At 40.6% G+C, this 144179-nt stretch overlaps 2 protein-coding genes, 1 non-coding gene and 1 pseudogene across 5 annotated transcripts; all 4 read right to left on the bottom strand.

The window, feature by feature from the left end:
• Positions 1–4254: 4254 nt before the first annotated feature.
• On the bottom strand, positions 4255–65128 carry PKD2 (polycystin 2, transient receptor potential cation channel). 2 transcript variants are annotated; one of them, XM_028148269.2, is made up of 15 exons: positions 64397–65128; positions 56132–56245; positions 47635–47768; positions 44640–44890; positions 39892–40116; positions 36968–37196; positions 31901–32068; positions 29498–29679; positions 28257–28377; positions 25022–25120; positions 12274–12395; positions 11900–12017; positions 10636–10799; positions 6905–7052; positions 4255–5674 (listed from the first exon to the last, which is right to left on the bottom strand). In XM_028148269.2, exons 1-15 carry the CDS (start codon positions 64995–64997, stop codon positions 5438–5440), a joined length of 2913 nt encoding a protein of 970 aa, XP_028004070.2. In that variant the 5' UTR covers positions 64998–65128; the 3' UTR covers positions 4255–5437. The 2 variants fall into 2 exon arrangements, with proteins under 2 accessions (XP_028004070.2, XP_054583534.1); XM_054727559.1 differs by lacking the exon at positions 31901–32068.
• Positions 46307–46407, bottom strand: LOC114232285 (U6 spliceosomal RNA; annotated as a pseudogene).
• Positions 65129–72267: 7139 nt separating the features above from the next.
• On the bottom strand, positions 72268–72399 carry LOC129147375 (small nucleolar RNA SNORA51). Its single transcript, XR_008554753.1, has one exon. It is a non-coding gene; the product is annotated as a small nucleolar RNA SNORA51 (small nucleolar RNA).
• A 16930-nt stretch (positions 72400–89329) lies between these two features.
• SPP1 (secreted phosphoprotein 1) lies at positions 89330–96375 on the bottom strand. 2 transcript variants are annotated; one of them, XM_054723243.1, is made up of 7 exons: positions 96322–96375; positions 95143–95210; positions 94992–95030; positions 92614–92694; positions 92283–92324; positions 90914–91237; positions 89330–90176 (listed from the first exon to the last, which is right to left on the bottom strand). In XM_054723243.1, exons 2-7 carry the CDS (start codon positions 95194–95196, stop codon positions 89772–89774), a joined length of 945 nt encoding a protein of 314 aa, XP_054579218.1. In that variant the 5' UTR covers positions 95197–95210; positions 96322–96375; the 3' UTR covers positions 89330–89771. The 2 variants fall into 2 exon arrangements, with proteins under 2 accessions (XP_054579218.1, XP_054579224.1); XM_054723249.1 differs by lacking the exon at positions 92283–92324.
• Between the last annotated feature and the right edge of the window lie 47804 nt (positions 96376–144179).

The following is a 144179-nucleotide window of genomic DNA, read 5'->3' on the forward strand; positions in this document are numbered from 1 at the left end:
CCGCAGTAGGGTATGTGCAGGAGGCAGCCAATGATTCTCTCATCATTGATGTTTCTACCTCTCCCTCTCCTTTCTGCTCTGAAGTGAATAAAAATATATTTTTAAAAAATTGAATTCTAGAAACCCATTACAAATCACTAATATCTGTTAGTAGTCTCCTCATCTTTTAAGTGAATACGTGTGCCCGTTACCCTCCAGCTTCAATAAGATATGAATCTATGCCATTTTTAAATAAATAAGAAATAACAAACGTATTGATACTGTACTGGAAGTATGAAATCTAAACAATGTTGGAAAATCCTAGTGTTATTTATAGGGTAAAAAAAACCCATTATGAAGAAAAAGACTTTGATAAGCCTTGATAGGTTAGTAGAACTTACTGAGATTTCTCTGTACAGGTTCTACTCAACCTGATGCTGTCTGCCACTTAGTCACTTGGAGATCCACATACTTACTGGTGGGACAGCAGCCAAAGAAATCAATTATTGTGTTGGTCATTGCTGTCAGGAGAGGCTAGATTTGACTGTTACAGAAAGGACAAATTCAGAGAGGTACCTTGGGGTTTCCATGTCCCGTGTTTACAGTAAACAGGCAATCCAAACAACCACAGCCTGGAAAAGGACAAAGGACTTTGAGCCATCAGCAAAGAAGATGTGGATTATCACACCAGGCGAGCAGCTGTATACAGCTGAAGCACTGGCCAAGAGTGAGGGAACTCTGAAAAGGCCAGTAGAGGAAAGATGTGACATAATTATGGCCTTGTGACAAGCAGTGGCGATGGGACTAGCTGGTTCCACTAACTGTCCTGTGTTCTGTTTTCTAGAGATTATAGCTGGCTTCCCTCAACTCAAAAAGTCCAGAGTAGACTTAATGTGGGCATGAGTGGGTGGATAAAGCAGATGCTTTTGGTGCTCTGTGTCATATATCCCCTCTGCACCTCTGACTTCAATTGCAGCTGTGGTCAAGTTCCATGTGAGCTCAGATGCTGTTGATAGCAGCCTACCTCAAGCAACAGAAATCCCTTCACTTTTCTGCTGTAAGGCCTTCTCCAAAACTCAAAGAACCTGCTTGGCTGAGGGCAAGCATAGCCTGAAAATGCAGGTGTTAATACCTCAGGGGAACCCCTCAGCTATTAGGGATTGGGGCCAACAGACAAATGCCCTAGCTTTATGTTCTCCAGACAGAGGATTATGGGAGGCATTTCATAGTGTTGTCAGAGGTGGAATTGAGCTCTTGTCGCCTACAGGGCAACTTCAATCACACACCTGTGTATTGGCATTTCCTCCTTTCCTGGCTGTTTCCTATTCCAGGTTCCTGGTATCATTTCCCAAACAAACTACCTGAACTCAAGTTCTTGGTTTTTCTTGTAAAGGAACACAAACTGAAACACATTTCCATTAGACCAGAAACAAGACCAGCATATCTACTATCACTGCTACTGTCCCACATGATACCGTCCTTATTTACCAATGAGCTGGCCTTCTACATAGAAAACCCAAGGAGTCAATACAGAATCTATTAGAGCTAGCAAAGTGTGTGATATAAAATTAATTGATAAAAATTAGTAATTTTCCTTTAGATCAGCAATAACCAACTAGAAAATACAATGGAAAAAAGATTCTGTGCATAGTAGCAATAAAGCCATATTAAAGAATATATAAGATCTTTATGGAATTTTAAGAAACACTTAAAGGATATTAAGGAAGTTCTAAATAAATGGAGAGTCATGTTTGTGATATTGTAAAATGTCAGTTCTCCCCAAACTAATCAATAAATTCAATGCAATTTCAATTAAATTTCAGTGGGACTTTTTTTCTCCACCCTCCCCCACTCCCAGGAACCCCAAATTTATTCTAACAGATCCATATGGAATAATAAAGGTTCCCCAAAATAGCTGAGTCAATTTGCAAAAAAATAAAAATAAATAAAAAAGGCCATGAGACCACATATGAAAAACAACACATACAATGACAATACAAATTGTTATGCAGGAATATTCAGAAATCGGTATAACAGACTAAAGAATTAAAAAATAGACACATACCAGTATTGATAAAACTGGTTCATTATAAGGAGAAAAATACTGGTGAACCTTATTCAAAGTTACTTGTAAAATGTATTAGATCTGTAAGTTTAATAAATAGAAGTTTGTGATCTGGTAAAGGTCTCCGTAACACTCTCAAAACTCTATAAAACTAAATGAACAAATTGATGTTACTATTTAAAAAAACTAGGAAACACTGACAAAGTTATCAGTTGGATGAGAGATATTAATGAAATCCACAACTGATAAGGGATTAATACTTAAACCATAGGAGGAAATTTTGCCAATCAACAAAAAAGACCTTGACCCAGTGGAAAAATGGGCAATGAATGAAAACATACTTGTTTCCCATTAGATCACAGTGTAAGGTTTTAAAATGTTATTAGAAAATTTACAAAAAGAGAAACAAAAATGTTGAATAACTATAAGGGGATGTTTAAACTTATTAATTAGGAATCAGATAAAGGCAAAACAAAATGAGACCTCACTTTAAAACCATTCCATTTACAAAGACTAGGAAGTTGGGTGGCACCAATGCTGGTGAGGGTATGGACAGAAGTGGAACTCGTGCATGTAGTGGAATGGTAGACTGGTGCCGTCATTCCGGAGAGCCATCTGTTCTGGGTAAAATTAAATATTTGTATACCTGGGACCCAGGACTCCAAATCCTGTTACATACCCACTGAGAAGTCATGAAAAGTCAATAAGAGAATTATGTACAGAGATTCTGAAGTAGAAATAGTAGAGCCAACCCTTCATTATAGGAATGCAAAAGTAAATTGTGGTGGCTGCACACTAGGAAATACTACACGACCATCATCATAACCTATCGGAGGTATATACTGAAGAAGAAGTAGTTGTCGATCATGTCGTCAGACATGAAAAGAGAAGATGCCTTTGTCAAAGCCTAAGCCTTTATTATTAACCTCGTGACAAAAGGCAAATTACCCAACTGCTTCTACTTAGGAAACAGACAACTCTTACACCTGCTTTTATATCAAGTCTTTATTAGGAAGTAAAGTGCTCGGTATTACACATCAATGAAATTCTCAATTGTTAAGAGACACCTGCATAAGTAACATCTTTTTAATAATATTAATATAAAGGGAAGATAGGAGAGGGATGAGGAGGGAATTCTCCATGACTAAATAAGAAAAAAAATATGTAACTGAGGGGTAATAAGAAAGAATTTTGCAGAATTTTACAGGTGGAATGAAAAACAGTATAACAATAAGTATCATAAAAGACTCTCTAGTGACCATAATTCATATATGGCACGTGGTCAATACACATGGATACCACATAATGGCTGCACTTCAAATTGAAGTTTGTTTACATGTAACAACATGGTACACATACATAAATACATACACTCACTATCCCTGGAACACAAACTTTAGTACCTAGTAATAAAGGACTTGGTGTAGTATACGGAAATAAAGGTGAAGATGAAGCCATGGGAAATAACCGTTAAAGAAACCCAGTGTGTATCACCTCTATGGCAGCCAGCTTAGAAAGGTTTGTTGCTCATGTTTTCATCGAAGATTTGACTGACACATTCTACCAATTAATTGAACAGCATGGGAATTAAAATACTGAATTAAAAAACAGGCCTCTCTTCTGTTCTCCTAGTAAGTTTTTCACCAGCACTGTATTCTTTCTTGCTTGTCCCATTAGCTCTCAAAAGGTCATCTTACTCAAGACTTTTCAAAAATAAGATTTTTATTTTTTATTGAGAAATAGATTTCTTCCCCATTAATTTGGTAAGACGCTCTCCTAATGAAAAAAACAAGCCCTAGCTGGTTTGGCTCAGTGGATAGAGCATCGGCCTGCGGAATGAAGGGTCCTGGGTTTGATTCTAGTCAAGGGCACATGCCCAGGGTTACAGGCTCCATCCCCAGGAGGGGGTGTGCAGGAAGCAGCCGATCAATGATTCTCTCTCATCATTGATGTTTCTATCTCTCTCTCCCTCTTCTTTCCTCTCTGAAATCAATATAAATATATTAAAAACAAAAACAAAAAAAACAAAAAAACCCCCAAACTGCTGCAAAATCAAACTTTGGCTGACACTTTCTGTTAATGGGTGAACTTTCAATACCAGAAACTCCATTTCATAAAATTGAGCTCCATGTAGAGTATACATCCTAGGTTTGAAATACAGGTCAAGAGCATTTGAGTTCTGTATTCTTAAAATAGTACACAATGTACACTTTAGTTTTATAATATATTTATATGAATTTCACCACTCCCTTAAAATTTTGTTTAAAATGAACATATTTACTACAAATTTCAGTACTAACTAAACAATTTAATAAGCGGCTCTTCCTACATTAGTTGCAACATTACATTCAGTTGCAAATAAGTTGAGCCGTATGGAAAAGAGAATATATAGTAAATCTTTATATTAAATTAATTATTAGAAACAGTTGAACTTAGTGATAAGGCTCCTTCCAATTCTCCTATGTTAAGTCCGAGAAGACATTTTAACCCATAGTTGATCTTTGGGGTTTCATGCAGCTCATTTCAAATGGGAGAAAAATAGTGTAAAAATTAAGTAAAACAGTTATCCCCACAGACATTAGATATGATAAAAGAATAAAAAGCACAGAATTCAACATTTATCTGAACCATTCATACATATTCTAGCATAATGACTACATACCCATTCTATGTTTTGGAGTTCTTTTCCAGGTTGTCCTTTAGAAAAGTTTACCCCAGGAAGGTAGTTGAAATAAAAGGCTCCTTTCTTAAAAAAAAAAAAAAAAAAAAAAAAGCTATATATTAAGCCCACGAGCCAAGCTTGAGTGGGAAGGAATGCCCCTACTTTCCCTTCACACACTGGGCTAAAATGACAATACTGATTTTGTGATTGAAAATAAAACTCAGAAGCCTTTACACAGTTCTCTTCTAGTTTAAAAGGCAACTTCATTGTCAATTGAGAAGACTCAGTTGTGGTACCAAGTGAGTACACCACTTCTTAAACTTTACAGAGATTTTTTTTAATGTACTCAATATTTACACCTAATTACTTAAATGAGTAAAAAAAAAAAGAAAATCTTCTTTGATCCATGGGCAAAGTTGATTTAAAATAAATTAAAGTGCAGAAGAATTAACAATTGATCACAATGACCAACATCATGTGCTGGTCAGGGCATATAAATACAGCAGGTCCTGGAATAAAGTCGTTTTATTATTAATGTTTATGCTGTGGGAACATAACTCTTGCTTATGTCAATTAGCCTATGGTAAAATTGGTTTCATTATATTCTGTTTTCACCACAGTTCCAAGAACCGATCCATGACGTTAAGTGAGGACGTACTGTAGTAACCTTGCAATGGCGATTCAGGAAGCCACCTTCTCACCCATTACAAACACATTTGCTAACACATATCCTACACGTGCATATTGGAACTCCCGTTTCCACCCGCGCCTTCCATTCCTTCTGCAGACTGAGAGGAAGAAGGGCGGGAGCTTCTGGGGTGAGGCTGGCCGTTGAGTCCCACAGGGGTGCCTAACCCATGACTTATTTGGGAAGCTGCATCATCGGATTCCCAGCGTTCCAACTCTTCACGCACTAGCCGTTCCATCTGGTCCCTGTGGATTTCACTCTCACGACCCAGTCTTTCATCCTAATAAGGAAAAAAGAAACCAGGAAGTTAGGGATGCATAGTCTCTCTCTTTTTTCTAATCCTTACCTGAGGATATGTTTTTTAATTGCTTTTTGGAGAGAGAGAAGAAGGGAGAGACAGAGAGAGGGAGAGAGAAACACTGATTGGTTGTCTCCCTTACGTGCCCAACCAGGTATCAGACCCGCAACCTTTTGGTGCATGGGATGATGCTCCAGCCAATGAGCCACACCAGCCAGGGCAACTGATGGGTATTCTTGTACATAGAAATTGCCTTAGGAAATTTGGTGATCAAGTAATCTGTTTATAATTAGGTATGTCTGAAGATTTAAAACATATAATAACAATTCTTAGTTACTACAGTAATTTCTTTGCTTAATTTTTTTTTTTTTTTTAATGAACATCCTTTCAATCTTCCTTCTGCTTTTCTGTAATTTCCAAAGCTTTTGTAATAAGCAAATCTACACTGTGAGGAAAACCACCAAATTGCTTTGTCTTATTCTAAAGTTTTTTGTTTTGTTTTTTATTTTTTATTGTCGATAGTATTACAGATATCTCCCATTTTCCCCCCTATCCCTCCTCCTATCTCCTATCCACCCCCTCAGGTCTTCACTACCCTATTGCCTGTGTCCATGGGCTATGCATATAAATTCTTTGGTTTGGTGTGGCTCAATGGTTGAGCGTCAACCTATGAACCAGGAGGTCATGGTTCAATTCCCAGTCAGGGCACATGCCTGGGTTGTGGGCTTGAACCCCAGTGGGGTGCGGACAGGAGGCAGCCGATTGTTGTTTCCTTCTAATCATTGATGTTTCTCTCTCTCTCTCTCTCTCTCTCTCTCTCTCTCTCTCTCTCTCTCTCTCTCCTTCTCCCTTCCTCTCTGAAATTAAAAACAAAAGTGTATTTAAAGCGCAGCCGGCTTGTCTCAGTGGTTGAGTGTCGACCTATGAATCAGGATGTCAAGGTTTGATTCCGTCAGGGCACATGCCTGGTTTGTGGGCTTAATCCCCAGCGTGAGGTGTGCAATGAAGCAGCTGATCAATGATTCTCTTTTGCTTAATTTTACCATCCACTGATGTGATGGCAGGACCATCAGTGTGTGAAGTATTAAAGAAAGTAACACCTCTAGAGTATCGTTTGATATGCACTGATCTGCAGTTTGGAGACCAAGAAACCTCTCCGATTAAAAGGGTCACATATTACAACTACCCTAATGTTGTACACATCAGACTTACCTCGGCCACTCCGTCCAGCAGCCTTCCCAGCACTTCCCTTCTCTTCAGTTTGGCCCGCTCCATGATCTCCAGCTTCACTATCACAGCATCAATCTTGGACACAATGCTGCCGATGGAGTGCTCCATGCGGTCCACTCGTCGCACTAGGCTGCAGGAAACCACACAAAGCCACCTTGTGCTGCTGTCTTTCCAGCCCAGTTCGCTCTTCAAATGGAAGTGCCAAGATTTTTTCTTCTTCAACAATATGATAATCTGAAACTTTTCCCAAGTAGTCTCAACCTTTAGAGATGAACTCTCATACATTGCTGGTGGGAGTGCTAACGGGCACAACTTTTCTATAAGGGGGCATTGTATTAGTAGTCCTAAAAATGTATGCTTACCTTTTATTCAGATATTCCATTTTTGAAAATTTTCTAAAGAAAATAATTAAGCAGCCCGGCCGGTGTGACTCAGTGGTTGAGTGTCGACCCGTGAACCAGGTCATGGTTCAATCCCCAGTCAGGGCACATACCCAGGTTACGGGCTGGATCCCTAGTAGGGGTGTGCAGGAGGCAGCTGATTGATTATTCTCTCTCATTATTGATATTTCTATCTCTCTCCCTCTCCCTTTCTCTTTGAAATCAATAAAAAACATACTTAATATATATATATAATTCATTATATGTATAATTTTTGGCCACCAGGATATTCAGTAGAGTTCTGCTTATTAATAGTGGGTCATCAAAAAAATTATTACATTAGATAACAGATTATTTAAGCCCTAGACGGTTAGGCTCAGTGGAGAGTCAGCCTCTGGACTAAAAGGTCCTGGGTTCAATTCTGGTCAAGGGCATGTACCTCAGTTGCAGACCACCACCACCCCCAGCCTCAGTTCATGCCCTGTTCCGGGCGCGTGCAAGAGGCAACCAATTGATGTGCTTCTCTCACATCGATATTTCTCTCTCTCTTTCCCTCTCTCTTCCACTCTAAAAATCAATGGAAAAATATCCTCGGGTGAGGATTAAAAATAATAAATAAATAAATAAATAAATAAATAAATAAATAAATAAATAAGTTGTTGTTCATCTATACAGTAGACTCTAAGGAGACATCAGAAATTATATTCTGAATGAATATTTAATGAAATAGAATGATGTTCACAATATATTAAGTAAACAAAGCAGTCAGAAAGTAGTATATTCACTTATGACCCCATTATTTTGAATAAATAAAATGCTATGAATCCTTAAAAAAATAAGTAGGAAACAACTGGAATGGTGGCACGAGGGCTCTGTAGGTCCTCTCTCCAGTGAAACAACCATAACTATTGAATATTATTTAAAATTTTGTTTTAATTTCTGAAAATTCCTTAAGAACATAGAGCAAATAAAGAAGCATTTAAGGCAATCCATGAAATTTCAGTAAGAAGAGTGAGAGTCTGTGACACCTGAGGCACACACTGCTCCATCTCACCTGCCCCCAGCTCCGTGGGACAGAAGCACCATTCTTGGTGGGTGGGTCAGAGGACACAGGGCTCTCTCTCCCCTGAGATCCCAGTGGAGAGCTACAGTATCCCCCAGGGAGGAGGCAGGTTGCCAGCATTTCTCATCCCATGCTGCCACCCAAAATCCATGTTCTAGAAGCTCTGATCCAGGCCAGAGTGGCTAAATATAAGGCTCTTTTCCCACATCTAATAATGGAGATGGTGGTGATAAGGAGTGAAGAGGAGACTGGTCACTTCATGAGATCAACAAATTAAACTATTTACTAGCTAGTTTACCAGAGAGAACCAGGGAAGGAGACAGCAGCTAAGAAGACAGCTAAAGACTGGCCTCAAAAATTACCTTTCAAAGGGGCCTGAACTTAATAAGTCTGTAGAGCAATTTATATCCCGAGGCATTATTAAAAACAACAGGCCCATCAGCCAACAATTAGTGGAACTTAAAAGGTGGAAGTGATATCAACAGAGGCAGAGGCTTGACAGAGAATCAGGGAAAGACCAGGAGAGCCCTGCTAGAACCAGTCTTCCCAGGATGCCAGTGCGCTCCGTCTGGCTGTGCCCTCTGAGAGGCAGCATCAGAGGCTTCACACGGTAAAGAAGACAGGCTAGGCTGACTTCACTAAAAAACAAACAGCAACAGAAACACATCCTGGAGGAAGGAGAATTAGGATCCAGAATTTCCGTAATATTACTTAATATCTTTAGTTTTCAATAAAAAAATTATGAGACACAGAAACAGGAAAATGTGACCATACACCGGGGGGCGGGGGGGGGGGGGGGGGAAGCAGGCAACAGAAATGGCTTTGAGAGGGCCCAGATAGACTTAGTAGACAAAGAGTTCAAAGTAGCTATCATAAATATATTAAAAAACTAAAGGAAATCATGCTTAAAGAAATAAAAGACAATATGATGTCATTGTCTTATCAAACAGAGAATATCAGTAAAGCGATAGAGATTATTAAAAAGAGCCAAATAGAAATTGTGGAGTTGAAAAGTACAACCCATTAAATGAAAAAATTCATTAGAGGGTCTCAACAGTAGATTTCAAACTGCAGAAGAAAGAGTCAGTGAACTTTAAGGTGGGTAGAAAATATGCAATCTGAAGAACAGAGAGAAAAAAGAATGAAGGAAAATGAACAGAGCCTAAGAAAAATGTGGAATACCATTAAGCACCTCAACACACACATAACAAGGGAAGGAGAGAGGAAAGGAGCAGTAAAATATCTGAAGACATAATGGTTGAAAACTTACTAAATTTGATGGAAATATTACACATTCAAGAAGCTTTATAAACATCAGATAGGATAGCTGCAAAGGGATCCATACTCAGATATATCATAGTAAAAATACTGAAAGATAAAGACAAAGGAAAAATCTTGAAAGCAGCAAGAGAAAAATAATTTGTCACGTACAGGGGAACCTCAGTAAGATGAACAGCTGTGTTCTCATCTGAAACAATAGAGGCCAGAAAGAAATAAAAGTAAAATAAAAAATATTCCTTGATCAATGAATACTAAGAGAATCCATGCAAGCAGGCTTGCTTTAGAAGAGATACTAAAGGAGTTCTGCAAGCTGAAAGCAAATGGTCCCAGACAGTACTGTAATTATAATTTGCATGAAAAAACAAAGAGCACTGGTAAAGGTAATTATGTAACTACTAGAGGCCTGGTGCATGAAATTCATGCACAAGGGAGGGGGGGTGTTCCTCAGCCCAGCCTGCACCCTCTCCAATCCGGGTCCCCTTGGGGGATGTCTGACTGCCGGTTTAGGTCCGATCCCTGTGGGACCAGGACTAAACCGGCAGTCGGACATCCCTCTTGCAATCCGACACTGCTGACTCCTAACTGCTCGCCTGCCTGCCTGCCTGCCTCCCTGCCTGATCACCCCTAACTGCCCTCCCCTGCTGGCCTGATCGCCCCCTAACTGCCCTCCCCTGCCGGCCTGATCGCCCCCTAACTGCCCTCCCCTGCTGATCTGATTGCCCCTAATCACCTCTGCCTTGGCCCCTGCCACCATGGCTTTGTCCAGAAGGATGTCTAGAAGATATCCGGACTAATTAGCATATTACCCTTTTATTAGGATAGATACAAGGCAATATGAATTCATAATTTCCTCCTTTTTCTCTTAACTGATTTAAAAAGCAACAGTACAAGACAAATGTACATAAAATAAATGTCCTAATGCATTTGATAATAATGGGACAAAGGAGGTGGGTCAAAGCAAAGTTGTATGGCAATGCCTTTATACTTACACTTGAAACTCTTCATAAGAAACCCCACTGGAGATGCTTCCTCTCCTTCTGGAGCTGTGCCCACTGTCTTCATCATCCTCCTCCTCGGAGTCATCCAGGCTTCGTGGGAAACTTCTGCTGCTCATGGGACGTGGTAAAGAGCTGTGATCCAAGTCCAGGTCCTCCTGAAGAAATGTGGCAATTGAGCAGGAATACCTAGACCCCACAGAACTTCACCCAAGACTTGGACCAATGAGAAATGGGCATGTGCCATTTACCTCTGGTTTCTCAGTGGTTCACACCAGACTGGAATTCCCACACTTGGTAATTTCATGCATTGGCAAATTTTCACAACAGATTTTAATTACCAGTGAGGAGTTATTAAGTTGTTTTTTAGACAAGAAAGAACATAGAAAAAGTAAATGAAGAAATATACCTTTTAATAAAAGATAACCCATTTAATAGCTACAAAGTAGGAAAGATATAATCTCAGAATAAAAATTTGGCTAAATACAGTCTTGTGAAAATTGTACTCCTTGTCTTCTTGTTCACATTTCACTACGATTGGTGGTTTTTCACCTAATGGTCCTGTTCTGTGGAGCAGCATTTAGAAATCACTTTTCTATACTATCTTCTCATAGGAAAATGACTTTTATGTTTAACATGCACCTTCATTCTTTGTACCTCAATTACCATCTATTGTTTAACCATTTATTTTTAAAGTTCACATTAAAGTTTTAACCTATTTTTTATTATAAAAGCCCATGTCAGTTTACTTTTAATAGTTCAATAAATATTCAACTAGAAGGCAGCTCTTTTATTTTAAATGTTGATTTCAAGAGTAACTAATTTTATATCTCCTAAGAAATATTGCCCCTCCCCCTCTCTCATGAACATTGTGAAATATGAAACTATTCGGTTTTCTCTTTTCGAGTTTAGTACTAGGAAGTTTAAGGCCAAATCTGTAGCCCAACCTTAATAAGCATATGTGTTATTAGGTTCATTCATAGTCCAGTTTTATATTTTACTTTTGTTTTGCCTCATTCTTCATTTTGTTTTTTTACATGTATGCTAACTTATTACATTTTTATATATTATCATGTTATATATTCTTATTGGAATAAGCAGGGTACTAATACATAAAGTGATAAAAGAGAGAGAGAGAGAGAGAGAGAGAGAGAGAGAGAGAGAGAGAGAAAATGACTCTCAGTAACCCACTACTTAGTATGGTGTCTGAAACATCGTGGGTGCTGAATCAAATCATGTTCTCCTAAACTTAACTCACCCTCTCTTTTTCCAAGTCATCTCTCATCTGCTGATGTTCATGTTCAGTCAGTTCCTGGTCTCCATCTTGGTCGTACTTTGTGAAGATTGCCTCGATCTCTGCATCAGTATGGCCCTTCCTGAAATGATCAAGAGGTTACAGATGAACTCATTCACATACATGGTCCAACCCCAACACAGAAACATCCAAATACAGGGAGGAAAGGAGAAATTGCTGGATTGGGGACAGTCCTCCTCTTATAATATGCTCCAGGAAGACACCCACCTCTGAAAAAAAGGTGTCTCTATGAGTTCTTGGGCCAGGGATACCCTTATCCTCAAGAATGTATCTTTACATGAGGAACTCTCCAGGCCCTCAGAAAGTCTGATTCTCACCCTTTGAGATCCTGTCGAAGTTCATCAAAGTTTAACTTGCCTCCCCCTTGCCGCAGACTCTCTGAAATGTCATCCACAGTATTTCTTCTTAGTCTGAGTTTGACCAAGGCTTTATGGTAGCCCTGTTGAAAACAAAAGACTTAGTCGAGTGCATTCTCGCTTTGCATTTGCTTCACCTTCAATTTACAGTAGTGATTACTGTAAACCCGGCACAGCACTGGATGTGAGTTGGCCACTCAACAAGTATGTGCTGAATAAATGAATAAGGGACGTATCTTGAGTTTTCCATAAAACTCTTTTGGAAGTATTATATGGAAAAAGTCAGGGTCTTTCAGTAAATCAAAAGAACTAAGAGTCTTTTGCTTATATGAGAATGCAAGTTTAGGTTATAGAAATGAAACTCAGCACATGTTTCATAGCTGTCTGCCTCAGAATACTAGGAATGTGCAACAGTTCTTAAGAATACTGAGGGCCCAGCCGGCATGGCTCAGTGGTTGAGTGTCGGCCTATGAACCAGGAGGTCACGGTTTGATTCCCACCTAGGGCACATGCCCAGGTTGCAGGCTCAATCCCCAGTGTGCGGTGTGTGGAAGGCAGCTGATTGATGATGATTCTCTCTCATCATTGATGTCTCTTTCTCTCCCTCTCTCCTCCTCTGAAATCAATAATAATAATAAAAGAATGCTGAGGAACCTGAGTCATAAATTGTTTATTTTCTGTTATCTCATAGTAATTTCTTTATATATATATTAGTATATATTTCAGTACAATGTGGAAGTGGATTTTTCATTAATAAACTACAGGCAGACTTTGCTTTGCACTATAGTGCAGAACTGTGAAATGACCACGCAAGTTCAAACTATACAAAGTGACGTTAATAATCAACAGGAAAAATTATGATTGCTCCATGACCTTTAAATCTTTTTGTCAAACATTAAAAGCTCCTTTAGTGTTGGCTATAAAGTCATAGGAACATTTAAAAATAATAATAAAATGAATATTTACTACATTCAAATTTAAAATATTAGAAACATTCAAAATTAAAGTGTTTTATTTCTTTGTAAAAAATTTATTCTAAAACCTTCTAAATCACAATGTCATGTAGCCCTCTCTTATCCAGTGGACCTCAATGTAGGGATTTTAACGACCCCTCCCACAGGGGCCACCTTTCTGATGGGAAGATTAGACTCAGGTGTGTGCGGCAGCTCCATAGACCATGATGGTAAATATTCCCACAAATCAAATATGATGAGTGGGTACTCCCCAAATCGCTTTTAGTGAATATTTGGGCAGCCAGGCCAGTGGGGACCAAGATAAAAGTTGATCACTTCAAAGTCAGAAATGCTCTGAATAAAACAAATTAAAATTTTACTCTTTCCAAAGGGCAAAAAAAAAAAAAAAAGAAGAAGCCAACCACCCTGAATATCTCAGAACTGATTATTTTTTATTGCATATATGAGGAGAAAAGTGTGATTTACACTGCAACTTATTTCCATAACAGCACTCTGGGATACAAAAGAATTAATTAAGTTCCAGATTCTTAGAGGCATCTCAACTGTTCACTTTGAACAGTTCATATTAAGTTACTGAAAGCAGAATGTGCTAGAATTGTCTCTTCCTATCCAAATAAAACAAGCTCCTTTTACCATATGCAAAGTCTTTTGAATGGGTTAAGGGCATACGCTATGACTCAGCACAACAGCTATGTGACCTTGGACATGTGTTACATCATCCCTAGAGAGTGGGTATTAGCTATCAATTGACATAGTTGTCATCAGATATAAATAATAACATATGTAAAGTAATTAGCATTGTATTGTGGGAGTTCAGAACAAGTCACCCCAAAATGTACCTCTGTGGTACGCAGATTGTTTTGAGCTAAAGGCAACTTTAGCCACAGATGCAAGAGAAACTTCTGACCTTCCCTTAACAACCTAGAAGAACTTGAATTGGGAGCCTTGCCCATTAAAAGCAAGTATCCGAGATAACCACCTTTGACCTGTCTATAGGGCAGCATCAACTTCTATTTATTAAGCATCTGCTCTTATCATTCTGCAATGACAGCTGATGCCTCCAAGGCACCTTACATCATTTGTAGCTCAGAAATGTCTTGTACACCCATGTTCCTATCTCCATGCTCCACGTTTCTATCTCTGAACCTCTTGTGCATGTGAAGTTTCTGACTCTCATTTACGTGAGATTCCTATATATATATATATATATATATATATATATATATATATATGTGTGTGTATATATATATATGCATATATATATTTTAAATAGTTTTAAAAATATTTTTCTTTTTATATATAGATTTTTTATTGACTTCAAAGAGGAAGGAAGAGGAAGAGAAATATCAATGATGACAGAGAATCATTGATCGGCTGCCTCCTGCACGCCTCCTACTGGGGATCGAGCCCGCAAAGTGGGCATGTGCCCTTGACCGGAATCGTACCTGGGACCCTTCAGTCCACAGGCCAATGCTCTATCCACTGAGCCAAATAAGTGAGGGCTACATATGTATATTTTAGATTTGGTTATTTTCTCTTGCTAATCTGTTTCAGCCAGAAGAACTGAGGGTAAGAGGAAAGTTCCTTCCTCTCCCACAGCTGGTGCTGTGAGCAGGATGAACTCAGTGGCTGGAACCCCGCACTTCCCCACGAGGCTGCTGCAGATGAGGAGGTCCTGGGGTGTCTGACACAGCCCGGCTAAGGGTTATGTCAGGTAAGGGTTCTTACATACTGGTACACTCCCAGATCTCCTTCTGTGGGATCTGGTTGAAGCAAGAGTGGTGAGAAACTTTTTCTCTCTTTTAAATTTGTATTGGCAGAAGAAAATATCTGTTAAACTAGTTTCTTAGAGAAGCGACTCTTGGTTATTTGGTGAGTATCCAAGGTTTTGTTTTTCTCTGTCTCTGTCTGATTTCTCTCAATTTGTCTTGTTATTTGCCCTAAGAACGTGGCCTTATGACCAGTGAAAGGATTTTCTCTCTGGCTCCTTCCACCCAGAGGGTGCGCTTGCCAAGGTGCACCTTGCTCTCTATTCTGCCAAGACAAGCTCTCCAGGGAATTTGCTGTATCTATCCTGTTCCTCCTAGACACATCTGTCATCTCTGCCAGCTGGAGAATGCAAATGCGTCGGTGAGTAGCCCAACAGTCTGTGGATACAAGCTTAGGGAAGCTTAAAACCTTATTCTGTTCAAAAGGTAAAGCACGTGATTCCCTGTGATTTAGAACAGCTGCTTAAAGACAGTGTCTGTCCCTTCTCCCCACCCTGCCCTTTATATTTCTTAGGCTAGCTTTGGGAATAAACTCTCTTGTGAGGTTGCATCTTTTTTCACTCTCCTTGGGAAAAGCCTTTTATGTCCATAGGATTGGTTCGAATTACTGTAGATTCCACTGTCAAGGCCAGACTATAGATCCTTTTTATTGGAAAGACTTCTCAATGGAAAAGAAACATTTTTCTTAGAGAGCTCTCCTATTGCTATAATAGCTAACCATTATGATTCCCTTAATAAGATGGAAGGACAGTAATCAGAACAAACATCAAAGTCCATTAAGACCCCTTCTCTGCCCTAGCTGGTTTGGCTTAGTGGATAGAGCATCAGCCTGTGGAGCACATGCCTGGATTTTGGGCTCAATCCCCAGTAGGGGGTGTGCAGGAGGCAGCCAATCAATGATTCTCTCTCATCATTGATGTTTCTATCTTTCTCTCCCTTCCTCTCTGCAATCAATAAAAATATATTTATTTAAAAAAAAAGATCCCTTCCCATTTGCCTTCAGACATTTGCAGATATTATAAAAAACAAAACAAAAATAAATCAGGACATTGGAAGTACAACTGTCCTGAAGGTAAGAAAAAAAGTGAAAGAAAAAGAATGGCAAAACCTTACTTAATGACAACCAACATGTTATATCCTTAAAACTCTGCTTGGTAACTGTCAAGTTGGAAGTTCCAATGGCCAGATAGAAGCAGGGGCTAAACTATGGCTAGGGTCCCACCCAAGTGCTGCCAGCCCCCAAAGACATTATGTTCTAAACTTACAATGGCTGTTATGAGGAATGTGAAAGACATTGGAATAAACAAAGCAGATACTGATGGGGTCAAAACAAAGGTTTTAATAAGCACTACCAAATGAATAACGGGTCAGATTGAATCCTTGTTGTTCCCTCCAAATTAAAGGGCCCCAAACAAGTCTGCTCTATTTACCACAGTGTGGAGAAATGTAAAAGACTGTAAAGAAATGATTACAATAAGAAACCTGACCAGCAATCACTAGGGATGACAATCAGATTTGTTAAATTAAGATTGGTAACAGGACCAGGGTCTCTTAGCTCCGACCCCCTGCTGGAGGGAGACCCAAAGCCTTTTTACTCAAGAGTGAGTAAAATGGTCAGGAGACAGAAAAGAGAAATTTCCAGGACTCCTGTGAATTCATGAACTAGGGCACCAAAACCTATTGGTGAAGCCCTGACTCGGGCTATAATTACATCAGAAGAATATGAAAATGTAAGAATTGATAAGATGGTTGAAACTGGAATTTTAAAATAAGCTTTATGTTTAAAAAAAGTTAGGTCAACTTTAATTGATTGCATCTCCTTTATCTGAGTGCACGATGGAAGTAGACACTGTCTCACCGGGGAGCTGGGACATGAAGCTGTCAGTTCTTTCGTTTGGCTCTCAGAGAAAAAGACTCCAGAAGTTAGTAACCTTTGTGCCCTCTTGGGTCCACAGAATTGTTTAGTACTGCCAGATATATTTACTCTTTGTCCCAGCTGAACCCTAACAAGATATCTGAAAGGACTTAATAAATTTTTGATCAGAAATTTAGTCAAATTAGCCTGACTGGCATGGCTCCGTGGTTGAGCATTGACCTATGAACCAAGAGGTCACGGTTTAATTCCTGGTCAGGACACATGCCTGCAGGCTCAACACCCCATTGTGGGTGAGTGCAGGAGGCAGCCAATCAATGATTCTCTCCCATTGTTGATGTTTCTATCTCTATCTCCCTTACTCTCTGAAATTAGTAAAAATATATTTAAAAAAAAAGAAATTTAGTCAAATTAGAAACTAATGTCAGAGCCTAATAAGAATTTTAAAAAAATTATTTTGAGCCCTTTCCTAAAGTAAAATAAAACTATACACCCAGAGGGAAAGAAGCAAATTAGGGGTTATGTAATTAGATAGGTAGGCCAACTTAAGTTACAGCCGAATTTTTGAGAGCAATTGTTCTTATCTTACAAATTTTTGTGAAACCAGAAATGCAGCTCTAGAAGAAGTTCAAAGCCCAGTTATCTTTATCGTCCACAATTCCTGAGGCTGAAGAGAAAAAAGGAAGACTAGAGTGCTTTTGAAAGCACAAACTGCTTCTATGGCTCCAAGGCTCCCTTGCAAAAACATACGAATCTTAAGTGCTTTCTCCACAAAAATTAGTAAGAAAATGCTTTAGCTTTCTACATGGGTAACTTTAATTTACTAGTACTCTGCCAGAAAGAGAGTATGGACCCACCTGTTCTTTTACATGATCTTATCTGTCCGATGGCAGTAGTTTTACAATGAAGACTAGGAGGTTCTTGTCCATGCCTGTTTGTATGTTCATGTGTGTTGTGTGGCCTTTCTCCTTCTGGATGACACTGTTAGTGTGTGTGTGTGTGTGTGTGTGTGTGTGTGTTGTGTGTATAATATTTGACTAAATTTCTGATCAAATATTTATTAAGTCCTTAAATATATATACTTTTAAATTGGCTTAAACAAGCACTTACATGAGAATTCTAAAAAAAAATCAATATTTCTCTCATCAATATTTCTATCTCTCTATCCCTCTGCCTTCCTCTATCACTAAAAATCAATAAAACATATTTAGAAAAATAAACATTAATTAGTGAACATGCCTTTATCAAATTTTTGCTTCTTATTATAGAGGAACTAAAGATAATTGGGTTTATTGTTTTGTGCCACATTGAAATATTTTGTGCTGAGAGAGAGAGAGAAATTAATGTGCTAAAAAATATCAGTCTAAAAAAAATACTGGTATGGCAGTTTGCAATTGCTTCCTAGTTTTAACTAGAAATTAAAGTTTTTAAAAGTTAAGAATTCTAATATATGCAATTAAACAAAAAAATTAAAAATAGGGAAAACAAACTATACACAAGAAAAATTGGTATGTACTGGCTTTAAAAAATAGTATGAGATATGGAGATATATTTTTGAAGGAAAGAAAATTAATTTTGCCCTAAAGTGAGGCCACTGTTTCAGAATGGAAGAGAGGAAAAAGAGAACAAAAATTATAATGTAAAAAGAAATCTTGAGAAACCATATTTCTTATGTGGTCAAGCTGAACAAGACTGAAATAAATCTAATCAAGAAAGTAAACTTAAATAGCAAAAGTAAGCTGATGCAAAATTAGATTTTCTCTCTCTGCTAAAAATGATTATTGGTTTGCTACTGATGCTGTGAAAAACTTTCATGCCTAGCAAGCAAAGATTCTGTTGTTTTATCAAATAATTTTCTGTTTTATGCTGTCTTAACCGGGTCCTCGATTATTTAAGAAAACTGTATCTCCTTAACAATGAGAACTAAGTTTTACTAAGAATCATGGAAACTTCTATATTTGTCTTTGAAATCTTGTATTGTCATTTTTGGTTAAATGGGTAATTAATTATTGTTTAATAATGACTTTATGATCCTATTTAGTCAAATATCCAAACTTTTTGATACATTTTGCCAAATTTCCCAAAATTTAAATTATAAATAGATTCTCAGCCTGGGAATCCAGAAGGGAATGCCTCAAAATATTTGTTCTCGCTCCTTACAAAGAGCTATAATTAGGTTTATTTTGGTGTGTTGAAATTACATGGGAAGCATTGCCAAATAGGAAATAATATTAAGCATTCTTTATGTTGTATTTGTACGTGTTATAAGTGTTCCAGAAATGATGTGAGATTCCTGGAAATCTATGATGTCCTGTCATAAAATATCTGTCATCAAAATTGAGGGACACATTAAAATGACTGAACTTGATTACTATCAGACTGTGGCACATGGGGATGAAATCCATGCTGTTTCTGCAAACATGACCCCTCATTGCCAGACCTTTGCCATCCTGATGACGTAACATGGAAATAGTCTACCCTGAGCCAGAAACATTGCGATGGGTAAACAATGGCTATAAACTTCTCTGAATTATGACGGACCCTATGGACCCTATCACCCTTGATTATCAGGCAAGGTTGAGAGAACTCATGAAAAAGCTGTTGTCAGCCAGAACAAGTTTAATTGCATAGGACTGAATAAACGGATGAAAATGGTTACACTTTTTATGACTTTTTTGTTTGAAATTTTGTTTTTAAACTTTTTGTTTACCAGATGAAAGGACACTTATTTCTCTTAAACCACCTATGATTAACACTTGGTAAATTGTACTTTTGTAAGCAATATTGAACACATACATTTCTCCTTACCTGATCCCTCCAGAACTTGAAAACTTTTGATAAGTATTTTTATTTTCAGAACAATATGGTTATTTGCATAAATTCAATAAGAACCTGTTCTCTTTATAATAAGACACAAATGGAAACTGGTTTTCTTACCAAGGCTTTGACTGGGATGTCTTATTTAAGAGAGACATGCATATGACCAGACAGCTTTAAAGAATTAAGATTGAAAAAAAATAAAGAATTAAGATTGACTTATGGAAGCCAATGAAAACACTTGGAAATATTGACCAGGTACTTTGCTTACATGGTCCCGGCAGCATTTCTATGTGAGTAAAGAATGTCACTTCTCAGCAGGTGTAGGAACCTCAGGATATTTTGGGGAACTTGAAAAGAGAGAAACTCACCCAAACCTGTAGGTACTGTAGGCAACACCTGATGGCAAGTGCTTCCCTTGTTTTTTTTGGCCTTGACAGGTCTTTTTAAGTTCAATCTGAAGATTCTTTATGAAAAATTCCAGCAAAGCAGATTTTAAAAAGTCTATGAGGGTAATGATTATTCTTGCTGAGCTTATACAAATAATCAAGCCACATTTGTTGAAAGTAGACTAATTTTTCAAATAAACTAGTCTTAATTTGGCTATCTTTGGTATAAATGAGAGTGACAAGAAATTATGTTGCAATAGAAACTATAATATACCTTTATGGATATTAAATTCTAGTACTGCTCATTGACTTTTTGAAAATTGAATTTACTGGGGTGGCAATGGTTAAAATGATATAGGTTTCAGGTGTACAATTCTATAATACATCATCTGTATATTGTATTGTGTGCTCACCACCCCACTGCTCACTGACTTCTGAGTTTTTAAATTTTTCTACCCAAACTGGATTGGATCTGGAATTTTCTAGTTTTCTTTTTGGAGGACTGGCTACAAAATGTTATCAGTTTTCTTAAATATTTGGCTGCAATCCTCAAAACTATCATTTTCATTTTCTCACCCTTTAACTTGTAATTATTGAGAATTAAAACTGCCCTTTTCCAACACCATGCAGGCTAAAGGGGGACAACTTGATGTAAACTTCAGAGATATCACCACAGCAGCTCATGTATGGACAATCTCTATGCCTATTGTAAAAAGATTGCCAGAGACATTCAAACTGCAGACCAGGAGAATCTATCAGATTATAACTGCCTGTCTTCACTCCATCTGAGGATGATTGGAGACAGATCTAGAAATATTCTTGGCTGCCTGCCTACAGAGCTCAGAAACTGGGATTATAGTCTGCTCATATCATGAACATTTGTTGGTGTGTGTTTTTTTGTTTGTTTGTTTCTATAGAGATGTCTCTTATTAAATACCTGATTGCTTGTGCCATGGGCTTAACTTTGGGAGCCCACCTGCATCACCACCTCCGGAAATGAGACCGGACTGTTTACCTGAACTGAACTTTTCTCAAGACTGAGACTGGTTTAATGAGACACAGAACAATCTACCAACCCAACTTCTGGAGTGTGAACTATCCAGGGAAGTTTCAGAGAAGAAAACTGTGAGGGTTCAGAATGAGTCACCCCAACATGTCCCTCAGTGGTATGCAGATTGTTTTGAGCAAAGGAAACTTTAACCACAGGCACAAGAGAAACGTCTACTCCTCCCTTAATTACCTAGAAGAACTTGAATTAGGGATCTTGCCCATAATTAGCAATTATTAGAGATAACTAATAATTATTAGAGATAGCTTTTGACCAATCGATAGGGCAGCACAAACTTCTATTTACTAAACATCTGCTCTTCCTGCAATGACCCTTTGAGGCTCTCAAGGCACTTCAGACAGACATGAGCAGAGCAAGGACGATGGGCCAGGTACCGAAAGTCACCAGAGTGGAAAGCCCCATGTGCCTGGCAAAGGACAATTGTAGGGTGGGACCTTGCCCCCAGGGTGACCTTTCCTCCCCTAGCATATCACTGGTCATGCATTTTGTTTGGACCCCCTGACTTTTCCTCCCCAGAGATAACATCTAGGCTTCAGTTGTATTTCAGCTCCAAGCTCAGAATAGCAGCAAAACCAGACAAGCGACCCCGTGGCTGACTTCAGAACCAGCTGTACTGACTAATGACCCCTGTCCTGACACTGACTAATCAATCAGTGGAGATTAAAAGGACACACCTGGAAAGCTGCTGAATAGTCTATTAAGATATTCCCCTGGGACCTCCCTTAAAATCTCCACCCTTATGACTGAGGACCCAGAGGCTCTCCCTCCTGAGAGCAGGCCTGCACCTTTCACTTCCCCTCCCTTACCTCAGGCTCTTTACCCTTACCTTCTCCATTCCCAAGCTCCAAGGGCCCTTCCTTTACCTCTATAACTTGTTTTCTAAGCCCGTTTCTTCTATGAATTACTTCTTCTATCTCTTTGATTTTATAAATAAATATAGTCTTGTAGTTTGAGTCTTGGCTCTGAATTCTTCCCTAGCCAGAACTGAAGTACTGAGGTTGCTGAACTCAGATCCAGTCTGACCCCACAGATCTTACACCTGGTGCCATTCCCGCTGCCTAGAACATACCTATTTGGGTTCAGCTCAGAATGTCCTGTGCACCCATGTTACTGTTAGAGTCACCGAAGAAGGAATGCATGAGGCCAAAGTGGTAGGGGATTATACATTTACTAGAGGCCCGGTGCACAAAGTTTGTGCACGGGTAGGGTCCCTAGGCCTGGCTGGTGATCAGGGCCAATTGGGGCCTTATGGCTGCTGGCTGGGTCCTCCCTTTGTTCCGTGCCACCCCCTGGTGGTCAGTGCACGTCATAGCGAGCGATCGAACTCCTGAGGGGACACTTTGCATATTAGCCTTTTATATATATATATAAATTAGGTCATCTGGAGACCAGATGGGCTGAGCCCCAAAATGGCACCAGCAGCAGGTACTGGACAGTCAGAGGTTTTAAAGGCAGGCTTTTTAGGTGGGAATTTTCTGGGCAGTCCGGATCCTGGGCAAATCCGGAGGGGAAAGATAATGGTCTTAGCAAATGGGATATGGTCTAAGCAAAAAGGAATGTCGGTTATGAAGTGGTCTAAAGGTCAGTTCCCAGGGGAAGGGGGATCGATTCAATTATTTGATCAGACCTAAGTTACCTTTCTATCTCTGAACATCTTCTGCATGTGGGGTCTCTGACTCTCTCATGTATGTGGGGTTGCCGTACATATGTATATATTAAATTTGGTTATTTTCTCTTGTTATCTATTCTTGTCTATTTGATTATTAGACTAGCCAGAAGAACCTTGAGGGTAGAGGAAAATTTGTTCCTCTACCACAGTGTTTATTATAAGAATGCAAAAGTATTATTATTATTGCTGTTGTTATTATTATTGCTGTTGTTACTGTAGTGATTTTCAATAGTGAAGGGATCCGTTTGTCTAATGGTTTGTGAGCCTTGAGGCTAAGATGATATCATATGATGCTGGTCCCAATACACTCACGGATGAAATTTGCACTGAGATCAAGCCCATGATTTAATATGAAACCTGAAATGTGTGATGTTCTATTCTGAGCTCAAGAATGTGGTTAATGGATAAACTTTCTGAGGCAAACTCAGAAATGACTGGATCCATTATCTCCATGGCAGGGAAAGTAGTGCAGCTCTTTTCTTTTGTGGGGATGGGGAGAGGGAGTGTATTCAGCGTATTTTGAACACTGCTTGCCTTCTTCTTGTATAACTGAAGGTATGAAGTGGGCATCTTTTCTATGATAATCCTTTCTTAATATGGGTCAGTTACCAATATTTTATCCTTGGCACTTTTAATGTTGTAAAATATTGGCAAGAGTTCCTTTAATGGGAAGTTTGTGTGTTTTTTTTTGCCAGTGCCACTTCCTCTGAGACATTTTCATCCTTTATGTCGCAATCACTTTCCTCATTTACGTTGATAAATTTGCCTTCACTAAGTTCTTTCCCCTGCATCTCTCAAATGGTAGCAGTGAGAATCCCACGGCCAGCTACTTGTTTCTTCTATAAACCATTACACTTGTTTTGATTTTCATGTCTAGTGTTATCATTCTTCCTCTCTCTGCTATACTTTCATCTTTGCTGGCTCATTCTCTCTTTCAGTTTTTCTTTTTGTAAAAGGTCACACGATTTATCACTGGGAGATAAGGAAGCAACACAACTACATGTTTTGTGAGTGAACTGAATAGCAGATCCTCAGTGACCGAATCGAGACTTTGCAAAAAGTGAGATATTTGGTCACTGACCAGGCTGCACATCTGTTATTTACGCAACGATCTGTAGTGAAGTTTGCACTTTATACCATTACTCACAATTATTATACTGTGATAACTGCAAGTGAAGTTTGTACTTTATGCTCTTAGTCAATACGCTGTGATAAATGAAAACTGAACTGTGTTAAGAGGTTGGTATTATTTAACTGAAGTAATTGATGTTTATGCATATCAGAACAAACGTGCAAAATGAGGACTGCTTGTATACACCCCAGAGATTTGCTAAAATACCATCACCTGTCATGCAAAATTCAGGATAATGAAAATCTTAGGTCCCATCCATTGGACTCTATTTTAAAAAGGGGAAGTTCTCTGTTACAACATGATTCACAGACAACATAGTCCTATGGCCTGAACCAACAGAAAGGGAGCCACTGCTCTGAGCAAAATGAAGTTAGGTAACCAACTGTGAACTTTGGATGTAGTTATTTGTTGTTGCTTTAAACCAAGTAAAGAAGTCATATTGAGAAGAACAAAGCTGCCCAACTTTCCTGTCCTGCCTTCTATTTAACAACCAAACACTTCCTGAGAGGGCGGATAACTGAAAGTTCTCGTGCCCTTAGGCTGTGGCCTCGAGCCAAGAATCTTCCCCTTGGACTATTTCACAACTTCTTTGGAAGGTCAAGGATAAAGGGAGAAAGAACTACAAAGTACTTGCCTTCCGAAACTTTTTCTTTTTTAAAACTGTAATCAAGATCTAGAAAGTGGAAATGTCTTTATAATCTTCCAGTTTATTCTGAATTCTGAATCTGGAAGTGAGAGCCAACTAGAGGAGGTATCAAAATAAAGGGGACGAAATCAGTAGCTCCCCTCGGAGTCAAAAGAATTAATTGAGAACTTAACTCCAGGCATTAAAGTATTCCCAAGCTAGAGTGTATCCATCTCTACCTCCAAAAACACTTAAATTGTTCCTATAATACAGCTATCTACTCTTTACTTTAAACAATGACAACTAATTAATATTGACTTGGAAATATGGCTGAAACAATGATTATTTTCTGTAGAAAACAAAACAATTCTGAGAATTAGGGCTTATCATACCTTTCTGATAAGATCTGAGAGTTCCATTTCAGCTTTCTGTTGAGCCAAATCAGATTTCACTTCAGAGTAAGTGTCATTGATGATGGCCAAGAACATATTCTGTTTGTAAATCAAAGGAAAGTTGAGGTTAAAATAGCTACCTAAATGTATTTTGTAAATAATCCAATCTTTGGCACATGCCATTTTGTTCACCATTTTTAGAAAACAATTGGATGTCTTAAGAAGTCACAAATTAATAGTTTTGCTACCATATTGTTTGGGAAAATTATTCTTCAATGAAGTCATGCCAAAGGAAAATGTGACATTTTCTTACTTACAAAACCATATATTGTGATGTATTTTGCAAAAAGAGACAAGAATGAAATACAACAAAATATTAATGTATTTAACTATGAATGGAGGGATTATTTTATTATTTTCCTTATCTATATTCTCTACATTTTTTTTCATTTGACCTAAATTATTTGGTGTGAAGAACTCTAAAACAGCTCTTCAAATTTCAACAGTCCACACAGACAAGTGGAATTCTATGCTTATGCCAAATATTGCTATATAATATCATTTGAGATTTACAGAACATAGAAGAGTTAAAAAGATCTCTGCAAATAGGAATATGGTAAGTGTAGTAAGAAGATAGTCAAGAAAAGCTTAATGGACAAGACAGACTTTGGAGTAAAGCAAACTTGGGTTTTGGTCTTGGCACTGCCAACACTGTTTAAATTTTCTAATCTTCATTTTAAAATGTATTTATATTAATAAAATGGGAGAAATAATAGTATCTCCTCTACATATTTGTTGTAAGGATTAATGAGATAATCTATGTGAAGTATCCAGAGACAGGGCCTAATGTATGGTGCTACATAATTTATAGTTATTATTATTCAGTAATAGTCCATTTTCCTGACTTTTCCCTTCCCCAGTATAATGGTTTGCTTATATTTTCAACACCTGTTTCCAACAGATTTTCTGGAAGCACTGCACCCAGTTGATTAGGTCCTTCCTTTGTTTTTCCTTTTTAGCACGTAACTATGATTTGTAACTATAGAATTGTGCATTTGAGTATGTTTGTTTTCCCTACAAGTTTATGGGGTCTTCATGATGGCAGGGTTGGGCTCTATTTTCCTAACCACTGCATGCTCAGTACCCAGCACATTGCCTGGAATACAGTGGCTCAGTAAATATTTATTGTACGATTGATGAATGAACAAACAAGAGGTCTATTATTCGAATGGATTTTAATGGGCTACTAAATTGCTATGAATTAAGGAGGAATATTGTTTAAGATTCTGCAGCAGAAATGAGAATAGGATATAGAATACACATAAGTTCCTAGCTTAATGCTCAATTCCAAGGGCAGCAGTTGTAGTAGGAATAACATCTCCCACCTCTCCTTTTCAATCCAGGCATCTAATGTTTTATGTTTGTTTCCAAATGGCTGTTACCTAATGCCTGCAAATGTATTAGCTGAAGTGGATTAAAGTGTGCATCCTATGAAGAGATTTAAAAAATTGGAAAGTGGCTGAGAAAGGCTCTTGGAGGTGTGGGAGAGGAAGTTCACCCTCCTCTCCATCCTGTCTCACAAGGTTCACTCAATGTTAGAGTCTTTCCCTGTTGATGATGGAGCTTTTGCTTCCTTGCCTCAGCTGGGCCACCTCACACCAATGTGGCTTCTTGTTAATAGGGGCAATAAATCAACACCTGGCCATCATCACAGAAAGGTGGCCAACACTGCACTTAGCTTGTCATTTCCGTAAAAAAGAAAAGAAAAAACAAGGTTTGTATTGACAGTAGCCTCCCCTCTTTCTGGGGGCTGGGGGCAGGGTAGGGAGAGCAATCCTTTTTGTGTAGTAGTAGAAAAAATTATTTTAGTATAAAGAAAAAAACTAAGTTTCTTTTCATGTTCTAGCAATCGATCTGATAAAGTGACTGAATAATTTAAAAGGTGCTGTCTACTGGAGGACAACATTCGAACAAGTTCACATTGGGGCATTTCTACTTGCCACAATCATGTCCCTCACTTGGCGGACCAACATATGAAGAAAACTTAGGTGAGTTTTCTCAATTCAGAACTCTCAATTCCTGGTTTTTGTTTTCTGAGTAAACATTCAGAGATTCAGATGTTCCAGAATTCAAAGTACTAGCAATGTTAGAGAGTAAGAAAGGCTTACTTTTTCCTCTATTTTTTTTACTCTTTAATATATAATAAGGAGAAACTTAGGAGGCTCAGTTAAAAAGTAATCGCAATACATGCATACAGCAAGATACAAATGAACTTGCATGATATTCCTGATTCTTCAGTTTTATTAAAATACATCTAATTCTCACTTAGTAAATACTATATACTTAACCACTAAGGACTTGGACCAGCTCTGGAGATATTACACTAAATTACTGAATCTTATACAAAGAATCTTTATAAAATCCATTGAAAACAAAAACGGTTTCATTTTCTTAAGATGATGGTTGATGTAAGGGATCCTTAAATGTTAGTGTTTAAATGAAAAAATACCCACTGCCTAGGTTAAACTAACTTAATATTTTCTTAGTAGAATAGACAAATAAATGTATAAATGTTAAGATGAAGGACAAAACGTCTTTAAAAAAAATCCTAATTAGCTTAAGACCAAATGGTAAGAATGTTAATTTGTACCAAATCAAGAGAATAAACAAATATTTTTTAATATATTTTTTTCAAGCAGTTTTCATACATTGTTAGATTTAGTCTCTAGGTATGCTAAATATGAGTAAGCGAAAGTAAAATATCTTGACAAGCAATAATTCACTCAAATATTACTCTTGACATACTGGATCTAGCTTGCTTAGTCAGTTCCTCTTTTTTAAACAGAAGAGAGAGAAATGCAAAGTCATGTTAGCAAATGACCACGAAAAGCTGATGTTTGTGTTAACAAAGCATGTGAGTAAGTATAGTCTACTTTTTAGGCAAAGCACTATTTTAAGGAACTTTATAAATTTGCATTTGATCTATATTTTTCCTTGAATAGACATTATTATCTACCTATAGTTAGATAAATGAAAGTCCATGGAAAAGGTATTTGGTGAAGACTTAAAACTGTAAAGCAAAGACAAATAAAATAAAATATGATTTATAATACCCACATTTTTCTACTTCCTGGGATTTTTAAAAAAAAAATGATAGGGAATAGAGTGTAGAGAAAAGAAAAGATGGTGATTTATGAAATTTAAATCACCTCACTCTAAATAAAAGCATACGTACCAAAAGAATGAAGAACATAAAGAATACAAATGTAGTGAAATAAAGTGGTCCCAAAACTCGATTAGCTTCCTCAATCTCTGCGAAGTTGATATCACCCAAAATGATACGGAATTGAGTGAAGCTATAAACACAAAACAAAACAAAACAAACACCACAAAACAAAAACAAAGAATGTACAGCATTGAGGCAACATTTCTTAAAAGACGATTTCAGGCATTTTTTTCAGAGTAGATAATTGTCAAATAACAGAAAACTGTCAATTCCTTTGGAATATTCTTGCTACTTATATGAGCAATTGAAGCCTTCTGGAATAAAAGTAATTCTTTCATGCTAAATATTATTTCAATTTGGTTAATAAAAAAATAATAATTATTATTGGATAACTTATAAAGCAATGGACTATATGAATTTAATACATAATTTATGTAAAACATGGTAACCTTAAACCTTTACAATGGCCATCTGGGTCTGAATTTAAAATCTCTTTAAAAAAAAAAAAAGATTTTTGAAGGAGAGCCGAAATTGTATGTCTCAAAGATCCAACATTCTGATACACACTCAAAGTGGGGTCTAGAGTGGCCGTGTGTTACCAAAACTGGGTCTTAATTAGTAAAATCATTTTCATTCCTGACTTTTATTAAACAGCAACATTAATGAGGGACCCCCATGTGCAAAGCCTTATTAACTTCAATTATCATGATCATCTCTTTTCCTGACTCCTTTCTAAATGGAATGGAAATCTGATACTGGCTACTTTTCTTGTTTTTAATATCATATTTGAGAACTTTGGAAAAAGACAGAAAATTCTTGTACTGAGTTTCTTCTAGAATATTAGAAATACTATTTTTTTTCTTAAAAAAAAAACAAAACTTGATGTTTAAAACATATGGCAACAATATCGACTAGGAATAAAAATATAGGCAAATGGACTCTTAAAAGCTACCATTTGCATTTGGTGCTAAGAAGACCTTGATCTTGGAACAGTGTTAATTTACTAAAGCTCATCTTACTAAAATGTCTCACTATTATATGAGCTGTTACCTCAAGCATCAGCATTTCAGAAAGTATGGTCATCTTTGCATTGGTGGGTCAATGCTTCTGGGAAAGAGATTTAATTCTAATTTTAAATAACTACTTTTAAACTCTGGGTTAAATAGCAACCATGAAGATTTATCCTTTATCCCTGAGAAGGCAGTGACATCCCTGGTTAAACTTTTCTTCTTAATTTCATATATACTTACATACACTCTTGGAAAGTACTGAAGTCATCAACCTGAGTGCCAAAGACAAGGTATGCCAACTGAGCATAGGCTAAGAAAATAATGAAGAACATAATTGCGAAACCAAAGAGATCTTTGGCACACCGAGACATGGTTGTGGAGAGCTGACTCATGGTCCTGTTGAAGTTGATGAATTTGAAGAGCTGCAAAAGACAGGAAGGGTATGAACAGATGAATGGGTATGTACAGCCAACAGAACATTATTCAGCCTCACAAATGAATGAAATGTTGATACATGTTGCAACATGAATGAACCCTGAAAATATTATTCGAAGTAAAAGAAAAGTAACTTGCTTTTTTTTCCCCAAATCGAGTAAATTCTATTTTCTCATTCAAAAAGTATTTTGGTTGCCCACCATGCGCCAGGCACTATTCTTGGAGCTGGGAATATAGCAGTGAACAGAACAAAGCTCCTGCCCTCATTTTAGTTACACTTACCTGGTGGTTAAAATACAGTAAATTGTAATTAAAATGACTAGTGGTAATTTTCTCTCAAGGAAGTTTCAAATAAAAGAGAGAAAACCTCCCACAAATAAAAACTAGTAAAAAAAAAAAAAGAGAGAGAGAGAGAGAGAGAGAGAGAGAGAGAGAGAGAGAGAGAGAGAGAAAGACAGCAAGACCTCCAGGAAATACTTACTTCAGTTATTAACTGTCATTTATTGTTCATCAGACTATGTACCAGGCATTGTGGGGGAGGGCTTAAGTAGACCGCCTCAAATCTTAACAGTGACCAAAACATTGGTAGTCTATCTCAGGAGTCAGCTGGGCTTGGAGTCAGGATTTGAACCTAGCTCTGTCTGACTGCAAAGCCATACAAAGCATTTCTGTAGACAAGGCAGTGAGGATGGCTGCCCGGGTTGAGCAGTTCACAGCCCAGAGGGCATGGCCACCTGCACAGCTCTAGCTAGAAGCCTTGGTGGAAGAACACTGGGGAGATACAAGGAAGCTGAGTCATGACCCTGCCTGAAAGAATGTAATGGTTCTTTAAAGCTTTGGGGGCAAGATATTTACAACTGAAGCACTAAATAAGCCACCCAGAATTTTACTTAAAGACCTCTTATAAACTGTTTCTGGCCACATAAAAATGTTTTTCAGGGTCTTGTAAACACATTATTTAATACAATCCTTATTAGTATCTCTATGAGATATTATTACTACTTTTTAATGATAAAGGTTTGGTATGTTGGTGAGAGCTTCTCCTGAACTGAATAAAGAACTGAATAAAGAACATGAGAGATACAGGATGAGGTCTATGCACTTGGATAAAGCTCAGGCATTCCAGGTGTGGATACCAATTCAGCAAAATAAATAACTGTTGGTAGGTGCATTTTAAAATGGTGCTGCTCAATAGAACTTTCTGTGATGATGAAAATGTTCTCTACTTCCACTGTCCAATGCAGTAGCTACTAGCCACATATAGACTTCGTGCTCTTCAAAATGTGGCTCGCCCTGACTGGTTTGGCTCAGTGGATAGAGCGTCGGCTTATGGACTGAAGGGTCCCGGGTTCGATTCAGGTCAGAGCACATGCTCGGGTTGCGAGCTCGATCCCCAATGGGGGGTGTGCAGGAGGCAGCCTATCAGTGATTCTCTTTCATCATTGATGTTTCTCTCTCTCTCCCCCTCTCCCTTCCTCTCTGAAATCAATAAAAATATATTTTTTTAAAATGTGGCTAGAGTGACCGAGGAACTGAATGTTTACCTGTATATGATTTTAATTAATTTAAATTTAAATTGACACTGGTGACAGGCTGGCAGCTGCCCTGCAATGACGGAAATTTCCTGCATCTCCAGAACTAAGGCTTACTGTATATGATGAAATGCCCTAACCTTTCACATACATGGAAATGTACATTACGTCTTGGGAAAAGAAGGAAATGAGTGATTAAGGAACTGCTCAGAAGAAGTGCTTGTTCCAACCTCAATTCTAGGTAAAGCTTCCCTATGGCCTCTACCTGGAAGAGAGGCAATCATTCTAGAGAGCACTTCCAATCAGTATGTCTGCCCCCTCTCTCCATTCCTCTTAGTTCCTTGTCCTTCATCTGGTCATATCCATATCCGGGTGACCTGTTCCTGTTAAAGTAGCCTGGGGCTCTGGGCCCAGCTGCCATACTGAAAAGGCCTCTATTGCTTCTGTTAAAACTTGCAGGGACAGGTCTTGCAAGAGCTCAGGTAGCAGGGAGCATCATTCACCGCAAGAGGAATGAGCAGAGTCCCACTAGTTTACTTTGAAATACGGAGCAGCTTTGGCTGCCCATTTGAATTTGGCCACAAAAGCAAGTTTCTCCAACATTTTGTGTGATTCGTGTTAATAAAAAGAAGGGAAAATATTATTAAAAATCCAGAACATGAAATTTGTACATTACCTTAATCCAGACAAAAAATACTATGACCGCAGCTATATTGTTGAACTGTATTTGCCAGTATGCCAGATGCTCGAAGTTGGGGAAAGTATTTTGATCTTCCAGGAACTGTAACAGCACCTCCACGCTCGACGTTCTGTGTATGTTAATTCCTATAGCCATCACTGATAGCTGCAGAACAAAAGACTTCTCTATTATTACAGTGTTTTAGAAATAGGTAACTTATCCTAAAGCAACTAGTTTATTTCTCTCTGCCATTGTATTAATTCTAGGGACCAACATTTTTCTCACCCAATTGCGCTCACAAACGTCACTCACATAACTGGAAAGTGTTGAGCACTGCCGTAAACCAAGTAAAGCAGTATATTGCTTCTTGCACTCCTCTAGTTAGGAACAGAAATCCAATGAACCAACAGGAGTTAAATGCACTAACTCTGTCCTCAAGGAACGCATACTCTAGTTCAAGACCAAATAAATACACAAAAACCTACTCAGGAATTGGCACCACACAACGTAAGGTGAAGGGTGACAGACATATTAAGGAAAGAATGAGCTTGGCCTTATAAGAGGGAGGGAATGATGTCAGAGAGGGCTCAAGAAAGTTTGCAGTGGGAATACATGGGCCAAGGGTTTTCCTCCTGCTTGTTTCTGTCCCTTAACATATGACCAACAACTTTTCACACATGCTTTGGTCCTGGGCTATAAAACCATATCTGAGGGGACACTGGACCCTATACTTGCATCCATCACCATTGGAGTAGCATGTACCTGTGGGAAGTGCTAGTATGTAACCATAACCCCTTGCCCTCATGTGAAGTCTGAGTCCAGGACAGGTGGGTTGTGACAGGTGGTGTAACCCTTGCTGCCCATTCTCCCTTTCTTCTCATGGATGATGGTCATTGACCACTTCATTAGTTCTTCTCTTTTAAAAAAAATAGGTTTTTATTGATTTCAGAGAGAGGAAGGGAGAGGGCGAGAGGGATAAAAACATCAATGATGAGAATCACTGATCGGTTGCCTCCCGCACCCCCTCTCCTTCCCCAATGGGGATCGAGCCCACGACCCGGGCATGTGCCCTGACCGGGAATCGAACCATGACCTCCAAGTTCATGGGTTGATGCTCAACCACTGAGCAACACTGGCTGGGCCATTAGCCCTTCTTGAGAGGCCATCCAGATCATGGTCCCAGGGGATTATCATATCAAAGATCTGCCTGGCTGCCAATAAGATTGGCAAAGCCAACCTCACCACCTTCCTTTTCCTCTTTATGAAAGAATTCTAGAGCCAATCTTGTATTTCTGTACTGTAGGAATATTTTCTTTGAGCTCTCTGGATATACTGAGAATGTTTTTCTCCTGGGACTTAGCTGAGGGATGAAAAATAAGTTGGGGGAAGTGCTGACTGACTGAATCCAACAACACCCCTTTACCCAACACACTCAGAACAGTGTGTTCTTCATCCAGTGTTTCACTCTGCACAGGACAAATGTTTATAAAAATATAGAACATGTAGTCATTTATATAATATCAATATCATATCAACACACTAAATTTCCTTGAGACTTTTCCTTCAAAATAGAGAATGAAAGAAAGAGATTTTGTGAACATTTGGGTTGTTATGTCTTTCCTGAGTTTTCTTTGGAATTCTCATCCTTGTTTACAAAAGAACATTCTCTCTTTACCATAATATAAGTTTCACAAGGGCAGGGGTTCTGGTTATCTTATTCATTCCTATGTCTCTAACACCTAGAACAGTACCAGGCGCATAGTAGGTATTCAGAAAATATCTGGTGAATAAATTATTTTCACCATGTGAAACCTACCACTCAACAAAATTATTTGAATTTAGACTTCTTAATAATTTTCCTTTTTTTTTTTTTTTTTTTTTTAGTAATTCTGTTAGTTTTGAAAGACTATTGCTTAGGCGAAGTAAGCGTGTAGACTTACAAGTGTTAGGAAAACACACACACACACAACACACACACACACACAAATAGAGGAAATAATTTCAAAATGATTCTAAGATGTTATATTTTTATTAGGGTATCATTTCTTTTCAAGTTTCAGTTGGACTTTTTCAAGTCGGGTGGCAAGCAAATTTGGGCCAGATCAAACAAAAAAGCATTGGCTCCTTTCATAGGGTTCAAGGTCTAATGGAACACAGGGCGTGTGTGTGTGGGGGAAGAACGGAAAGTCTGCCCTTATTTCCACTGGGTCAGGAAAGGTTTGAAGAAGAAGTGAGATTCCACTAGCCCTACCCTTTTTTTTTTTTTTTTTTTTAAAGCACACTGTTTGAAGTGTCATCTTGGCAGTACTTAGAGTTAAGAAAAATAAGAACAGCAGCACAGTGAAGCAAGTTTTCAAAGAAATACTGCTGAGCCAAAGAAACTATCCTTAATTTCCATGATATCATCAGCTGTTTTTTCCAGTGGTCTCTAAAGTGGGGATGAGACAATTCACTGGAGTTGGGAGGAAAACATTAAAACTTCAAGGCAGGTGACAAGAAACTGTTAGAATTCTATTTCTATTTATCCCAATCTTTAAATTCGATATTGTGTATTTTTTTTTTACAAATATACCCTTTATATCAACACACACACACACACATGCACTTCATAGATAATTAGAACACATTAGGATATGCTATCAAAGTTTTCAGTGACAGATGAACATAATCACAAAAGGCTGAATGCCACTGCCTACCCTTTTGTTGACATTGGAGAAATTTAGTAAAAAAGAAGACTGATATTAATTAGATAAAATTACATGTACCTTTTTACCATTATCAACAATGACGTAAATATAAATATATTCATATAAACAATATCAGTAGGTTTTGCATCTTTATAGTCCCAATCATTGTTTTCTAGAATAATTTTTAATGTACTAGTATATGGATTATAGTCAGCCATCACACAGTCCAGAATATTTTGAAAAATTACTTCTAGTATCATCACCTTTCCAGCCTCCTTGAATACTGCAATTTTTCTGTAACTGTGTTCATTATTAATCCATTGAGACATTGGGGATCAAGAGTTTACCTATAGGAACTGGGTGAAAGGAGGGATGCACTTCTAACTGCATCAGGGTCGGCTAAGTTTCACACCGTGTTCTGTAGGCGTTTTTATTTTAAGCAAAAGCTCTTTCTGAAGTACACATGTGCGTGGCTTATGAGGCAGTGGCAGAGCAGTGAAGACGGTTATTGTGAGAATTAAATGAACTTCTGTATATGAAAAGCACTTGGAACTGTGCTTAGCACAGATAGCTTCTCAAGTGTTAACAATTATTACTATTGCTCCTGTCAATATTGTTATTGCAATGCAATTTGTCTATGTAGTTCTTTTTGTCTTAAGTATTCTTTTATTCACACATGAGTATCATTTTTACATTCAATAACATAATAGATTAACATATTAATAACATTCAAGAACATATTTTCTGTATTTCTAATTCTACTGATGATTCGATAATGACTTGATGCAAAGGCTTCCCAAACTGATTTCTGATTTCGGGGGAAGAGTACTGATAAAGTAGAATACCAGAAGAGAGAATGTTTAAGAGGGTGATGCATCACTTACTGAGATTTCAGAGGGCATCTCTGCTGGCCAACTTTTAAGCATGTGACAGTTAAGCATGCCATTATATGCTTAACTGTGTAACAGTGCTTAGCAATAGATTAAGTGTTATTGATGAAGAGAGAAAAACTTGCAGAAATACATTTCTACGCTGATGCTTCTGGAAGGAAGTGGTTAAGATGCTGCTGAAGGGAAACCATCTTGACAAAGTGTTAGAAATTATAATAGCCTGGCCGGTGTTTCCCAGTGGTTGACCTGGTACAGTTGATCATACCAGGAGGTCATGGTTCGAATCCCGGTCAGGGTACAAGCTTGGGTTGCAGGCTCGATCCCCTGTAGGGGCATGCAGGAGGCAGCCGATCAATGATTCTCTCTCATCATTGATGTTTATATCTCTCTCTCCTTCTCCCTTCCTCTCAGATAAATATAAATAAATAAATAAAAATAAATAAATCTCCTTTTAATCAAAGCTACTGTCCTTCTCTTAAAGAGATTAGCTATATTATCTGATCCCATGTCAGCTTTATTTCCTTTCTCCTATCTCTAAACTCCTTTCTTTTCCCATCTCATTCTGCCTTCTTTAGTCTCTTTTCTCTTACATGTTCATGTAAGAATTATTGTTCTAGAAATGATAGCACCTCACCTCCATTAGAAAAAAGGAAATTGTCTGAGTTCACTGAGAAAATAAAGGAAATCTTGATTTGGGGCAAAGTGCAGGTTCATGTCAAACATTCTTGGGAATCTCCTGCTCTGGAAGACCCTGGACAATCTCTGATCCTTGAAACAGTGTTCGTGCTAAGGGAACAGCTGTTCATTTATTTATTTGAAATTCCCTGAAGACTGTGTCAATGAGAGAAAAATGTGGATCCTTGATTTACTGATATTTTCCTAAAATTTCTCTCTCTTTCTCTTCCTTCCTCTGAAATAAAAAAATATATTTAAAAAAAGAAGTTATAATAGAGTCATGGGCAGGCAAGTCTTGACTCTGTCATAACTCTTATGATTTCTTACACCTCATACAGAAAAACTTGCTGGCCATATATTTTGCACACTGTAAGCTACTTGCAGAGAAATGTAAACTGTGGGGAGGTTTTCTCTGCGACCCAAACTATGTCAGGCTGTTTCTTCTTGCATGTGTGCAGAAAAATGTGTACTAATTTTTACTAGTTGAAGAAAAATATCATTAGCAAAAAACAGAATCAACAACACAAAAGACTTTCCTTCCCCACATCTCACGGCATGGCAAAGGCAAATATGAATTATTGCTATTTTTGTTATTAGTGTGGCTGAGAGATTATTGCAAATGCCTCTTTACTCCCTGATTCAAAGGGGTTACTCATGCAAAATGAGGACATAATGAGTAACACTGGAGTTGATGAAACAGGAGGTTTCAGATTCTCCTTCAGGAATATCAAGGTGCACAATGCTGAGGAGACAGACTCTCATTAACATGTTTTTATCATGGAGGTGGATATTGGTGTTGTTCTCGAACCTACCACAATGATCACAACATCCAGACAATTCCAGAAACTCCTGAAATAGTGTAGCTTGTGAATGCGAATCTCCAATATCTCTTCCACCACATAGTAGAGGATAAAGAAACAAAAGATAATCTCACAGGCTGCCAGGAAGAAATCAAAAGTCGTGACATATCGGATCAGCTTTACAGGCTGAAATTGCCAAGATGGAATCACACCGCCTGTTGCTGGGAATTCAACCAATAACCTGCATTGTAATAAGAACAATTAAGACAGTAGCAATAACAACATACGAATGCGTCCGGGACAGTATGTCCATCTATTTTGTCCCTGCACTGGAAGGTAATCAAATTGCAATCACATGTCACCCCGAACTAGTGGCAAAATGTTTATTTATCAAAGCCAATGACTCCAGACTTGTAGAATTTTATGTAACAAAAAGTAGAGATTTCCCAAGGCCTCTCAGACTTAAAGAGATTATTCCTCCTCACTCTCCCTTTTACCTCTCTGATTTTTATACTTTGAAAATGCTGTATACACTTTTTTTGTGATGTACAAGTTAAATAACAAACAAGCCTTTCTAGGCCTTTTATTAAATGCAAGTCATTCTATTAGACAATGAAGAACATAAGAAATATAAGTCATTCACTCAAAATATGTATGATCTGGCTGAGAATTGTATGTTTTGCACATATAGAACGAGAGGGATGGAGTTTCCCATTCATTCATTTGGTAACACTAACTAGCATTGAATAATTTTTCCTGGGGGGTACTTTTTGCTTCCCTTCCCAAAGCCTTACAGCAAGCAAGTCAAACTCAAAGGCTAACACGGGCCAAATAAACAAGGTTTAAGTTTATGTGGGCCACAAAAGAACAACAGCTTCAATTTTCATAGAAACATAGGTTTATTTCGAAAAGTATAGTATAAAAGGAAAGAACAAGAGCCATGATAAAATTAATGTTTTCTTCCTGACACTTGGCATCTCTTCTCTGCTATATCTTTCCTACTTTGGGGGAAATCTTGTTCGCAGTGATTACTTTCAAAACTGACCCAAGGTGAGTGTCAGTAATTCTGGATCTGTCAGGAGATTTATTTCCTTTCATAATTGTAAGTATCGGCTCACACTGTTATATTGGCTAGGCTGCAAAAATATTCATTGTGGGCCGCATGCGGCCTGCGGGCCATGAGTTTGACATGCTTGCTTTACAGTAAACAGGTGCTCAGTAAATGTCTGACTCCTCCCACCCCTCATGTCTACTGAAGGCATTGCTCTTTAGTGGTAGCATAATTAAACTGAGGATGTTTCTTGCCAAATTGCCATTTTGTAGGTGTCACACTGAGAAAATTAAATGACGCCCTTAATGGCATAGCCTCTCTATCAAACTAGAAATAGGATCGCTACCTCCTTAATTGTAAGACTTTTAAAGGACCTTTAGTCAGCATCAGGCAGAACCATTTCTCCCATTACAGGATGGGTGACCGCACGGAGAGCCTGAGCATATAGGACTCACACAGGAGCAACAACCAAGTACAGGCAGGGGCCACAGCACATTAGAACTGATCACAGTCTCCTGCTTTTTTCTTGACTATTTGAAACTCAAGAGAGCAATACTGAAATGAAACGCCTCGTGACAGCCTCAGCACAAACTCACGAGGGCAGGAAGTAGGCTCTGTGCCAAGTCTCACCCCACATCTGTCACCCCCTTCCCAAAATGTAGACAACAGTGTAGAGAAATGAAGTAATATTCACTCCTAAAATACGGGAAGTGAAAGACATATGCAAGACTTTCTATAAATAGATAATTCCTTAAAAGTCAATCAGAACTGTCTGCCTATTTCTATCCTCTTCCCATCCTTGCTGGAATCATTACAACATTAAATAAAAATTGTGATTTTCATTCATTTCTCTGATATTACTTTCTGAAAAAATTGTTAAATACAAGGAATGGGAAAAATGCAACTGGCCATGTAAAGCAGAGTTGAGTTTAGCCTAAAAAATGGTAACAAAATAAGGAGATTATAGAATTTATCCTTCTTATTTGGTGAGTAAATACACGTGCAAGTAATTATGTTGGCGGCGTTTGGGTGTTGGCAACATGCCGTTCACCAGGATGATTAAAGTGGGTGAACCCCAAATCCCGTTGCCTATTCTACTTTTCTTTTTTATAGTACATATTACCTTCTAATATACGCTTCGACTTATTTGTTTCTTTTGTTTATTGTTAATTGTCTATTACCTATCTTCGGGTTGAATGCAAGCTCTGCAAGGGCAGGCATCTTTATCGTCTTCACTGAAGGGTCCCAAAAGCCTAGAACAGTGCCTGGCACCATATTCAATGCTAAATAAATGTCCGCTGAATGAATGAATGAACAGGAGGCCCCAGACAAGTGAGTGGCATCTTTGTCAGTGTCCTCACTGCCACCTAAGTGGTTATGATGGCAATGTCACAGGATCTATAGAAGGAACTTTATGTGCCTTTGGTGAGTCTCGAGCAGAAGCAGGTACCTGGGTATCCTACTGAGCCCAGAAATAGCTCCTACCATTGTGCTCATGTTCTAATAGCAGGGGCATCATCTGAGAATGGGAAACTCAGGGAAATGAGTCAAGATTTGACGGCTGGGGACCTTGGTCACGGAGCATCCAGCATTAATCAGCCTCACAAGGGGTAAAAATGTATGTTAATAAAACAATGCTGTTGGCATGAACTTGGACCAGACTTAAGATTATCCCCAATCAGTTATAGTTCAGGATCTTAACTCCTTTCCCTCCAATATCGTTATCCCAATAAGCCTTCAGTTTTCACCCCTCCCTCCCTATCAGCTCAGATACTTAACACTATCATTTTGCCAACTTCAGGCAACAGTTTTCTGACCCATCTCCAGATTAGGATGTACCTACAAATACACAAAAATGGGAGGGATGAGTGGCCTTGGTACATACCTGATCACACAGAACAGGTTAATGTTGGCGTTGTACACTGAAAAGTCAATAAAAGTTGCCCTGGTTCCTCGATCTAGCCAGACATTTTTCTTGAGACTAGCAATCTGAGTGGCCGTTTCCTCTCTTGTTCTCGACAAATCCAGGTAATAGCCAGCTCCACTGTAAGTTGCGATCATTCCCCAGTGGCTACTCCCATTCAAATCTTTTTCGCTCGTGTAGATCCAACTAATTAAAAAACAAAATGAAAACAAAACAAACATGTAAAACCAGTGGAAGACTTGTGGCAATTACGAAGATGGCTGGTTCCTGGTAAGAGAGTTTGCAATAAAAAATATACGTCTTACCGAGCTGAGTAAGGTGCTTGACATGGCGCTTCATACGTGTTCTCTTTAATTCTCATGGAGTTATTACTCCCATTTTAGAAATGAGGGCCCTGGGGCTTAATGAGGTCAACTTAAGCCTCAAAGCTTTTGAGGGCAGAGTCAGGAACCTAGATCATGACTGTCTGTCTCCAGACCCTGAGCTATTAGCCCTTAGTTCATATGGCTGCCTTCTCTGGGTACCTGTACTCTGGGACTAGATGACACAGGTGGGTGGGAAAGGCATTTTTTTTTTTTTTTTTAATATATTTTATTGATTTTTTTTTTTTACAGAGAGGAAGAGAGAGGGATAGAGAGCTAGAAACATCGATGAGAGAGAAACATCGATCAGCTGCCTCTTGCACACCCCCGACTGGGGATGTGCCCGCAACCAAGGTACATGCCCTTGACCGGAATCGAACCTGGGACCCTTGAGTCCGCAGGCCGACGCTCTATCCACTGAGCCAAACCGGTTTTGGCAGGAAAGGCATCTTCAAGCTGGAGCCAGGCAGGGCTAGAGAAGTACAAGGCACTCAACTAGCAGTTCAGTGTGGCTCCCATACGATGAGAACTCAAGTTCAGTGCCATTCACAGAAGTCAAGACTGTGAAGGGCAAGCATGGAGTCACCGGAAAGAAGGTTTCTAAGAGATGCAGAACAGGGTTACTCTGGTGGCAGCAGGAAAGACTGGTGTGGTGAGCAACAAGAGCTCATGCGCAGCAAAGAGTTCATGTAGCAGGTCCAAGATGGCCTTTCCTTAGGAAGGCCAGCTTGCAGGGTTGGACTTGGTTGGCATCTGGAACTGGACCCATAAACAGATCCCTGCACTGATAACAAACTCTCCCTGACGGGCAGGAGTGGCTCACTGTGCCCGAGCTGTCTGTACATACAGGGTGGCTTAGGCTGAACACTTGCTTTCCTCCTGGGAGTCTGGGATTTTGGTATGTGCCAGGCAGAGGGTGCCTATGTGACCAGCACCCAGTTAACACCTCGGGTATCTAAGAGCTTCTCTGACAGATAACATTTCACACGTGTTGTTACACATGGTTACTGGAGGGATGAAAACCATCCAATGTGAGGCTACTGGGAGGAGACTTTTGGAAGCTTGCCCTTTGTTTCGTCTGAACTTTGCCCCATGTGCCTGCCTGCACCTTCTGCTGTTTTTGCTTTATGAGCCTTTCACTGCAATAAACCTTAGCCATGCATATGAGTATATGCTGAGTGCTGTGAATCCCTCCAGTGAATCACTGGACCTGGGGGTGGTCCTGGGGACCCTGCCCAGCTCAGTCAGCAGTCCCTGCAGTAACCAAGAGGTGATCAGGCCTGAACCAGAGCAGTGATGGTAGAAAGGAGAAGGAAAGACAGACAGTGTCTCCACTGCAGTGAATGTCAACAGAACCTGCCAACTGATTTGTGTTAAGAGAGTGGGAATTTTTGAGCACTACTGAGGCTGTGGACTATGCCCCAGATAGAGTTGTCAGTGCTGACACCAGGCCAGGCCTTGAGATACGGTCTCATGGCCCCTTCCCAGCACGTAGGCCTTCTTTCATAGATCATTGTCAGCTTTCTGAAGAACAGGATGACCCTGTAAATAACATGGTTGTCAATGGCATGACTCTGACGTTGCTTGGGAAAAACTGTTTTGTCTTGGGTCACTTGTTCTGCAAAAACAGGATGTAGTCAATGGGTTTAAAAGTGGTCCTGCACAAAGGGTCACTGCTGCTCTCTAGACTCCCTGCGTGGAGATGGCAGAGCAGTCGCCGGCCAGCTGGCTGGCTGGCTGGCCGGCTAATAAAGGCTCCCTAAATTTTAATTTGGTCTGGACTCCAAATTAAATAAAGGCCGGCTAATAAAGGCTCCCTAAATTTTAATTTGGTCTGGACTCCAGTGGTCGTTCGCTCACGTTCCCTCCACAACAATTTGGAAACTGGGGCAAGGGACAGGGGATATCTCAAAAATGACTCTTTACTCTCTTTGGGGATAATGTGAAGATGGTGGTGCCAGCAACAGGAGGAAGTGCAAATCTAGTAAGAAAGGGATGAGTTCAGTTTGGGGCATATTGAACTATAGCAGCTGGTGGGACATATAAAAGAATATAGATTTGTCTTCTAGCCCTAGAATGTAAGCTCTGTGAAGATAGGGCATTTGATTCTGTTTTGTTTATTGCTACTACTCCGGGGCATTGCTAGAAAAGGAAGACCTCACCTGGAACACGCGGGACACACAGTGACAGCATATTTGTTGAAGAGATGATGAATCATCAAATAGAGATGAGAGTGCAAACCATCTGAATTTCGAGGGAAAGAGTATAAAGAAAGAGTATACAGAAAGAAAAGACAGATCTGAATATAGAACCTTGGAGTAAGACAGGACAGGGGAGAAAAGGGGGTTACAAGTTCAGTGTCACTCACAGAAGTCAAAAGAACAAGCTATCAACACTGGCACACTCTGCAGAGAGGTTGACCAGGATGAAGACTGAGAACTGGTCAGTGGATTTGTTAACTAGAGGTCATTGGTGGCTTCCAAGAGAGATCTCAAAAGCAAGGGTTTTGAGCTTTGAGGGGTGACTCAATAATAAGGAAGTGGAGGTGGCAGTGAATACTATTCTTTCGGGAAGTCTAGAGTTGAAGGGAAGGAGAAATGGGAATAACCTGAGACTATGGCAGGATCAAGGGGCAGCTTAGGTACAACAAGAAAGTTCCTCTTCAGTAGTCCACACTTCGTGGAAATCACTTCCACATCCATGCATCCAGTAGGCACTTACTGAGCATCTTTCCAGTCCAGGCACTATTCAAGGGTTTAAAAATACAGCAGTGAACAACACAGAGTCCTTGCCCCCAAGAAGATGAAGACAGATGAGGAGCTGCAGGCGGCAAGAAGCCACCTTAACAACAATGCTGACACGAAAGAAGAAAACACGGGCTTTGGTCAGGCTGCTTAAACCCCAGCTTGGTTCCATTTACTAGCTGTGGCCCTTTGGGTAAGCGAGCCTGTTTTTTCATCCGTAAAATGGAGATGATACCTGTTTCAGAGTTGCTTTGTGAAGAGTCGATGAGATGATGGATAAAACCATTTCTTAAATAGCATCTGGCATGGAGTCATGGTTGCACACGTTTCCCTTATTTACGACATGAGATAAAGTTAAATAATGGAAAAGGTACCATAGTTTAAGGGCACATTTATGCTTTGCAGGAACTAGAAAAAGGAGCATTGGAAAGGGAAATCACTATCATAAAAAAGTCTTTTGAATTTAGTCCCTTTACTCTAAATCTCTGATTTTTACTAATTTCTTGTGGACCCTGGTATTAAGTACGGTGTGCATTAGATGACAAAGAATATGATCACAGAAAAGGTGTTTTTCCCCCACTGTGTATGAACAAATCTGGATTCTGGGAGCCTCAGTTCCCAGAAAAGGGGTCTAAATGAACAGTCAGAATTAGCTTAGAAAAGCTTAGATGGCAATTCTCACCACAGTAATTCACCCAGGGCAGTGACCCCAGAGGCCCACCATGGGAGACCCTGAGAGTTCTCATTTCTTTTCTTTTCTTTAAGGTTTAAATATATTTCACTTTTATTGACTTTTAGAGAGAGAGAAACAGAGAGACAGAAATACCTAGGAGAGAGAAACATCATTGACTGGCTGCCTCCCGCACATCCCCCACTGGGGATTGAGCCTGAAACCTGGGCAAGTGCCCTGACCAGAATCGAACCAGCAACCTCCTGGTTCATGGGTTGACACTCAACCACCAAGCCACACTGGCTGGGCCTCATTTCTTTATGATAACTACAGTAATTCTAAAAATAATGAATGTCCTCCCTTAATACACAAGATGTTTTAAGTATGTTTGCCAAAGAGCACACCAAATAAATTCACCGTAAATATACACATTACAAATACACACTCAAAATCATAAACACATTTGAGAAGACAGAAAAACTGCCCCACAGGCTTATTATCCATTTTAAATAATTGCATTCTGAACAAAAATTGATTTGTAAGCACTCATAAAAAAAACTTCTGTACCAGAAAATTTCCTAGAAATAACCCAGCAGATGATACTACTGGCTCTATAAAAATAAGATCCAGGCATCTCATCAGAAACCTCCAAAGGCCCAGTAGCTTCTTTCTCATAGACCATACGGTCAGAGATTTAGCCTTTTGAAAATATGTATTTAGAAGCCGAAAGGGGGTAAAAAGTAGAGAAATCAAAGGTTAGTTTGGCCACAACCTTAAATATACACATTGAAGAGTCAGTTAGGGCATCTTCTTAGGTGAAGGAGTCAGAGAATGAATGAATGAATGAATGAATGAATGAATGAAGAATGAATGAAGAATGAATGAATGTCGGTGAGAGGCCAGGGCACATGGCCACGAGCCAAAGACACTTACGCAGTTCCATTCCTTGGACCAAATGGAGCCCTGTCTTCACTACTGACAGAGTAGACATCATAGCACTCTTTAATCTCATCTCTCAAGTCCTGGGGGATAGAACAGGATCCATTCCTGACTTTGAGTTGCCGTATCCGTGGTACCCCTAATAGGAGGTTCTCGTAGTAGATGAAGCTTCGGTTGTCAGCTTCAGTTCTGTTGCCGGGCTGTGTCTTCCAGTACAGCCCATCCAATAAGGCACCTTCTGTGAACTGAAAGCACAGGGAACATTTTTGAAAAGCTCCAAGCTCCGTGGCTGCCTTGCTCCTTCCCGGAATGTGTGCATGACCAACAGTGTAGTACTCTGTGAACACAGCAGAGTGACAAGGGTAGGTTTTGCTGTCAGAGGGATTTAAGTTGGATCTTACTCCATCATTTGCTAGTTGTGAGGCCTGGGTTCCTGGGCTCTTGCACCGGTAATGTCTATGTTTTTTATTTTCTTTTAAAATTATTATTTTATTTTTGTTAATCCTCACCCAGGGATATTTTTCCATTGATTTTCAGGGAGAGTAGAAAAGAGAAAGACAGAGAGAAACATCGATTTGAGAGAAACAGGGCCCGGGCAGGGGAGGAGCCTGCAACCAAGGTATGTGCCCTTGACCAGAATCGAACCCAGGACCCTTTGTTCCACAGGCCGATGCTCTATCCATTCAGCCAAACCAGCTAGGGCAATGTCCATCTTTTGTGCAGTCACTACATCGATTTGAAAGGGGATGGTCTGGCTCTCAACAAACATACAAATAGAAGGTTCAGATCTCAAAGAGGCTCAACCCATTGGGATTACCCTGCAGTTTTCACTTCACAGAATAAACAGAAACCAATAAATCCAATCTTTTGATATTTTTTAGGTTTTATCCTAGGTTTTGGAGGTTTATGTTTTTATTCCACAAATGGTTATCAAATGAAAGTGTCCAGTGAGGTAAATCCATGAAACCATTATATTTTATGATTATATTTTTTCTTATAGCAGCACTTTTTACTGGCTTTAGATGGGATTTGCCTTTTATTATGACTATTGGCCATTCTCACTAGATTCCTGTAAGACTCACTTTGGTTATAATTAATATTTAGACTATTTTACTTAGCAGGCTTTATAAATGAGATATCTGCAAGGCATTTACAGTTTTACAGATGTTTTAACTTAAAAACATTTTTAAGTTTTAAAATTTTAAATTTTATTGGGTTAAGACTTTTTTTTTGTGTACCATAAATGTATTTTCAGAAAGAGATAAAACAATGGTTGACTGGTTTTCTGACGTTTTATGCATATTACACAATAGTCTTCAAATACATAAAAGCTACAAATATTCCTAAGTAGTATACTTTTTCAGTCTTGTTAGAATTGGAATTAATGCCTAAAATGGATAAAGTGTATATAGATGTTTCATATATTATAGGATAAATATATAAATTAAATTTTTCTATATACAACTAAATCTGAGAGTTGGGGTAGTAATATAAAGATGAACTGTGTGCAATGCGTTTCTGTAAATGCTTTTCAACATATTTGTCTTTTTCAGTGTTTTGTTTGCTGCCACCTAATTGCTAGGGTGCTATTGTTGAAAGTTTTAATTTTTAAAATTGCATGTGATATTTCAAATGAATAATAAACAGTACATTTCTTTTTAAAAAACATAGAACAACTCACAAATTTGAGTGTCATCCTTGTGTAGGACCATGATAATTTTCTCTGTATCATTCCACAGAACAACAGGCACACAGTGGGTGCTAACTAAATGAAAACTCTCATTTTTGCTTTAGGACTGAAGGTGGGGGTGTGGAGGGAGCTGTTTACATAAACCCACAGCCATGATCAACTTCACTTTCCCTGATTAAAAGTTAATAATTAATTATCATGCTTCAAAACTTGTTTGGAAAGGAAAAGACTATAGTTTTGATTACCAGTCTGCCATCTGGTGGATCTTTTAATTGTTTGGATCATTTTCCAAATGGTGAACTCTCCAACGCTGCCCGCCTCTGCTTTTAGAGCTTGGCATTTATTATCATTGAATTCAGTGTATCTGTGAGAAGTTTCTTATTAGTTTGCCTATCGGAAAGACATCTAGCCATTCTCAGTGTCTTATCAGATGATCAACAGAGATAAACTGATTTGCCTAGGAAAATATTCATATTATGCAAGTGTGGTTTTGGATGCCAAGTATTTTCAGGCTTTGGACTGAACAGGTTCCTGTGATCCAGTTTCCTCTAACTTTATTAAAATAAGCAGCTCTGATCCCCAGGCTTTATAAGGATTTTAGAAAGTATCTCCTCAGGAAGAAATAATCATTTCCTTTCCAATCCCGTACTGCCCCCTCACACACAATTTTTGTAGATTCTGAGCCCCATATCTTCCAGATTACTTGGATGTTTCTCCTATGGTATCCTTCCTTGCTTATCCTCTTCCACCATGCTGGAATCTGTGACAATTTGGGAAGGGCTGGGTTTAGTTTTACATTAGAGATCTTTGAAAGAACGTGCCTGCAGGCACTGGTCTAGGGTACCTGCCATCATCAACAAAGACACACACACACACACACACACACACACACACACAACAGAGCAAGAAAAAACAACTAAATTTTACACCACGGGCCTTACATCCTAAGAGATGCTCAACAGATAGTTACTGAATCATGAATGACTGCATGAATTATAAACCTGGTAAAGAAGTGTCCTTCAGGCTAGAATAAAGCCCACGTTTCTTACTCCCTGGCTATGGGGAATTCATCTGAACCAAACGGAGATTCGTTTACAACCTGGGGAACGTTAGTACTTACCTTGTATGGTTACTATGGCGATTAAATACGTTAAGATATGAAACACTCAGCATGGTGCGAGGCTACATACTTCTAGCCACCCACAGGGCAGGCCCTGCAAATGCTGCTAAATTTAACTTATGAACTAAATGAACAATCTTCAGTGACAGAGAGGTACTTTCAAAGTCATTGGTAAATACCTTCCAGAAGTCTTCCACTGAAGAAAGCGTTTTAAAGTTAGTTTTCTCCGTCTTGGACACGGGGGTGTCTAGGAAGAGCTGTGACATCACGCGAGTGTAGTAGTACACACTGGAGCTCATCATCCCGTAGGTCACTGGAACACAGAGAGAGCCAGGTGAGCTCCTGAGGGCACCTGCCCTCACTCCCACGTTCCTGGTGGACGGCACACACCCTCGTCCCCTTCCCTTTGTCATTCTAGGGTACTCCCTAGTTCCCTGGTTTAGAAAAGAAAGAAACGAACGTTGACATATGTGAAATAAAACTGGCTAAGCACTGAGCACTGAATTCAGATCAGGCGCCTTTACTTGACCGTTGGGGATTCCAACCTGCCTCTTCGCCTTCATCTCTCCGTGCTCCTGGGAGGCTCATCTGCACAGGTCCCAGCAGAGGCCACGCCGAGCTCCTCAGTCCACGGCTGTGCACGTGCCGCGGACTCTCCCCGCAATAACACGGGCAGGCCATCTCTGCCTCTTCCCAGATCAATTCTCCATTCTTCTTGCCCTGCTCTGTGAGTGCCCTCAGGCTGACCTCTGTAGACGGTACCACACTGGGTCCCTTGCCAATATGGGGCTGAACAGGAGGTTTGGGGGCATGAGGAGAGAGAGGGTTGAGTTTGTTCCCTCCACCCCTACGCTCCATCCCGTCATCACCTGGATGAAGTCTGTCAGGCGACTTTCGAAGCTCGGCCATGGCTCCTGGGGAAAACTCTTTCCCCACACCCACACTAGGTTCATGCCATGCCATTCCCTCCCCTTTTCCTCACGCCTGGAGGTGGGAACCTTTCCTGAGTGCCCCACTGCCCCACACCGCCACACCTCTGTAAACAGTCCCTTCATTAAACTTCCTGTAGTTACCACTTCAAGGTTTTCACCTCTGCCCCTTCAGGATGCTGACAGGTACAGCCACATCTAGCTCCCACCTATCCAATCTTGTATGAAACCCTCTAAACTCAAGCTCCATCCCGGCCACAAGGACTGGCTGATTTTACCAGCCCATTCTGAAAAGTCCTGGAGGGAGGTGGGAGGGTAACTTACAGGCTTAGCAGGTCACAGATCAGGATTTGAAGCTTGGTTGTGCCTCTTACTTGCTATGTAACCTGTGCAAGTTGCTGAAACTTTCTGAGCTTAAGTTCTCTGTAAGATGAGGATAATGAGCTATTCCATAGGATTTTTTGGTGCTTAAATAAAAACAATAACTAAAAATTATCCAATTCAGTGGCTGACGCTTAAATGTCCAATAACGGTGGTTCATCCTCCTTAATCAGATTGTTATAACATATCTATTAAAACTGTCAGCACTTTAACGAGTACTATCTTATTCTGGACTCTAATGATTGCAGGAGTAATATGCTATAATTCCTATAATTAGCAGACACAAAGCTTCCAGAGGAAACACATTTTGTACTTCTTTTGACCACAGTTCTCAACACCCAGCAGGTGAGTAATGCTTAGCTGATTCTATAATAATCTCAGGCTTCATAAAATGCATTTAAAACCTTGTTTTAAATGATTTGGGATTAAATGCTATTTAGTAAAATCTCTCTCTCACATAATTCCTTTCCCACCCGAGCATCATAGAAAATTTAGATTATTGAAAGAGAGGAGTGGATAATAGCGATATAAACAAAAGTGTGTCTGTCTGAGAGTCCATGTCAAGCAGCCATGGGAGCAGGAAACACGCCTAATCCACATGGCGTGTGTCTGTAGTCGGGGGGGGGGGGGAACGTTTTCCAGGTTCCTCAGCTAGGCTTCCTCACCTATCGTCCTCTGACCTGCTGATTAAGACAAGAACACTCCTCGTTAAGTGTTCCATGACCTGCTGCCTTCCAAACCTGTACTGGAGCAGACTTGCAATCCATTCACAGTTACGGAGTAAGGTGTTGAGCATGAAGATGAGTAGGATGTGATCTCTGCCCTAAAGAAGAGGAGCCCTCAGATTCCTGGGCAGAGCACTGCCTACCCAGCCCCACAGAGGGATGGACAAGGCACAGTGAATTCTACAAAGGCCTTCTGTGGAACAGAGTCAGTCCAGGGAACAAAGCTGATATGATGCTAAAGGGTAGTAGTGAAGGCTCCCCAAGGCCAACTAAATAAATGTTTATTTTTCTAAATTAACTTGAAATTGGAATTTGCATTGGATTGATTGATTAATATAGATCATTCTGGATTTTTTGTTGTGGCTAATATAAGAATTTTGACAAATTAATTTTTTTGATTTACAAAAATGGTATAGTTATATATGTACATAGATTTTAGTCAGTGATTTAAAATATATAATCTCCTTTATTTTCTTATATTTTCAATTTTGGTTTTACTTTTGAAATTCTGAGGACCTGTATGGAATTTAATGGCTTCACTGAAATAAAGTGACAGATCCCTTGACTATGTAGCGCCTCCTGCTGGACATTCAGAGAAACAATGCCATCTAGCTTTGAGGGGATGATTATTCAATTCATCAGCAAACATTAATCCAGTCCCTCCCTTATGCCAGGCCCTGGTCTGGTCTGTGGGATATCTTTGAGTGACATCTCCACAGAGTCTAGGAGTCAGCTGCACCATGAGTCCACCTAGGTGCACCTAAAGGACCCCTGTATTTGAAATCAGAATGATTGGCGTTTGAGTTTTCACGTTGCTTCATCTTGAATGTCTGCCTCCACTTAACTTTTCTGAGCTTCAGTTTAATTATATAGAAAATGGCAATAATAACATTACAGTTTTTGCGTAGTTCAACTGGAGAAATGTATATAAAGACATTTTGCATACTATCAAATGCAGTAGAAATATAAGACTGTTATATCATTTCTCCTTTCAGTCCCTGATGAAGAAAGCCCATTTGGAAGGCAACATTCACTCTTTAAATTAACTAAATTGTGAAGAAGAAAAAAATTACAGTATAAAATAGGTAACCTTAAATGAGGACTAGAAAGGAGAGGAGAATATTAAAAAACATAATGTAAAGGACACATGTATATCCTATGTACATATATTTCTTCTGCTACTTAGTCCTTGTCTTAGCTCCCAAGTTCCAGACATAAAGTAAGCCAGAATAAAAAATATCATCATAGCATCACCAACTAATCAGCATGTAAATGAACCAAAACTGTCTTAAAAATATGCTCTCATTTCAAATAGGCAGTAGATATTATATTATTCTTAATATTGTGAAAAATATAAGCTCAAATACTAAAGCCAATAAAGGCAATTGTACTAAATGATCTCCAAATCATTAGAATAAAAAGCAAAGAAGAAAATTTCCAAAAGGGAAATAACAGGAAAGCATAAAAAGAGAGGGCAAAAAGAGATGACAAAAAGCTGACAAAAGCATGAAATGTGAAGAGGTTAAACTCACTAGATGACAAAGTCTTATTAAATATTTGCTATAAAATTTTTAAAAATTGCATCTCTAGAATTATTATGAGACACACTCAAAATAAACTGAAAAATAAAGGAATGAGATACTATGTATTAGACATATATTAGGAATAAAATACTTTTTAGAATTTTGAAGTGGCATAATCATCTGACAAAGGAGATTATAAAGTGAGTATTGAGTTAAATAAACAAGTTATTTTATAAATAATACCATATACAATAATTTAACTGTAATAACCTTTTATGTATTGAATAACAACATCAAGATATATAGAGCAATACCTTCTAGTACTATAAAGGGAAATACCAAAACTACAATTGTAGTTGGAAACTTAAATTTATATCCTATCAATCTTTGATAGAGAAAGTAGACAAAAATTATCCTGGGACATTAGGGATTTTAATTGAAAATGTAATTTAATGTACATCAAACCTTATACTGCACCAAAAGAGATCACATAGTCTTTTTTAAATATTCATGGATCATTTACAAAAATTAGTAATATGCTAGGTTATCAAAGGGAACATCAGTAAATCCCTAAAATGAAGACTCCACCCGGCAGATGTCCTTATAAGGAGATGGCCATGTGAAGAAACAGAGACACAGGGAGCTGGCCCTCTGACGATGGAGAACTGGAGTGATGAAGCTACATGCCAAGGACACCAAGGATTGTCCACAAACTATTACAAGCCAGGACGAGGCAAGGAAGGATTCCCTTACAGGTCTCAGAGGGAGGATGGTGCAGGCACTTTGACTTGGACCTCTAGCCTCCAGATCTGTGAAAGAACAAATTTCTGTTGTTTTAAGCCACAAAACAAAACACACAGAAACCCCCAAACCAAACACAAAAACCTTCACACACAAAAAAAACCTAACCAACCAACTAAAATACAGAAAAGCCACCCTGATAAATCAACTGAAGAGGAGCTGGAGAGAATCCTGATAACCAAGGAAGGAAAGAGGAGACCGCATAGAGACTGGTAGGGAGGGCAGAGGCACAAAAGGGCTGGCTGGGCTCCCACAGACCGCAGCTGAAGTTCTGGAGGGATATCTCAGCCGTGGGGGATTCCCACTAAGAACTCTGGGGTCTAAACCTGAAGCTGGGCTCCCCAGCCCAGAGCATCAGAACTGAGAAAGGTACCCACATAACATCTGACTGTGAAAAGCAGCAGGGTTGCTGTCTGCCAGTGAGAGATGGATGGAAATGCAGGCGCCCTCTTAAAGGACCACGTACAAAATTTCGTGTGCAGCCACTCACCTTGGGCTCTGGAAGAGGGAGGGCAGAGTGGGCTGGAGCTGTGTGAGCAGAAGCCAGGTTTGGGGGCTCTGGAATTGGAGCTCAGAGGGCAGCCACCCCAGTTTCCTATGCTGAGTCAAGTTCTCACTCTGCAGAGGACATCTTTCTCCAGTGAGCCTTTGCTATCCAGGCAATATTTGCCTGGGGGGAAGGCTGTTGCCCCACCCTGTTGGAAGACCTCTTGCCCCACCTTGTGGTCAATAGCCTGAGGCTAATAAAAACTGAGTGTCAATGGGACTACAGGCAGGGTTTCTGGAGGCTTTGAGTTTTTGCCTGATGTAATCCGAGGCCTGGGGCTAGGAAAAGCAGATGCTGGTGCACATCTTGATCCTTTCCAAAGGAATACAGCCCCAGCAGAGGGAGCCACAAGCTATGGATTGCTGATAGCTCCAAACAGAGTACTCAGAGCCAGTCACAAACAGTGTTTGACATTATCCTGCACTAGAGACCGGGAGTTGTAGCAGATTTACCTAATACACAGACTCAGACCCAGACAAACAGCGAAAATTGAAAGACAAGACCAGCCACAAATGAAAGAACAAGAGAATTCTCCAGAAGAAGAGATAAATGAAATGAAGATAAGACATTTACCAGACATAGTGTTCAAAATAATGATGGCAAAGATGCTCAACAGCTTAAGAAAAGGTATAGTAACTATGAAGAATGACATAGCACTAATAAAGAACACAGTGGAAGGAATACACATAAGATTGGTGGAAGCTGAAGGTCGGATCAGTGAGTTAGAAGACAGGGTAGAAAAAAATCACTCAATCAGAGAACCAAAAATAAAAAACGATTAAAAAACAGGAGGACAGCTTAGCTGTGGGACAACATGAAATATAACAGGTGTGCCAGAAGGAGAAGAAAGTGAGCAAGAGATAGAGAACGTGTTTGAAGAAATAATGGCAGAAAACTCCCCTAACCTGGAGGGACCTGGAGAGTATTATGCTAAGCGAAATAAGTGAGTCAGAGAAAGACAAATATCACATGATCTCATGCATATGCAAAGTCATGCAAGTTCAGGAGGTACAGAGAGTCCCAAGCAAGAAGAACCAAAACAGGCTCATGCCTATACACATCATAATTAAAATGCCAAAAATTAAAGACAAAGAGAGATTCTTAAAGGCAGCAAGAGGAAAGCAATTTGTTACCTACAGAGGAGCTCCCATAAGGCTGTCAGCTGATTTTTCATCAGAAACTCTATAGGCCAGAAGGGAATGGCATGAAGCATTCAAGATAATGAAAAGCAAGAATCTGAAACCAGGATTACGATATCCAGCAAGGATATCATTCAAAATAGATGGTGAAATAAAGAGCTTCCTAGAAAAAAAAAAGGGGGGGGGGGCTAAAGGAGTTTGTCACCACCAAACCAGCACTGCAAGAAATGCTAAAGGGACTGCTGTATGAGAAGAACTAGAGAGAGAGAGAGAGAGAGAGAGAGAGAGAGAGAGAGAGAGAAACAAATGGAACTACACCAAAATAAAAAGCTTCTCCACAGCAAAAGATGCCATGAACAAAACTAAAAGGGAACCCACTGTATGGGAGACCATATTTGACAGTGATACATCTGATAAAGGGTTAATATTCAAAATATATAAGGAACTCATACAACTTATCAAAAGGAAGACAAACAATCCAATTAAAAAATGAGCAAAGGACCTAAATAGACACTTCTTCAAAGTTCACATACAGATGGTCACAAGACATATGAAAAAATAGTCAAAGTCATTGATCATCAGAGAGATACAAATTAAAACAATGAGGTATGACCTCACACTTGTCAGAATGGCTACCATCAACAAATAACAAGTCCTGGCGAGGGTGTGGAAAAAAGGGAACCTTAGTACGGTGCTGGTGAGAATGCAGACTGGTGCAGCCATTATGGAAAACAGTATGGAGTTTCCTCGAAAAATTAAATATGGAACTGCCATTTGACCCAGTGATCCCACTTCTAGGAATACATCTAAGAAACCTGAAGCACCAATCAGAAAGAATGTATGCACCCCTGTGTTCATAGCAGCACAATTTACAATAGCTAAGATCTGGAAATAGCCCAAGTGCCCATTAGTAGATGAATGCATAAAAAAGCTGTGGTACATTTATACTGTGGAATACTATGCAGCAGTAAAAAAGAAGAATCTCTTACCCTTTGAGACGGCATGGGGGGACCCGGAGAGTACTGTGCTAAGTGAAATAAGCAAGTCAGAGAAAGACAAGTATCACATGATCTCACTCATATGTAGAATCTAATGAACAAAATAAACGGTTGAACAAAATAGATCTAGAGATATGGAAGCATGGAATAGACTGTGGAATCTCAGAGGGAAGGTGGGGGTGGGTGAGTGGGTGGGTGGGAAGAGATCAACCAAAGATCTTATATGCATATATGCATAACCCATGGACACAGACAATAAGGTGGTGAAGGCCTGGGGTGGGCTATTCGGGGGTAAATGGGGAAAAAGGGGACATATGTAATATTTTCAACAATAAAGATTTAAAAAAAAGTAATAAGACACTCCTTCCTAACATATAACTGATAATTAGTAAGAAAAAAACAAGAAGATGGATTAGAATCTAATCATTAGATGGATGTTGTTCATATAGACATACTTTTTAGCTTAAATAACTTATTTTTTTCTTAAATTCCCAGTTGGATAGGCAAAGTTTCAGAAAATGTAAGAAGAAGTCATATCCTGCTAAAGCTCAATAAAAGCTTACTAGTATTAGTAAGAACCAGTGTGGAGATATGAAATAAATCAATATTTAATTTCTTAAAATTATAAATATTGATGTTTCTTTAACCTTTATGTTCAACTTACAAATCTTTTTATTTTTATTTTTTTAATCTAGTAAATAAAAATTGTTTTTAAGGAAGCTTTCAGCACTCAGTCAATTACATTCAAGGGGGTCAATTTTAATGTAATAAGAATGGCATTATCAAAGTACTGATAACATTTTTACTCTTTCCATTTACATAGAAGGGGACTCTTTCTAAGGTTGGTGTGAATTTTAAAGCATTTCCAAGTGTACACTATAAGAATGAACTCTTTTTCTGGAGGAGTATAGCAAGAGCTTCTGGTGGTCACAAATCCGTTTCCTTATCTGTTCTCATAAAGGGCTTTAGAAGGGACACTACAGAAGTCTATCACCCAACACCCTTTAAATTCAAAGGATAAATCCATTGATCGGCACTTTGAGGCAAATGGTTTCCAAGACTCATTTCTGGCTAAGGCTTCCCTCCCCTCCCCTCCCAGAGGATGCAGGGACATATTGAAAGAAGAGAGAAAAAAATAAAGAGATCGGTCTGCAGTAAGTTTCCTGTAGAGGAAAAATCTGGTGATTACTGAAAAATGAAGGCCTTCACATCACACATCTAAATATGAAAGAAAGGGACTATATTACATATATTCATAAAAGCAATATTAGGTGACATTATTTGTATTTTCTGAAAGTTACATTTGGGAAGTCATGTTGCTAATTATTGTTAAGAAATCTAATGCAAAAAACCCCTTTTACTTAGTTTCTTGGTATGTGGCAGGTTACCACTTGCATCTCAAGAGTGAAAATGGGTCACAACTGGCAATGAACTGGCCAATCAGATAATGCTGAATTTTAATTAATGTTTACCAGAGAAGAGAGTTTTTCCAAGTTCTAAATTGGACTTGAAAACAGAGCAGAGACCTTCTAAATTAACCCTTGTGGTGCATATACGATTCCTTTTAATTATGATTTTGACGGGTCAAATACTTCCAACCTTTTCCTTTACTGGAAGGAAATGTTCTACTTACAGATGCACAGGACGATGAGAAAAAGGAGGTATGTGGCCAGCTCCCGCAAAACGCTTTTCAGGTATTTCTCTCGGTTCGTGTTGCTTTCCTCCATAAGTCTTGTTCCCCAGAGACCTTTAAAATAATAATAAAAGATGTCTTTTTTTTTTTTTTAACCTTATGAATGGCAAAGGAAAAACATAAAATAGATAGTGTAACCTTTAAGGGAGATTCTCCCATATATTTTTTAGCATGCTCTGAATGTAACTGGGATTGTTTTAGCAGGAGTACCCTGGTAAATATTTAGACAAGAGAACAGGCAATGAGGGCAGCCTACAAGAGAGATTAAATCACTGTGCACACACATCGGATCTTCCTATGGGGTAATTACCCTATTACTAAACTTAGTACATGAGGAAACGACATTGCAAATGATACCTCTGAAGTCACCCCTGAGGAAAAGAAGTCCTGGTTGGAGCATCATTTCCCTGTTGGAACATCTATCAAGCTGCTAACACACTGGCCTAAAATCTCCGCCTTCTGCCCTTGGTCCTCTTAAGAAACTGTAGCGACCGATTACACTAAACACGCTTAGTTTAACAGATTTTTAAAGTGCCAATTAACATATACGCTTTAAATAAAAAGCAACAACTTAGCCGACTTCTCTCTTTGGAGAGTAAGATCAGCAACCATGTTCCCTATTTTCGCAGATGGAAAAAGTGTTGGGCCGGCTGAGCAAAGATGACATAACCTCCGCGAGCTTGCTGGAGAGAGTTACCGCGATTTGGGGCTGGCAGACAGCCGTGGTGGCCGTCCAAACCCCCATTAATGAGCAGTGTGGTCAAGTCACATTGCTGGTTACTCGGAAGAGCCTTAATGCTTTCCAAAAAAGACAAGACTTCCCAATCCTTCCAGTTAGATTAGGTTGGCTGTTAATGGAAGCCAACCTGGTCCCTGGTTGCCTTACACTTTTATTCCACAGACTTTAACCCCTCCCGTCACTGGGGTTCACAGAGCTCCTTAAGCCACAAGCCAGCCACGCAGAGAGCAGAGGACAAATGGTGCATGGCCTTCCACTTCGAAGAAATGACTTCATCACTAGTGTTTATGTATTCTTAAGTCTTGTAATAATACATTAGTTCTGCTCCTAAATTTGAGTACTTCATTTCCTTTCATTTTCCCCCCCAAATTTCCTTTAGGAAAATCAGCGTCTGAATTCAAAGACACTGTGTTACGCATCATAGATTTCACCACACTGAAAGTGGAGCATAACTTATGACCAGGTTCGCTCCTGCCAAGATCTGGTAGTTGTCAGGGAATTACTCACTCAGAAGAAATGCAGCAAGCAGAATGTTTGTTCGCTGAAACTATCATATTAAAGAATTATTACAAATTTATATGACATGGAAAATTACAACTCAGAATAACACAGAGGCAGCCAAATGTTAGGCGCAGTAGCCCTGGACACAACCACACCATTTCTTTGGGTATATTTCCTTGGGAGGCCAGGCCTAAGATATACACATAAGTAGAGACTGTCAGTCTCTTTATCATCAGGAAAGATTGTTGCCTGGCCTCACTGGGGCAGTGATTTCACTCTTTCCTATGGTTTATAAACAATTACACATTAAGGAACAAGCATGGTTCTTAATATTTACAGATGGTACTGCTTGACCTACAAATAGAAAAACCAAACTCCTTTCAAATTTTATTCAAAGGAAACTTGCAATGCTCTATGGCAGGGGTCCTCAAACTTTTTAAACAGGGGGCCAGTTCACTGTCCCTCAGACCGTTGGAGGGCCGGACTATAGTTTAAAAAAAACTATGAACAAATTCCTATGCACACTGCACATATCTTATTTTGAAGTAAAAAAACAAAACGGCAAAAACACCCGCATGTGGCCCGCGGGCCGTAGTTTGAGGACGCCTGTTCTATGGCAATGAAATGCTCCAGCCCAGTGGTCGGCAAACTCATTAGTCAACAGAGCCAAATATCAACAGTACAACGATTAAAATTTCTTTCGAGAGCCAAATTTTTTAAACTTCTAACGCCACTTCTTCAAAATAGACTCGCCCAGGCCGTGGTATTTTGTGGAAGAGCCACACTCAAGGGGCCAAAGAGCCACATGTGGCTCGCGAGCCGCAGTTTGCCGACCACGCTTAGCCCTTAGATGAAACATTTCAAATAAAAAAAAAAAGTCCCTTTATTTACCGAGTATGCTTTTATATAATATCCTTTTATGCATTTACTTTTCATAAATGACTCTTACTTATTCGTTTAAAAATTTCATTGAATTTCCCCACTGGATGTGTAGGTTGGGTCTGCCTCTCTCAGGATACAGGGACCTCTTTACATTCTGACAGATGAGAAACGGCTGCATCCACAAATAGAAAAAAAAAAAAAAAAAAAAAAAAGGCTGTGCTGTTGCCACCTACTTCCCATGTTTACAGAGCTAACAGAGTAAGAATGGTTAAGCTTGGCGTTCACATCCAAAATGGCAGCATTCTTCAAACTCAACTGTTGTCTTTTCCCACAACTGTCCCCGTTGTGGAGGGAGTGCCTGCCCAGCACGCCAGGCCCTCAGGGCCAGTACATAAGGTGTCTGCAGCTGTTAGGGAGAGCGTGATATGAGGGGTGGGCAATATCCAGCTCCCTTTGTGGGTAAGAGGGTGCTGAGTTAATGGCAGAACCCCAAGTCGGAGCACATCAGCCAGACAGTGTCTACTCCCTTGTGCAGTGTCATTGATATGAATATAGAGGAACTCAGACATAGATAATGCAAAGCACAAAACATGTGTCAAACATAAACAACTGATTTTGAAAAAGAAATGCCATCTTTGCATTTGTTTTATCCAAATACTTCCAAACTTTTTATCTTGCAAAATATAAAAAATATCAGCGAGAATGACCTAATGAACTCTAATGTATCTCTCACCCAGCTTCAACTATTATCAACTCAACACCAACCTTGATTCATCTATACAGGGGTGGGGAATCTTTTTTCTGCCAAGGACCATTTGGATATTTATAACATCATTCTCCAGTCATACAAAATGATCAACTTAAAAATTAGCCTGCTATATTAGGTCAAACATTTAATTATTTCACCCCTAATGCCTTGGCAGGGCCAGAACAAATGATTTCGCCGGCTTTGTACGGCCCACGGGCTGGTGATCCCCACCCCTGTTCTAAATCCTCACCCATTCCTCTCTATTAAACCTAACCCCAGCTTTCGTATCATTTCATCTGTAAATATTTCAGTTCCATGGTGAGAAGATTCAGTGTAGCTCTTTTGCCTCACATTAACCCTGTCCCATCTGAGATACACTAAACCTGATGACTTCACTGATCATGACACTGTACAAGGTAGGGATTTGGAGTCAGCGTTGTGTTCAAATGAGGGCTCAGCCACTTATGAGCTGAGACCTTCCCTAATGTCATGAGTCTCCAATTCCTAGTCTGAAAATGGGAGGACAGTACTTCTTTGCGGGGTTGCTCTGGGAAAGAGGAATACATATAAAGCATGTAGTGGTTGGGAGAGGCCTGTCTATGCTTCAAAACAGGTCTATCTATAAAATGTCCTCCTTCTGATGCCTAGATGTCAGAGTGGTGTAAAGACCCAAATCTGTATGGACTTTGAGTTCATTCTGAATAGTCTGACTAAATGCTCATGGCATCTATAATAATAAAAGGATAATATGCTAATTAGACTGGACGTCTTCCGAACGTCATTCTGGACGTCCTTCCTGACGAAGTTTGGGCTGGAGGGAAGCCAGTCGGGTCCCAGGTGCCTGCGGGCAGCCCAGGGGAAGCCAGCCCAGGTCCCAGGTGCCTGCCGGCAGCCAGAGGAGAGAAGCCCGGGTCCCGGGTGCTGGAGGGAAGCCAGTGTTGGCAGTCAGGGGAAGGAAGGCCTACTCTTGCATGAATTTTCGTGCATCGGGTCTCTAGTTTATATCATAAAAGAATCCTGTTTCTGTGCTCATGTGGGCCTTGTTTAGAAAGATAAGTACAATCCTCCCTAATATTCATTGGAATTGTGGGGACACCTTTAGAAAGAAAAGTGACTTTGTATTACGATTGGTCCAATGTTTGTTGGCTGCATAAATTCTGTTACTAGCATAACTTTATCACAGAGTAGCAACCCTCCAGTGAAAATAATCCTCACAGCAATGAAAATACAAAATCTCATTTATGCAAATAAAAAAGGGAAAAGGACGAAGTGATGAAGTGAGGTTTGGACTAAAATAAAGGGAAAATCACAATAGCCAAAAGATGAAAACAACTAAAGTGTGCATTAACTGATGAATAGATAAACAAAATGTGGTACATACAATGGATTATTATTTAGATATCAAAAGTAATGAAGTTCGGATACATGCTACAACACGGGTAAACCTTCAAAGCATTATACAAAGGGAATAAGCCAGACATGAAAGGACAAGCACTGTATGATTCCACCAAAACCTGAATACTGAAATTCAGAGACAAAAAGTAGAATAGAGATTAGCAGGGGCAGGGAGGAGGGAAGATGAGGAGTTATTGCTTAACTAGAGGCCCGGTGCATGAAATTCATGCACGGGAGGGGGGGGGGGAAGGGTGTCCCTCAGCCTGGCCTGCACCCTCTCCAATCCAGGACATCCCTCTTGCAATCTGGGACTGCTGGCTCCTAACTGCTCACCTGCCTGCCTGCCTAATCTCCCCTAACCACTCTGCCTGCCTGCCTGATCACTCCTAACCCCTCTGCCTGCCTGCCTGATCACCCCTAACTGCTCCCCTGCTGGCCTGATCACCCCTAACCGCCTCTGCCTTGGCCCCCACCACCTTGGCTTTGTCCAGAAGGAGGACCGGACAACCGGAAGATGTCCGGTCTATCAGGTCTAATTAGCATATTACCCTTTTATTAGTATAGATGGGTAGAGTTTCTGTTTGGGATGATGAAAAAGTTCTGGAAATGGATGGTGATGCGACAACATAGTGAATGGGAAAGGAGGTATTACTTGTTATAGCAGCATAGCCTGCCCTAACCAATACAGCTAGTACTTTATGATTTCTCAAAAAAGAAAAGAAAAAAAAAAAGCATACCAGTAGATCTCTAAAATAATAAGCAGAAAATGACTTCAACAAGTTGGTACACAATTTTACCCAGAAAACACATTCAAGGTTGGAAATTCAGAAAACTGGATAGTTCGTGTAGAGTATCAAATTGTATCTTTGCACTGAAAAAGAGTTTGCTAAGATGAAAGAAAACAAGATCATTGGGGTACCTTTAAGTTTGGGGCAGTCTTTAAATTTTTCAGCCATCCTTCACTTCCTTTGGCCCAGGCCTTCAGCACCTCTTCAGCACTGGCTGCATCTTCCCTGGTCCCCTGTCTTCCTGTCTCCCTCTGAAAGCTCTCCTACACAGCACACTGCCTGACTCAGTCCTTTGCAGCAAGTTCTGTTCTTGCTCAGAAACTTTCAACAACTTCTGAATATTAAGAGATAAATTCTTAATTCCTTAGTTAGACTCAATGTTTCCCAGAGCCAGGCCTCAAACATATCTTCTTTACTATATTACTTCTGCTAAGAAGACCGATCTAGCTACTGTTCAAGGAGGGAAAATGACCATTTGTTGTCCATCTTGGATTCATGTCATTCAGCAACACAAGGGTATGTTGAAGCTAAAAGGTTGAACTCTTCCATTTTATTAAAATATATTTTTATTGACTTCAGAGAGGAAGGGAGAGGGAGAGAGCGATAGAAACATCAGTGATGACAGAGAATCATTGATCGACAGCCTCCTGCATGCCCTACACTGGGGATGGAGCCCACAACCCAGGCATGTGCCCTGACTGGGAATCGAACCATGACCTCCTGGTTTATAGGTTGATGCTCAACCACTGAGCCACGCCGGCCGGGCAAACTCTTCCATTTTATGATCAAGCACCTGAGGCCCAGGAAGCCTGAGTGAGTTGTCTAAAGTCACAAAGACAGAAGACCTCCAGGGAAGCTCCTGACCACTCCAAACTGGGTAATCTCTCCTACCTTTAGAAATTGAAGGCTACTTTCTGTTCTGATCCTAGGGCACTACTTACATAATGCATATGAGATTTTTTTCATTGGTATCCCAAGAGGGAAAGAAAAATGAATCACAACTCATTCATGGTTATTTATTTTACTTTTCTGGGTTTGTGTATAGGAAAATGGTAATATGCTATTTTAGTTTATTTCTTTTTTGTAGCACCTAGCAGAGTATTAGTTTCACAGTAGGCGCTAAGTATTTAACAAATGTCATTTATTTAACAAGTGACAAGAATGCCAGTTATAGTTCTTCAAAAATAACATTTATCCTAAAATTTTCTATAAGATTTTTTTGAGCCTGCTCTCCTACTAATTAGACTATTGATTGGTAAGATATGATTTAAATATGAGCTTATTCATTGTAAATTTTCTGAAAGTTTTGTTTAAAAGAAGTTAACTCATATACACACTCATATAAATATATATATATATTTCATCTTATTATATTCCATTAGTTTATTCAAAGAAGGTTAAATGTGTTATCAAATGCTTACTTGAGTTAAAAGGATCATGATTTACCATTACATATTAACTTATAAGAAACTTTATTCTCACGTCAGTGAATATTTTTAAAAGTACATTTAAAACAATGTAAAATAATACAGTTGACCCTTGAACAACATGGATTTGAACTGAGCAGGTCCACTTATACTGGGATTTTTTTCAATTGACCCATCCGGTCCAAAACCCAGTTGTTCAAGGGTCAACTCTGCGGTTGGGAGCTGGCACATGTGGAGGACTGACTGTAGTTATAAGAGGTCAGTTCCCCCAACCTCCTGCTTGTTCAAGGGTCGACTGTATATAATTTGTTTGAATACAGATTTGAACCTTAAAAAGTATTAGTTTTTTAGTAATCACACAGGTTATTAAAAAAGGATCTTTCATTTTCTACCATGCTCTGAATCAAATTAACTAGCAAAAGCACTAACGTAAAAGAATTAGCAAAAAATGTACACTTTTTAGAATTTTCGATTTAATTTATGAAGTACTCACAAAATGGGAGAGACTTGTTATACATTTTACACGTCTCATCTCATTTAATTCTCCAAACCAAGTCAAGAACTAAATATTAGGATGATCTCTTTTAAAAAATAAATGCAAAAGTTGGGGATCAGAGAGGTTTAGCAATTTGCTCAAGGTCACACAGCCAATGCGTGGTAGAACTGGGAGTCTATATGCAGGTCTGACTTGATCTTACTCATGTTATGAAAACACCTGGGTGTTGTTTTGTGCAAGATTTTCAAAACTGACAGAAAGATTAGAGAAGGGAAGGGAAATTTTCAAAAGACGGGAGAATGGTAACTCTTAAAAGTGGAGATTAAAATAATTTGGATGGTAAGAACAAATGCAACTCTTTTTCCAAGGATGCCTCTGACAAAACTTTGCAAAAAAAGGATCCCCATCTGCTCTTGGAAAATTCGTGTCCTCCTAACAGACACTGGCAAGTTTGAAAATTCCTTTCCTGTCTTTTGGCGAGTTGGGTGCACTGAACCCACACATTTACAAACAGCTGGTATCTGGTGACTTCACTGTTTGGTTGGAATTTCAAAGAACATTAATTTAGATATTTAAAAACCTACTTCCAAGTTTTTTTTTAAAACAATGTAACTTTTTTTTTTTTTACAACTGTTTTAGGAAAATGCCTAGAATTAGAAATGGCCAAATAACTGTTTCTCAAAGATATTATTTTATTCTATTCGCGGTGTTCTCCACAGCACCACTCCCAGAAACAACCACACACATCAAAACAACATCAGTGACAACCCCACGGCACTCCTCCCACAACTTGGAGAAGACTGGGCTGTTACCCTTTCGGGAGCGGGATGAAGAGCCACGAGGGATCCAGACCTGTGGGTACCAATACAGAACTTCGGTTCGAATTCAGTGAAATGAGCAAGCACACAGCATAACCACCATCAGGTCCACTATTCCTTTTCCCTCCACAATTAAAAAAAAAATCCTCAGATGTATCCTTTCCCTTTAATGTGGCTTTCACTTATTTCCAGACATTTTTTTTTTTTTTTTTTCCTCCTGGAAGAAGGAGGTCTCCAATACATTTGCACCGGGAAGGGAACTGCAGGAATTCGGCGCCGGGTAGCGGAAACAGAGCAGAACGGGCAGAAGAGGAGAAGGTGCTTCCCGGGGAGGTGGGGATGCGAGGCGGAGCCCCGAAAGCAGCCCGCCCGCCAGGTGGGAGCCTCCGCCGCAGCCCGTCGCGCTCTTACCTCGCAGCCCGCGAACCAGCCTCTCCGCCCAGGCCACTCGCGGAGGCTGCCCGTCCACGGGGAGGTGGCGATGCAGCGGGTCCCCGCCGCCCGCCGGGCTGGGGTTCGGGGGGCTGCGGTCCTCTCGCCGGCGCCGCCTCCCGCTCGGGTGGCCCGCGCCGTGGTAGCCCCCGAGTCCCCGGCCCCGGGCGCCCCCGGAGCTCACGGAGGAGGAGGCGGCCGACCTCCGGCTGCCCGGGCGCCACTCCACGTCCATCTCCACCACCATCCCCCCTTCTTCCCCTTCCACCTCCTCCTCCTCCTCGTCTTCCTCGGCCTCGAAGCCCGGGTTGTCGCGGCTCCACGCCTGCCGCGAGCACGACGAGAGCGGGGGCGACGGGGAGGCCGAGGCTCCGGCCGGCGGGTCCCGCGCGGCCGCCTGCCGGATGCGCTCCATCTCGATCTCCAGGCCCCGCTGCTCGCGGAGGCCGCCGGGGGCCGCCAGGCCGGCTCCCACGGCCGCGCCGCCCGCCATCAGCCGGCCCGGGCCCGCCGCTCGGGGCGCGGGCGGCTGCTTCGCGTCCCCGGGCGGCTGCGGCTGCACGCGGCTCGAGTTCACCATCGCGGTCACTGGCGCCCGGCGCGCCTTCGCCCCGAGCGGCGCTCGGCGCTGCCCGCCGCAGAAGCCATGTTCTTTTCTTCCCGGGGCCCGCCGCCTGCTGCTCCCCGCCCCCGACCTCCCCGCAGCCCCGCGTCCCTCGCCCGCCCCCTCCAGCCGCCTCCCCCTCGCCTCGCCTCGCCTCTCCCAGCGGCCGGGGCGCGCGGCGGGGGGAGGCGCGAGGGAGCCGCCCCCGAGGCCGGCGCGCAGGGCGAGCGGCGCCCGGGCCCGCGTTCCAAGCGGAGCCGGAGCCCGGCGCGCGCGCCCACATTCCTTTCGGGTGAAAGGGCTCGGGCGGGGACCGTGTCGCCGACCCGCCCGCTCGCCCGCCGGCCGGCCGGTGGGAAAAGGGCTGTGGGAGCTGTCACTGCCTGCGTGACCCTGAGATCACGGTCTGCAGCATGGGCACAGAAAGCTTTGCTTCCTTTGAAAACTATCAATAAGCTACTAATGTTGACTTTCTTGGCTTTTGATGACCCTCCTCTCCCGTCTTCTGTTTCTTTTTAGATTGTTTCTTCAATCTCTGCTGGCTCCTCTCTCCATCCATTGTGGGATCTCATGGATTGGGCCTTGGGACTCTCAGATCTACGGTGCGCCCAGAGTAAGCTCATCCCCCACACCCCATGCAGGGGCCAGCACTGGCCTCAGTCACAGAATCTTACATCAGGCCCTACCTATGTCCAGAACTTGATTCTCATTCCAGAAGCACATTCAACTCTATTCTCTGCAGCTGTCTGAAACTTAACCTATTCCAAACTAGTTATCTTCGCCCTCCTTTATTTTTTAAAAAACATATTTTATTGATTTTTTTACAGAGAGGAAGGGAGAGGGATAGAGAGCCAGAAACATCGACCAGCTGCCTCCTGCACACACCCCCTACTGGGGATGTGCCCTGCACCCAAGGGACATGCCCTTGACCGGAATCGAACCTGGGACCTTTCAGTCCGCAGACCGACTCCACTGAGCCAAACCCGTTTCGGCTGCACTCCTCTCTTAAGCCTGCTCCACCTCCTGTATCCCCAGTAGGGATCGGAGGCATTGTTGTCCTCCCCACTTTCCAAGCTTCACCCACTTCAGGATATCCGTATCTCTTCCCAGCCCACACCTCATCTTCCCCAAATCTTGTTGCTTCTGCCCCACAAATGTCTCTCGTAGGACCTCTGTTTTCTCATTCTGGTTGCTAATGTTTTTTAATCCAGGGCCCTTATCTCATGTCTTGTTCTGTTCCACACTGAGCAATGTATCTGTCTGCCCATTCCACCTCCATCCTCTACTTCAGGGGCTCCACTGTTTCCAAATTATATTACAGAACCAGAGCTGCTCATGGCACATTGATGCTGAGACACTTCTACGGCTTCTGACAGCTTAAAGGATAAAAGTTAATTTCCATAGCTTGGTTTAGTAAGTTTTCATAATCTGCTCCTGTATTTGGTTGCCAGTACTGCCAACTGGGTGGCTTAAATGACAGAAATTTATTTTCTCACAATTGTATGAGCTGGAAGTCTGAGATCAAGGTGTCGGCAGGGTTAGTTTCTTCTGAAGCCTCTTTCCTTGGCTTGTAGAGGGCGGTTTTCCTCCACTATCTTCACATGGGCTTTTCTCTGTGGTAGTGTCTTAATCTCCTCTTCATATAAGGACACCAGTCCTATTGGATTAGCATCTATCCTAATGACTTCATGTTCACGCAATTACCTTAAAAAATATGTGTGTGTGTGTGTGTATAAGAATATATATATTATTTGATTTTAGAGAGAAAGGGAGAGATAGAAACATCAATGAGAGAGAAACATCAATCAGCTGCCTCCTGCACGCCCCCCACTGGGGATCAAGCCTGCAACCTGGTATGTGCCCTGACCTGGAATCGAACCAGTGACCTCTTGGTTCATGGATGGATGCTCAACCACTGAGACACACCCGCCAGGCACTCAATTACTTAAAAAAAAAACAAAAAACCTCTATCTCCAACTGCAGTCTCATTCTGAGGTACTGGGGGTTAGGACTTCAACAAATGGACTATTGATGGAGACAAGCTGATTCAGCTCAGAACAACTTCCCACCCACTTTTCTAGCATGGTTTCCCCTCCTGTACCACGTGCAACATCCTCTGTTGGTTCCCTATGTGGTCAGAATATGCTGCTTGTATTTAGGTAATTGTAGCTGCCTACCACCTGATCCTGCTAGGTACCTGTCTTTTGCTTAAGGCAGGGCTGATGGGTCTAGAGCATAGGCATGGCTCATGCTGTTCATCAGCTCATTCTGAAATGTCTTACACGCTGAGACTGAATTACACACTGGGCATATGAAGCAGAATATGAAACAGCTCCTGCACTCATGAGGAGACGGACAAATAAATCACGAATAACTGTCCTGGGTCAAGGTTATGATGCCTGTAATTCAGGACTCTCCAAAGATGCCCAGACCCTGCACAGCATTACAGACTGCATGGTCAATGGGTTCTGAGCCGACACGTGGCCAGCAGAGTGCCGGGCCTGAAAAGAGAGCACAGAATCTGAGCCGAAGGGTCCTGCTGGAAAATAGACCTAGTGCAGTGTTTTAAAGACGGGATTACAAGGTTATCAGCATCACCAGCCGAACCTGTTAAAAATATAGATTCTGGGTCCCTACTCTATCCTTATTGATTCAGAATCTCCGGGATTTCAGGCTGAAATTCTGAATCTTCTCTGAGGGTTCTGGGGCATCTTGAGTTTCAGAAGCACCGAGATGTCCCAAACGGATGGGCTTTCATGAAATACCTACCCCATATTTCTAGTGTTTCATTTGAAACATTAGTGGTCCTTGAGTCAGACGTACTTTTGGACTTGTGCCTACAAGTGCTAATTCAGAGCCTGCCCTGCCACGTCCTTGCTGTGTGACCTTGGGCAAATTGTTTTTCTTCCTGAGTCTATAAAAATGGAAATAGAGTGTTCAGGTCATAGGGTTGTTGGGAGGAATAAGTGAATTAATTCAGGCAAGGCACGTGGAATACTGTCCGGCACATGGCAAATACTCAAGTGTTAACTATTACTAGTTCTTATCTCTTAATAATGATAAAATTGAGCATTTGGAAGTCTTTGTCTCAACCAAACTATGATCTTCTTGAGGACAGAGGCTTCATGCCCAGCATAAAAGATTCCATGACACATATTTCCTCTTTTTTTTTTTAAAAAAATGTGTTTTTATTGATTTTAGAAAGAGGGGAAGGGAGAGGGAGAGAGAGATAGAAGTATCAATGATGAGAGAGAATCATTGATCAGCTGCCTCCTGCACACCCCCTGACTGGGAATCGAACCGTGACCTGCTGGTTCATAGGTTGATGCTCAACCACTGAGCCACACCAGCCGGGCCATAACACATACTTCTTGAGAAACTACTGTGCACCAGGCATACTAGGAGAGAGCGCTATCAATGAAATGGGTGAAAAGCCCGAGGATTTGTCAAGGAAATGAACAAATCTGATCGGGTGCCACCGTTTTCAGTCACACAGCTAAACCTTTGACAAAGGACAGGGCTTCCTAATTCTTCATGCAGAGCTCTTTTTAACTTTTACATACCAGCACCGTACCTCTGAGCCCAAAGGCCCACGTGAAGCTACAACAAAGTGACTGCTCAAAATGCCATTTTCAGGTTTGTGATATTTGTTCCCAATGACTTTTTGATTTGCTATAGTTCAAGGTTTAGAAGACAGCAGATCACTGCTTAGTGTGTACATTGTTTGTTTGTTCTTACTATTTTTTGCTAGTAGGTCTACAGTCCAGAGACCTACAGAAGAGAATACTGAATGAGAAAACAATAATATCAAGGAATAATAGAATAAAGCAGATTAATTTTATTACTATCAATTTTTGGGTTCAAATTCTTCACTTTTACTGTGCATAGTAAATAGCATCATTAATTTAGTTAGAATATACTAAACAAAACAAAATACTATTTGGACAGATCCTTTGGGGAGTCATAATCTCATTGGAGAGAGAACATGCTTAGTCTAAGGAACAGTAGACCGCAGAATATAACTTAGTATCAGGTCAGTAGTGAAGGCTTTCAACACAAGAGGGGGTTGAGAAGAGAGACTGGTGTGGGAGGGGAAGGTAGGCAGGGTCAGATCAAGGTAGGCCCAGAGGTATGTTAAAAAGCACAGACTTTATTTTGTAATTAATAATAATGCTTTTTTTCTTTTTTTACAGTGTCAATTATTTAAAACAAAACCTGAATGATTCTCCCTAAGACTATACCCTTCTCCTGAAAAGAATTCAGGTTGATTGAAAATGTGTCCACAGATACGTAATTCAGAATTAGTTGAGTGCTTACCCACAAGTTTAATTACAAATCATTGCAAGACATGAGATTTAAAAAAATTCACAGCAATACTTGGGTAGTATAATTTGGTCCATTGTGTTCTAAACCTTACATTTCAGGAGTTTCACTACTAATTTCAATCTTAGTCTTTATAAACCCTTCCCCAGCCATCCAATATGTTTCTAGTGCAAATACCTCTCAATATTTTTCTGGCTCTAGTTTTCTTTTGTGCTTTTACCTTGACACGTTGTGTGGTTTTTTTTCCCCCCTTCAGAGCTCCTAGCTTTTGCTGAAGCAAGCCTTGAGGTAAATTTCTTTCCGTATCCACAGAATTCCTTTAATATTCATCTTAAAACTCTATTTCTGCCCTAGCTGGTTTGGCTCAGTGAATAGAGTGTTGGCCTGTGTACTGAAGGGTCCCGGGTTTGATTCCCAGGTTGTGGGCTCCCTCCCCAGTAGGGGTGTGCAGGAGGCCACTGATCAATGATTCTCTCTTATCATTAATGTTTCTATCTCTCTCCCTCTCCCTTCCCCTTTGAAATCAATAAAAATATATTTTAAAAACCTCTATTTCTCATGTAAAGTTTTCCCTTATTAGATATGATATGTACAAACTCATATTTTTCTTCATCTGGTTGCCACATCATATTGCCCTATTAGAGATTTTAATAATCTATAGGACCTGAAGTACCATGTGGGACAGATAATAGCATGGGTGCTATTTGGCTTTATTTTATCTGTGTACTAAGTTCTTCTGGGGACATGCTATACAAACTCTACCTTTTAGTCTCTGTGCCACTGTGGACACTCAGAAAAGCTATTTTAAAAACAGTCTAGTCTACTTTAATATTTAGTATTCTCCACACGGCTGACTTCTGTATTATTGCAATAGCCTGTTTGTTTCCTGTTTTGCTTTTATTTTCCAGTGTCAACCAATGAAGTAGACACAAGCTGAAGAACCAGTTGGTCCCGCAGATTCCACCTTCAAAAGGAGTCTCTAGCATGTGTGGTGCTGCTTAGTAACCTACCCAAACAAACATGTTCTCCCCACCTCCCCCCCGACTTCTTATTTATTCAAGGACATGGTAAAATAAAATGTTACCATTTGACATCTGAAATTATTAGAAGAAAATTTGATGTTTTGGGCTTTATAAGAACTGCTCATCATAGAAAAGCTTTTACTTTATTTCTTACTTTACGGCTGTACTCACACGAGGCTAAGATTTGTGCTGTTCTTCTTCATGCCTGGAGTTTGGTTTGGATATGTCCCTACGTCTGTGAGGGTTACTGTGGCGCCACTGTCAGCGGGCACTGTGATTTTGATGACCTAACCTCTCTATCTGTTTCCTTCTCTAAACAATGAGGTTAAATATTGACCTCGCAAATCCCCACATAATTTTTGTTGAAGAGATAGTGAGGGAATATTAATACATTCACCAAGCACTTACAAAGTGCCCAGTAGATGCCAGACACCATGTTAGATTCTAGGGGGAGGAGGGGGCAAAGATAAGACATGATTCCTACCTTCAAGGGAATCAAGGCTTATAAGTCCAGGGTGCCTGGGAACATCCTGATACCTTTCCAAAGCCCTCTTCCACACCTTGAAAAGTCGTATGAATCTTTCTAGATTTGGGCATCATCTTCTTCTGGGAACTTTCTTAGCCGTGAGCCTCCTCTCCAGGTTGAAGTTACCAGCCCCTCTATCCTGTAAACCTTGACCACAACATTGACCACCTCCCAGTGAAATGGTCTGTTAACATTGTTTTTCTGAGCAGAATGCAAGCTCCTAGAGAGCAGAGACCACGGCTTGTTCGGTTTGTTGTTTAGCAGCTCGGCAGACAACATTTTCCAGGGGAACCACCCTCTCCCATTCGGGCTCCTTTCTGGTCTGCCTCAGATGTGGCTGACACCGTGACTAGGTGCTCATGGAACTCAGAGTTGGCCAACCAGAGCATCATGTCTGGTCGGCCTTTGTGAATGGCACTTAGGAACAGACATGAAATCTGGTTTTGTTCAATGGAAATCAGGACAGTACTTTTTTTCTGAATTGTTGGAAAAGGAAAGCTTTCTTCCCACTGGCTTTGGAGTTGTAAGGATGTAAGTCTAGACAAGCTGGCAGCCAAAACTTTGATGCTCAGGGGAAAAGTGGAGCCAACAATACATATACAAAAAGTAGGGAAAATGTGAAGACTAGAAGTACACCAAAACTGAACTAATGGTAATGTTTAGGTGGCCATGCTATATAAGAACATTTTTATCATTTGTCATATCCTAGTTTTGTTAGATGCAGATATGATATTTATTATCTATATCTGTATCCAAGTTTTAAATTTTTTTTAATAATGTAGGGCCAAGAACAGAGCTCTTTGGAATACTGTGTGAGGCTTTTTCTCTACCAACTCAAATTTATTCAATAATACTACTTGGGTATAGTTGTTTAAAAACTTTGACTACAACTGTATTTTGACTAGCCCAGATTTTCCAAAAGGATATAAATTTTTTTAAATGCCATTTGATGCCAATATGAATAAACTTACAGCATCCTCAGATCTACCAGACTTTACACAATACCTGTTCAATATCCATCTAGCCAATTTTCGATATGATTATGGTGCAAAAGAACTTGTCCATGCCTGTAAGAAGCTTGTAATTAGCTTGCAAAGATAAACTACACGCAGAGAAAGCAATTATCCAATAAGCTCTGTATGGCATCAGGGAAGGTTCTTTCCCTCCCTCACTCCTACCTCCCTCCCCCACCCCCTCCCTCCCTCCCTCTTCCCTTTTTTCTTCCTTCCTTCCTTCCTTCCTTCCTTCCTTCCTTCCTTCCTTCCTTCCTTCCTTCCTTCCTTCCTTCCTCTCCCTCCCTCCCTCCCTCCCTCCCTCCCTCCCTCCCCCCTCCCTCTCTCTCTCTCTCTCTCTCTTTCTTTTTTTCTTTCTTTCTCAGTATCTCCCCATTCACAATACAGAACAGGCAAAGGGCCTGAGCTGAAATGTATATGGGGTGGGTTTACTCTGCCTCCCATTTCTGTGCAGTCAGTGTAAGAACACAGCCTGCGGTAAGCACCAGGGGGCCTGGGAAGGTTTTGTTGTTTAAATAAGAGTCTAGAGTCATGTCTGGAGATTCTGATTCATTGTGTATTAGGTGGAGACTAGATGGAGAAAGACCCGGTTCTGATGACATCACTAAGTGAAGTTAGAGCTACCCCTGGACTCCATTAGCCAAAGAATTTACTTTTTGATGAATTTATTTTAGGTTAGGGTTTCAGTCCCTTGCAATGGAAATAGGTTTGAGTAAATGTGGATCATGTAGACTGTAAGAGTTGTGTTAGTAGTACGGTATGCATTAGGACAGTGGTTCTCAACCTTCCTAATGCCGCGACCCTTTAGCACAGTTCCTCATGTTGTGGTGACCCCCAACCATAAAATTATTTTTGTTGCTACTTCATAACTGTAATTTTGCTACTGTTAATGAATCGTAATGTAAATATCTGTGTTTTCCGATGGTCTTAGGCTCTACAGCAGCAGGTTCTCAACCTGTGGGTCGTGATCCACAGGTTGAGAACCACTACCAGGGTCACCTAAGACCATCGGAAAACACAGATATTTACATTATGATTCATAACAGTAGCAAAATTACAGTTATGAAGTAGCAACAAAAATAATTTTATGGTTGGGGGTCACCACAACATGAGGAACTGTATTAAAGGGTCGCAGCATTAGGAAGGTTGAGAACCACTGCATTAGAAGGTATATGAACACATGATTGGGCCAAGGAGACTAACTGAGGCATACAGGGTGGCTAGCTTAGCCTCCCACTCTGAAAGGGTTAGAGATTAGAGACTTTGGAGGATGCTGAACCCTACTTTTTAAAAAAATATTATTAAATTTAAATTTTGAAAACTTTGATGCAAATAATATTCCAAAAGGCTTTTTAAAAATATCTTTTCAGTTGAAGAGATTGAGAAGTACAGCTTGGTAGTTACAAAATAGTCATGGGGATGTAAAGTACAGCATAGGAAATATAATCAATAATGTTGTAATAACTATGTATGATGCCAATTGGGTACTGGAAGTATTGGGGAAAACACTTCATAAAGTATATTATTGTCTAACCACCATGCTATACACCTGAAATCAATACAAAATAATATTGATTGTAAACTGTCATTGAAAAAATACAAAAATGTTTTTTTATTCCTTGAGTACTTATTAAAGAGTAGAAGTTTACAATTTTGATACAGTCCAATTTGTGAACTTTTTATTTTGTGGATTGTACTTTTGATGTCATATTTTAAAACCTTTGCTTCACCCAGTGCCATGAACGTTTTCTCCTATATTTGCTTCTAGAAGTTTTGTAATTTCAGGTTTTACATTTGGCATATAATCCATTTTGGGGTAATTTAGTATTTGGTGTGAGATATGGATTGAAGTTCATTTGTTTCCTTCCTCTCTCTCTCTCTCTCTCTCTTCTCTGTCTCTCTCTCCCTCTCTCTTCCTCTCCCTCCCTCCTTCTCCCTCCCTCCTTCCTTTCTTTCCTTCCTTCCTTCTTTCTTCCTTCAATGGATATTCAACTCTTCCAGCACCATTAGTTGAAAAAACTATTCTTTCCCTATTAAATCATCCTTGCACCATTGTTGAAGCTCATCCTATCTAATAAAGAGGGAATATGCTAATTGACTGACCTGCCCTCAAAGATGGCAGCGCCCACAGCCAATAAGGAGGGAATAGGCTAATCGACTGTTCTGCCCTCAAAGATGGTGGCGTCCACAGCCACAAGATGGCGGTGCCCAGTCCCCTCAGCCCTGCCAGGGCGGCAGGCGTGAGGCAAGGCTGGAACCGCCCCCAGGTGGGCCCAGCCGCTCTGTGCGCCTGCCTCCAGCGGCCCCCAGTCCCCTCAGCCCCCCAGCCACTGGGATGGCAGCTGCCCAGCCGCCCAGGGCCACCGGAGGCTCAGGTAACCAGGGCTGGCCAAGGCTTGTGCTGCCGACAGTGGCCGCAGCAGAGGTGTGATGGGGCGCCCCCTGCCCCTGAGGGCTTCCAGACTGTGAGAGGGGGCAGGCTAGGCTGAATTTTCATGCACCTGGCCTCTAGTTTAACCATATATGTCTGAGTTTACTTCTGAATGCTCTGTTGTGTTTCTTTGATTTATGTGTTTAATCTTTTCCAAATACCACCCTGCTTTGGCTATAGTAGCTTTTCTCACATTCTTTCTCATTGGCCACATAAGATGTTTTAAATTTATAAAATGGTTTAATTTCATTTAATGACTCTTTCTGGTCACTTCCTTACTTTGGTTTGACCCATAAAGGACTACTCACAAGTTTATGAGAGCAATAGTAAGGTATGCTGGATTTCTGTCTGAATGGTACTTAGAAAATATTTACAAATGTAAATTTTAGTATCAGCTGTCACTTTCTAAAATGAAGCAAACATGACATATGATTCATCTTTGGCTCTTCTTCTGAAAGATAAGAATATTAGCAAATGTATACACTCTACAAATAAACAATTTTTAAAATTAATAACTTTTACATTATTAAAGTCTGTAAACACATTTTTTCTTAAATAATAAATATAATACTTTATGTTATATATTTAAATATATTCAGTACTCATTACCAGCATTTTTAAAGCATGTATTCCCCTCCCTTGAGTTCTTTCTTTTGATTCAATCCTTTTGAGATATATGTATTTTTATTAAAACATTTTTATGGGTTTTTAAAAGAAGGACTCATTAATGCCTCATGATTCCCAGAATCTGAACAAAATTGAGAATGTCTTCTTTTGCCATAAACATAAAACAAGTGGGCTAGGCATTTGGTTTAATCTTTTTTTGGCATATTTCTTTTTTTTCTTCTTGGTTTTAGTGTTCTGGAAAAGTTCCTTCACCTTCTTCTGTCATTAAATGTTGCTATGGAGAAATAGGAGGCCAGATTAAACACACCTTTTTTCTCTCTGCCTTGGCAGATGGCTTGATTTTTCTGCCCCCAAATTACCTGGCCAAGGAGGGTGATTTTTGTTTTTTATTTTTTACTAGAGGCCCAGTGCATGAATTCGTGCACAGGTGGGGTCCGGCTGGCCTGGCCCCAATTGCGGAAGATCGGGGTTGGGCCTGTCAGGAGGAGGAGATGGTGCAAGGTTGGCCAGATCAGGGCCGGGCTGGCTGGTGGGAGGGGCTGTGGGCGATTGGCAAGTGGGCCCTGCCCACAATTGGGGGGGGGGGCGACTGGGGGCATGGCTGGCCATGGGGAGAGACTGTGGGCTGTGGGCTGGCCAGCCCCACCCCCGAATGGGGTGGAGGGGCTGATCAGGGGCCAGTGGCCTGGGGGAGGGGCCTTAGGTGGTTGGCCGGCTGGCCCTGCCCCTGATCAGAGAGGGGGGTGCCAATCAGGGGCAGAGCTGGCTGGGGGAGGGGCCATGGGCTGAATAGGGTGGTGAGGGTCCATTGGGGGCCTGATTGGGATGGGGAGGCTGATCTGGGGTAGGGCCAGGTGGGGGGAGGGGCTACAGGAGGTTGGCTGGCCATCTCTGCCCCCTACTGGGGAGGGGAGCGACCAGGGGCGGGGCTGGCTGGGCAGAGGGGCTTTGGGTTGTTTGGGGTGGGAGAGGCCGATCAGGGGCAGGGCCAGCTGTGGGGAGGGGCAACGGGAGGCTGGTTGCAGTAGGTGTCATAGCAACTGGTCGTTCTGGTCCTTACGGAATTCCGGTTGCTAGCTTTTTATATATATAGCTTATCCTGCTGCAAGAAACAACTTGCAGCATACTTACTTTTTCTGGGAAATATTGTACAGGCTTAACCAGAAAATTCAATTTTTCATTTATTTTAGGAAAGTGTTTAAGAAATAATTTAGAAATACTCTGTTTTATTTGTTTTGGTCTCTTAATTAGGAATACCGATTATGCATATGCTGAAGATACTGTGTTTGGTTTCTGTATTATCTCCTTTTTAATGGTTTTTCTTTTTGCCATTTTCTATTTCTGTTTTCAATAGGAGCTTTTTTAAATTATGCCCTCTGTGTTACTGTATCTTTTGTGTCTTTATAGTCTCAAATGTGGCTTTTTATTTCTCTAATAATGTATTTTAAATCCTTAATTCCTCCTGTGAATTCTGCTAGCTCCATTTTCATTTCTCCATGGTCATATAGTATTTTAGTTGATCCTTTTCAATGTTCTAATAAGTTAAAATTACTTTTAAATTCTTTTTTAAAAATGTAATTTTATTGATTTCAGAGAGGAAGGGAGAGGGAGAGAGACAGAAGCATCAATGATGAGAGAGAATCATTGATCAGCTGTCTCTTGCAAGTCCTACTCTGAGGGGAATCCAACTGTGACCTCCGTTCATAGCTCAATGCTCAACTACTGGGTTTATGTTAAAATTACTTTTAAAGAATATCTGTTCTTGGCCCTGATGGAGCAACAGGGACAGAATTACCCATTTACTTTAAGCAAATACAAAAACCAGTCCACGTTTATGAAGAACTAGAGGTCCGGTGCACAAATTCGTGCACCAGTGGGGTCCCTCAGCCTCGCCTGCGGGATTGGGCCAAAACTGTCTCTCTGACATCCCCTGAGGGATCCCAGATTGTGAGAGGGTGTAGGCCAGTTTGAGGGACTCCACCCGTGCACAATCGGGGCTGGGAGGGACGCGGGAGGTTGACCAGTTGGGGAGGGATGATGAGAGGGCTCCAGGCGTGTCTGGCCCATCTCACTCAGTCCCGATTGGCCGGACCCCAGCAGCAAGCTAACCTACTACTTGGAGCCCCTGGTGGTCAGTGCACATCATAGCGACTGATCAACCGGCTGACTGCCCCCTGGTGGTCAGTGCACGTCATAGTGAGCAGTTGAGTGGCCTTAGCATAACATTAGCATATTGTGCTTTGATTGGTTGAATGGACAACCAGACACTTAGCATATTAGGCTTTTATTATATAGGATGGTTTTCAAACATTGGCAGTGACAAATAATAATTCTTTTTAAAAACTTATTTTCATAAACATAGGAAAAATGTTTTCATATGTTCGCCTCCCTCCCCCTCTCCCCCCCTTTGCCCTTCTTCCCTCTGGCCATCACCACACTGTTTCCTATGTCTATGGGTTATGGATATATATTCTTTGGCTAATCCCTTCACCTTCTTTCATCCAGTCCTCCCCCTCCCCTCTAACAGCTGTCAGTCTGTCCCATGTATCCATGCCTCTGTTTCTATTCATCAGTTTATTTTTGTTCATTAGATTCTACATATAAGTGAGATCATATGGTATTTGTCTTTCTATGACAGGCTTATTTCACTAGCATAACACTCTCCAGGTCCATCATGCTGTCACAAAAATTAAGAGTTCCTTCTTTTTTTATGGCTGTGTAGTATTCCATTGTGTCAATGTACCACAGCTTTTTATCTACTGATGGACCTTTGGGCTCTTTCCAGATCTTGGCTATTGTAAACAACACTGGAATGAACATAGGAATGTACATATTCTTTTGAATTGGTGTTTAGGATGTATTTAGGATGAATTGGTGTTTGGATTCTTTTAGGATGTATTCCCAGAAGTGGGATCGCTGGGTCAAAAGGCATTTCTTGAAAGAAGAAAAGCAAACTAGATGAACCTTATGGCTTCTCCAGTAATTCCCTAGAACTGGGCTCCTCTATGGTAGTGTAGTCCCCCTCAGTTGAGAAGACAGAGTAGGTTGAGAATTTGGGGAGGCTAAGGTGGATAGAATTTGGAGTACCAGAGAGGAGAGAGCTAACTGCACAGAAAAAGAACTCCATAGAGATTTCCACCAAGTTGTTCTGGAGGCTTCAGAGCCTGCATTTGAGGAACCTGCCTGAGGCAGAGGAACAAGTGGGAATATTCCCGATGCTCTCTCAGAGTGGGGAATTTTTCAAGTTCTCAACATCAAAAGTAAAGAAACCTTGTTGTATATGGGTCATTGGATAGAATACTCAGAAGGCTAATGCCTTAGTAGTTAGACCAAATTAGCCTAGTATAAAAGGTGGTCTGGTCTGTATAACTCCTGGTCAAATTCGCTTGTTCAGTATGCCATCTACTTCCTAAATGAATCCAAGTGTTTTTAATTGATATGTTAAAAATTTTCACTGCTATTATGTCACAGCCCAATTTAAAGACTGTTTGTAAAGTAGTTTCAGGTTTACAATAAAAAATAAGAAATTAGCCCGGCCAGCATGGTTCAGTGGTTGAGTGTTCACCTATGAGCTAGGAGGTCATGGTTCAATTCCCGGTCAGGGTACATGTTTGGGTTGCAGGCTCAGTCCCCAGTAGGGGGTGTGCAGGAGGCAGCCCATCAATTATTCTCTCTCATCATTGATGTCTCTATCCCTCTCTCACTCTCCCTTCCTCTCTCTGGAATCAATAAAAACATATTTTAAAAACGAGAAGTTACAGAGAGCTCCCATATAACTCCCACATACATGCATAGCTTCCTTGATTATCAACATCCCGATCAAAGTGGTATATTTGTTATAATTGATAAACCTACATTGACACAGCATTATCACCTAAAATCTATGTTTTACATTAGAACTTACTCTTGGGGTTCTATATTCTAAGGGTTTGGACAAATATGTAATGACATATATCCATTGTTATCCTATATAATAAAAGGCTAATAAGCAAATCGACCGAACAGCGGAATGACCAGTCGCTATGACGCACACTGACCACCAGGGAGTAGACACTTAATGCAGGAGCTGCCCCCTGGTGGTCATTGAGCTCCCACAGGGGGAGTGCCACTCAGCCAGAAGCCGGGCTCATGGCTGGCGAGTGCAGTGGCGGTGGCGGGAGCCTCTCCCGCCTCTGCAGCAGCACTAAGGATGTCCAATGGATGGCTTAGGCCCACGTGGGGAGCAGGCCTAAGCCATCCATCGGACATCCCCCAAGGGCACAGGCCGGGCTGAAGGACCCTCACCCCCTGAGTGCACGAATTTCGTGCACGGGGCCTCTAGTGGTATATACAAAAATAATAGTTTCTCTTTCCTAAAAGTCCTCTGTGCTCTGCCCCTTTATCTTGCCCTCACCCTAACCCCTAGAAATCAATGATTTTTTTAACTTTCTTTCCCAGAATGTTATATAGTTGAAAACATACAGTATGTAGCCTTTTGAGATTGGCTTCTTCCACTTAGAAATATGCATTTAATTTTTTCCATTTCTTTTCATGGTCTGATAAATAATTTTTTCTTAGTTCTTAATAATATTCTGTTGTCTGAATATACCACAGTTTACTTATTCATTCACTTATGCAAAACATTTTCAACTCCTTTTGGTAAATACCAAGAAGTGCTATTAATGGATCATATGGTAAGAGGACATTTAGTTTTGTAAGAAACCACCAAACTGCCTTCTGAAGTGGCTGTACTATTTTGCATTTCCATCAGCAATGAATAATAGGTCCCATTTCTTCATATCCTTGCCAGCATTTGATGTTATCAGTGTTCTAGATTTTGGCCATTCTAATAGCTGTGTAAGGTATCTTACTGTTGTTTTAATTTGCATTTTCCTGATGACATATGATGTAGAATATCTTTCATTTGCTTAGTTGCCATATGTATATCTTCTCTGATAAGGTGTTTGTTAAAGTCTTTGACCCACTTTTTAATTGAATTTTTTATTTTCTTATTATTAAGTTTTTAAGAGTTCCTTATATATTTTAGAAACCAGTCTTTTATCAGATGTGTCTGTTGAAAATATTTCCTCCCAGTATATAGCTTGTCTTCTCATTCTCTTGACATTGTCTTTTGCAAAGCAGACATTTTTATTTTATTATTATTATTTAAATAAATATTTTTATTGATTTCAGAGAGGAAGGGAGAGGGAGAGAGAGAGATAGAAACATCAATGATGAGAGAGAATCTCTGATTGGCTGCCTCCTGCATGCCCCCTATTGGGGATGGAGTCCACAACCCAGGCATGTGCCCTGACCAGGAATTGAACCGTGACTTTCTGGTTCAGAGGCCAATGCTCACACTGTCTGGGCACAAAGCAGATATTTTTAACTTTAATTAAGCCCTGCTTAAAAATTCCTTCTTTCATGGATTATACCTTTGGTGATATAGCTAAAAAGTTATCACCATATGCAAGGGCTAGGTTTTTTATTATTATCTTTTCATCAGTTACTTATTGTTGTTATAATATTTGTACATAATATTTTGTTGCCCTGTTATTTGGTGCATAATGGCTCATAATAGTTACATCATTAACAATATGGAATAAAATCTTGTTTTATTGCATGCTATTTGCTTTAATCCTATTTTTTATAGTAATATTACAAATTCTTTTAAAAATTTATCTGTATATAAACAAAGCACACAAAGCAAAGAGAAACAAAAGATGATGTAGGATTTATTATTCTTTTTTTTACAATTATATGAATCTGTCTTTGAACAGAGGGACTTCATCTATTTACATTTGGGTTTTTTATAAGGTTTTATTGCAGCATGATTTACAGATTGTATATAATTAGGCATATGATGTGATTTTTTTAAAGATATATTTTTATTGATTTCAGAGGAGAGGGGAGAGGGAGAGAGAGATAGAAACATCAATGATGAGAGAGAATCATTGATCAGCTGCTTCCCATGTGCCCCCCACTGGGGATCGAGCCCGTAACCCCGGCATGTGCCTTTGACCCGAATCAAACCCAGGACCCTTTAGTCCATAGGCCAATGCTCTATCCACTGACCCAAACCAGTCAGGGCTATGATATGATTTTTTAAAAAGTTGTACCGTATGATGATTTAATTACACACACATTGTGTAATGATTACCACAAGCAATCACCTCACATAGTCATCTTTCTTTGTGTGTGTGGTGAGAACACTTAAGATCTACTCTCTTACCAAATTTTAAGTATACAATACTGTATTATTAACTATAACCACCATGTTGTACATTAAATCCTCCAGATTTATTAATATTACTAGAGGCCCAGTGCGTGATTGAAATCGTGTGCGAGGAGGCGCCCCACCTCCTGCCTTGCGAGGAGGCATCCTGCTGGCTGCCGTGGGAGTCAGGCTGGACCACTGCTGAGGGCTGCGGGCGGCCGGGACCCGTGCCTGACTTCTGCCCCAGGCCTCCCCCCCCCCCCCCCCCCCTCTGGCCCCCTGCCTTTGTCCGTTCCGGGCCACTGGAGCTCCAGGCCTCACCTGTGTGCACAACCTCCTCCTGTCCGGTCGTCCCGTTACAGTGTCCCAGCCTAATTTGCATATTACCTCTTTATATATTAAGATAACCAAATGTTTGTGCCCTTGACCAACATCTCACCATTTCTCTCACACCCTAGTCCTGGCAACCATTGTCCTACTCTCTGATGTTATGCCTAAAAAGTCATCACCATGTGCAAGGTCACTTAGATTCCACATAGAAGTGAGATAATACAGTATTTGCCTTCTTGTACCTATCTTATTTCACTTAGCATAATGTCCTCCGATTTCATCCATTTGTTCCAAATGATAGGATTTGCTTCTTTTTTATGGGTGAATTATATTCCATTATATATATCCCACATTTTCTCTATCCTTTCATCTGTCGATGGACTTAAGTTGTTTCCATATCTTGGCTATTGTGAATGTGCTGCAATGAACAGGGGAGTGCAGATGTCTCTTCAAGATACTGATTCATTTCCTTTATATATATACACTGAGTGGTCAGATTATTATGATCTCTGAACGCATAATAATCTGGCCACTCAGTGTATATTCTATATAATAAAAGGGTAATATGCAAATTGTCCCCTCGACCAGGAGTTGGACCAGCAGGCAGTCTGGCCAACTGCCCATGTCCCCTCCCCCTGGCCAGGTTGGCCGGACCCCACCCATGCATGAATTCATGCACCGGGCCTCTAATATATATATATATATATATATATATATATATATATATATATATATACACACACACACACACACACATATATACACATACACACACACACACATACATACACATACACACACACACACACACACACACACACACTGAGGCCACTCAGTATATATATATACATATTAAGGCCACTCTATATGTATAATGGCCATAACATATATATATATATATATATATATATATATATATATATATATATATAATGCGTTCAGAGATCATAAAAATCTGGCCACTCAGTATATATATATATATATATATTTATTTATATCCAGAAGCAGCATCATATGAGAGTTCTTTTTTTAATTTTTGAGGAAGCTTCATACCATTTTTTAGAAAGGTTGTGCCAATTTACATTTCCACCAACACTGTATAATGCACACTATTTGTGTGTGGTATAATAAAAGGGTCCAATTACTTCTTTTGGATGTGAACATCTGGTTTTCCCAATATTATTTTTTGAAGAGACTATTTTTTCCCAATAGAGTATTCTTGGTGCCCTTGTCAAAGATTAGTTGACCGTGATATACAGGGATTTATTTCTGGGCTCCCAGTTATGTTTCATTGTTTTATGTGTCTGTATCATACTGTTTTGATTACTATAGCTTTGTAATATAGTTTGATATCAGGAAGTGTGATGCCTCCAGATTTGTTCTTCTTTCTCAAAATTGCTTTGGCAGATATTTCCAGATGCACTCCTAAATACTTTATTTTACATCCCTTAAGAATAAGGACATTTACTTTCACAAACATGACACAATCATCACACCTAAAAAATTAACAATAATTATACAATATCATCTAACATACTATGTACTTTCAAATGACCATAATTGTCCCCCAAATGTGTTTTATAGTTTTCTTTTTCAATCCAGGGGGCAATCAAAGTTTATAAATTATCCTTGGTTATGACTTTTTTTGTAGGATTGACAGATTTAGAAAATAAAAAAATGGATGCTCAATTAATTTGAGCATCAGATAAGCAATGAATCATCTTTCAGTATAATATACCCTATGCTTATACGTAAAGATGATTTGTTGTTCGTTTGAAATTCAACCGAGTGTCCTGTATTTTATCTGAAACCTTACTTTTAGGAAAGTTCAGACCAGTGTTATCATAGAGTAACTCAAATTCTAGGTTTGTTTGTTTTCTTACAATTTGATTCTGGTAAACATTTTCTTACAAATATATTTCACAGGTGATGTTGCACTTTTCTTATGGCATCACATTAGGAGGCTCATATCTAGCAATCACATCAATGAAGCCAATCTCTCTAGTGAAAAGCATCTTCTTCCTTTGGAATTAGTAATTTGTGGCGTGGTCTTCTGAGACCGGATAAGTATCCTATTCCCAATAACCTTCTGTGCAATGATCTTAACATTCATTAGTGATTATTTCCTGAATCAATATTACACTGTAAATTGCAAAATGATTTTTCTAATTTTATTATTCTGTCTACATTTGTTATTAGTGGGCCTTCATCTGTAAAGAAGATCTTTCTTTGATGCTTTCTCTTCTCTTATAGTATCACTAAACACTCATGAATTTTAAAAAATCCAATTAAGAATAATCCATTCCTGCCATTATTCTTTTTGTTTTCCAACTATTTCATTTTGGCCAATGGACGTCGCCTTCAAGTCTGCTCTTTGGTCCCTTGGATATGACCCCATTTTGTTTTTGAGTGCTTCCTTGGATTCTATCATTAAAGAGATTTTCCAGGCTCATTTTTTACTCATTTTGTTCATGGACAGGAATCAGCCATTTCCCCAGAGACTGTGACAGCTATCAGTTTACTGCTGTCCTGCTCAGAATCCATTGTGTCTGCCCCGCGTTGCAACACTGGAGTTGGACTTTGCAAACTTGCTTCCTTTGCCAGATGGCACCCGGCAAGCTTTGACAGTAGAGGGCGCTGGAGGGACACCGCGGGGAAACAGGCTTGGGGCTGGTGAGCGTCCTCTCTTCTAGCTCCTTCTATGGAGCAGCTGCCGGTGAGGTGAGGTGATGTGTAGGCAGAACACTCAGCGGTGCTCACTCTCTGGCTCGTTTTGCTGGCACCTGGCAGGCAGTTTCCTGCTCCGCAGGCAAGGCCCACGGTTTCCTGCTTGCCAGCCTCAGTCTACTGGCACTCCTGTGGGAAGTGACCTGTTTGCCAACTTCAACCCACCAGCTATGGACCAGCTCCCACTCAGGATAACAGCAAACTTCTCTGCCATCCTCTGGGCTGCAGCTACACCCTCGCTAGTGAAGTCTAAGTCTTAGCTTTGGGGAGGGGCCCCTCTTTCCAAATTGTTCCTTATGTGGGTACTCTCAGTCCAACAATATTTTTAAGGTTCTCTTTTTTCTTTCTTCTTTTAAAAAAATATATTTTATTGATTTTAGAGAGGAAGGGAGAGGGAGAGAGAGATAAAAACATCAATGAGAGAGAGAATCAGTGATCGGCTGCCTCCTGCACGCCCCGCACTGGGGATCGAGCCCGCAACCCAGGAATGTGCCCTTGGTTGGAATCGAACCTGAGACCCTTCAGTCCGCAGGCAGATGCTCCATCCATTGAGCCAAACCAGCTAGGGCTAAGGTTCTCTTTTATCTCCTCTGGTTAACGTGCTGTTTGTTACTAATTCTTTACGTTAAATTTTCCTTATTCAGATTGCTGGTTTGTGTCCCCTCTTCTAAGTGAAGCCCGACTGAGAGTGTACAGGGCGTGGTCCTTGAATGGTACCACCACTCAAACATACAATTTCTGGATGAACTCGGTCATGCCTTTGGACTTGAGCACAGTGCTGAGCCACTTGCCAATGGGAAACGGGATGCTTGTATTTTCTGGCATGCAGGGAAAAGACAGCTAATAAAGCGGTTACCTGTGGTTGTGATGAGGTGCCAACTGAAGCAAGTACATGGGGAACCCAAAGGGTCACTGCTCTTGACTGATGATGGCTACAAGGATGGTGTTGTCTTCTCTGTTCAGGCTACTATAACACAAATACCAAAAGACGGGGTGCCTTATAAATAAGAAATATTTACTTCTCATAGTTCAAGGCATCAGTAGATTAGGCGTCTGGTGAGGGCCTACTCTTTGGTTCATAGATGGCCCTCTTCTTACTGTGTCCTCCCATGGTGGAAGGGGCGAGGGAACTCTAGGGGCCTCTCTTATAAGGACATTAATCCTAATCACTCTCCAAATACCCTCACATTGGGCGTTAGACTTTAACATATGAATTTTAGTCTTTAGCAGGTGATATGGTTGAGTCTCCTTGTAGAAAACTTTCCCCACACCCTGATTAACTCCCTCATGTATTTTTTAAAATATTTTTTATAGTTTCTTTGGAGATTACTTAGATGTATGGTGTGAGCTATGGATCCAATTTTATCTTTTTCTGAGTGGATGTCCAGTCACTCAGCATCATTTATTTAAAAGTCCATCTTCTCCCACGTGATCTTAAATACCATCCAGCAATTTCCACAGGCACTTGGGTCTATTTCTGAACTGATATTCTCGTTACTGTCTCTATTCACTTGCCAGTAACACAGTATTTTTTAATTAGAGATGCTTTATAGTCTGATTTAATATTTCTTAAGGCTAGTCCTTCCTTATTGCTTGTATTTTTCAAAAATTTCCTTTATATTATTGTATGTTTATTTTCCCACATGAGCTTTAGAATTAGCTTGTATAGCTCTAGGTAAAACTTTTATTTTCATTGGAATCACATTACATTTATACACTGAGTGGCCAGATTATTATGACCTCTGAATGCATAATAATCTGGCCACTCAGTGTATATCCTGTATAATAAAGGGCTAATATGCAAATTGTCCCGTCGACCAGGAGTTCAACCAGCAGGCAGGCCAGCCAACCGTCCATGTCCCCTCCCCTTGGCCAGGCTGGCCTGGACCCCACCCATGCACAAATTCATGCACCTGGCCTCTAATATATATACTATATATACACTGAGTGGCCAGATTATTATGCGTTCAGAGATCATAATAATCTGGCCACTCAGTGTATATTACTTGGGGAGAATTGCCATCTTTATGATGTTGAATTGTTCTATATGAGAAAAGCACAGGAGTTTTTCACACATTTTCTAATATAATTTTTGGCACATTTTCTGTTAAGTATTTTATCTTTTTTGATTTCTATATTAAATGACATCATAACTTTTAAATGGTTATTGCTTGTATTTTTTGTGTATATGTTTTTAGGTAACTTTCATATTACACTACCCTATAGACCTTGTTACTTGTTATTTTTAGTACTGATTCTTTGTTTTCTAGGTATAGTATTATATAATCTACATAATATAATTTAATTCTTTCTCAGTTCTTATACATGTAAATAGTTATGATTTGTCTTGTCCTGGAGTTTAATGGGAATTCCTTTAAAGTTTCTCCATTAAATATAATGCTGGTTTACAAGCTGAGATATAAAATATTTCATCATGCTAAGGAAGTATCCTTTAAAGTTCATTCTATTTTTATGAACTTAAGAATACTCACCTCTGTTGTGTTTGTGCCTCTGCTACCAGGAAGACATGCCCTGGGTAGTTGCTAGTCCCAGTTAGAGAGACACATGAAGCAGACCTGAATCCATCCTGCAGTCTAAAGCTTAGCCACCCCTGCTACCCACAGACTAATGAGTGGTTAAAAGAAAAATAGTTGATGTTATAATCCACTGAGATATTGGGAATGTTTGTTACTCATTTTCACAGTAATAGCTGACTTACACAAAGTCCTTTTTAATAATCTGTAGATCTAATCAAAGGACATCTTTCTCCTTAATCTAACTATATGGTGTATTACAGGAATAAATTTACTAATATTAAAGCATCATTGTCTAAGAATACTTCTCCCACCTTGATTATTAAGTATTTTCTAAAAATATATACATTTTTATTGATTTCAGAGAGGAATGGAGAGTGAGAGAGAGAGATAGAAACATCAATAATGAGAGAGAATAATGTGCCCTTGACTGGAATTGAACACAGGACCCTTCAGTCCTCAGACCATACTCTATCCACTGAGTCAAACCAGCTAGGGCTATTATGCATTATTTACATTTGATTTTAGATTCTGTTTGCTGGCATTTTATTCAAGACTTTAAAAAAATATGTTTTTATTGATTTGAGAGAGAGAGAGAAGAAAGGGAGAGGGAGAGAGGGAAACATGGATGGGCTGCATCCTGTACATCAATTACTGGGAATTGAGCCAGAAACCTGGGGATTTTCCCTGACCGAGAGTTGAATCATGCCTACCTGGTTCATGGGTTGATGCTCAACCACTGTGCCAACCAGCTAGGCTACTCAAAACTCATTTATTGCTAGTCATGAGTGAGAATGCTTCATAGTTTTTTTTGTGTGTGTTTGCAATATTTACCAGGTTTTGGTGTCACAGTTTCATGAAGATCACTTGACAGTTTTCCTTCTCTGCTACAATTTAAATGGTATTGGGATTATCTGGTCATTGAAAGTTTACTAGAATTCCCCTGTAAAATCATTTGGGTCTAGTTTTTATACTTATTTTTTTAATCATATTTTATCTTTCCTCTGCAGAAATATATCTATGCTTTCCTCTACAGAAATATATCTAGCAAGGTCAATTTTGGTAAATTGTATTTTCCTAGAAAATAATCCAATTCATTTAGATTTTTCATTTGTTTTGTGCAAAGTAGTCTCTTTCAATTTTTATTTTTATTGTATTGAAAGAATATTTTTTATTGATTTTAGAGAGGAAGGGAAAGGGAGAGAGAGAGAGAGAGAGATAGGAACATCAATGATGAGAGAGAATTATTGATTGGCTGCCTCCTGCATGCCCCACATTGGGGATTGAGCCCATAACCTAAGTGTATGCCCTGACCTGGAATTGAACTGTGACCTCCTGGTTCATAGGTTGACACTCAACCACTGAGCCATGCCGGCCGGGCTCAATTTTTAAAATTTCCTGTTTCATTGGTTATCTCCTTGTTTTTATACTTGTGATTTCTGCCTTTCTCCTTTTATTGGATTAGCTAGTGGCTTATCTATTTTGTTGACTTCTTTTTTTTTTTTTAAAGAATCAGTATTTTGATTTATTAATTTCTACTTTTTTTTCTGTTCTCTACCTCATCCCTTTTGTTTTCAACTTTATTTTTCTTTTCTTATATGTTTGCTTTGCTTCACTGGCTTTTTCTGCTTTTTAAGATGGAGCTTAATGTATTTTATTTTTATTCTTTTTGTTGTTGTTGCTGCTGCTGCAAGAATTAAGGCTATGGATTTTCTGTGATCACTCTATTAATTTTATGGTTTCATTATGATTCTTATTTTTTAAGAAATTTACACAATTAAAATTCACCCTTTTTGTCCTGAGAGTTGTTTAACAGAAAAATTTTAAAGTTCCAAATGGAATTTCTAGTTTTAGAAAGAGCAGAGGGTAAAACAGGGACATAAAGATGCTTGCTCCACTTTAGGTTTGCAAAACTTTTCATTTTGAATGAAATTGATAAATTTGATTTTTACCTGAAACTGCATTAAAAGTTTTTCCATTGCAAGGCACTATTTATTTTCTATGAGTGATCAGAATAGCTATGGAACCTACCCAAGTTTCCAACCAAGGACACAAAAACAATAGATTTACTGAGCAAATTAATGGAGTGATGAGAAACAATAAAATTCATGTGTGATTGCATCTAGGAATTTTGTTAGCTTTTATTTTATTTATTTATTTTTATTTATTTATTTATTTTAAAAAATCTTTATTGTTGAAAGTATTACATATGTCCCCTCTTTTTCCCCCATTGACCCTCTCCAGCCCTTCTCTTCCCCCACAACCCCAGTAGGCTTTTGTTAGCTTTTATATCAGCTTTATAAAAATTTAAAAAATTCTGCTTTCACTCAGTGGAAGCAGCTTAAAGAGCCCTGCCTGGTTGGAAGATTTCTGGCTGAATATCCATCCCTACTTGACACCTGTTTCCTTGGGTAGGAACTTAGCTCAATCCAGAACCTGTACAGTTGATGCAGCAGTTCCTAGATTGCTCCCTACCAAGTCCAGCACGTTCGTTAAAATGGTTACATCTGTTAGTTGTTGAGCAACTGTGGGAAACCAAATACAGGGAGAGCAATTGACATCACCAAACTCTCACTACATTCGAGATAAAAGATTTATTCATGTAAACAAAAATAATCACAACAAAATGTACACTAATTTGAAAAACAAACAATTATAGTGACTAAATTTTATATTCTCTTATAATTGTGTAAAAGTATTTTGTTTACTTCTGCAAAAAGCATGTTGTTTGCTTCTACATAAATTTCTATTTGTAAAAGAATAGCAAACATTAAAATACAGTGTTAATTTGCATTACTTATATGGAGAGAACATAGACTAAACCCTGAAGCTTTTAGTTTACAAAGTTGTTACATGAAGCCACACACTAAACTATTGATTAAAAACATTATCTATTTCCAGATTCACATACATATACATTCACCACCTAAGCTGAGAAATAAGCATTTCATACTGTCTCCCACCTCGTTATAAGGTATTTTTCCCTTTTAACTAAAACCAGAAAATTGTATTTTTCTTTTTTTAATTGACCTCAGATGATGCACTTTCTAATTCATGAGAAATGCGAAATTTGAGATGTTTATCTTGTTCCTCACTCTGAGGATCTGAGGCCAGTTTGTCTTCATGGCTATGCAATTCTCGGCTGTGGAACTCATGGCTGACTCTGGAATTTTCCTGACTATCAATCCCATCAGAATGCTCATTGCTCGCATCCATTGCCTTCAGCTTATATTCTTTGGCAAGCTCCTGGCTGTGGATTTCCACACTGTGGTCATCCAGATGACGTGTTTCCTGGCTGTCCTTCCCACGGCTGTCCCAATCAGAAGCCACGGGCAGGCCCTGGGCAACAAGGATGGCCCTGTGTGCATCATCCATCTCATCGCTTTCCATGTGTGACGTAAGGTCTTCCTCTGTAGCATCAGGATACTGAATCACAGCACAAATGGAAGAAGAATGAAATGACAGCCAGGAAAAGGCACATTGTAATTCTTTCCTGCTCTCAAACTTTTAGGCCAATTTATACTGAAAATTGTCTAAATTTGGCTGAAGTAAAAAAAAATAAAATAAAATACTAGCATGTTACTTTATATTTCACCAAGCCCTTTCATGTGTTATCTCCTTTGATGTAATAGGTACATCAATGATATATGTGATGAAACCTATGAGGTAGGTCTCCTTATCTCTGTTTTACGTAAAGGAAACGTGAATTGAAAGTTAAAAAGTAAAGTGAGGGGTGGCTATGTTATCAAATCCAGATCTTTTGACTATAGGTTCAGTGTAATTTGCAACTCTACCATTCCTCTTAGGTATTTAACTTCAAAATGTGACCATTGTATTGTACAAGTAATTGCTGTTTTTCAAAGTCTCCTTTTAATCTAAAAAAAAAAAAAAGTGAATAGGATAAATGCTTTACCACCAGAATTTGGGGAAAAATAGCATTGTGATTGAGAGACAAAATTAGAGAGAAATTATGTGGACTTAAATATATTTAAAAAAAACCACTAACGGGAAAAGGTCTCATATTCAATGGTCATAAAGTAATAATAATAATAGTAATAATGCTGAATGAATAAATGCATGAATGAATAAGTGAATATGCAGACTCTGGTTCATAGAATTGGGCTCCAATCATAACCATCCAATATGTCTGTTAAAGGGCTTACCTGGACTCCAGATCTGTGTAACTTCTTAGATTTTAACCTCAGTCCATAGGCCACACTATCACCTCGGCCATCATTTGTGTCTATTGTGGGGACAGCGGGAGTGGCAAAAGGGGTTCCAGGAAAGTCAGTGGGAAAATCAGTGACCAGTTCGTCAGATTCATCAGAATGGTGAGACTCGTCAGAAGTGTCAGGGTCATCAGTATGATCATCGTCATCTGAGTCATTTGAGTCGATGGAGTCTTGGCTATCCACATGATCTTCGTCATCATCATCATCCACATCATCTGTGTGGTCCTGGCTTTCATTGGACTTACTTGGGAGAGTCTAAAAACCAAGATGGCCAGAAAAATTAGTGTAAGTGTTTTAATTTTCCCTTAGCCTTTACAGTGCATTAGTCTTTTACTGTCTTTCTTTTATTTAGTTTCAGTATCTCTGCATCCACAACCATGCCCTCAATGGCTTTTAAGAGCTAAAGTGAGCACCTTCCAATTTCTTTTTTAACAAGGATAAATGGAATCATAATTAAAGTATTTTTCTTGATTTCCCATAAAAATTATTTTTCTAGATATTTTCAAGTAAGATATATGAGTATAATATTTATATTGATAATGTTTTTTCTGGTTCACATTAGACATTTAATAGGCCAAATTTAATAATGCATAAATACAGATACATAATTTTTTGTGAGATTATTTTTTGTATTAAAAATGAAAATTCTCAGGATATCAGAACATCATCATGCAGCAAAACCTAAAATTACCTCCTTATTATCATGGATCATCAAAAAGTGACTGTTACGCATGTGTATAAAGTGCAGCTTAGATCTGTCAATTGAATTAGCCAGTTAATGTCTATTAAATTCCAACTAGCAAATATACTAGGTCATTTATCTAACTTAGCTTGCTAGGAAATCTTAGTATATTCAAACAGAATCTTAAGGAAAACAAACATTTCTTTGCTTAGCAAATATATTACTAGTCCTAATAAAAAGTCCTCATTAACAGCCCTAATAATAGTTACCAAAAAAACCATTATGTTAGGAACAGAAATATTCCTAGAGGCAAAATCTTGGGTTTATAGGTATTTATTAGATGTGTGTCAGACATTAGATAAGACATCTATAAAATACCTTAAATCAATTGCAAGAGGCTTAGTATTTCAAATAACAGACATTAGTAAACATTTCCTGCCACACTAAACTTATCAGAAAAAATCTGGTATTTCTGGCATTTAGTAAATACATATTTTACTGGAAAATTTGTTCACAGAATTTTGTTAGAATCAAACTCAGGTAATGTCATTAGGATAAAGAGTGGCTTCTTTGTCTCTCCAAGGCATGGTGGGCCTCTGATTCAAAGTGGGAACTCACCTCTTGTTTGAAGTCATCAGTTTCTTCAGAGGATACAGTATTCTGAAGAAGGAAAGACATATCAGTGTATAGCATACATGCTTAACCTTTTTATTCAAAAGTTAGCCCTTTCCATCCAAAGCAGGTGTTATTTTTCAGCTTTGTTGGTGAATGACTTAAAGGGGAAAAAGTCAACATGTCACATTAGTTGGTGCCCTAAGCTTGCATTTGCTAACAGGCATGAGGACCTACTTAACCAGCCCAGTGGTCTGGTTGGTGGCTATATCTGTTTTGTTGCTGTTCTTTAATTGCAAGACATACAATTTTTTAAAATAATTAAATTTAAAAATACCTGTGGTGCTAGGAGATTCTGCTTCTGAGATGGGTCAGGCTTTAGCCATGTGGCTACAGCATCTGGGTGTTTGTTGTAAAGCTACAAAAAAAAAGTTGCATATTTGTCATTATTTTTAAAAAGAAACATAAAGATCTCTAAGTGATACACTTAAAAAACAACTATACTTCATCAATACTGATAGATAAGAGTAATATGCATGTATATTTTCAACCAGAGCCTTAGATACCCCTTTTCTAACTTATTTTTTCTTGCAGATTCATTTAATAAACTCTTACAAAGCACTTACTGTGGGCCAGGTACCCTTCCAAAGTGATTTACATGTTTTCATTCATTTAATCCTCTCAACCCCCTATGAGATAGGTATTATCCCTATTTCCATGTTGCAGATCAGGAGAAACTAAGCCACAGTGAAGTTAAGAGTCAAGGTTCAAATCCATCACACTGGCTCTCCACGCTGATCTTAACACTCTGCTCTCCTGTCCTATGTTTTCTAGCTGAAATTTCCTCTCAGATAAAGTACAACTAAAACAGGTGCCCTTAATGAGCATAGGAGATCTTCAAGGTCTCCTCTACTAGGTGGCTATTTAAATTGAATTAAAATTCAGTGAAAATTTCAGTTTCTCGGTTGCACTAGTTACATTTTAAATGTTTAATAGCCTCACGAGTCTAGTGGCTATCTTAGTGGACGGTGAGGAAAAAAATATTAACATCATCTCACCAAAGTTCTATTGCTCTAGGGTGCCAAAGACATGAATGGAATGTCCTCTGCTTTTCAGCCCCGTTATTTATTTGGACAATGTTGATGATATGCTAGTACAGAGGAGGGAAATTGCTCTGAATGCATGTCATCTGATGGGCTGTATTGCTCATGGAAGTCAATGAGAACGAGAACCCTGAGGGTTCCATAGAGCTCTTTCTGCAGCCACCAAGGTGGTTGGGGGTTTGGGGGGGAGAAGAGAAGGGAGGAAACCAGTCATCACATTGCACTTCTCCATGGCTGGCTGTAGCCAGAGCAGCTTCAGGTTGGGCTTCTATGAAAGCTTTGCTTTAAAAAGGTACGAAAAACTACTGGTCTAGATGAGTTCAAAGTTTCCCTCTTTCTTAAAAAAATATATTTATGTAAGTATTATATAGAAATATGTTATACTATATATTTTACAAATATGTCTATTTCCTGATGATACATGTAATACATGTTTAGGGAGAATGTATTTATAGGTTAAATTTATAATTTATAAAAGTAATATGAAGAAAATAAAACCAAGCAAAATAGACTAAAATCTACCCAGTGATCATAACGCTTACAGATAACCAGTATTCATCTTCAGAGGTGTCTCCTTATAGACTTCCCATATGTCCGACTAGGTCTCATGTCTAGGATTCTAGTAGGTTGAACTCTTCACTCATCTCCTAAATGTCATTTAATAACTTATACTGCCATGGCTTCATATGTCATATATATTTTTTATTAAAAAGACATTATTTTTGTGCTTCAAATAGTGTGACCTCTCTCTTCTCTGAAAATGTTAATTTTTCTGGCTTATTGTTGTAATTCAAACAATACTTGTGTTCTTAAATCACTTGGAAAACAGACACACCTACGCACACATACTTGCACACTCAACCACATGCAACAATACCTCTCTTAGTATCTTCATTAAGCAATCTAATTACAGTGACTCCAGGAAACTCTATATTGGCCTTTATTCTGCTAGTCTGAATTGAACCCTGTGTCTTTTTGTCCAGGCTCCTCGGGACAATGCCCATTTGTTGTTTGCCTGGCACAGTTTCACCTATTGTGGAGGGGCAGGTACCTGTATGGCGCTGGTCAAATAATTATAATAAAGAGTTTGATTTGGTCTTATGTTTGGTTAGAGAACTGTGATCTAAAGTCAGCTGACAAGCCTAATAGATACAAATAGCATAATAGACTTTCTTTTTATAATGGGCTTCTTGGCAAATATCTTAGAACATACTGTGAATATTGCAGTTATGTAAACTGTCTAATACATGAGGCGCATTTTTAATTAAGCCTTCCACTAAGTAAAAACAAGGCTGGGATTTTCTACTTCTAGAACAGTATGTTGAATGTGGAAAAAAAAGTCATGCAACTTCAGAGAACTAATTTTACACAAGTAATAATGGCATAGAACACTATTTTAGTATACAAAAAATCTAGTTCAGTGTGTGGAACACATATTTGTTAAAAATTATACTGGGATTGGCACTAGCCTAAGTTGACAGGCAGCCAATTACTTATAAATTAAAAGTCTTGGCTCTGATAATAAGTAAAATTGCAACAGATACGTTTGTAGTGCTTCTTGAAACAGCTGCATAAATAATTTAATTCTATTCTAAATCTAAAAGATGCTTACCTGCCTTTCTTCAGAGCTGCCAGAATCAGCATGTTTAACCTTTGAAACAGAAAAGATGAAGAAAGATTACAACGTGAATGTGTGCCCAGCACCTGGGGGCATCCATTTAACTGATTTTGAGAAATTTTCCTTAAGATTCAGCAGTACTCACTGGAAAGGCATAAGTGATGGCTAAGAAGCAGAAGAAAATCACTGCAGTTCTCATGGTGGTGATTTTTCCTGCAAAATATTTTGTAATGAATATTTGACCTCTTCACAGGTTAAAAATGTGATACCTTATTATTCTACCATATTACAAAATAATCACAAATAAAATACATTTTCTGTAGAATATTTTCTACTTCCTAGAGGAATTTTTTCTTTTTAATATTATGGTCCTTTTGATTTAATATTTGTAATGCTACCTCTATTCTCTCTTTCCCTATTGGGCAAGGGAGAGAGGAAGTTTACAAGTCTATATTTATTCAACTTTTAAATTTAGAGTTCCAGAGATCACACCATTAGTTCCTGACATTGCCAGCTATCTAAACCTAAACACAGACTAACAGTAATTTAATTAAAATAATTAGTGTGAGACTTTTACTTTTCAGAGAAGAAAAACACAAAGAGCAATAAAATAAAACTATGAAAGAAATTTGCTTTCTCCATTTTTTCAGCATGCATTTCAAGTGTGATTTTTAACTTAAATTATTAAAAAGGTGCTACTTCGGTGCAACAAAGCTATTTCTAAAATTAGTTATTCTAGAAAATAAGTTATTCTAGAAATTTGAAACAAGAAAGGAAACATTGAAAACAATCAACAGCTTTGTTATTTGCAGTAAGTCTGCATAATGTCATACAAGTTTTTGGTGAAAATTTTAATAGGTAAATACAGAGAAGTAAAAAATATTCAGAAATTTTTTTCCCCTTGAAAATAGTATAAGTCAAATAATTAAAAACAGCATTCTCATGAGCTTACATTAGCACTGAAGATCCTTTTCCTTTGAAATGCCTCCACAACCATCTATCCGTTTAAAATGATATGGGTATAATCATCCCACAGGGGCATAGAATTGTACCTTTTTCTTTTTTTTTCTAATTGGAAGAGATAGTATCATTTCTTTTGAGGACTGAGTAGAAGGATTTTTAGGTTTTATATTGACTGGCTTTCAAAATAGCTGGTCTGTAGGAGATCTGCTATGTAGCTAGCAGGCTTATTCAAAAGACTAAAACAATTTAAACATGATAAACAGCATTACAGTGATGCTCTTTTCCTTACAACTTGACCTTCCCCATGAACGGAACTGAACGTATAGGACAGCAGCAGCAGGATAGCACACTGCAGGCTTACCTTGGTCCGCTGCTGGCTGAGAAGGCTGCCACTGGTCTGAGAGGAGAGTCCAGATGGTGCTGCACTCCTTGTCTCCTCCTCTTGCTGCTGACAGCCAGGACCTCCCAGTATTTAAATGCTGCTCCAGACACATCCCCCCGCCCCCAACACAGAGAGGCGGAGAGATGTGTCATGAGGTTTTTTGCCACTGCCCAACCCACTTGCTCCCACACTTCCCCCTCTGGTTTTGTGGTACACACACACACACACACACACACACACACACACACACACACACACACACACTCCAGAGTTAAAACATTACTTCTCTACAATATCATTAACTGGCATTTTCATTTATGGGAATGACATTCAGCATCCTGAAAGGGCACCTTGGAGTCCCATTAAAAAAGGGGGGAAATGACTAGTTCTTACAAAGACTTTATAATTTCTGAATTAGAAGAAAAACTGTTAATATAAAACCAGTCCCAAATAAAATTAAATAGAATGGGGTTTATTTCAGTTTTAAAAAGAGATTAAGGTAATACGTGCAACTAAATTTGCCCCGCCATTGTTATTTATTTAAGAGCTGCAAGGCTGTTGTTCAGGTGTACAAAGGTCTCAGATATCCTCCCTCCATCCTTTAGTCTGGCTTGGTTTTGTGATGTCAAGTATGAAGCAGCTTGTTATTTAGACAAATGGCATTAGAGACATGAAAGTCCATGTTCGTGCCCATGAAGTTGGACTTACAATGACCTTACAAGGACGTGGATTTTTGTTGCACAGTTTGAATTGATTAGAGGTGATTAATCTGATAACTTGTTACATAAAAGAGAGGTAATTTGCTTTAGATGCTACAGAATAAAGTGGTTTCCGAGAGCAGGGTGATTGCTTGAGAGTGCTGCTTTGGGAGCCAGACAGCGGCTTTGAATCCCACTCTGCCACTCAATAGCTGTGTGACCTCAGCCGACCTACACCTGCCTCCTCATCTGTCACATGCACACACTGTTCCCTAGCTCATAGGGGTTTTAGAGGATTAAATAAATTAGTCTGTGGAAAACAAAATTACGTGGCACATATTATATGCATATTTTAAACACTGTGTGTGTAAACTGTGACTGAAATATAGGAGCAGCAAGTCTTCGTGATTTGCAGTGTCTTTAGATGAAATGGGTTATTAGAATAAGACTTGATGTAAGACCTTTAAATTGTGTACATCACTAGTTTAATTTACACACCTTTAAAGGAATGGGTTAGATTTCTGAATCATCTTTTTCTAGTTTTTCTCTCAGGATATATGAAGTTGATGACTTAATAAGAAAATGTAAAAAAATACATATTTAACACTTTTCTGGGTATTTAAAAGGTATTTGAGTGAGAGAAAAAAATCACAAATGGAGTCTGAATATTGGAAAAGAAATTAACAGAGCTCTGAGTCCATTCAAAATATTTAATATTGTCTTTAAATTATGTACTCAATCTCTCCATTTAGCTTTCTCAGCTGTGAAAAGGAAATTGCATTATTCATTTACCTCCTATCGTCATTGTAAGATTCGTGTGTGAAGTGAGATTAAAGATAAATGACCCCTTTTAATATTAGTTAGACCTAAGGTGTCAGCTTCTCTTTACTGAATATTGCTTTTAATGTAAATATGGATTAAATAATTTCTTGCAGTGTTAGCAGTATAACTAATCCTTAGGTTATACTGCTAACATTGTGGGTGTTGGGGAAATATGTATCTTTTAAATGGGATGCATTCCAAATGAATTGATATTATTGATTTGTGGGTTCTAAGCCTACATTTCAATAATTCAGATGGCAGCTATCTCTATAAAATATGACATGCAGGTTATAAAATTGCAAAACAGACTTCTTATTTCTGCTTTTAAAAATTATTGTTGTTTTTTCTCTTTAGACACATTGACCACATAAGTTAGTCATATTGTCAATTTAGTAGGGGGAAGTTCACCAGTTCTAAAAACAACAAGATTTCCAAAGGACTCGCAATGGTTTACCCTGTGCCCACGGAAATGAGTTAATATGAACTTAGAGAGTTATAGGAATAGATGTTGCTGGAGCCCAGCCATCCTGAGATGAACCATATGACCCAGCCTGGGACTCTTCCGGTCGGGTATGTCTCCGAAGTGCCACACGATGGCAGCATTTCTGAAAAGGACTTCAGACCCCAATCTGGCTCTGTTAGTTTTCACTGGCAGGATAGAACAGTCTTGTGTTTAATGACAGAACTCTAAAGCAGCTGAGGGGCCTTTCATTTCTTGGAATTTCAGGTGAGTAAATATTTCCCAACAGAAACAGGGAACGCAGAGGCCAAGAGAACCAAAGCATTCTTGTTCTGCTCTGTGGCTGCCTTCATTCCGCAACCCCAGGTGGACGCTATTGTCTCCTTCCCCGCTTCCCACACTCACTCAAAAGGTTACAGATCCCGAGGTGTCCTTCAGAGTAAAGAAATGTGAATTCATGGTTAAAGAATGTGTCTGGCAAGCTTCAGAGATGAGAAGATAAAGCGATTTACAATAGAGGCAGTTCTGCAAAGTATGAAATGGGTAGTGTGTCATTCTGACTTTGGAAGAGGCTCGGGCTTCTTAGGTTTTGTAATCATACATGCTGCTGACACACTTTTTTCTGAGTAAGATTTTCCAACTGTCAGAATTAACATTTTAAATGATTTGAACCAGAGAGGCTTGATCTGTAACATTTCCACACTATTTCCTTTCTTGATTAGGCTAACGCTTGATTGTTAAAATCCAAAGGTCGAAATGACCAAATTTCCTGCAGATCTTGTATGTGGTAAGAAAAAAGTAGCTGTAAAGTGGAATAAAGAGTGGCTTGTGATAATAAAATATAGACACTATACGAGGTCTTATGAAAACATTTAAGAACATTACATTTTTTCTTGAATTGCATGAAAATTCCCATATCTTAGGAAAATTTAAGTGCCCAGATACCACTGTTTTGGTAGGCTTTCTTACTGACTTCTAGTTTATTTGGATATTTACAATTACATTTTACTTGGTGACGTATAATCAACTATTTCAAATCTTTCATCTCTGTGAGTAATTATTTTTCCCCCTGAATTAAGGTTCAGAGAAAGATGATCTCCTGATACCATCACCAACCTATCACAGACAATTAGCAGCCTCCCACAGTATTCATCTTTTGCAGCTTGGGGAAGAGGGACATTATTTATTAGAGGGAGGGGAGCAAGGGTGGAGAATAAGAGGGTGCTATTTTTAAGTTTAGACATGACGTTAGAACATTTAAAAAATATAAAAAAGAACCATCAGAAAGCTTTTTATTTAATTGCTCAATAACTTGGTCAACAAAATTCAGCTCCTGAAAAGTGGTCTTACTTTCAGCACACATTAGTTTCACTTAAAACAAACAAACAACTTTTTTGTTTTAGACCAGTGATGGCGAACCTATGACACGCGTGTCAGCACTGACACGCGTAGCCATTTCTGATGACACGCAGCCGCATGCCGAGGATGAAACATTTGCTGCTCCTGAGGATGAAACATTTGCGACTAGAGTCTTGGAGTTAGTTTTTTCCTCAAAGTGACACACTACCCGAGTTATGCTCAGTTTTTTGGCGAAGTTTGACACACCAAGCTCAAAAGGTTGCCCATCACTGTTTTAGACCCATAGAATTGTTATAGATTAAATAAGTATTCAATAAATTGTTTTAAAAATATTTTTATTGACTTCAGAGAGGAAGAGAGAGGGAGAGAGAGAGAGAGAGATAGAAACATTAAAGATGAGAGAGAATCGTTGATCAGCTGCCTCCTGCACGACCCTTACTGAGGATTGAGCCCACAACCTGGGCATGTGCTCTGACTCACAATCAAACCATGACCTCCTGGTTCACAGGTCAATGCTCAACCACTGAGCCATGCCAGCCAGGAAAATTCTTAATGATTAACCATTTAATTCTCCAGCTATAACAATGAATTCTGAGCATATAGTTCTTGCTTATCAGTACAATGCATGGGGACCATGCTTGAATCCCTAAATCACTTGTTGATACCTAATACTTGCCAGTACTCAAGAACATAGCAGTGCTACTTTATTAAAGTATTATCACTAACTCTGAGGACATTAGCACTTTTTAAATGATAGATTCTCTAGAGGAGGTGTAAACCATTTTTTATTTCTTAAAATAACATCATTCTTACCCTCATGGAACCCATTTATTCATGGCAATTAACTAAGAAATTTGGAACTTGTATAGCCAATGAGGATAAGAGATGAGGTTAGATAGACCCTGTGTCTACACTGGAGTTGAAGGGTATTTTGGGATTGTACTCAAACAGGAAAGCTCTTTTTCCCATCCCAAGTCAATCACAGTAGCATAGACCTCTCTGTGCAGCAACATGGGCAACAATCCAGGAGCCTGAAATCAGAGAGGAGCCAACGAAAGTAGGTGGAAAGCTGCAGAGATGTTGGTACACATAGAAAGCCTATCAGCTGCGGGCCCCTTTAGCGTGGAAAACACATTTGCCGCACTAATCAACCAGTGACAGGCATTTTGAAGAATGTATTTGAAGGGAGAAAAGCACTCTTTGAAATCAGTTTATGAGAATTCATCTTTAAAATCTGAGGTTGAAATAGATTCAGAGACATAGAAGCATGGAACAGACTGTCGAATCTCAGAGGGAAGGTGTGGGTGAGTGGGTGGTGGGAAGAGATCAACCAAAGACCTTGTGTGCATATATGCATAACCCACGGACACAGACAATAGGGTGGTGAAGGCCTGGGGAGGGGGTAGGAGAGGGCTAGAAGAGGGGGAAAGGGGACATATGTAATACTTTCAACAGTAAAAATTTTTTTAAAAATCTGATGTTGAGTGGTTTTTGTAGAGAATCACTTATAAAGTTGTATGAAAAAGTGACCATTTTAGTGCAGAACAGAAGAAAGAAGACAAAAACTTGACAACAGAAGAAGCAGCATTTGAGATATTCCTCCTCAGCATAGGTCTTCAGTTTGGCTCAAATGAACACTTGTAGAAATTGAAAAAAAGAAAACAAGTAGCTAAATCAGATATTTTCTAGCCACACTTGGCTAAGGGTTATTGTTTTTGCCAATTCCTGTTAAGGAATACCTCATGTTAATGCCCCTATTCCATGGTAAAACACTTAACGTTTTAAAAAATATTATTAAAAATAATTAGTAATTAAAGCTTGAGTTCTCTAATGTTTGAATTCTTCAATACAGTGTAAGTTAGAAGTTTATGTTCCAACAATTATTTATGCAGTAATGAAAAAATTTAACTCTATAATAAAATTTATATTTCTTGTTAAGTTGTGTTATTCTTGATGATTATTTTCTGTTGCTTTTATAAAGCCCCAAATTAAACTTCTCCTCTAGGTCCTATTAGAAGTTGCTATGAAGCAGAATGGATTACATCTGAGAACTTCAGGCAATATTCCTGCGTGTCAAGGTGAAAGCTGTTTTTTACAGAATATGAGGACTTCTGAGATCTGGCATCCTTCGTCTGGCCAGCCTTATCTTTCACCAACTCCCCTCTTTGTACTTCATGAAACAAGCACCTAGCTACTGGGAGCTCCCCGAGATGCCAGGCAATTTCAGTTCTCTACACCTTTGCTCACATTGCAGGCCTCCAGGTCTAAAATATCCCTCCATCCCCATCCACACCTGCCTGTGAACTACATCTTTCCAGACTTAGTTCACATCAAGCATCAAGGCATCCCCTATTACACCTATTTTTTTTTGTTTTTGTTTTTGTTTCTTTTTTATTTCTTTTTTTTAAATTACTTTATTGATTAAGGTATCACATATTTGTCATCAACCCCTTCCCCCCGTTCCCTTCCCAATCCCCCCCACATGCAAGCCTCCCTCCTCCTGTTGTCCGTGATCACTGGTTAGGCTCATATGCAAGCACACAAGTCCTTTGGTTGATCTATCTCCCTTGTCCCCACCCTCCCCTACCTTCCCTCTGAGGTCTGACAGTCTGATCAATGCTGTTCTTGTTCTTCAGTCTATGTTGTTCATCTTTTCCTCTAGATGAGTGAGCTCGTGTGATACTAGGAATACACTTATAGGAACCGAAAATGAGACAAGCAATAATGGTTATGCTGAGAGGCAAATGAATCAGTCTATAGTGAGTTTCTTTCTGGGCCAACAGTTCTTTTGAGTCCCGATTTCTATGTCCAAGAGTTGTTAATGTGTTCATAACTATTACACCTATTTTTAAAAACCTAAATAGAGCCCTGGCTGGTTTGGCTCAGTGGATAGATCATGCGTGCACACAGTCCCGGGTTTGATTCCGGTCCATCATGTGCCTGGGTTGCGGGCTTGATCCCCAGTGGGGGGCATGCAGGAGGCAGCCGATCAATGATTCTCTCTCATCATTGATGTTTCTATCTCTCTCTCTCCCTCTCCCTCTCCCTTCCTCTCTGAAATCATAAAAATATCTACACTAATTAAAGAGAAACATGCAAATTAACCATCACTCCACTATGTCCACTAGCCAATCAGGAGGGAATATGCAAATTAGAAGGACAAAGGTGGCGGCTGCCCAGCTGCTCCAGGCGCAGAGTGGCTGGGCGGGGCAGGACGCCTGCTATGAGAGGGAGGGCAGGGGGTGAAGGGATCTACAGGAGCGGCACTCTGGCCACAGTGAAGACGAAGACTGCAGACTCCGGAGTCTGCAGCAAAGACGAAGAAGGCAGACTCTGGCTGGAGTCTGCAGTGAAGACGAAGAAGGCAGACTCCAGCTGGAGCAAAGGCCTGGGTCCCAGGTGCCGGAGGAAAACCGGTGCTGGAAGCCAAGGGAAGGAAGGCCTATTGCACGAATCTCTTCGTGCAATGGGCCTCTAGTATTTAAATAAACAACAACAAATACCTAAATAGAAATAACCACTCCCACATTTGTGCCCCTAAGTACCCTGCCCATAATCTAGCACAGCAATTATGGTACCTTATTGCCTGTACATGCTTGTCTCCTAACACTAATAAGTAAACTCCCTGCTTTGCATCCACACTTTCCTACTGGGCATTCAGTAAATATTGGGGAACAAGTGAGTGAAGGAGCAGTACTTCAATAATGCTTGATCCTGCGGTGCTACAGGAAACACCTGCATTTATAGTGTCCCCTTACCTGCGGTTTCACTTTTTGCAGTTTCAGTTACCCACGGTCCACCACAGTCCAAACATGGTAAGGGCAAATTCCAAAACAAATAAATGGTAAGTATAAAAATGTGCGCCATTCTGAGTAACATGATGAAATCTCGCAAGTCCCACCCCATCCCACCCAGGGCGTGACTCACCCCTTTGTCCAACGTCTCCCCGCTGTGTACCCTCTTCACCTTTAAGTCACTTAGTAGCCACCGGGGTTACCTGAGCCACCGTCGACCTATTGTGTTTGTGTTCTCGAAACCTTTATGTCCCTAATAATATCCTGAAAGCCAGAGTAATGATACTGGCAATTTGGATATGCCAAAGAGAAGCCTTAAAGTGATTCCTTCACGTGAAAGGGTGCATACAGTACATTGAGATATTTTGAGAGAGAAACCACGTTTACAGACTTTTATTATAATACTAGAGGCCCAGTGCATGATTAAATTGTGCGCATGTAGGGTCCCCTAGGCCTAGCCTGCCATCAGGGCCGTGTCTGCCGTCCGGTGATGCCTCGCACACTCCGCGGACGCTGCCAGCACCCCGCCCCGAGACACCTCACATACTCTGTGGATGCTGCTGGTGCCCCACAACGCTCCATGGACACTGCCGGTGCCCCGCTATATTCCGCGGATGCTGTTGGCACCCCACGACGCTCTGCCAATGCTGCTGGCGCCTCGGAGTGGTGGTGGGGGTGGGATGGGGGGGAGGGCCCCAGAGGTGCTCCATCACCTCCTGGTGACAGGTTGTTTGGTCGTTCTGCCATTACAGCACATCACGACCACAGGCCTTTTATGATATAGGTGATTTTATAATTGTTCTATTTTATTATTAGATGTTGTTAATCTTTTTTTTTCCATTTTTTTATTAAGGTATTATATGTGTACATATCTTACCATTGCCCCCCACCCCCACCCCACTCCCATACATGTCCTCACCCCCCGGAGTTTTGTGTCCATTGGTTATGCTTATATGCATGCATACAAGTCCTTCAGTTGATTTCTTATCTCCCCCACCTCTCCCTAACCTTCCCCCTGTAATTTGACAATCTGTTTGATGCTTTACTGTCTCTGTATCTATCTTTTTGTTCAACAGTTTATAATTTTCTTTATTATCCATAAATGAGTGAGATCATGTGGTATTTTGGGTTCAGGACTATCTGTGGTTTCAGGAATGCACTGGGGTCCTGAATGTGTGCCCAGTGGATGTACTGGCTGCATTGGCTCAGGGAGCAGGAGCAACTGCTGGATCCTCTGAACAATTTATATACACATTTAAAAAATAACTATCGATGCCCTGGCCGGTGTCACTAAGTGGTTAGAGCGCTGGCCTAACTAAAGCGTCTTGGGTTCAATTCCTGATCAAGGGCACATACCTAAGTTGCAGGTTCTATCCCTCCCTTCCACTCTTTATAAAATCAATGGAAAAATATCCTCCAGTGAGGACTACAAAAAAAAAAAATGAATAAAATAAAGAACACCATTGCTGAATCTGAAGAGCCAGGATCTTCTCCTCTTTCTGTGGCATTCTGGAAAGCCCTTTAACTTGTCTGGTTTCTCAGGTTTCTTGATAGAGTTAATCTAGGTTATTTTTAACATCAGTTTCAACTCTAAAGTTCTCTAATTTAAAAAAAATCCACAAGGAATAAAATGTTTATATTGCAACAGGAAGAGCAAACAGGTTTCAGAAATACAGATAGCATTGAGAAATTCAGATTAAAAAACAGAAATATAGATTTTGACACAGACTCTCTAGTAGATCAGCAGTCAAGTAAAAGTTGAGTCTTTTTAAAAAATATATTTTTATTGATTTCAGAGAGGAAAGGAGAGGGAGAGAGAGATAGAAACATCAATGATGAGAGAATCATTGATCAACTGCCTCCTGCACACCCCCTACTGGGGATCGAGCCCACAACCTGGGCATGTGCCCTTGACCGGAATTGAACCTGGGACCTTTCAGTCAGCAGGCCGATGCTCTATCCACTGAGCCAAACTGGCTAGGGCAAAAGTTGAGTCCTTAAGGTATTTTAAAGTAAATGTTCATGTGGTTTTGGCTATATTTTAAATCAAATAAAAATGAACATTATTATAATAGTATTAGTAAAAATAAAACCCTTTTATTAAAAGACTAGAGGCCTGGTGTACAAAATTTGTGCACTTGGGGGGGGGGGGGAGCTCAGCCCAGATTGCGAGAGGGCACAGGCCAGGCCGAGGGACCCCACCAGTGCACAATTGGGGCCAGGGAGGGACATGGGAGGTTGGCCAGCTGGGGAGTGACTGCAGGAGGGCTCCAGGGTGTGTCCGGCCCATTTTGCTCAGTCCCAATCAGCCGGATCCCAGCAGCAAGCTAACCTACCGATCAGAGCATCTGCCCCCTGGTGGCCAGTGCATGTCATAGCGAGGGGTTGAGTGGCCTTAGCATATCATTAGCATATTACCCTTTGATTGATTGATTGAATGGCTGACTGGACAACTGGACACTTAGCATATTAAGCTTTTATTATGTAGGATAGGAGGGAAGTCACTTCTATCATGTGACTCTAATAAATCAATCTTTGATGTTCTGAGAATTTTTTATCACTACTTCCCCAAATATGGGTTTTCTAGAGTTTTTCTCAGTATGGGTCACATGAATTTCTTTCAGATTCAGTTATAGCAAGAGTGGGAAATTAAGGAGAAAGTGACTACAGAAAAGATTGGCTTGTTTCTTTCCTGGCAAATGTTGCCTGTGGTTTTAGGAGACAATTTCATTGCCAAACAGTTCAGGAATATCAGGCTTCTTTATAATGTGGAGATGTTTTTAGGTTTTTCATTCTTGTTCTTACATCCTCTTCATCTCCAAGCACCTGTAAATATGACTGGTCTAGATAACCTATTAATTTTACTTTCTATGTGATGAAATTGTTCAAGAGTTATTTAGAATCAAAGTTTATGACCATATTGTCTTATTTTCACCCATTTTATGCAAAACAAGTTTCTGCTATTTTTTTCCACCTTAAGAAATAATTTCTTGTAATTATCATGCCTTCAGCATATGCCTTTTCTGTGGTAGCAAAGAAGAAATCCAGAACTTCTGCCTTTGCTTATTAAAAGGAGATATATTAAAAATAATAATAATAAAAATGGTTAACTGTTTACATGGAACATCTGCTAGATTTAAGATATGTATTATGCCTACTTTTCCTAACAACCATATGAATTCAGTATTATCATCTCAACTAGAGGCCCGGTGCACGAAATTCGTGCACGGAGGGGGGTTGTCCCTCAGCCCAGCCTGTACCCTCTCCAATATGGGATCCCTCTCACAATCCAGGACTGCTGGCTCCCAACTGCTCGCCTCCCTGCCTTCCTGATTGCCCCTAACCGCTTCTACCTGCCAGCCTGATCACCCCCTAACCACTCTGCTGCCAGCCTGTTTGTCCCCAACTTCCCTCCTCTGCCAGCCTGGTCACCCCTAACTGCCCTCTCCTGCAGGGTTGATCACCTCCAACTTCCCTCCCTTGCAGGCCTGGTCCTTCTCAATTGCCCTCCCTTGCAGACCAGGTGCCTCCCAACTGCCCTCTCCTGCTGGCCATCTTGTGCCCACATGGGGGCAGGATCTTTGACCACATGGGGGCAGCTATATTGTGTGTTGCAGTGATGATCAATCTGCATATTACTCTTTTATTAGATAGGATAGAGGCTTGGTACAGGGGTGGGGACCAGCTGGTTTGCCCTGAAAGGTGTCCCAGATCAGGTGGGGGTTCCCTTGGGGCATGGGGCGGCCTGAGCAAGGGGCCTGTGTTGGTTTGCAGGCCAGCCACGCCCCCTGGCAACGCAAGTGGAGGCCCTGGTATCTGGAATTTATTTTCCTTCTACAATTGAAACTTTGTAGCCTGGAGCGAAGCCAAGCCTGGGGCTCCCTCCGAGGCCAGCAGCCATTTCTGTTGGGGTTATAATTGAAACTTTGTTGCCTTAAGCGGGTGGGCCCGGCCAGGGTGTGCGGAAAGCTTTGCTTCCCCTGTTACCGGCAGCAACCCTGGCCTGCTCTCTCAAGCTCCATTCTGCTGCCATTTGTTTGAATTTGTTTACCTTCTATAATTGAAACTTTGTAGCTTGAGTGGAGGCTTAGGCCTGGCAAGGGCAGGCGGAAAGCTTGGCTTCCTCTGTTACCTAGGAAACCTTGCTCTCTGTGGCTGTAGCCATCTTGGTTTGGGTTAATTTGCATGCTCGCTCTGATTGGATGGTGGGCGTGGCTTGTGGGTGTGTCGGAGGTATGGTCAATTTGCATATTTGTCTATTATTAGGTAGGATTATTAGGTAGGATGTTTTAGGTAATTACGTATAATAGAAACCATTTACTGTGCAGTCACTTCTATATACATGATTTAATTCACTCCTTGCAAAAACCTTTGAGTATATATTTACAGGGTTAGTAGAGGTCCAATGGAGGGAATGGCTAGTTCTCCCCATCTTAGTATGAAAAGCTTCCAAGAATATGCTGTAATGCAATACAAAAGAGGAGCTAATGATACTAACTTCTAAGGTGTGAATTAAAAGCATCCAACTTTGACCAAACTTGGTTGAAAAAAACAAACCATAAGTAATCAGAAACAAAAGCTATCAGTTATAATAATATTGATAGGAAAGCCTGTAAGGAGAGTGAATAATTTTTTAACAGGTTCAAAGCTAATAAAAATACAAAGCTTTATTTTTCCACATAAATCTAATAAAAACACAAAGCTTTATTTTTCCACATATGCCACCCAGCTAATGTCATGCTATCGTTATGAGCTATACAGTGTCAGAAAATGATAATACATCTCTGCTAATCTCACAGTACTATGAATCACCAATTCAAAATGCATCATTACTGATTGTGGGTTAATATCGTTAGCTTCATACTTGATATATATAATGACCTAAAGTATACATTGTCTTAATTAGCTCAACTTCAAGTGAATTGCTTATTCTATTTTAACAAGTACCATATATCTAGACAAAAGTGTATTTTCTAGTTAACCTTATATCTTACTACATTTGGATTTCTTATGGCACCAATCATAATTATTGTGGCAGGTATTGCTGCTGTACACCAAAGACTCATCTTCTTTAGAGTAGTTGTTGGGAAGTGGCTTCCCAGCTAAAACTACATTTCCCAGCCTCCCTTGCATCTGTGTGTGACCCTGTGACTAGCTCTTGCCAATAGAATGTGAACTAAAGTAAGGTTTGTTTCATTTCTAGGCTGAACTGCCTAAAACCCAAGTGTGCCTCCTTTACATTCTTTTCCCTTACCTTTTGGCTGAAGAGAGAGGACTGGGACATATTTTTGGAGGGCAGAGACCCAAGGAGGAGATAGTTTGAACTGTCTGCTGACCAGTAGCTCTGATATTGGATATTATATAAACTAGAAATGTGCTTTATTACTTTAAGTTCCTGATATCTGTTATGAGCAGGTGTTACCTTAATGCAACTCCTTACACATAATAATGCTAACTCCATAATTTCTGATTATTAGCATCTATGTTCCAGATCACTAGATTTATAAGACTGGATTTACATTGTGGTTCTATAACTTTATAAATATAATTTCTACATTAGAATTTCTATCTATATTGAGAATTTTCTATTTATTTTTGCTTCCTCATTCCTAAAACCCTGAATTAGTCCATGTGAAATAACTATTATGTTCAAATTGAAGTTGATCATTTTATACAACAAGTATGTGACTCACTTAATTCCAAAGGAGATGGTGTATAATATTTTATTCCAAAAGGAGTATCAGTAGATATTGTAAGTGATTGGGGTAGCAGTTTTCTCTCGGTCTTCTGTTCTTGTTTTTATCACTTTTACCAGAAGAGAATTAGCTTTGGTACATGTTTTAGTAGATAGTTAGTGTTCAATGTAGGAAACCAGGGAACCTGACTTTATCTTGACTATACCATAAAGTCCATTAAATATTGTTAAGTTAGCATGCCTCTGAGAAGAGAGAGACTATAGCTATCTCTCAATAAAGAATAAGCCCATCTTGGAACTTCTGATCATTCATGCAGCATCATTCACTTTTTCTCATTAAGCGAGCCACCTGTCTTTTAGAGCACCTTCTACTTTTTGGCCTGTACACTAAGGGGAAGGTAGAGATGAAGTTAAAACCAACCCATCTAGTTATACAGGGGGGGGCAAAAGTAGGCTTACAGCTATGAGAATACAAAACACAGAGTTTATTCTTGTATTATTATTATTTATTAATTATTGTATTATTTTACATACAAACAACTGTAAACCTACTTTTAGCCCACCCTTGCATTTGAGAACCTAAAGCCATGTTCTTTGAAGGTCTTGGATGACTTCTGTCTCCTTGTAGGAATGTGTTTACGGATTAATTATAGTCTAGGTTGCCTTTACCAGATCAAATATTGTGTGGGTGGTATATTCTAGGAAACTTGATTTTAAAATACTCCACCATGGTTCCTAATATGGAGATGACCATAATTAGAGGAAGCAGTAGGTTAGGTTGGACACGGTTTATGGTTGGGAGCTGGTGTTTTGACCCTTTCCTGTATATTTCGTTGATATTCCCCAACCCGTGGTGGTCCTTGGTCTGTGGCTCATAGCTTGGCCAGGGGGTTAGCCAGAGGTCTCAGTGAAAGCAGGAAAGGAGGTCATGTGTGGCATATCAGCAGGGCTGGTACACCCACTTGTCTGGGGAGGAAGTGGAGGCTGGATCAGGAAAGTGGTCTTTTCCTGCTTTTAGACAATGCCAAAGCATCTCAGACAGGGTTTTCCTTTATTTTTGTTTATGTGGAATTGGTTCAGACACAAGTAATGTTGTGGTGTCTTAACCTCTAGTAAGATTTCAAACATACATCTTGCTTCATCAAGCTTGATGTCTTAGGAATCCAGTTTGTATCTTAGAGATGATAGTATTCTGAATTTAAAAGGATAAAGAAGATATACTTTCATTTAAATATCATAATTTTTGATGGGTAATTAATGAAAAACACTTTATTTTTCCTTTTTAAGAAGAAGGGTAGGAATACTACACATAGGAAGTTTATTTTCATAAAACATAGTTTACTTTCATAATATTTTTGTAAAATTGGGAAAATGATATTATATCTTATGGTCCTATCTTTTATCCTGGGTTTTAACTAAGTGAGCAGGAGGACTAGGACCAGGAAATAAAATCAGTTAAACTTTTATCCAACTATGCTAGGTATGTGTGAACACATCTTTTCTTCACACAAATGATTTGCAGGTTTTTTTCAAACAAAAATTCATGAAACACCCCTGGTCAGTTTAGCTCAGTAGTTAGAGCATCAGCCCGAGGACTGAAGGGTCTCGGGTTCGATTCCCGGTTAAGGGAACATATCCTGGTTGCAGGTTCGATCCCTGGCCCCAGTCAGGGAAAGTGCAGAAGGCAACCAGTCAATTATCTCTCTCACATTGATGAATAATGTTTTAGTATAAGTATGTCTTACATATGCAAATCTTTTTATACATTGAATATTTGGGACATTCTTATACTAAAAAATTGTCCGTTTGGTTATCTAAAATACATTTAACTAGATACTTTGTATTCTATCTGGAATGCTATATGATGGCAATAAAAAACACACACCAGTGCATGGTGTATGTTTGTGAGCAGAAGGATTACATGATAAAATTAAATTTTAAAAGGATCTGTCCCTATTTAATTTGCATCTATAATACCTCAGGATCTTCATTCTTCTCATTCCACTAATACTGATGAATGCCTGTGCAGCGTGAGGCAGATACAAAATCAAATAAGCTTCCAATTTCACCTTCAAAAATGGAGTCTTTTTGCTGGTACTTGCTATAGGATTTTTATTTTATTTTTTTGAGGGGGGTGACTAATGGTAAGATGTATAAAATCTAGTAAAAACAGATTAAATTGTTGTAAACATCTCTTATTAGCTCTCAAACTTTAGTGGCTTTTGGGTGGTATTAAACATTATAATCTATAATGGATGCTTAAGACAAGAATATTTTTGAAAATTGAAAATTAAAAAATTAGTTTTAGAGTTTGAATAATGAATTATTTTATGAGTCGTCATTACCTTTTCTTTTTTTTCAGTTTTTTATTATTTCATGAAAAACGACTTTAAATAAAATGTTACATGCAGTAAACCTTAATATTTCAAGAAAAATGATCTTAAATATAATAATGTTACATGCAATAAACATTAATATCTCAAGAAAAATGATTTTAAATATGATAATGTTACATGCAATAAACACCAATTATTCAAGAAAAGTGATCTTATATATAATAATATTACATGCAATAAACATTAATATTTCAAGAATAAAAGAATTTTAAGTATAGTAATATTACCAAAACTGTACCTACATAGTATATCACAAAAGTTGTAGGAAATATTAAAAATCTGCAAATAACAGGATTACTTCTATTATATTCTAGAATCTTTTTTCCCTCTGGCTCTATTTTTGTTCATCAGTTTCTTTTTTATTCTTCTGAAATAGTCATTGAAATATCTCTGTGGAAATATAAAGAAGTAATATAATTTTGCAGAATATGATTAACCAGTATAAGTTTGCCAAATTTGACTTTATGACTATATTCTAGAAAAATAGAAAAGCAAAACTCAATAAGGAAATAGTGTGGAACCTAATTTCAATAAATGTCCCAGAGATAAAGCTTTGTGTCAAGGTCCTTTGTACATTGATTTAATAGATTTGGTTTTTGCAGTTTTAAACACATTATTCCTTAAAGCTTATCCTGGTGATCTATACCAATAAAAGGGTAATATGCTAATTAGACCTGATATCTTCCAGATGTCCTTTTGGACAAAGCCACAGTGGCAGGGGCCGAGGCAGAGGTGGTTAGGGGTGATCAGGCTGGCAGGGGAGGGCCGTTAGGGGTGATCAGGCAGGCAGGCAGGCCGAGGCAGTTAGGGGAGATCAGGCAGGCAGGCAGGCGAGTGGTTAGGAGCCAGTGGTTCTGGATTGCTGTGGGATCGGGCCTAAACCGGCAGTTGGACATCCCCTAAGAGGTCCCGGATAGGAGAGGGTGCAGGCCAGGGTGAGGGATCCCCCCATGTAAGAATTTTGTGCAGCAGGCCTCTAGTATAACATAATTGGATCCAGTCTTCTCATTCTCCTTGCTCAGCTCTGGATTGGAGGGAATGGCCTTGAATTCCCAAGACCAGTTACTGCATGAGTTTTAAAGTTCCCTATTTTAAGATTCACTCATTTGAAATACGGCATTGGAAGAGAGCTCTATGGATACTCTCGACCACCAGAAAGATGAACGAGTGGATCCTAGGGCAAATTAAGCCTGAAACATCCCTAGAGGCAAAAATGACAGAACTGAAGCTGTCCTACTTCAGGCACATCATGAGAAGGCAGGATTCTTTGCAAAAGACAATAATGCTGATAAATATAGAAGGCGGTAAAAAGAGGAAGACCAAATGTGAGATGGATTGACTCCATACAAGAAGCCATAAACATGAGCAGGACTGTTGACAGGTCATTGCAACATCATTTGTTCATTAAGTCATCAGGAGTTGGAGCTGACTTAGTGGCATCTATGCTAATAAAAGGGTAACATGCTAATTAGACCGGATAGACCAGATGTCCTTCCAGACAAAGCTGCAGCGGCTCTGAGGGCCAGCAGCCGTGGTGGCTGCTAGGGTCAAGGGCCTGTGGTGCGGGAGAGGCGGCGGTGCTGTGGCGCGGGCTGGTGGGCACTGTGGCCCCTTCCGCAGAGGCAGTGGGAGAGGAGCTGTGCAGTCCCAGTCCCAGTGCTGCCCCTTCTGCAGAGGCAGCCACAGAGGCAGCGGTGTGGGCCTGGTCCCGGCACCACACCTCCGCAGAGGCTGGACGGGGTGTGACCTGCTGTGCCTCAACCTCCCACAGCCTCTTCCTCAGCTGGCCTGGTCCCAGATCGCTCCCCACCCACCAGTGTGCAGGGGGCGGGACGAGCGCTAAGAAGCGAGGGACGAGGGCTGGCAGCTGTGGTGGCCGGCAGTGGCAGCAGCAGCGGGGTGATGGGGGTGGCGTCTTCCTCTGATCAGCCTGGTCACCTCCTTCAGAGGGAGGCCAGAGGCAGCAGCAGCGGTGGGGGTGATGGGGGTGGTGCCTTCCCCTGATTGGCCCGGTCGCCTCCCGCAGAGGGAGGCCAGACTGCAGTGGGACATCCCCTGAGGGCTCCCAGACTGTGAGAGGGGGCAGGCCGGGCTGAGGGACTGCCCCCCAGTGCATGAATTTTTGTGCACTGGGCCTCTAGTCTAATCTAATAATAGACAAATATGCAAATTGACCGCACCTTCGCTACACCTAAGCCACGCCCACCAGCCAAGCCACGCCCACCAACCAATCAGGACGAGTATGCAAATTGCCCCAACAAAGATGGCGGCTGATTTGCATATCAAGACAGTGTCGAAAGAAGCCAAGAGCTGCAAAGGGGAGTAAAGCTTCGAAGAAGCAAGCAAGCCAGGGGGGCGGGGGGAGGAGAAGGGAGGAGCGAAGTCAGGGCCGTGGGCGAAGGGAAACGAAGGCGGGCTGGAGGAGAAGGCGGGGCCAGCGGCAAGGGCGGAGCGGAGGCGGGGCCGGGGGGTGAACGGAAACGCGGGCGGGCTGGAGGAGAAGGCGGGGCCGGTGACAAGGGCGGGGCGGAGGCGGGGCCGGGGGTGAAGGGAAACGCGGGCGGACTGGAGGAGAAGGTGAGGCGGGTGATAAAGGCGGGGCGGAGGCGGGGCCGTGGGCGAAGGGAAACACGGGCGAGCTGGAGGAGAAGGCGAGGCGGGCGGCAAGGGCGGGGCGGAGGCGGGGCCGGGGGCGAAGGGAAAAGCAGGCGGGCCGGAGGAGAAGGCCAGGCGGGCGGCAAGGGCGGGGTGGGGCGGAGGCGGGCGACAATGGCGGAGCAAAGGGAAATGCGGGCGGGCTGGAGGAGAAGGCGAGGCGGGTGATCAAGGTGGAGCGGAGGAGGGGCCGGGGGCAAAGGGAAACGCGGGAGGGCTGGAGGAGAAGGCGAGGCTGGCGGCAAGGGCGGGGCGGAGGCGGGGCCGGGGGTGAAGGGAAACGCGGGCGGGCTGGAGGAGAAGGTGAGGCTGGTGATAAAGGCGGGGCGGAGGCGGGGCCGTGGGCGAAGGGAAACACGGGTGGGCTGGAGGAGAAGGCGGGGCTGGCGGCATGGGCGGGGCGGAGGCGGGGCCGGGGGGTGAAGGGAAATGCGGGCGGGCTGGAGGAGAAGGTGAGGCAGGTGATAAAGGCGGAGCGGAGGCGGGGCCGGGGGTGAAGGGAAATGCGGGAGGGCTGGAGGAGAAGGCGAGGCGGGCGGCAAGGGAGGAACGGAGGCGGGGTAGAGTGCAGCAGGAAATCCCATTGCAGGAATTTTCCTGCAACGGGAAAGCTAGTGTAGTAATAAACAGCTCTCTGGTGGGGAAAAGATGATTATGTGTAGCCACAGAAAAGTGGAAGAGACAAAGGGAGTGTACCATCCAGGGCCTGATCCCTGTCAGATCCCATTCTCCTTGCTCGCTCTGGATTGGAGGGAATGGCCCTGTAGGCTGCATTCCCAAGACCCCATTTCATCTCCCTTTTGGCTAGTTTCAGTTAATGGATGGCCCTTACAGGAGATAGGCGGGCAGGAAGAATGGAGAAGCCAGCTAAGTATTTCTCTTTTCTCTCTGCATGGGCTGCATCTCTGACAGTGCCTGTGCCTTCTTCATGACCCCAGCTTTCGCTTGCAGACCTCAGGCTCTGATCTCTAGTACCATTCCCTTTCCCTCCTCTGATTTACAGAGGGCAGTGTCTAACTGATGTTGTTGATTCACGGTGCCTTTCTAGCTTTTCAGATCTCTCACCTTCTATGTTGTCAATTCCCTGTGTTAAATTCTTGCTGTTATATGTACTTGAAGGTTTCTAGTTTTCTGGATAGACTTTGCTCAATACAGAGAACATAGGATTTTTTTAGGAAAATATCAGGAAACCGAGGATCCATATTTTTCTCTCATTGACATAGTCTTCAGGGAATTTCCAATAAACAAATGAACAACATTTCCTTTAGCACAAACACTCTGTTTCAAGGATCAGAGACTGCTCAGGGTCTTCCAGAGCAGATGATTCCCAAGAATGTTTGACATGAATCTGCACTTAGCCCCAAATCAAGATTTCCTTTATTTTCTCAGTGAACTCAGACAATTTCCTTTTTTTCTAATGAAGATGAGGTGCTATCATTTTTAGAACAATAATCTCTATATATAAAAAGCCATTGACCCTAATGGCCATAACGACCATAATGACCAGTTGCTATGATGCCCACTGTGGCTGGTGAACTGCCCATCAGGGGGTGTGGCCGGCCAGCCAACCTTGCGGCCCCTCCCCCCTGCCTTCCTGCCCCTGATCAGACTCTCCCACCCTGATCAAGAGCAGGGCCACCTGCCAAATGCCCCCTCTCTTCATCTCCCCAGCCAGCCCTGCCCCTGATAAGCCCACCCCACCATGTTAGGCCTGCAGCCCCTCCCCTCGGCTGCCTGCCCCTGATCGCACACCCCCACCCCAATAGGGGGTGGGGCTGGGCAGCCAACCTCCTGCAGCCCCTCCCCCCAACCAGCCCCACCCCAGATCGGCCCCCCCATCCCATCAGGGGCAGGGTTGGCCAGTCAACCACCCATGGCCCCTCCCCCAGGCTGCTGGCCTCCGATCAGCACCCTCACCCCATTTGGGGGTGGGGCAGGCTGGCCCACCTCCCACAGCCCCTCCTCATGGCCTGCCCTGCCCCCAATCGGTCCCCCAACCCCAATCGGGGGCAGAGCCCCCCAGCCAATCACCTGCAGCCCCTTCCCCCAGCCGGCCCGGCCCTGATCGAGCCCCAATTGGGGCAGGCTGGCTGGCCAACCTCCTGCCATCTCCTCCTCCTGACATGCCCAGCCCTGATTGGGGCAAGGCCAGCTGGACCCCACCCATGCACGAATTCGTGCACTGGGCCTCTAGTCTAATATATAAAAGCCTAAGTGACCATTACAACAGAACAACTGGAAGGACCAGAACCACTAGTCGCTATTATGCGCACTGACTACCAGGGGGCAGACACTCAATGCAGGAGCTGCCCCCAGCCTGCAGGCCCCGATTGCCGATGGAGCCTGCCGGCCAATATCCTGGTCCCTCTCCCTGGACAGCAGGCCCCGATCTCCTGATCGGGGCTGGGCCCCAGGGCTGGGATGGGGAACCAGAGTGTGTGGAGGTGGATGCGGGTGGTGAGGGAAGGAGGATGGAGGAGGCGGGGAGGCAGGGAACTGCGTGGTGGCAGTGTGTGGGCGGCGAGGGAAGGAGGAGGTGGGGAGGTGGGGAACCTGATCGGCCCTGATGGCCGGCCAGGCCTAGGTACCCCACACATGCATGAATTTTGTGCACCAGGCCTCTAGTTCTTACATAAATATGTAAGGGAAAAGAGAATAAAAAAGGAAGAATGAGATGGGAAAAGAAAGAAGCTCAGAGAGAGGAGAAAGGAAATAAAGATGACATAGGACAGTGATGGGCAACCTTTTGAGCTTGGTGTGTCAAACTTCGCTAAAAAACTGAGCATAACTCGGGTAGTGTGTCACTTTGAGGAAAAAACATTATTTCGCAAATGTTTCATCCTCGGCATGCGGCCGCCTCAGCGGCCGCGTGTCATCAGAAATGGCTACGCGTGTCAGTGCTGACACACATGTCATAGGTTCGCCATCACTGACATAGGATCAGATAATATAGCTAATCTCTTTAAGAGAAGGATAATAACTTGATTAAAAGGGGATTTATTTATGTTTTTATATTTTTATTGATTTCAGAGAGGAAGGGGGAGAGAGAGAGAGAGAGAAACATTAGTGATGAGAGAGAATCATTGATCAGCTGCCTTCTGCATGTATCCCACTGAGAATCGATCCCACAACCCAGGTATGTGCTCTGACTGGGAATCGAACCATGATCAAAATCATGAATCATAGTAAATATAAAAATGAAGTTTTTAATATACATTGAAAATATTAATCATCTCAACCTCCCAGCGAACCCTTAGTTTGCCAGCAAAGGAAAGGGAAGTATTTCATAGTGAAAGCAGTGAGCTTGACAAATGGGCAGCAATAGCACAAACCTGATGGAGGGTAGGAGGTAGTGACGTGGCCTTGGTCTATGCAGGTGTAAATGCCTTACTCATAGATACTGAGAACAGACTGATGGTGGATAGAGGGAGGGTTTGGGGCTGGGTGAAAAAGGTGAAGGGATTAAGAAGTAAATGTTGGCAGTTATAGAATAGTCACAGAGATATGAAGTACAGTATAGGGAATATAGTCAATAATATCCTATGGGGCCAAGTGGCTACTTGAAATATCAGGGGGACCACTCTGTAAAGTACATGATTGTCTAGCCACTATGCTGTACATCTGTATATTTATACAGAATAATACTGAAGGCAACTGTAATTGAAAAAAAAAGACAATTTATTATTTTTTAAATGCCTTCCGGCAGACATTTACTTACAACCTTGTGAGTTAAGGGCTTTATTAGCTGACCTGTTAGGAAAGGTCAATCTTTGAATTAGGATTTGTGTAAGTTACAGAGGCACTTACTGCTTTCTGGCATCAAGTACAAAGAAGACAAAGCCTTTCTTAAAAGTCCCAACATTATGTAGTGATACATTTACCATTACCCTAAAGAGCGAGGGCTCTGTGGCCAGGCTGCCTCCGTTTAAATGCTGCCTTGCTCACGTCCTTAATGAGGCACTTGGAGCAAGTTCGTTAACCTTGTGAGGCCTCCTTTGGAAAATGGATACAGAAACAGCTCCTCCTTCAGAATCTCATTGTGAAGGTTACATTTGCTCATGGATATAAAACTTAGGCCAGATCTAAAACTTAGTAAGCACCCAGTAAAGATTAAATATTATAATTGCTCAAAATGATACCTATGATTTTAGAGCCTGTGTTAAATTCCAAGTGTGGGAAATATACATTAGACGAATGCATAAAGTCATATACCATATTAAATGTAAGAAATCATGCTGGTTTATGACTTATTCTATCTCACAAGCAAAGGTGAAGAGAAAAAAGCTGCATAGTGACAGCTGGGAGATTTGACAAATGGGCAGCAAGAGAAAATCAATAAAAAAATAAAATTCATTTCTTCAGGCACATTCTGCACATACAGGTTGAAGGGAAATGCGGCTGCATTTATGGCAGCAAAGTAAGCAGAATAACTGGGATTGGGAAATCTGTAGCAAACTAAAGTCACTGCATTTAGATGGACAACATATTGGGAAATAATTAGGTCTGAAACTGTGGTTAACATTCAGCTTGCATTCACTCTGTTTCCTGAGAGTTTTAGCTTACTGAAGTCAAATGACTTTTTTTTTTTTTGTAGATGGAAAATTATGAGCTGTTTATGGAAATAAGCACATGTCTTAATTGGGCAACGTCACATTTTCCAAGAAAAGTGTAAATGAAACTTTAAAAAATAGTTTAGATAGAAAACAATTGATATGAACTTTCTCTCTCTGTCTTCCTTCTGTCTCCTCTCCTCTCCTCTCCTCTCCTCTCCTCTCCTCTCCTCTCCTCTCCTCTCCTCTCCTCTCCTCTCCTCTCCTCTCCTCTCCTCTCCTCTCCTCTCCTCTCCTCTCCTCTCCTCTCCTCTCCTCTCTTCTTTTTTCCTCTCCTCTCCTCTCCTTCCTTCCCCCCTCTCCCTCTCTCCCTCTGTCACTAACATTTTGGGACCCTAATTTTGTAGTAGGCTCTGACTTAGTCCTGCTATAATGATTTTGATGATTGAGAGGGTCCATGCAGGATATCCCATATAAAAATTCTGGTAACAAAAGACTTAATTGAAAAATAGCAAAATGGCTTTATTAGGAATGAATGCATTTAGGTTTAGGAAAATGTAAATAACCATGCACATACTTTTAGAGAATTTAAGATCCTACTGATCCCCTCCAGAACCAAGTTAACATTTGTTGACTCAAATAAGTTGGTTTCCCATCTCTCCTGACTCATCTGGCTGGAACAAGTTTAATGCCAGTGTGGGACTGACCACATGATTCTTCTAGGAAAAGATAGGAAATGCATCAATGTGATTTGAGCTCGTAAGTGTTGAGCAATTCTTCTTCATAGTGAATCCATTGTTCTACCTGCGGCACTTTATGCCACACACAAGCCTTGTTTGGACACCAATCCTTCTTCCTTAGTATTTGAAAATGCCTGTGTGTGGCCTTTGACTAGTTTAATGCCCTCACCTTCTCAAGTGTTCAGTGGGAGCACAAATCATTTATTAAAGATGACTATAGGGTAACTTTTTCAGAACTAGAGAGAAGATCACATGGTTGAGAGTCAGAGCAATGAGAGTGAATGCCCATTGTGTGCCTAGGCCTAAAGGGAGATGGGCGGGGGGCTCCAAAGGCCAGCTCACCGTCTTTCTCCTGGTTTTATTTACATAATCTGTGGAATTGGTGCTATATCATAGCTCCTGGACTCCCTCCTTCCGTGAGACTGTATCATTTTGAAAACAGAAGGATGAAGGGCTCAGAGCTACTAAGGAAAATGTGGTTAATCACAACTTCTTTTAAGTCACTAGTTCATGAGCAGAAGGGGAGAAAAATGAGCATAGTGAGGGAAGTGAATTGTGACAAAAGAGACTCAGTAGCACAAAACTAATAGAGGAGAGGAAGTGGGACTCAAATGGGACAACTATTCCCTTTTTCCTGAATGTTCACAGCAGTTGAATGAACTATCCTATATAATAAAAAGGTAATAGGCAAATAGACCAAATGACAGAACAACTGAAAAACCAATCAAAGCGTAATATGCGAATGATATGCTAAGGCTGCTCAACCGCTCGCTATGATGTGCACTGACCACCAGGGGGCAGACAATCAACTGGTCAACCAGTCACTATGAGGTGCACTGACCACCAGGGGCCAGATACTCTGACCGGTAGGTTAGCTTTCTGCTGGGATCCGGTCGATCAGGAACTGAGCGAGATGGGCTGGACATGCCCTGGGGCCCTCCCGCGGTCCCTCCTCAGCCGATTGTGCACCGGTGGGGTCCCTCAGCCTGGCCTGCGCCCTCTTGCAATCAGGCACCCGTCAGGGGATGTCAGAGAGCCGGTTTCAGCCCAATCCCACAGGCCACTCCCCTTGGGAGGGCGCCAGATGCAGGGCTCATGGCTGGTGAGTGCTGCTGCCGCAGCCTCTCCCAATTGGGACTGACTGGGCGCGAGCCCACGGCAGGCACAGTGGGGCCAGGATGAGCGGAAGTGGCAGGTAGGAGGTGCAGGCAGCATTGGACTGTGGGTTTCGGCCCGATCCCTGCAGGCTACCCAGAGGGACCCCACCTGTGCATGAATTCATGCACCGGGCGTCTAGTATACGTATAAGAAGGAATGCCATCTCTTTCACTGTAGTGGAAGTGGGTGGTGGGGGGCGGGGAACCTCTCCTGCAAAACTTTTCTGGGTGATCCCAAAAGAAGGACTGTCCCTCTCCACCCAATGATCTTAGCACTTTAAATATGATCCTTGTCGTGGTAATTAACAGCTGTTCTTCCTCTCAGTTATATGAGACTGGGAGAAAAAAAAGAATATAAAAATAAATCTAAATAAATGGATTTTATAAATTATTTTGATAGTGTGGTCAAGGAAGGCCTCTTTGAAGCAGTGATATATAAGCTGAGACCTAAAGAATGAGCAAAAACTGGCTATAAAAGCAGGGGGAAAAGAATGTTCCAGAGAGACTGGAGAGCATGTGCAAAGTCACCAAGAAAAGAGAGGATGTGGGGTGTGTACTGAGGAACTGAACGTAGGCCAGTTTGACTGGAACTTAGTGAATGTTCCACAGCAAAACAGAGCCTTGGGGAAGGCAAATTCATGCCCAAAATAAATGTCTATTCCAATGGACAAAACATTGCTCATTCCATAATGGAAGTGTTCAGTGTAATAAACCTGCCACCAGGTAGCTGGCTGATCACCATGGGAAATGGTGCCTTAAGGAGGCTCAGTGTTGGTCTCTGCTGCTGGCAGACCAAGCACTCAGTGGTGGCTCTAGCCAGGTCTCCTGGGTGAGTGACAGTTCATGTCACTGGGCCCATGCATAACCTCCATCCCTGCCACCATGGTCACTTTGTTCACCAGCCCTTTGGGTGACAACGGTGGGGGCAGGGAAAGAGGCTGACTGGTATCCACAGTACAGGTCATTCTATCTATTTCATTATTAAAATCCTCCTCTGCTAGCATCACCTGAGACACAAATATCATCACAATTTTTGGCCATTCAGATAGGTCCATCCAAATAGCTCTTCCCCAAATTTCTTTGTCCTTAATTTTTCAATTATGTTTCTTCCAAGTCCCAAACCATCTAGTTAAACTGTTGGTCATCCCACCACCCACTCCTACTTAAAAAAGGAAAAAAAGAAGAAAAAAAAAAAAAGGAAAGAGAGAGACCCTGACAACTACCTCTAATTTCATTAGTTAAGTGATTTTTAAATATTGCTTTGAGAGATGTCTGAGATTTTACTGCCTATGTTTTCTTCTATGATTTTTTATGGTTTTGTGATTTACATTTTTAATCCATGTTGAGTTTATTCTTCTATATGGTGTAAATTGGTGGTCTAGTTTCATCTTTTTGCATGTACCTGTCCAATTTTCCCAAAACCATTTATTGAAGTCACTGTCTTTACTCTATTGTATGCTCTTGTCACCTTTCTTAAATGCTAATTGACCATAATGGCATGAGTTTATTTCTGGGCTCTCTGTTCTGTTCCATTGATCTATATGTCTGTTCTTGTGCCAATACCAGGCTGTTTTGATTACAATGGCCTTATATAGTTTGACTAGAGGCCCAGTGCATGAAATTCGTGCACGGGGGGTTGTGTTACTCAGCCTAGCCTGCCCTCTCCAATCTGGGAACCCTCAAGGGATGTCTGACTGCCCTACCAGGATCAGGCCTAAACGGGCAGTCAGGCAGGAGAGCAGTTGGGAGCCAGCAGTCCTGGATTGTGAGAGGGATGTCTGACTGCCCGTTTAGGCCTAATCCTGGTAGGGCAGTCAGACATCCCTCTCACAATCCAGGACTGCTGGCTCCCAACTGCTCTCCTGCCTGCCTTCCTGATTGCCCTTAACTGCTTCTGCCTGCCAGTCTGATCACCCCCTAACCACTTCCCTGCCAGCCTGATTGATGCCTAACTGCTCCCCTGCCAGCCTGTTTGCCCCTAACTGCCCTCCCCTGCAGGCCTGGTCACCTCTAACTGCCCTCCCCTGCAGACCTGGTCTTGCCCAACTGCTCTCCCCTGCAGGCCTGGGTCCCCCGCAACTGCCCTTCCCTGCTGGCCCCATCGCCCCCAACTTCCTTCCTCTGCTGGCCTGGTCACCCCTCCCCTGCAGGCTTGATCGCCTCCAACTGCCCTCCCTTGCAGGCCTAGTTTCTCCCAACTGCCCTTCCATGATGGCCATCTTGTGGTGGCCATCTTGTGTCCACATGGGGGCAGCCATCTTTGACCACATGGGGGCAGCCATCTTGTGTGTTGGAGTGATGGTCAATTTGCATATTACTCTTTTATTAGATAGGATATCAGGTAGTGTAATACCTACAACTTTGTTCTTCTTTCTCCAGATTGCTGAGGCTACTTGGAGTCTCTGCTTGGGGTGATGATGTTTTATTGAGTTATAAACTTGAACCCTGTATGGTTTTTTGAACCAATGTCATCCCAATACATTCAATTTAAAAAAGGGTACATTCTGTATGAGTCCACTTACAAGACATTCTTGAAAAGGCAATACGATAGTGATGGAGAACAGATCAGTGAATGCCAAGGGTTAGAAGTAGGGGTTAGGGAAGAGGTAAGGGTGTGACTATAGAAAAAAAAGAATTTTGGGAGTGATGGAACTGTTCTGTCTCCTGATTGTGTTGACAGTGACTACATGAGCCTCTACATGTGTTAAAAAGCACAGAACTGTAACCTTTAAAAAGAGATCAATTTTACTGTATGATTTTAAAAAATAAAAACATTAGCACTAAAAGAAATACAACTATAAAGTGGCAAAAATATTTTAATATTATGGTGTAATTAATTTAATTATTTTTATAACTAAAGAAATACGGTATGTAACCATGTACTGGTTGGTAACTAAATAGTGGATTGTGTTCATAGTGTCGTCAAAATATCTATTCAAATTCAGCCGTTATGAACACTTATTTTTGCCTTTTTAGAAAATTCTCCTTTGTGAAATATGCTCCTTTGTAAAATATAGCGTGCTCCTTGGTAAAATATAAGCCACATAGTTTGCTTCCTGTTTGGAAAGTAACTTGGAGCTAAAGAAGAAGGCATCGAGCAGTTATTTTTGGTTCTAGTTCATGCAGCTTTTTTCAAATATGTGAAGTTAGGTTTGGGAAGAAAGCTCTTGTCTCTTTGACTTCCTGTTTAAATAGTAAAACAGAAGCCCAGAAAGGTCTGCTATGACCAAACGATAATGACAGTTTATTCATTGGGGAATGGGGAACTTTATTTTTCCCTCACCCATAAGCATAGCCTTAGGAGGATGAAACCCTCACCACAGCACATGTGTACATTTTGCTGAAATGACAAAAATTGCATAATCCAAATCCTTATCTTTGATGTTGGGAATTACACTGGAAAACCTAACTGAAACTGACAAAGAGTACAATTATAAAAAATTTGATATGTGAACCTTTCTCCCCCCTCCCAAGTTAACTGTTTGGAATAGTAATTACTAGAGGCAAAATTCAATAATATTTTAAAAATTCACTCTTCAAAAACTGGCCTCTAGATGGTAAATTCTATCATTGTTGTATGTCATTATTTAGCTGGCTAAAAAAAAAAAGAAGTAGCCCTGTTCCACAGTAATTTGTTTTGTATGTTAGATAAGACAGTTAAGTGTGTTTTAGAGGTCCTGAAGTATTTAGACTATCCAACAAAGAATCTTTTCAGTCTACTTCCATCCTTTCCAGTATCTTTAACATTAGTACTAAGTATCTTTAACATTGACTAGAGGCCCAGTGCACAAGATTCGTGCACTCGAGGGGGGTGGGGAGGGAGCGGGGTCGCTCAGCCTGGCCTGCACCCTCTCACAGTCTGGGAGCCTTCAGGGTATGTCCGACTGACAGCTTAGGGGGAGTGGGCCTAAGCAGGCAGTTGGACATCCTTAGCACTGATGTGGAGGCAGGAGAGGCTCCCGCCACAGCCACTGTGCTCACCAGCCATGAGGCTGGCTCTGGGCTTCTGTTCCCCCTGTGGGAGCGCACTGACCACCAGGGGGCAGCTCCTGCATTGAGCATCTGCTCCCTGGTGGTCAGTGTGCATCATAGCGACCAGTCGTTCCACTGTTTGGTCAATTTGCATATTAGCCTTTTATTATATAGGACTAGGGGCCCGGTGCATGAAATTTGTGCACGGGGGCGGGAGGGGGGGTCCCTCATCCCAGCTTGCACCCTCTCCAATTGGGGACCCCTTGGGGGATGTCCAACCACTGGTTTAGGCCTGATCCCAGGGGGCATCCCTCTTGCAATCTGGGACCGCTGGCTTCTAACCGCTCACCTGCCTGCCTGCCTCATTGCCCCTAACTGCCTCTGCCTGCCTCATCACCCCTAACTGCCCTCCTCTGCTGGCCTTGTTGCCCCCAACTGCCCTCCCCTGCCAACCTGATCTTGCCCCCAACTGCCCTCCCTGCCAGCCTGATCACCCCTACTGCCTCTGCCTCAGCCCCCACCACCATGGCTTTGTCTGGAAGGGAGTTGGACGTCCAGAAGATGGCCGGTTGACCTGGTCTAATTAGCATATTACCCTTTTAGTAGTATAGATAATATAGGATAGGATTGCTTAAATGGGGGGGGGGGGGGGGAAGAGTCTTTTTCAGCAGACAAAAACACATAATCCCTATATCTGGACTGATAGCCAGCCATATGCACTATACTACCAAACCAGTCATGAAAAAATTGAACTGCTTTCTTACACCTTACACCAAACAGCTGTTGCCCTTAAAACCCCTCCTCAGCCTCCACCTCAGGTTCTGCCTTCACAGTTCACCCAGATTAGGTTCTGATTGGTCGGTTTCTATGCCAGTCAGTGTCAAAAGCTCTGCTTCCTAGGCAGCCATTGACAACTCGCACTTCACCCAGATTTGGTTCTAATTGGTCGGTTTCTATGCCAGTCAGGGTCTCCGGGCCTATCTCTGGGCCTGATCAAAGAGGCAGGGCTGATCAGTAGCCCCTGAGGTGGTCCATAGAGAAACAGAGGTGCGACTGCTGGTAAAGCCGGGAGAGAAAGAGAGAGGCAATGGCTGATCAACAGCTGCCACAGAGGCTGTGGATCAGACCCTGCCTCTCTCTCTCAGGCCTCTCTCTGGGCCTGATCCACAGCCCCCTAGGCAGTCAGTGCTGAGTGGCTGCACTGCCACCAGCTGCAGTCAGTGCTGGGTCACTCTGGCAACCCAGCACTGACTTCCTGTGTTTGGTGGAGCCTTGGTTTTTGTGGACCCTGGCTCTTTATATATATATATATATATTTACTATATATATATATATATATATATATATATATATATATATATATATATATCCAATCTATCAAGACAAAGATGTTTATTGAGACACTAGTCTAATAAGGTTACTTGCTATTAAATTTAGGAGTACTGATGCCACACACATCCCTAATCTCTTGTTTTCGGCTAATATTAAATTAGCACAATATTGATGATTTATTTCATTGGAACTTTTTAGAAGGAATCTGAGCTCAGTTGCAGTGGTTCTGTGTAATTGTATTGTATTAATGCTTTCAGTGTAAAGTAATAGACCAAATGACAACTACCTATTTGACATTTTTCTTTCTTTGTATCTACTTAAGATTCACTTTCCAGGCACTCCAAAATTCTTTGGGCCCTTAAGGGCAGTAACTAACCTTTCTACAGGGCATTCGTTCAGTCCTGTCTGGTTATACCAGCAATCCCAGTGGCAACTGCTTGGATATCTTCAGGTCTTTCATACTCTCCTCTTGCTCTGGTATTTTGTACATGTTAAGTTTTTAGTTTTTACCTCCCTCTCAATTCTTGCAACTGCAGTCCTTTTTCCAAATTACTTTGCTCCACTCTGAACACTAACTAACCTGATTCCTTCATTGACCAAAATATCAACAACAGGGCATTTGTATTTAGTAGAATATATTGAAGTTTCCAAGTTGTAAAGTGGAGTCACAGTATTACTGACTATAAGCCAAAAGTTAAAATTTAATAATAGCCATCATGGTCCTACCATGACCTCCATGGGCCATCCAGCCACCATTTCTTACAGACTGTCTCTCCTTAGGCTTGCTGCCTTCACTTCTGGTCACTGCCTCACCCTCCCCTGCCTTTCCCCTGTGATCTGTTGTATTAGTTTGCTAGGGTTGCCATAACAAAATACCACAGACTGGGCTTAAACAACAGAAATGTATTGTCTCCCAGTTCCAGAAGCCAGAAATCCACAATCAAGGTGCTGGCAGGTTTGTTTTCTTTGCAGGCCTCTCTGTTTGGTTTACAGATGGCCGTCTTCCCTGTGTCCTCACGTGGCCTTTCCTCACTGTGTGCATTGCATTCCTGTTCTATGTCTTTATCTCCTCTTCTTATATGGACATCCTAACACATTATAATTCAAATACCTCTTTAAAGGCCCTATCTTGAAATGTAGTCACAGTCTGAGGTACTGGGGTTTAAGGCTTCAACATGTGAATTTAGAGGGGACACAATTTAGTCCATAACTTCTTCCAAGTTCTTTCTCTTCTTCTGTTTCATTGCCAGCCTCCAATTCCCAAATTTCAGTTCCATTTCTAAAGCAGAGCACCTGTATTTGCCATTAAATACCTCTGTGTATGTTTAAAACAAAATTATATTTACTTTTGAACTCATTTTTTAGCAATACGTAACTCAGGTGAAAGTTTTAAAATGACAATTTCTCCAATAATATATATAAATTCTATGGTAGAAGTACATTAATTTTTGTGCATAAAAAGGACAAATGTCATGATATATTCTCTTTGCCCCGAACTTCCTTCAGAACTATTGAATGGGTGAAAGTTGTCTGAGATGCTTGGTTTTTCCCTCTTCAAACTCCAGTGCATAACTGTTACCTTATTTTGGTAAGCCAAAAGAACGTACCTGTCTCTCGATACCTCTCCTTTCCCAATTTTTCCCATCCTCACAGCTCCTCCTTCAATTCTTTGGGGGACTTCCTTTTCAATCCAAGGGCACACTCAGCACTTACTAGAGCAATCTTTCTGAGCTAATTGATCTACATTATCTCTTATCTTTACAACTATCCTGCAAGGCAGGCATTATTAAACATATTATATAGATGAGAGGTTAGAGGTAAAGGCCTCTGTTAAAGCCTTAGTCTCATGCTATTTAGTGACAGAATATGAATTTGACCCAGGTCTGGCAGGTCCTAATGTTCCTGCTCTTTTCACTGCACAGAATGGCAGATATGAGACTTCTGCTTTTTAAACTCTCACAAGAATTTGGAATTCTCTACATTCTTTGTCTTAAAATATTTGGATACTGAAAGGTCTATCCTGATTTATGCTCCTTTTTTCCTTTTTAAAAATTAAAAAATGTTGGGTGGGAGGATTATCCCTAATTTCACAATCCTTTGAGATTACTCTTATTAATTTTGCATTTTTCCTCTCAACCCTCATTGATGTCAGTTTACATGTTGACGATGTCCTGTTTAGGCAAGGAGAGAAGTGAGTCATGCCCGTCAGGGGAGACACACAGCAGGAGGAAGGACGTGCACAGCAGTTGGTGGGAGACACGGAAAGGAAGGAGTCCTGGGTCAATGCCAAAGGAGAGCAAATTATTGAGGCATCATTCCGGGAAGCAATAAGCTAGTGAACATTTTGAGAAAGAATTGCAATATTCATGAACCAAGAAATAGTTCAAAAGGTGAAGCAAGATGAAAAGCCCAGTAGGCAAGTTAAGAGACTAAAACAAGATGGCCTTAGGGGCCAAAGGAAATAAACATAGACAGGGAGAAGGGTGGTTCAGGAACAAAACCCTTGATTGTGATGATATTGTCTTTTATGCATTTTTTAGCATGTATCATTAAGGCCCAGTTAAATGTTAATAGGAGTAGAATTTTTGGATCTACCTCTCTGTAAGAAATAACTGTGTTGTAGGTATTCAAGTTAACTACTTGATGATATTATTTGGTTCTTCTGAATCCCTTTTTTCTTTACTAATCATAGTGGGAAAAAGAAACACAATATAATCCAGTAGTAAATTTTTACTGAATGCTTAAATGACCTGACAATTTTATGGGAGAAGTATCTTATCATTCTCATTGTACTAATAAGAAAACAGAGGCATGAAAATGCTCAGTACTATTCCCAGGGCTGTACAATGGGTAAGTGGCATAGTGAGGATTTTAATTGATTACTATGCAATGTGCTGAGATAAAATAGTGACACAGTATAAACAAACAAGGATCCAATGAATTCTGCTAAGGAGATGATCTATCTCCTATAGATCATCCCATAACTTGGTGCCAATATAAATATTACTGCTGATTGTGCTCTCACATGAACATTACCTTTATATTGCTCTTATTTCCCAGATGTAGAAAGTAGTACATGATCAAGGATTCATCTGATTTTTCTTTTACTAAGAAAGCCCAAGTCTTAAAGACATCCCCATTCCACAAGACTCGGAGTTCCATTTAAGTTAATGTTTGTTTCAAAAATTTTAGGTATTATGTGCTGAAATGATTCACTGCTTACACTGAAAATTTTATAAGAAATAGTAAAGTTTGATAACATGTCAAAGTCCACATGATGATTTTTATACTTCAGGCAGTTTAGATAAAAGGAGAGAGTACTTTCTGAACAAAATGTTTTCCTATGAATTGTTCTTCCTGTACATATTATCCTAAGGATAAGAGTAGACTGGGCTAGAAATATTAAATTCCCTTTTCATGGGCATGGTTCTCTAACAGAACTCCCCAAAATAAATGTTCAACAGAATAAAGAAATATGATTAATTATCTCCCTAAAACCGTTTATCAATTAGAGTGAAAGGTCCAGTTTCTCTATATTTTCCACTTATTTTTATGTTGTATGATCATTGAAATAAAAAACGCTGATGAGAATGTCTACTTCAAATAAAAATAAGGGGAAACCATGGCTAATTCCAGTGCTCAGGAAATGGGGAGTTGTAGCTAATGGAGGTTTTTGAAAAGTGATTTTATTATTCTAAATACCTATTATCCTGATACCCGCCTGTAGATGTAAAAGTGAGGATGCTGGAAGGATTAGTTATCAACACATCACATCATTTCTGGGCAGGATTTTATTAAAACAAAACAATAAAACATAAAAATAAATGTTTTTTATTATTTCTATTTTTCTAATTATGTAATTTTTAATTATGTAAGAACTCTTCATTTTTATCAATTGGATATTTTTTATTGTTTTTGTTTATTAAAGTTTCATTGTATTTTAATGATACTTTTAGAGTTGGCAGACTTTTCACAAGTTACTTTAATTTATCTGAAACTTGGTTTCCTCTTCTGGAAAATAGAGAAATTCGTTGTCTCTAATCTTAAGGAAATGTTACGAAGATTAAATAATAAGGCATGTAAAGCACTTAGCAAGTGCCGGTAAGTAAAGGCTCAGTGAATGTGATCATTACTGAAACAGGTTAAAAACGACAGTGAGTTTTATCTGTGTGGAGCATACCTGTGTTGTTCTTCTGTGTTGCAGATTGTAATGTCCAGAGACGGCTGTGACAATATCTCATGTCCCAGGTGCTCTTCTTACTGTGTGACTTTGGCATGCCTCCCAGGGAAGGGCTGAAAGTGACCCAGCCCTGATACCTATGACATGCATTTTTCCGTTTCACTTGTTTATACAATGCATATTTTATGGCGGCCATGGTGATGGCTCACTAGCAAGGGTAGAGGAGTCTGTCTTCATCAGGTACAAAGCCTATCAGGGAAGACAGACAAGCAAACCATTGAAATCCATCATACTAAGAGCTGTTATAATGTAAAAACAGGATGCCGTGGACAGCGATGTGCTGAAGCTGACTCCCACTGGTTCATGAGAGTTGATCGTTCCATTTCCACAAATTTTGCAAACTGGTTATTAAGCACAGCTATTACTAAAAATTAAATTATGTAAAGTTACAATTAAATAAACTATATTAAAAACAAAGATAATAACACACTGCACTTTTTAACAAGAGTACTGCAGAGAAGAGAACTGAAAAGCAGGAAGTAGCCTGTATGCGTTTACTGAAGGTACATTTTTTATTGTTAGCACCAAAGTAAACGTTGAGGATCTCATTTCTTGGTAGAAAGGCCAGGGTTGATGCGTCTGGTTCTGATTCTAATGTGTTTCACCAATTTAAGTTCATTTAATTAAAGCAATTATAGAAATGTCCTACCGGATCACGTTTTACCTCTGGTCACTCCGTTCCCTTAGTAGTAGGAGACTCAGAAGCTCCTCTGCCAGTGTTTTCCATTGTGCTGTTTTTAGTGGTACTTTTCCACTTGCAATATAAAGTCCTTCAAATTTGGGCTGACGGAAAACGAGAAAAGTTTTCAACGTTGGCTATAGGTCTGGGAGAAATACCCTTCGCTTATGGGCAGTTTTAATGCGTTGGTGTCCCAGAGGCCCAGCCTGGACTAGTGACTCCTCACAAAAGCTATACATGTATTAAGAAACAAACATGTGTTAGAGGTGCCCAGGACTGGATCTCCAGCTTTTCTGGAAAATACCCTAGATAATGCTATTTCCAGATGTCTCAAACATTTATGATCAGCAGAAGTCACAGAGTAAAATATTTTAATAGTTTAAAATAAAAATTTTTGGGAAAGATCAGAGACGTAGAAAGTGGTGAGCTCCTGCTGGATGCTGTATGAGCTCATGTTGATGGAAAAACCTTCACCTGTCATGTTGGTGAATGATGTGTCCAGGCCCTGTTACATCCATTATTAGGCCACAAGTGGAAAAGTGAAAACAAATAGGAGTAAATTATAGAGACTATGTTTACAAAGGTTATTTTGGCATTTCCAGTCCCCCCCTTTTCTTTTCCTTTTTTTTTTTTGGGGGGGGGGAGGGAAGTGAGGGGGAAAGAGAGAGAGAGAAACATCATTGTAAGAGAGACACATTGATCAGTTGCCTCCTTAGTCTGCGACCTAGGTACGTGCCCTTGACCAGAATCAAACCCGGGACCCTTCAGTCCTTGTGCCAATGCTCTGTCCACTGAGCAAAACCAGCTAGGGCCTCCCTTTTTCTTTTAAATGTCCGAATATCCCAACATACCATGTAATGATGCTGACACCAGATTTTCATATTTTTGTGGAAGGCCATGGATCTTGAATAGTTTGTGGCCATGACTTACATGTTTTTGGATTCCCATGAGTATCTTAAAGTACAATTTAAATAAAACACTTTTTACAGAATTATTTTTTGGAAAAATTCTACATTTTTTATATGCTTGTGCTAAGTATTCATTTGTCCAGAACAAGAAAAATTCTCTATGGATTTGTATTATTGCAACCCCTAGGAAGAGAGTGTGGACAGGCAGATAGATTTCAAATGTAATATGTATTGAGTTAAATAAGGTGCCATTTGTTTTGCTAATGGACTCATTCACTTTGCCAAAAAGATGTAATGCTGGGCATTTTAAAGACTGTTTTAAAAATCCAGTGAAACATAGCTTCCACCTTCAGGCTGTAGAAAAATGTCTTGGTAGTTTTTCAGCCATTATGCAACTGGGAAGAAGCTAGCAGAGAAGGCTTTTGTTGTGCCAAGGCTAGAATAATGTAAAAAGCCGTAGACCTTCATCAAATTATTCTACTTTCCTAAGTGTGTTGAGAAGTCTGCATTTAATTAAGAACTGATGCAGTGAGCAGCACTATTTTTATAGTAAGGGTGATTTTAAAGAAATATTTCTTGTGAAAACCTTACACAAAAATTTTAGTTTTAGTTCTTGTTAAAATAAGATTTTGTTGACTTTCTATCAGAAGGATATGAGGAGCCAGGCAGCAGCTTCTTTAAGTGCAGTCTCTACAGTAGGGCCCTTCAGACAAGTGGTATGTTGGTCTGACTGTTAAGACTATTATGAAAAGACGTGCGAGGAAGCAGTGTGAAAGCAAGAATGACAGACTTGCAGAGAAGGAAATGAAGGGTGGTCTCTTTAAGTTCACTTCTGCATCAGCCTCCACAGGTTTGCACTCATGTTAGAATATGGCTAGGCTTCAGCATTCTGTGTACTTTTATTTCAAGACTTTGGCATGCTTTATAAACATGCACTAGAACAAAAATATCTTTAAGAATCTTACTGAATAAATGTAATTTGTCTCAGCCACAGGACGCCTGCATAATGGGTCATTCAAATCCAATACTTTTTCATGGACTTTTCTTTCTTCTCTCTTGGGATTGTACAAGAATCATCCCCTGGTATGGGTCTATTCTTGTCACCACTGAAATACTTGTTCAAGTTCTTTTAGAAATTTATTATTATTATTTAAAAATATTTTTATTGATTTCAGAAAGGAAGGGAGAGGGAGATAGAAACATCAATGATGTGAGGGAATCATTGATTGGCTGCCTCCTGCACGCCCCCTACTGGGGATCGAGCCTGCAACCTGGGCATGTGCCCTGATCAGGATTTGAACCGTGACCTCCTGGTTCATAGGTCAATACTCAACCACTGAGCCACGCCGGCCAGGCATTGTTCAAGCTCTTATGAACATTCTCAAGTGGGCAACTCCACTGGCTTCTCTTTGCCAAGTGTGGCCATCAGTACCTTCACTGCATGAGGTGAGGGTGCTTACTGTCTTGATTCTGATTCATGCTGCCACTCTATTCAGAGGTCTGGGTCTGGCTGGCAATTTCCAAGGGTGCTTGTCTGAGCAGGATACAGAGCTCTGCTTCTTATGGAAATTGCCACCTACCCATCCTTTTAAACTCATGGAATCCAACTTTCCTGGAGTGAGACCACAGCCCCCTTTAACCTCAAAGCCCAAGATCCCCCACCAACCACTAATTGGACAATTTACTTTCTTCCTATTCTAGCCCTGAACTCCACAAAACATTAACACCTCCCTGGGCAAGAGAGTCCAGCATTCAGAAAAGAGAGGCCAGGTATAATTTCTATTTGAGGAAACGACTTTCTCAGTCTTTTGTTAAAATGAGTTCATTTAGCAGTGGAGGGAATTAATAAAGATTTTACTTTATTTTACCATTTATCAATAGCTCTAGATGATCAAAGACATAATAAGATGGTAATGCAGTTGCAATTACAGTTCTGGGTGTGGTATCTTCACCAGAGCAGCGTATAAACATAGCCCCTGGCCTGGTGTAGAGCTATTGAGCTAGTAAATGCTTCTTGACAACTCTGTCAGCTAAGTTAATAAGACTTAGTTTGTCTCAAGTAGCAGGGAGAGCAGCATACTGAGTTGCCTAAGGACTATCTATATCAACTCAACTTCATCTCTGTTATAATGTGTTTTGGACGGAACTTGATCATCTTGGTATTCTGCAGCACATTATGCTAGTGCATTACTTTGATGAAATTATGTTAATTGGACCCAGTGAGCAGGAGCTATCAACCACCTACATGCCTTCATCAGATACACATGTGCCAGGGAGTGAGTGAAAAACCTGCCAATTTCAAGGATCTGTCACACAGGAGAGCTTTCTAGGTACCCAGTCACCCTGGTTATATTGGTAATAGCTCTTCTGAATTGAGATGTAAGTGTCTGCGCCTTGCATGGCACATTATAAAGAAGGAGGCAAATATTTTGCAAGTTTCTTTGGTTCTGGGAGGCTGCATATACCACATAATGGAATGCTGGTCCTACCATTGGGTGAAAAATCTATAATGATGACAGTTTTGAGTAGAATTTAGAGCAAGAAAAACAACCAAAGCTTTTCAGCAAGTCGGTGCTGCTCATGGTTATGACCTATGAGACCCAATGGTGTTAAACATTTGATTCAGACAGAGAGGTTGTACAGAGCTTCTGGCAAGCTCACAGTGCAGACCTTTAGGTGTTTGGAAAACTTGGCCTCTTCTGACAGCTATTCTCCACTTGAAAAACACCTTTTAGCTTGCTACTTGGCTTGGCAAAGACTGAACACCAGGCCTTTGAATGTTAGTGAATGTGACCCTAACTGCTCATTGTGAACTGGGTGTTATGTAATCCCTGCACCATAAATTTAGAAATGTACAAAAAATTCTAGTGTAAAGTGAAAGTGATATATATGAGACATGTCCAAGAAAAGTCAGAAGGCACAAATAAACAGCATAACCCCCCAGGGAAGCTATTCTTACTGCTTTCCTGCCTTTTCCTCAGAGTAGACCTATAGTCTCATGGGTAATTCTCTTTGACCAGGATGAAGGATGAGAAAAAAGAATGGACATAGTTTATGAATGGATAGCATGTGGGCATCAAACAGAAATGGATAGCTGCTAAGTTACAGCCTCACTTAGGGTGGCACAGTGATAAAAGAAATTTTTTCATGGGCAGAACTTTGGGCAATCATCTGGTTGTCCACCTACTGTGAAAGGAGATATAGCCTGAAGTATGGATTTCCATACACTGGATAGGGCAACAGTTAAGGTTTTGGAAAGAATAAAATAGGAAGATTGGTGACAATATGGAGGTGAGGTATGTGGATGGGACTCTCAGCATGGGCAGGGTGGGAGAATATGTGTCCCATATAAACACCCATTAGAGGGTATTCCAGTAGTAAACAAGTGCTTTTAATAATTGAGTGGATAAGATTATCACTCCTAGGGATGTAAGTCAGCCTCTCTTTTTCTAACCATTCATATGCTTGGTCAATGGAGGAATATACACTGAGTGGCCAGATTATTATGATCTCTGAACACATAATAATCTGGCCATTCAGTGTATATGCTATATAATAAAAAGGCTAATATGCAAATTGTCCCCTCGACCAAGAGTTCAACCAGCAGGCAGGCCGGACAACCGCCCATGTCCCCTCCCACTGGCCAGGCTGGCCGGACCCCACCCATGCATGAATTCATGCACCAGGCCTCTAATATATCTATATCTATATCTATATCTATATCTATATCTATATCTATATCTATATCTATATCTATATCTATATCTATATCTATATCTATATCTATATACTGAGTGGCCAGATTATTATGAGTTCAGAGATCATAATAATCTGGCCACTCAGTGTACAGTAGGTATGATAGCAAGAATGGAAGCTATGCATAAGGCTTACCAACATGGGCACACTGTCACCAAGGCTGATTTGGCAACACCATCACTGTGTGTCTAATCACCCTATCGCAGAGACCATTGTTGAGCTCCCAATATGACACAATTCATGATGTTCAGGCCCATTTCCTGGAACCATTGAATGGCATCTGAAGGCTCACTTTTGGCACTGCCCATAGATAAAGCCTATGAGGACAGGTGCTGTCTACAGGATGCAGTATATTTAACCAGTGGCCAATAAAAGGTGCCATCGTTCCCAGTGCTGTTTCCCAGTGCTGGAGGTGAGAGTGAACTTTCCAAGTATTTTATGAAATATTTATTTGGGGAAATTTTCCTGTAACCTTGGTCTGAGTAGGTTTATAGTGCTGGAGGAAGACATCCATTAGTTTGGGAATGTAATAATAGTTCCACTGATTTAGAAGGAGAGACTGCCACTGGCCATTTTAGGCTAATGAAGTATAGACAGGTTATTGTACTGGCTGGGGTGATAATTCTGATTACCAAGGGGAAATTGAGTTATTGCTCTACAGTGGGCATGAGAAAGACTATTTCTGGAACCCAAGTGGGGCTCTTAGCTACTTAGGACTCTATTACCTATGGCCCTTGGAAATAGAAACTACGGCAATGGTCAAGATAGAACCACCAAAGGACTCAGCTCATATAAGACTAAAGCTTTGATTCAGGCAACCAGATTAAGAACCCATCCCACCAATGTGCTTTAAGAGAATAAGGAAAATATGGAATGGGGATTGGAAGTAGGCCACAGCTTAGGCTAACAGCTTAGGCTTAGTGATCAGTTACAGAAGCAGAGACCAGTTACAGAACAGCTTTGTCTTATGACAATTGTTTCTTTTCCCCATGTTTCCTCTCACTCCTTTTATAAAGAGCACAGCTGGTGCTTAATATTTTAGGTTGCAAGAGATGACATGGCTGAATTGACCTTGATGATATGGTTCATTTGGGACACAATTTTTCACCTAGGCAAAGGGCAAGAATGAATGCTGAGAGGCAAAAAGAGTCAGCCAGTTGGAGGTAGAGAAGAGTGAGTTGTGGTCCGTTCCTTTTGTAGAGCTGCAGGTTGGCTGTGCTTACTTCCTATAGAGCTGCAGGTTGGCTGTGCTTACTTCCTGTACAGCTGCAGGTTGGCTGTGCTTACTTCCTATAGAGCTGCAGGTTGGCTGTGCTTACTTCCTGTACAGCTGCAGGTTGGCTGTGTTTACTTCCTGTAGAGCTGCAGGTTGGCTGTGCTTACTTCCTATAGAGCTGCAGGTTGGCTGTGTTTACTTCCTGTACAGCTTGCAGGTTGGCTGTGTTTACTTCCTGTAGAGCTGTAGGTTGGCTGTGTTTACTTCCTGTAGAGATGCAGGTTGGCTGTGCTTACTTCCTATAGAGCTGCAGGTTGGCTGTATTTACTTCCTGTAGAACTGCAGGTTGGCTGTGCTTACTTCCTGAAGGCTGCAGCTCTTTTAATTTGGCATTCTCCTCATAACTACCTCTTCTAGGTTTGGATAGCCACTCCCTTCAGTCTTAGGAGGTAATGGGTTGCCTTGATTAGTAGCCATGAGTACTAAACTATTTCTAGTTTGTTCCATAAAACCTATTTGTGGCAAAAAGTCTCCTAAAAATTCTTCTCAGATTACCTGGTCTGATTATATCCTGCTGGGACCCTGACTGATTCCTATATAATACTTTATTTGATCTTTACAACTCTTCTATGACATACATTGGGTAGATCCAGTTAACTTCCATGTTTGGAACATTCCAGTGGCTTTTCATGGTACTTAAAATAAAACCCAAATAGCATGGTGTGCAAAGCCATACTTGATCTGGTTTCTGCCTCCTACTCCAAGCTGATCTCTTATCACTTTCCCCCTCATCCATTGTACTCAGAAACTTTAAGTTCCCTCACTGCTTTGTCTGAGATCATCATCCTAAAGATCTGCCAGCCTATAGTTCAAATATCAGTTTAAATGTCATCTCCTCAGAGTTTTTCTCTAGCAAGTCAATCAAAAGTAGTTATCCAAACATTATCACAGTATCCTATATTAATTCTTTTCATAGAACTTACCATTTACTAATATTATCTTGTTTATTCATTTTTCTTTTTTATATATCTTTACTAGTAGCCTGTTTGCACGAAGATTCGTGCAATAGACCTTCATTCACCTGGCTGCCTGCACCAGTTTTCTGCCGGCACCGGGGACCCAGGCCTTGGCTGTGGCCACCGCCTTCTACCTTCTTTCAGGGTCCCGGCTTGGCCCTGGGTGGTGGCCTTGGGCTCGGCTGCACCCAGCGTCCCTGCTACCCGATCTCAGGAGCGAGCCGACCCCCCAGGTCAGCTCACTCCTGCGATCGGAGCAGGCACCCCGCTGGCGCCCAAGGCCGGGAAAACCTCGGGTGGCTTTCCCGGCCTTGGGCTCCGCTGCACCCCAGCTTCCCTGCAACGGTTTCCTGGTGGGCGTGGTTGATGGGCGTGGCTTGGGCGTTGCAAAGGTGCGGTCAATTTGCATATTTGTCTATTATAAGGTAAGATTGTTGAAAGTATTACAGCTGTCCCCCTTTACCCCCAATAACCCCCTTCATCTTACCTCCACCCCCAGGCTTTCACTGCACTATTGTCTGTGTCCATGGGTTATCTATTTATATAAAACCCTAATATGCAAATAGACAGAATGGTGGAACAACTGAACAACCGAACAACTAGTCACTATGATGTGCGCTGACCATGGTGGGTGTCGGCAGCATGTGGCAGAGCTTGGAACATGGTGGGCATCGGTCGTGGCGGGATGGTGGAGCAGGTGAGTGGGGGTGCTAGACCAAGGCTGGGCACTGGGCGCTGTCATTGGGGCAAGCCTCTGGTGGTTACTGAAAATTCTTTGCTCCCGTGTGCTGTGGTCCTGCCGGGCACTTGAACCAGCTGCCAGCGCCTGGCACTGGACCCGATCACCCCTCAGGACTTCTCCACCTCCTCCTGCTCCTGAGGAGTGATCGGGGCCAGCAGCCGCTGCTTGCACCCACTGCTGGTGCCAGCCCCGCTTGTACCCACAGCCAGCACCAGAGCTGCTGCTCACACCCGCTGCTGGTGCCCAGCACTGGTCTTGATAGCTCGGTGCCATCAGCAGGTGTCAGCAGCGGCTGCTGGTCCTGATCACCCCTGAAAGCTTCTCCACCCCCCCTTGCTCCTGAGGGGCGATCTGGGCAGCAGCCGCCATTTGTACTTGCTGGAGGCCTGGAGAGAAATGGAGGCACGGCTTCTGGCCAGACTGGGAGAGAAAGAGAGAGGCAAGAGCTGACCAAAAGCTGCCTCAGAGGCAACGGATCAGTCCCTGCTTCTCTCTTCAGGCCTCTCTATGGCCCTGATTCGCAGCCCCTTCAGCAGTCAGTGCTGGGCCTCTGGGCAGCATGGGAAGGTGGGAAGGGAGGCTCTGGGATGGAGCAAAGGCAGAAAGGTGGCTCTGGCCAGAACAAAGTCAGTGCTGGCAGCCAGGGGAAGGACGGCCCATTCTTGCATGAATCTTCATGCATTGGACCTCTAGTAACATTTATAAACCTCTAGAAAAACTAGTTAAGAAAAAAGAGAGATAATATAAATAATCACTATCTTGAATAAAACATAAATTCTGCAGACATTCAGGTGTTATGAACAATTTTATGCAAATTGATTTGAAAAGAGACAGAGAAACTCTTTCAAAAACTCACAAATGAAAACAAACATGACAAGAGATAGGAATCTGAGTAGTTATGTAACTGAAATTGTAGGGGGAGATTATCCAAGGCTTTCTACAGCAAGTTTATCTTTACAAGGACGTTTTTGGAAGCTACGGATAGTGTCTCTCTGTAGAAAGAGATCAGAGGGCAGATTTGTTTCCTGACCAGGAAAATAATGTCTCCCTGCAAAATTTGGTCAGGTTTGCTAGCAGCCCCTTAAAAAGATAGTGTTTCCTAAGGTCAATATTCCCTCAGCTGTGACACAAGTCATTGTGTGTGTAGTGGCCACTTGGGCCAGCCTCTTTATCACTCTCTTGGGAGTTGGAGGAAGGGGCTCATGCTGCCTGCTGTGTCATGATAATAAATTGCCAAAATCCATTTGAGCTTGCTGTTTGTTTACCAAACAATGATTTACTTACCAAACAACAGTGGACCTATAGAAGTGTGGCACATAGTCACCGTTGCTTAGGAACTGCTTGACTTGACAGAAACCTTCCCACTAAGCAAATGCAGGTCCGGTTGCTTTCATGGAGTGATTTCTTCCAAACATTTAAGAAAGTATTAATGCTGGTATTACCAAAACTTTTTCAAGGAATACAGACAGAGGAAACATTAACCATCTTGTTTAATGAGGATGTCGTAACCTTGATACCAAAGCCTAAAGGATCTTAAAAGGAAAATTATATGCCAATGACACTCATGACTATAATTGTAAGAAACTAAATATTACAAACTAAATCCAGTAATATGCACTAATGATAATATACCACAACCAATTTGAGTTTAATTCAGAAATACAAATTGCTTAACATTTGAAGATCAATTAACATACTTGGAGTGGCCAGATTATTTTGATCTCTGAATGCATATATATATATTAGAGGCCCAGTGCATGAATTTGTGCATGGGTGGGATCCAGCCAGCCTGGTTAGGGGGAGGGGACATTGGCGGTTGGCTGGCCTGCCTGCTGGTCGAACTCCTGGTCAAGGGGACAATTTGCATATTAGCCTTTTATTATATAGGATATACACTGAATGGCCAGATTATTATGCGTTCAGAGATCATAATAATCTGGCCACTCAGTCTGAGTGGCCAGATTATTATGATCTCTGAACGCATTATAATCTTCAAATGTTAAGCAATTTGTATATGTTGTCTACAAGAGATCCACCTCAGAACAAGGGACTCACACAGACTGAAAGTGAAGAGATGGAAAAATATCTCTCAGGCAAATGGAAATGAAAAAAAAAGCTGGGATAGCAATACTTATATCTGACAAAATAGACCTCAAAGTGAAGGCCATAACAAGAGATATGGAAGGCCACTTCATAATACTAAAGGGATTGATACAAGAGGATATAACCCTGATAAACATATATTCACCCAATGCAGGAGCACCCAAATACATAAAAAAAAACTCCTGGAAGATATCATAGGAGAGATTGACAACAATACGATCATAGTACGGGACTTTAATACACCACTATCATCACTGGATAAATCCTCTAGATAAAAAATCAGCAAAGACACAGCAGTCCTAAATGAGTCACTAGATCAGATGGACTTAATTGACATCTTCAGAACATTTCACCCCAAAGCCACAGAAAATATGTTCTTCTCAAGTGCACATGGGACATTTTCAAAGATAGACCACATATTGGGTCACAAGCAAAGTCTCTCCAAATTCAAGAAGATTGAAGTCATATCAAGCATCTTTTCAGACCACAATGGCATAATATTAGAAATAAACTACAATAAAAACAATTAAAAAAATTTAAACACTTGGGAGCTGAATAGCATGCTTTTAACAATGATTGGGTTATCAGTGAAATCAAAGAAGAAATTAAAAACATCCTGGAAACAAATGACAATGAAAACACAACAATCCAAAATTTATGGGACACAATGAAAGCAGTCCTGAGAGGGAAGTTTATATCTCTACAGGCCTACCTCAAACAAACAAACACACAAGAAAAAATGGTAGTAAATCATCTAACTCTACAACTTAAAGAATTAGAAAGAGAGCAACAAGAAAAGCCCAGAGTGAGCAGAAGGAAGGAGATAATAAAGATCAGAGCAGAAATAAATGACATAGAGACAAAAAAATACAAAAGATCAATGAAACCAAGGGTTGGTTCTTTGAAAGGATAAACAAGATTGATGAATCTCTAGCCAGGCTCAGCAAGAAGCAAAGAGAGAGGACCCCAATAAACAAAATCAGAAATGAAATAGGTGAAATTACAACAGACCCCGACAGAAATACAAAGGATTGTTAAAAAATACTATGAACAACTCTATTCTAATAAACTAGACAACCTGGAGGAAATAGACATATTCCTAGAAAAATAAAACCTTCCAAAACTCAATTAGGAAGAATCTAAAAATCTCAATAGGCTGATAACTATGGAGGAAATGGAAACAGTTATCAAAAAGCTTCCAGCAAATAAAAGCCCAGGGCCAGACGGCTTCACAGGAGAGTTTTACCAAACATTCAAGGAAGAACTAAAACCTATCCTCCTCAGACTATCCCAAAAAATTTAAGAGGTAGGAACACTTCCAAGCTCATTCTATGAAGCCAGCATCACCCTAATACCAAAACCAGATAAAGGCAACACAATGAAAGAGAATTATAGGCCAATATCCCTCATGAACATAGATTCCAAAATCCTCAACAAAATTTTAGCAACAAATCGGATCCAGCATTACATAAGAAAATCATACACCATGACCAAGTAGGATTTATCCTGGAGATGCAAGGATGATACAATATCCGCAATCAATAAATGCGATACATCACATAAACAAATTGAGAGATAAAAAATCACATAGTCATATCAATTAATGCAGAAAAAGCATCTGACAAATCCAATACTCTTTCTTGATAAAAACTCCCAGCAAGGTGGGAAGAGAAGGATCATACCTCAACATAATAAAACCCTTATATGACAAACCCACAACCAACATCATACTCAATGGGCAAAAACTAAAACCATTTCCCCTAAGAAAAGGAACAAGACAGGGATGCCCACTCTCACCACTCCTGTTCGACATAGTATTGGAAGTATTAGCTATTGCAATTAGACAAGAGGAAGAAATAAAAGGCATCAAAATTGTAAAAGAAGTAAAACTGTATTGCAGATGACATGATACTGTACATAGAAAACCCTAAAGACTCCATCAAAAAATTAGTATACTTAATAAATGAATTCAGCAATGTAGCAGGATACAAAATTAACATAAAAAATCTATGGCATTTCTTTACAACAATAGGGAACTTACAGAAAGAGAGACTAAAAAAACAATCCCATTTATCATTGTACCAAAAAAATTAAGATACCTAGGAATAAACTTAACTAAGGAGGTAAAAGACTTCTACTCAGAAAATTACAGGACACTGAAAAAAGAGATAGAGGAAGACATAAACAGATGGAAGAACATACCGTGTTCATGGATTGGTAGAATCAATATCATTAAAATGTCCATACTACCCAAAGCAGTCTGTAGATTCACTGCACTTCCCATTAAAATACCAATGGCATATTTCACAGACCTAGAACAAACTTTCCAAAAATTCATCTGGAATAAAAAAAGATCATGAATAGCTGCAGCAATCCTGAGAAAGAAGAACAAAGTAGGTGGGATCTCAATACCAGATATCAAGCTGTATTACAAAGCCACTGTTCTCAAAACAGCATGGTACTGGCACAAGAACAGACATATAGATCAATGGAATAGAATAGAGAATCCAGATATCAACCCAAACCACTATGCTCAATTAATATTTGACAAAGGAGGCAAGAACATAGAGTAGAGTCAAGACAGTCTCTTCAATAAATGGTGCTGGGAAAATTGGACTGATACATGCAAAAAAATGAAACTAGACCACCAACTTACACCATACACAAAAATAAACTCAAAATGGATAAAGGACTTAAACATAGGATGGAAAACCATAAAAATACTAGAGGAATCCAGAGGTAGCAAAATCTCAGACATATGTCGAAGCAATTTTTTCACAGATACAGCTCCTAGGGCAATGGAAACTAAATAGAAAATAAACAAATTGGACTACATCAAAATAAAAAGCTTTTTCACAGCAAAAGAAATCATCAACAAAACAACAAGAAAGCCCACTGCATGAGAGAACATAATTGCCAATGTTACCACCGATAAGGGTTTAATCTCTAACAGTTACAGGAAACTCATACAACTTAACAAAAGGAAGATAAACAACCCAATCAAAATATGTGCAACTGATCTAAATAGATACTTTTCAAAAGAAGGCACAAGAAAGGCCAAGAGACATATGAAAACATGCTCAAAGTCACTAATCATCTGAGAGATGCAAATCAAAACGACAATGCGGTACCATCTCACACCTGTCAGAATGGCTATCATCAACAAACCAACTAATGACAAGTGCTGGCGAAGATGTGGAGAAAAAGGAACCCTCGTGCACTGCTGGTGGGAATGCAGACTGGTGCAGCCACTGTGGAGAACAGTATGGAGTTTCCTCAAAAAACTAATAATGGAACTCCCATTTGACCTAGTGATCTCACTTCTAGGAATATATCCATAGAAACACCAACCAGAAAGAATATATGCACCCCCATGTTCATAGCAGCACAATTTACCATAGCTAAGATTTGGAAACAGCCCAAGTGCCCATCAGCAGATGAGTGGATTAAAAAATGGTGTTACATTTACTCAATGGAATACTACGCTGCGGTAAAAAAAAAGAAGGAATTCTTACAATTTGCAACAGCATGGATGGAACTGGAGAGC

This window comes from Eptesicus fuscus, chromosome 2 (assembly GCF_027574615.1).
Source record: "Eptesicus fuscus isolate TK198812 chromosome 2, DD_ASM_mEF_20220401, whole genome shotgun sequence".
NCBI lineage: Eukaryota > Metazoa > Chordata > Mammalia > Chiroptera > Vespertilionidae > Eptesicus > Eptesicus fuscus.

Excerpts from the sequence above, each read along its gene's own strand:
- PKD2 (XM_028148269.2), bottom strand. The coding sequence starts at position 64,997 with ATGGTGAACTCGAGCCGCGTGCAGCCGCAGCCGCCCGGGGACGCGAAG. Across the intron at positions 44,891-47,634 it reads CAGTGGAAGACTTCTGGAAG|TTCACAGAAGGTGCCTTATT; the intron begins GTATTTACCAAT and ends CTGTGCTTTCAG. Across the intron at positions 12,018-12,273 it reads CTTCGACAGGATCTCAAAGG|GAAGGGCCATACTGATGCAG; the intron begins GTGAGAATCAGA and ends TGATCATTTCAG.
- SPP1 (XM_054723243.1), bottom strand. The coding sequence starts at position 95,196 with ATGAGAACTGCAGTGATTTTCTTCTGCTTCTTAGCCATCACTTATGCC. Across the intron at positions 91,238-92,282 it reads CTGATGACTTCAAACAAGAG|ACTCTCCCAAGTAAGTCCAA; the intron begins GTGAGTTCCCAC and ends CTTGGTTTTTAG. Across the intron at positions 90,177-90,913 it reads TACACAGATCTGGAGTCCAG|TATCCTGATGCTACAGAGGA; the intron begins GTAAGCCCTTTA and ends GCTGTGATTCAG.